This window comes from Physcomitrium patens, chromosome 19 (assembly GCF_059467195.1).
Source record: "Physcomitrium patens ecotype Gransden chromosome 19, ASM5946719v1, whole genome shotgun sequence".
NCBI classification, from domain to species: Eukaryota; Viridiplantae; Streptophyta; class Bryopsida; order Funariales; family Funariaceae; genus Physcomitrium; species Physcomitrium patens.
In genome coordinates this window covers 11,819,982-11,964,160 of record NC_143428.1, presented here as the reverse complement: position 1 = coordinate 11,964,160, position 144,179 = coordinate 11,819,982, and the positions used below count along the sequence as shown (strand labels likewise).

The 144,179-nt window shown below is 30.1% G+C and overlaps 4 protein-coding genes and 2 long non-coding RNA genes across 14 annotated transcripts; 2 read left to right on the top strand and 4 right to left on the bottom strand.

Annotated features, from left to right (window-relative positions):
- Positions 1–37,630: 37,630 nt before the first annotated feature.
- Positions 37,631–38,137, bottom strand: LOC149987398 (uncharacterized). Its single transcript, XR_016498604.1, has 2 exons — positions 38,004–38,137; positions 37,631–37,845 (listed from the first exon to the last, which is right to left on the bottom strand). It is a non-coding gene; the product is annotated as an uncharacterized LOC149987398 (long non-coding RNA).
- Positions 38,138–38,298: 161 nt separating this feature from the next.
- LOC112295740 (uncharacterized) lies at positions 38,299–42,085 on the bottom strand. 9 transcript variants are annotated; one of them, XM_024547655.3, is made up of 9 exons: positions 41,645–41,816; positions 41,415–41,478; positions 40,943–41,153; positions 40,487–40,590; positions 40,114–40,225; positions 39,701–39,790; positions 39,214–39,312; positions 38,632–38,894; positions 38,299–38,515 (listed from the first exon to the last, which is right to left on the bottom strand). In XM_024547655.3, exons 3-9 carry the CDS (start codon positions 41,112–41,114, stop codon positions 38,411–38,413), a joined length of 945 nt encoding a protein of 314 aa, XP_024403423.1. In that variant the 5' UTR covers positions 41,115–41,153; positions 41,415–41,478; positions 41,645–41,816; the 3' UTR covers positions 38,299–38,410. The 9 variants fall into 9 exon arrangements, with proteins under 9 accessions (XP_024403423.1, XP_024403421.1, XP_090100867.1 ...); XM_024547653.3 differs by having other exon boundaries at positions 41,415–41,506; positions 41,645–41,785; XM_090244741.1 differs by having other exon boundaries at positions 40,943–41,281; positions 41,429–41,506; positions 41,645–41,785.
- Positions 42,086–54,824: 12,739 nt separating this feature from the next.
- Positions 54,825–65,011, bottom strand: LOC112295974 (putative serine/threonine protein kinase IREH1). The gene is made up of 19 exons (XM_024548035.3): positions 64,184–65,011; positions 62,307–64,020; positions 61,930–61,973; positions 61,535–61,699; positions 60,135–61,158; positions 59,519–59,871; positions 59,129–59,301; positions 58,653–58,902; positions 58,255–58,347; positions 57,975–58,115; positions 57,668–57,760; positions 57,298–57,514; positions 57,011–57,096; positions 56,523–56,611; positions 56,139–56,190; positions 55,896–55,952; positions 55,530–55,703; positions 55,207–55,308; positions 54,825–55,094 (listed from the first exon to the last, which is right to left on the bottom strand). Exons 2-19 carry the CDS (start codon positions 63,214–63,216, stop codon positions 55,008–55,010), a joined length of 4,110 nt encoding a protein of 1,369 aa, XP_024403803.1. The 5' UTR covers positions 63,217–64,020; positions 64,184–65,011; the 3' UTR covers positions 54,825–55,007.
- A 51,733-nt stretch (positions 65,012–116,744) lies between these two features.
- Positions 116,745–118,327, bottom strand: LOC112295906 (uncharacterized). Its single transcript, XR_002973778.3, has 2 exons — positions 117,388–118,327; positions 116,745–117,185 (listed from the first exon to the last, which is right to left on the bottom strand). It is a non-coding gene; the product is annotated as an uncharacterized LOC112295906 (long non-coding RNA).
- Positions 118,328–121,386: 3,059 nt separating this feature from the next.
- On the top strand, positions 121,387–124,343 carry LOC112295702 (uncharacterized). The gene is made up of 5 exons (XM_024547561.3): positions 121,387–122,211; positions 122,552–122,821; positions 122,952–123,047; positions 123,238–123,308; positions 123,517–124,343. The coding sequence occupies exons 1-5, from the start codon at positions 121,816–121,818 to the stop codon at positions 123,626–123,628; spliced, it is 945 nt and encodes a 314-aa protein (XP_024403329.1). The 5' UTR covers positions 121,387–121,815; the 3' UTR covers positions 123,629–124,343.
- An 11,313-nt stretch (positions 124,344–135,656) lies between these two features.
- Positions 135,657–137,023, top strand: LOC112295841 (non-specific lipid transfer protein GPI-anchored 13). Its single transcript, XM_024547840.3, has one exon. The coding sequence runs from the start codon at positions 136,143–136,145 to the stop codon at positions 136,623–136,625; it is 483 nt and encodes a 160-aa protein (XP_024403608.1). The 5' UTR covers positions 135,657–136,142; the 3' UTR covers positions 136,626–137,023.
- The last annotated feature ends 7,156 nt before the right edge of the window (positions 137,024–144,179 follow it).

The window sequence follows — 144,179 nt, the reverse complement described above, 5'->3', positions numbered from 1 at the left end:
CAAAAAATAACAAATAAAAAATAGAAGTAACTTTGGAGTAGCTGAGATTTCTATTAATAATGAAGCTACTAGAATTTAGAAGTAACAAAGAATACAAGCAATTGAAAAAGATATCACAAGGACATTGCAAGAAATCATCAACAAATTTGGGAGATTTGAAGGATGCAACATCACTAAGTTTTTACAAGTTTATACATGTGAGATGGAGATATGCCAAATTCCTAAGGCAAAGATGATCTCAAGCTTCCATTTGGATATTGAACCTAGTTTTCAGAAAAAAGTGAAGAGATTTCTTGGAGGGGGTGTAGAAACATGATCAAAATTTTAAGAACTTTTGAAGGAAGAATTTATTGATGGAGATGAAAATAGAATTACCAAACAAAAGTTTTTGGATTGGATAGAGTTGCAACCAAGCAAGCATATAGATCTTTATGAATTCTTGGAAGAATTTGATAGGAGATTTTAACAACTCTCATCTTTAGAAAGACAATCATTGGGTGCTTTAAAGGTAGAGTTATTTTAAAATGGTCTTGATGATACCTTGGGAGATGAGCTTTACATGCTTCTTGTAGATGAGTCTACGGAGAGAGATTGTACTAATAATTGGGAGAAGTTAAAAAAAGTAGTGATTGTTTTAGCAAGGCAATAAGAAGCAGAAGCTAAAGGAGTTGCATCATGGCCTAAGAAATCTTTTGTTTTGGCTTCTATGTCACCTTTATTAATGCAAGGGACTAATCTTAAAAAAAGAGAAATGAAAGAGCAAGTAGGGGACTTTAATGGAGAAGCCAATTCTTTACAGATGAAAGAAATTGGATCTTATACCAAGGGTGGTGAAAGAGAGAACAAAGATTCTTTTCAAACTAATACTATAGAAGGCCAAGGTATCCAAAAATTTGAAGGTAATATGAAGATTAAGGATTTGGAAACTAATGACAATGTGGTTGGAAGCTATGGCTATTCTATATTGAGTAAGTTTGTACAAGTTGGTGATGGCAATTTGGATGAAAAATCTCTTGGTGATAAAAAGGCATTTTTTACATTTGAAGGAGGTGAAGATATTTTGTCCAATACTTTGGAATATATTGAAGAGTAAAGGTTGAGCCTTCAAAAGAGATGGATTATGGATCTATTCAAAGTTATGATCATAGAAGTTATATAAATTCACAACATTATTATGTACAAAGTGGTGGAATTATGCATGGAGATGATGATGAAAGTCAAATTGCATACTGCTATGAAACCACATATGGATTGGATAAAAGAAGTTATGAATTTTCACATGAACACTATAGAGAGGGTTATGAGATTGTACAAGGTTATAATACTAAATGTGGTTGTGAAACCACAAAGGATTATCATGAAAGTTATGAGACTTTTCAAAAGCATGAGATTTTGAAAGGGCATGAGATTTCTCAATATTATGAGGTTATACAATGCTTTGAAACAATAAAAGGTTATGATATTTTACAAGGATGCATTCAAGAAGATATGAAGGATGTTATACAAGATTATGTAGCAAATAAAGACTATGGAACAAAAGATAAGGATGCCAAGTCATTGACTATGATTAAGTTAATTGTGAACACTTTTCTTTTGGACAAAGGTCAAAGTTACATAGATAATGCATCTGTAATGGAAACACAATTGGATTTTGACAAAGATAAGATTCATCATCAAGTATAGAATTCAAGGGTGGAAAATCTAAAAATCTTCAAATATAAAGACATGGAAAATGGATTTAAATATTACATCGACATCTTAAATGGAACTTGGAATCAAAGAAATAAGAAAAAAGTTACAAGCAAGATGTATGTGGCTACATAGGAGAGATTTAGATTTAATCTTTTTATTTCAAATTTTGCACCTGGCCAATGGTTTGGTCATGTGCAAAGGAAGATATTTCCAAACTACTTGCATATGGAGAGTAGAAGAAAACATTGGCATTAAAAATAAATAAATAAATAAATAAATTAGAGAAATATCATTATAAAGCAAGACTATAGAGGTATAAAAATGGTGGTACTCTTATAAGATATAGGTGCCTTTGATTTAAGTTTTATTGACTTTAAAATAAAATAAAATAAAATAAAATAAAAAATTGGAGAAGTATCATTGTAAAGCAAGACCATGGAGGTATAAAAAAAGATGTACTCTCACAAGATATAGGTGCTTTTGATTCAAGTTTTATTGGCATTCAAAAAAAAAAAAAATAAAAAATAAAAAAATAAAGAGAAAGAGAGAGAAAGAATTATGTGAATTAAGAACATTAGAAGATGATGAAAGATTTTTGATATTTATCAAGAAAATGGATTGGAAGATTTTTGAAAAAATTACATATATTGGATTAAAGGACGATGACAATGGAAGCAAGTGAAGATATTCAAATAAAAGCAAACATAAATAAATATAGAAGACTTTATCGAAGACATAAATCTTTTAAGATAATAAGATGATTTTGATTTGAATAGCAAATATGAAGAAGAAGAATTGAATGAGGACATTGAAAATATTGTATGAATCAAACAAAATTGGATTATTTGGTGCATACTAGAGGATGCACAAGTTCAGAGAGAGTAGATGTCATGTTGTAACATGACCATATGATAAAAGATAATAATATGTATCTTATTATAAAAGAGCCAAGTTAAAAGATAAAGTAAAAAAATGTGGATAAAAGATAGGAAGGTAGTAAAACTTTTAGTAGTAATGCTGCCCTTTTAGAAAAAATAGCTTCTACTTACTTTGTAGGACCAAAAATAAGGCAAAATAAGATAGATTGGAAAATTAAATGATATAGACATCTTTAGGAGGAAGTTAAGAGTAAATTCTAGCAAAAATTATCTAGAAAAACTAGATACTGATACCCAAGGAGGGCCGGTTATCAACCTGGATTGAAATCAGACCCTGAGGCACAAAACCGAGCACCTATAGAAACTTGGGGGTCTTTTTATAGATCAAAGAGTGATGTTTGATAGCAAACTAGATAAGATTTATATAAACATTGGTTTTGGATGATTTGGAGTTGTTATGACTTGATAAGAGCTTTACAAAGTCAAGATTGTTTTTGGATGACTTGGATTTTGTGAAATAAAATAGGATTGACGCTTTTGGTGATTTCAAGAGTTTTGTAACAGATCTATGGATGAAATTTTGTGGATTTATGGTTATATTTGTGCTTAATATGTGTTATAAATCTTAGCTCGATCTAATGGTTGAATTGAGGATTATTGAAGTTTAAGTGGGTCAAGGTTTCAAAAAGTAGAATTTTAGGTCTAGTGAGGATTTTTAAGATTTCTTGCAATCTACTAGTTGGATTATAGTGAAATTTGTATAAAAGGATTTTAGACTTGTTTTTCTATGTGTAAAAAAATTTTAAAATCAATCGAATGGTGAAAAGGAGAGATATTAGCTTTGAGAGATTGGCATCAAGGTCAGAGAAGGAGGCCAGCCAACATCCAAGCACGTTTTTGAAGCTATCGTCTACTTGGTAATTTCGATCCTTTTCAATTTTTTTTATACTTTTTTTCAACTTAATTATTAAAAATCATTCAAATTTTGAATTAAGATCAATGGTTCATTCATTAGTAATTGAGGTTTAAATCTGTTGTAGGATTAGAGTTTGGTTAGGATTTGATTTAGGATAAGGGTTTGGTTTAGGATTTAGGATTTGGTTAGAGTTTGATTTAGGATTAGGATTTGATTAGGATTTGATTTAGGGTTTAGAGTTTGGTTAGGATTAGGATTTGGTTAGGATTTGGTTTAGGATTTAGGGTTTGGTTTAGGATTTAGTTAGGATTTGATTTAGGGTTAGAATTTGATTAGGATTTGATTTAGGATTAGGATTTGGTTTAGGATTTAGAGTTTGGTTAGGATTTAATTTAGGGTTAGAATTTGGTTAGGATTTGGTTTAGGATTTAAGATTTGATTAGAATTTATTTAGAATTAGGAATTGGTTAGGATTTGGTTTAGGATTTAGGATTTGATTAGGATTTATTTAGAATTAGGATTTGGTGAGGATTTGGTTTAGGATTTAGGATTTTGTTTAGGATTGGTTAGGATTTGATTTAGGATTTAGGGTTTTATTTGGGTTTATTTAGGATTTAAGATTTAGTTAGTTTTTGGCCTAAATTTTGAATGAAGTCCAATAAGATTTTAACTAGGATTAAATTAAGATTGAATTGAGATGTATTTGAGATATATTTGTAATCATTCTAATATTTCTTTGATATTTTTGTCAAGGGCATGAACTAAAAGATGATGCTTCTTCATAGCTTACAACAATGTTGTAGCTATTGTTTGTATAATTTTATTTTTTGCATCAATTTTTTGATGTATGGCTATCAAATATTGAGACAAGATAGCATCTATATTTGCTAGATACAAATTTGGACTTTCTTATTGTTGATTGTTTTTTTTGTAGTTTTCTTTCTTTCATTGATTGGCCTACAAACAGAGAAGAAAATGATACTAATGATTTCATGGTGCTACTCGTTCTCTTATTATTGTAGCTGATATTGTTGGTGGCTTAGGACGGTATCAAGAATTTGGAGTAACACAATTATGTTGTTGGTTCTATTTTTTTTGGCCAAAAGATCCTTCTTCCTAGGATGCTCTCTCTACGTCTCTCATTTTAGAAATAAGTTTGTAGTTGACTACAACCTTATACAACTTGCAACTACTTTTGTAAGGCAATATGTAGAAGCCATCTACAATCCTAGATGATCTAAGACAAATACAATTTAAGCTAGGAATTTAAAAAATATTGACTCATCTTCTTCTTGTATTGTAAAGTGGCAGAGTCAATCAACTTGACTTCATTAAGTAGTGATTCTAAATTGTGCGATCTTATGTGAATTATCCTCAATTCTTAATATTAAATCTTGACTTAGTGTTCACTTTATTAATCCCTTAGCTTCTTAATTATTAACAAACAATCAATAAATAATAATAATAGTTACTAAATCTTAATAGTATAAGGGTAATATTTCATTCTTTTATTATTATTATTTTAAATGATCAATAATAATATTAGTAGTTCTTGCTAGTTGGTGAACTCAATAAGGTGCTGTAATATACTAGTATTACTTGGTGCCTGCAACTAAGTGATAGAGCTTGTTCTTATTTTATAGATGCTTCTAGCTCTACATTATGTTAAAAGATGTAGTAGAAATAGATTATGCTATTCTTTGTTGTTTTTTGGCTATGGTTGTTGAAGCGTTAGGAACAAGTGCTAATCTTTTCCAAATTGAACAAGTAACTTAAAACAAGAAATATATCAATAAAACACTCAAAATTTTTTAAGGCCTATTTGTATCACAAATTCTATTATGATCACAAAGAGGTATTGAATAAAAGTTCTTGAAAAAAAAATTACATTATTAGAACTAGATATTTGAGCTAGCAATTGCTACAGTAGTCTTCATGTTACTTAAGATTAGTGATTCAATGTCATTGATGGAGATTGTTCAAGGGCAATAAATATTTTTAAGCTAGATAATTATAGAGTATAAAGGTGGTAGAAGAGGAAGACAACCATGGGGCAACGACAATCACTTTCTTCAAGAGGAAAATATGATAACCAAGCCTTAAGAGTTTAATTTAATGAAGGTAGGATGCAAGAAGAATGGAAGTCATCCTAAGTTTTTTCTCAAGTCTATTTTTTCAATCGGCCAAAATTCAAGATCAATTGTAATATTAAGAAGTGAGTAAGATTGCTAAATTAATATTATTAAGGTTTAGTGAATAAAACTATTTTGTGTGAGTTCAAATCAATAAAAATAAACTTAAGTTTTGAATGGATGAATTATCATAGATAAAAATTATCTAAAATTAGATGATTTTTTAATTATAGATGAGAATTTATTTGTGGATGAAAAATTATTCACAAATAAAAATTCAATCATGGATAGAAATTTATTTTAGGTATATTTAAAATTTTGAATGAAATTTAATACTAAAAATAAAAATAAAAATAAAAATAAAAATAAATAAAATAAGAATTATATAAACTTATATTAAATTGTATAAAAAATTATCTTCTATGTATGTATTTTATTGAATTATTTAAGTGCCTTATGTTGCTTTGTGATGTATGGAAGTAATTGAAGATGAATTTAATTAATAGAGAATTAGAAAGCTAAAACAAAATAGGAGACAACTTAATCAATTTCATTGTAGACTAATTAATATTGGTGAATTTGAATAGATTATATATTAGAAGGAATTATGTCAATCACAATTGGAATTTTTATTTAAATTTTTGGATACTTGATCAAATAATGATAGAAAATTATTAGATAATTTAGGTAATTAAAATCAAATAGAATTTTAATTAGTGTGTGATTTATTTAATCCACACAATGCAAGCAATAGCTTCATTTCACATTCTTAATTCTTAAAAAGCAACATAATACTATATTTTATTTTCATATTTTCTATTCTTATTTTAACATGGTATTAAAATAGGTTTTTAAAACTAAATAGCAAAAATCATGCTAGCATTTCTAAATGCACATAATAATAAGAAAAATACATGAATAAATAATCATGACAACCATCTGAAGTTACATTATAGCAAAGCTTTAAGCAAGCAAGGGATTGAACTTTAGAGCACTATTACAAGCTAAGAGCAAATAACTTTGTAGCAAAGTAGAGAGCTGGTCTATATTTTGAATCTCATGAGTATAAAATATACTTCATCAATGATAAAACTATAAAAGCTAGAAGGTATTAGAAATTTTTTGGTTTGAAAGGTAAAAACACATATGTAGAATAGATATTAGTTCGTTTCTGTAAGATATTGATAAAATAGATTAATAGTCTATAGAATAGTTAATTCAGGAGTATGGATGGTTGATTTAGTTATTAAAAGTGGTTATTACAAGATTACAATTAGGATCTAGAAATCAGGAGGAATTATATAGGAATTATAGAAGTTTGTCGGGGTGCCAGACTATGATAGTCATGAGTCGGAGTAAACTTGATGCTACCTCTTTGTTTCTTTGTTTTCTTTGTTGTTGAAGAATAATGAATAGTTTCTGAATATTGAGAAGTAAGTCTATGGAATAAATCAGAGATTGATTTATGAGTTATTGATTATGTAATTGGAGTTTTGAGTGATTGAATTATATGAGAAGTTATTGGAAGATTGATTATGGATAGAAGATTATGATTGTTGTTTTTTGAGAGTTGTGTGTGTGTTTCGACAGAAGAAGTCTATGATTATAGAAATTCTATGAATTCCCATTGGTTGGAGTGAAGTCTGTTATTCCTGGTGTTGGATGGAATTTATGTGTTTTGAGCAGTCTTTTAAGAGTGCAAGATTGCACACTGTTGTTATCAATTGATGAAGGAATATTTTTATTGGGAAGAAGCATTGTAGTATTTTTTGATATTTTAGTGGTTCGGAATATAGTTAATCGTGTGATCCTAACAAGTAAGCTCATACGCTTAGTCTTTCCCTGTGTTCGAATTCCCCTATACAAATTTATTCTGAAAGAAATTGTAGAATAAGTAAAACAACAATCACAACATATATTTTTTATGAAAGATAAACTTTGGTACATTATTTGTTCATAAAATACAACTATGAATTACATATCTATTACAATAGAAGTTATCGATCTTACTAATATTGTAACATTCCACCAATAAGAGTATGATAAATATAGAGCCATGACTATATGGATAATATCTATAAAAGACATCATATATCATATTACAAATTTTGATGATTCAATACAAGTATGGAAAGTACTATACAACATCTTTGATAATAAAAATATAGCATGTACCATACTATTACTTAATCAATTGTACTTAATTAGAATGGACAAAAGAAGCTTAGTAGCAAAATATTTACAAAAATTCAGCAAGCTTATAATTTAATTATAATCATCAAGTAAAAAGGTATTAGAATCAAGGCTAATATATATTTCCCTTAATGACCTATTGCATAAATATAAAAAACTTATCAAAGGCCTTTTAATCCTTGATAAACTACCTAGCTTATAAAAATTAACAAGAAACTATTTGTCAAAGAAGGATGTTGTTCTTACAAAAATGTAATATGAAGAGGCTTTATTTTTCAAAGAATAGTAATAGTATCCTATTGAAGGAGCCACAAAAATGATGAGCTAAAAAGGCCTAAAGATCAAAATATTTTACAACTTAGATTTTTTTTAATACCTAACAAAATAATATATAGATAAAATAGATATTATAATAATTACAAGAAATAGGAATAATAGAAAAGAGAGTATATATGCTCTTATTGCCTAAGAAGACCAACTTTGAATACATAAGCCAATATTGCAAAAATAAAAATAAAAATAAAAATCCAAAAATAAATGAAAAATAAAAAAAAAAGATAAACCAATTTTTTTGGCCTAGTGATACTTACTACAAACTTAGAAGAAGATAATATTTTGTAGTACTTCAACATTGGAGCTTCAATCCACTTTATAAGCAATAATATAAATTTTTGAAATATAATTCTAATTACAAATATTACCAATGTACATTATATTAATGGCCACTATTATATTATTGCATGACAAGGTTCAATTATAATAAAGTATAAAGATAAGCAATGGTCAATACAAATCATTCTATATCTATCAAGTATTAACAAAAAAAAAAAAAAACTTTTTTATATGCATGATAATAGATTAAGATTTAGTGATATTTTCTTCTAAAAGATCTTGAATAATGCATAAGAAATTACGACCAATTATTATTGCAAAAGGTATTTGGGATTCAAACTTGAGGCTATATACGCTTATAACATGACACAAGAAAGAAATTAATGTGTTCAAAACTTGCAACATATAAATCTAATACTAGAAACTTAGCTATATTAACAACAAATCTCTATATAATCTCTTGTAAAGCAACATGACAAGGAAGATATCATACATCTTGATCAAAATAAACAGATGTTATGAATGCACTTAATCAAAATCTTATAGAATACAATGATTTAAATAACGCAACATAAGAATAATACAAAAATATAAACTATTTCATTTTGACTTATGCGATCTATTTAGAAATGCATCATTTGGTAGTTCGAGGTACTTTTTATAACTCTTATTGATGATTTTAGTCAAAGAACTTAGATATTTTTTCTCAAAACCAAAGTTGAATCTTTTCAAAAGTTAAATAAATTCTATTATCAAATCAATAAAAGTAATAAAAAAAAATAAGGTTTACAAATTGATCAGAGAAGTTATTTTTATTCTTATAATTTTATTACATTTTTTAATCAAGTTGGTATCATATGCCAACTTATAGCACTACATATTCAATACCAAAATAAAGTCATAAAGCATAAAAATTATACATTCATGGATTGAATGAGAAGCATGTCAATTGACTCAAAACTATTATTATGCTATTGTCGGAGGTGATTGCAACAACGACTTATTTAACAAATATTAATTCATTGAGAGCAAATCAAAGAACCTCACTAATAGAACAATATATAGATAATCTTATCAATCTAAGTAAATTCAAAGTATTTGGTTGCATTGCTTATACTCTCATAAAAAAATAATTCAAAGATAAATTAGATGGCACCACAAAGCTTTGCATTTTTGTTGGTTATAATATCCAAATTAAGAAATTTTTTTTTTATGATCTAAAGAAATAAAAAGTGGATGTTACTATAGATGTCATATTCAACAAGAGAACAATATTAATATAGCTTATTTACCTCTATAATATCAAATTTTAAGCAGAATCAATTATATTAATAATTCTATTATAATTTTTAAATATCTATGACAAATTTGTATAATTGCATGTAATAAAGTTATATGATATTCATCTATCATTGCCAAAAGATAAAAAAATAAATAACAATAATCTTTCTCTACATGATCTAGTACTTCTATGAAATATACACATAAATAATTAATCTATATTGCTTCAAAAATACAAAGTCATTCAATCAACTTAAAAATCATTGAAATTGCAAGGAGCTTTCTACTATTCATAAGGCTACATATTTTTCTTAAAAGCTATTACAAACATCTTATAAGAAGATTTTTAAAATATTTTATTAAATTTTAGAAGATTTTTAAAGTTTTTTAAAATATTTTGATGGAAGATTTTAGAGAGATTTTAAAAATATTCTAATAAAATATTTAAAAAATAATTTTAAAGTATTTTAGAAGATTCTAAAAAGTTTTTAAAATATTTAAATAGATTCTAAAAAGTTCTAAAAAGATTAACAAAGTCATCCAAGAAACTTCTTACAATTTCTTTAAATAACATGAAAACTTCTCAAGAAGCTTCTTAAGGTTTTTTCATCTTTAAGCAATATGAAAACTTCTTGAAAAGCTTTTTAGTATTATTTTTTTTTCAAGTAACATGAAAACTTTTCAAGAATATTCTTATTATCTAATATATATTGGAATTTAAGCTAAGAAGATTTTCAATCTTCATAATATATTTCTTAAAATTCTAATTCACCTCTCTTGATATTGATCTTATACTCATCTAAATTAATTAAGTTCTTTCTAACTTTTTTATAGAAACTCTTCTATTCAACTTCTTATTTGATCTTCAATATAATATATCTATGATAGTTTGTTGAAACTATCGTCTTATCAATACTAAAGCTTAATCCTTCTTAATAGAGAGTGAATTATTCTACTTCTTGAAGCCATTTGAGTATCTTAGAGATTGCAAATTATCTTCTTTTAAATTAGTATTGTTTAGAATTTTTTTTCTTTTCTTTTAGGATGGCTAGAAGTAAAGATGTTAGTATGATTGAGTCTCTTAAATCAAAGTTAGATATTATTATAAACACGTTGAATGCTTTAACTTGTAAAACTACTGAAATAGAGAGCATTTTTGTAAGATTTCATAGTGATACAAGTCCTAAAGCAATTCAACCTATAATGCAACTACTTTCACAAGCTTCTATATCCTAGAAGCAATGACATATGTACTTTAATAAGAAATCTTATCTATTCAATAATATAAGGAGCCTTGAATTAGTCTTCTAAAAACTTTTAATAGAACATGCTATAAATTTTAAGAGTTTATTAATCAAATTCAATTAATAACTTATTTACAACTTAAGTGCTATATAATAGAGGAGTCACAAGTTGATTAAATTGAAACCTTATTCATAAGATAAGTCTTATCTTATTTTGTTCCTTTATTTGAGATCTTTTTTTAAACTTGAATAATTTTGAAGCTTTTTTAGAAGCATTTATAAAAACATTTGGTGAACATAATAAGGTCTAATGGATAATAACAAAGATTCACTTATTATGTCAAAGATTATATTTTGCATCAATTTATGTATATCATTTTAGACAATTGGATTTGATATTAATTGGAATGAATAAGCTTTTATAAGGTAATTCTATTGGAGACTAAAGAATGATATGAAAGACCTATTATTGTTATTATTCAATCTTCAAATACTCAGTAAAGCTATCAATCAAGCTATGAAATGTGATAATTAATTATTTCAATGTCATCAAGATTAGCAGTTGTAAATTTTGACAAAGCAATGTATTGGAAATTTGTACTTTACTGCTTCAAGAAATACATTACTTCCATATTCTAGAGCTAAGGATATGTAAATTAATACAACTAAATTTAAACTTCTTATAGCAAATAGGAAGATATATCAATTCGAATAAGGCCTATGCTTATGTTATGGTAAAAGAGGCTATAAATTTAAAAATTATCTAAAAAATAACATACAATAGAACTAGAAGTTCAATCAATCAAAAGAACAAAAAGACTTAGCTACAATAAAGAACATTGTCAAGAAGACAAGCCTTTTCAAGAAAATATAGAGACATTAATTGCAAGTAGATTGTAAGATGCACAATGTTGCCTAAATGAATTTAAATATAAAAAAGTGGCTCAAAAGCTGATTAAAAATTTTAGATTAATTTCTTTCTTATACCAAGATGCATCCAAGCCCTAATTATAATCTCAAATTAAAACCTCTTCTTACTAAAATACCTATAATTCACTTATTACTGATCCAATCTATATAAAGTTTAGCTCATTGAACTTAATTCAAGCTATAAACTTTAAAATTTTAAATTCAATAAATAAATTTTAAATAAAATAAAAACAAAATCATAAAAAAGTTGGCCACTTACTATAGTTGTAGCCTTCAAAACTCTTTTTTATAAATTTTCTTGATTCTCTCTTGTTATAATTCTATTTTTTTTATGTTAAGGCTTATTAAAAAGTTAAAAATAAGATTTATCTTCTTTCTAAAATTCAATAAAAAAATATAATAAAAGGCATGAAAAATTTCACATTTCTTTTGAAACTTATTGCTTAAAAATTCTAGCAATCTCCTTCCTACAAATTTTCTTAGATTTCTTTTGTCACAACTTCATTTTATATATGTTAAGGCTTGTCAAAAAGCTATTAATAAGTTCATTAATAAGATTTAACTTCTTTCAAAATTTCAAAATAAAAAGATGAAAAGATAATAGATGGCATAGTAAACTTAGAACTAGTCTTGAATCTCAATACTCAAAAATTCCAACAATTTCCCCCTCACACGTTTTTATTTAAAAAAAAAAAAAAAAAAAAAAAAAAAAAATTATTTGAATCCAAAATACCTACTTTAATCTTCTTTCAATATTTGCCTTGAACTATTATAGAATTGAGTATTTAATCTAATAAATAATATCTTCAAAGCTTAAATAATCTATTTAAGCTAACTATCTCCTATTCTAAATCTTACTAAAATTTATAAGTACATTAGCATTCTATTCCTTCTTTTTTATAAGTAAAATTAATTACTTTCTAAATAAATTTGATGTATTTAAATTAAGTGCATTACAATACTCATTTCTTTTAAATCTACATATATTCTAATATGTCTCAAAGAATTAGACCACAATACTTCCATCATCAAAATTAGAATCATTGTGAGCTATATTACTTTTGAACCATTGATCAAAATGTTGAAGCTCAGAAGCCATTAATCCTCCATATAGTTCATCCTACCTAGCTGCTTGAAGATATTAATTTTTTTTACTGCAATCTTAGTCTTCAATAATATCCCATGTAACTTTTGAAGACAATAAGTTTCATTATCATGCACTTCAACCACCACATAGGGTCCAAAATAATATCATATAAATTTACAAAGAGTAGAATATTTGTGCATCAAATTACTATCATAAATCAAAATTCAGTAATCTTCTTTAATTCATTTAGGCCTCAATTGGTGAGTTTTATCAAACCTCTCTTTATTATTCAACCTTATTGTTTTAAGCCTCTCTATAGCAATTTGATGATTATTGGGCAATCTCTCTAATTGGTGAATTTGAAGTTCAAAAAATCTCTCCTTGTTAATGCCATTATATTTGGATAGCATCTTTAGAAACTTTTTTTTTCACTTTGATCAAAAATTCATTTCTTCTAATCTTCAACTTATCCAAAGTCTCTTTAATAAACTTATGATTAATCCTTCTTAACTCTGTCAATCTCAATTCTATAATCGCTCATTTAATATATTCTTTGGTATCTTGATGTAATTGGATTGCCATAGGCTTTACTTTTTTGGCCAAGCTCTTATCTTCAATGTGTACTATAGCATCTTATAATACCACATGACTATCAATTACTCCAAGTTTCTTTAAAAACCCCAAAACCTTCTCATATAATTACTTTGAGTGAAGCTCTACAATAATATTACTTCTACTTCTATCCATATGCAAAGCCAATCTCTCTAAAATCTTTACATAATCATCTTCAAATCCTTCTTCTTCAATAACATCTAAAATGTACTTATTACTTGAAATCACATCCAATATTTTTAATTTTTTTTCATATTTTTTCATCCAATCTTATATACATGATCTAAATCTTTAATCTTTTGAAATCTCAAAACCTCTAAAGTTATTAAATCTAAAAATCTACACTCAAAATTATCTATTTTGAAAAGTGTATGGATAAAAGATTCACTTATATCCTTGTACTTCTAAGCTATACAAGTATTTTTTAGAAATCCAAAAACTCCTCATTGATCCTCAAAGAAACTTCTTTCAATTAGTTTCTATTTTATTCATGATTTGGTCTCACTATGAAGAATTATATAATTTTTTTTTTATCATAGTTTTTAATCTTTGTATAGCAAGAGCCATCATCTAAAATTTTAGTCTCCATCCTTGTAGCCATGATATAAAGTTGCTTTAAAATCACTAAAGTTTTGCACAAAGAAATGTTGCTCCACCTCTATATCTCCAATTTTTATCCTAACTCCTAAACATGCTCTATATACATCACCTTATTCATTGTTAGTGGCCTTCAATACTTATCTATGATTAACATCAATGGACTACTTGCCTATTTCATAAATCCTCCTTGTCATGATGTTGATCTTTGATCCATAATCAACAAGTGCTAAGGTGTGCTCCTTGAGATCTTTCAATTTCACTTAAGCTTCTATCTTAGCTTTAGCCCAAAAAATATGTACAAATTGAACATTCATTCTTTCATCTACAAATCTCCCATGAAAAGTAAAATTAGATAAATTTATTCCACTTATGTCTATCCCATATTCTACCTCTTTGATACTTTTTACTCCTCTTTGATCTTTGCTTCTACCATAGCCTTGAGTAGTTACCACTTTTGTCTTTTTAAGTGACATCTCGTCAAATTTAGATGTACAAAGTTAAAAGAAGACTTGCACAATCTCGTGGCCTTCTTTTGTAGTCAAATAGGAGTCTGATGCCTTCACCATAACTACCTCTACCACCATTTTTTTCTTCTTCTTGATGACAATAATAATAAACTTATAAAAAGCAAGTATATCTAAGATGCCAAAGCAAGTATATTTAAGATGCCATATGATTGATAGTAAATTTATAATTTTTATTTTTTTTTAGTAAAATTTAAGAATAAATTCTCTATTATATAGAAATTTTAAAAAAATTAGATTCTTAGATCAAAAGATATAAAATTTTAAAATTTAGAGAAAAAAAAATCTTTTATAAGAAAAAAATATTTTTCTACCATTTGAGCATTTTATTCAAAGTAAAGGGATTTTTTGAAAGCCAAGACTTTATATATTTGTTAAAGATGGAGATATAGAGTGATAATAAAATTATAATATAAAGATAAATTTTTGAAGGAGATTATAGATCTTTTTTTTAAATTATTAAAAATCTAAATTACTAATAAATGATTAATTATAATTTGGTATAGTCAAAGATGTTAGGAAATTTTTAGATACTTTGAGAAGCCTTATATACAAACCTTTTTAAATATAAAAGATTTTACTAATAGAATATCTTTTGATATCATTGTATTTATTTTTTTATATATTAAAAATAAATCACTTACTAGAGTTTGGAAAATAAATCAAAGCTAAACCTTTTACAGCTAAATATCTAGTATATTCTCAAATTATAAACTATGCCACATGACACCACATCCTCCACTCTTCTCCAATCATTAATTAAACCTTCTTTAATAGAGTTTTCAGGCAAGAGCACAAAGAACATATCTTCTAGTACTTCATCTACTACTTGCAAGAAGAATTTGATCTTCCATATATCTAATAAAAGTCTCTTTGAAGATAAAAATTAAGAAAAATAATTCTCAAATTTCCTAAATAAATCATAAGGATCTAGAGACCTTTCCAACTATTATTCAATTCACTCCAAAAATGATCTTTTGATGACTTTATTTGAATCTTCATCATAAAGTTCATCTTTCAACCTCCTTTCAAAGTCAATTTAAGCCTTTGAATCATTTCCATATAAATCCTTGACCATCTTCTTAATTTTAAGAATACATATCAATTCAAAATTAAAAATATATTAAGATTTAAGGACTTAATGTACCTCCAACTTTCTTATATATACTCAAAGAAACTTGGTGATATTCCTCTCATCAAACCTCCCATGGTTGTTGACCATGCCTTATAATGAGTTGATCACTCCCTTCTTATTTACTTATATTTTTTGTTTTTTTTCCATGAACATACTCAAAGCCAAGAGTAAATCATTGTATTTGCTTCCTCAATTCTACTTACATCAATTCTTCTAAAATCACGTGTTATCTTCAAATATCAAAAATCTCTCAATTTTTTTTTTTAACTCTTAAATTCTTCTTCATGCTTAAAACTTGTACCTTAGCTCTATAACTCCATTGAGCTCTACTTGTACTTTCAATTGCGCTAAAGGTGTTCTTAGTAGAAGTACCAAATTTTATATTAAGAAAATAATTATTTTTATAAGGATACAAGGTCTTTTATTACAAGTGGATTTTAAGAAGTAAAATCTTGCCCAAATAAATTCAAATATAAAAAAAAAGTCCAAAGGCTAAATAAAAATTTTAGATAAATTTTTTTCTTATGCCAAGATGTATCCAATTCCTAATTCTAATATCAAATTGAAACTCATTTTTTAAAATATCTATAATTTAATTATTACTAATTAAATCTAGAGAAAGTTTAGCTCATTGAAATTAACTCAAGCTATAAACTTCAAAATGTCAAAGTCAATGAATAAGTTTCAAAGAAAACGAAAACAAAACCAAGAAAAAGTTGACCACTTGCTGTAGCTATATTTCGTAAAATTCTCAATCACAAATTTATTTAGTTCTTCTTTGTCACAATTCTATTACTTATATGTTAATGATTATTAAGAAATTAACAATAAGATCTAGCTTTCTTTGAAATTTTAATATATTAGAACAAAAATACAATAAAAAACATAAAAAATATGGAACTAGATATGAAGCTTGCTGCCCAAAAATTTAAAGGATTCCTTTCTTATAAATTTGCTTGGATCTCCCTCATCATATTGTGAAGGTAAATTTTATCTTTTAATTCAAATTACAAGATGGCCTCAATTAAAAAAAATTATAATTGGTGGTATGAAGTGGAAGTAATAAGAATGAAAATAAAAGAAGGATAATACAAAACAAGTGAAACAAGTACAATCAAGCAATTGCACACTATAAAACTAGTCATAGTCTGATCAATAGATTTTTAGCTAGTAAAAAATAAAATTCAAAATTCAAAAAAATATTTTTAAATAGATAATCTTTTTATTTTTTTAATGATGTAAAATATGTAAATCCAAGTTACTATGAGTAAGTTATGATAGATTAAAGATAAATGATAAATAATAAAAAGACTATCAAAATTATCAAAAACACAATAACAATCCAAAAAACCTTATATAGCCTTCAAATCTTGCTCCATTTCTTTATAATAGCTTCTAAAGAAATAAAATTTATTTTTATCAAAATCTTAAAAATTCTTCTAAAAATTCCTAAAAAAATTCTAACTTAATGGAAATAAATTAATTGAATAATATATATATATATAGATATATATAATTTTTTCTTAAAATTTTGAAAAAATCTAGATCTTATTGTTAGCTTTTCAAAAAGTCTCCTATCCAAGAAAAAAAAAAGAAAAAAGAAAAAATCCCATTTAATGCCAAAATTCCTACCTTAATCTTCTTTTAATACATGCCTTGAACTACTATAGATTTGGATATTTATTCTAAAAGATAATACCTTCAAAGTTTGAATAATCTATTTAAGCAAATAATCTTTTATTTTAAATTCCACTCAAATCTATAAATATGTTAGCATTATCTTCCTCTTTTCTTACAAATAAAACTAATTATCTCCCAAATAACTTTGATGCACTTAAATTAAGTGCATCATAACACTAAATGTTTGGATATTCCAAAACCTCAAATTTATCAAGATTCTTCTCTTTCTATCTAACTTTCTTGTTGTTTTTTTATACCTTTATTTCTTGGCCTACAAAAACTTCGAATAAATAGCTTATTAGATTTAAGAACATCCGTTTGTTTTTTAAATGAAAAATTTACTAAATTTCATAAAAAAAAATTAATATAGAAGCCAAAAATTATACATGTAGAAGTAATAGAGGGTCGACTTTTATCTTCAAGCAATATTACTCATAAAACCATACTGCTAGAAGTATCATTTGAGGGCCATAGTAATAAAATAGTATTTAATATTATTAGAATTTTATCTAATTTATTAATTTAATTCTTTTATGGTTGAAAGATATAATTCATCATTAGATTGGAGGTTTTTTAAGGTTGAATTTCTTATAGAATTCTTTTAGGCAAAACCTATTAAGAAGTTATTAACAATAAATTTGCTAATAGCTATGTTAGAATAATATAAGAAGTTTGAAGATATTTAAAAAAAAAAAATGTTGATATATTGCCGAAGCATTGATTATATGATTATGCCATTGATCTTTAAGAAGGAACTCAATCACTATTTGGTCTAATCTATAACCTATTATAAAACAAGCTTCTGACATTGAAAGATTATATTGACAAAAATCTTACAAAGAACTTTATTTAATATTCCAAATCTCCAATAAATGCACAAATATTTTTTATAAAGAAAAAATATAGATTTTTACAAATATATATTGATTATTATAGTGTCAACAAAATAATGATGAAGAATTTTTATCTATTATCATTGATATAAAGACTTTTGGAGCAATTTGATTAAGCTAAGATCTACATCAAAATAGATCTTAATAGAGCATACAATTTGGCATAGATTAAAAAAAGAGATAAATGAAAGAAAATATTTTAGACAAAGTATAGATATTTTGAATATAATATCATGTCTTTTGGATTGGCAAATGCTCTAGCTATATTCTAGCATTTGATGAATGATATTTTTTAAGAATTCTTGAATAAGTTTGTTGTTTGTTATCTTTATGATATTTTAAACTATTCCAAGATCCTTGAAGAATATAAAAACATATGAGATTAGTCTTATAGAAGTTATAAAATGTAAGATTAATTAGAGATTGATGCTTCTAACTTTGCATTAGGAGTTGTACTATTATAGATAGAAAAGAATAAAAAGTTTCATTCAATTGATTTTTATTTTAGAAATTTTTTAGCTAGAAAAATCAATTATGAGATTCATAATCAAAAACTTCTTGCGATTGTAAATTCTTTCTAAGAATGGCGTCACTTACTAGAAGGTATTATACATCATGTAAATATATGAAAAAAGCACAAAAACTTGAATTATTTCATGTCAATTTGACTTTTGAATTATTGCTAAGCTCATTGAAATATTTTGTTATTTTAATTTGATTTTGTGATTATATATTCATTAAAAAAGTAACAAGAATTTTGAGATGTTTTATCAAGAAGATCATATGTTGCTCCAAAGGTCAAAGAAGCAATATTTGATCAGTAATATACTACTCTCTTGAAGCCAAAATAATTTTATCTATGTACTACTTCTATGGTTATACATGTTGGTTTAAGTTTTTTGAATAAATTCATTTAGCATTAGCTAAGGTCTCATTAATTTGTAATATTGAGAAGCATCTTGACAACAATAAGTTCAAAATTATAAAAGATCTTTTATATTGTGAAAATTATTTATATATTCTAAAAGGACGAACACAACTTTGTGTTCTTCAATCTCATCATGTTTTCTCAACTATAGGATATTTTAGCTTTAATAAAACATTGGACCTTATCTCTTAAGATTTTTAATGGTATAAAATGTGGATGATTGTAAAAGACATTTTTTTTTTCATGTGACATTTGTTTAAGATCTAAGAATTCTTAACATCATCTTTATGAACTTCTATAGCCATTGCCAACTTTGAAGAAACTATGGATTTCATCATTAATTTGCTACCATGAGCTATATTTGATGCTATCTACATTGTTGTGAATCTACTTACAATGATGGCGTATTTTATTCCATACAAAAAAGTAATTTTTGGAGAAGAAATGGAAAGGCTCTTTCTTGATAATATATATATATATATATATATATATATATTCAAATATTTACCTATATAATTAAGTAGAAATAGATGAAAGTAGATTTATTTCATAATATTTTCTAAAGAAGCTTTCTAAAAGCTTCATAGATGCTACTTTGACTTTATATGTACTTATAGTTGATTGGTAGGTTAAAAACTTAATTAATAAGTTAACCATGTATTGATAGCTTTCAAAACAAGCTAAGTATGAGATACACATATAAAAAACTTACCTTGTAAATTAAAATATGTAACTTATAAAGTCAACATGTTTTGGAGGTCCTATAAGACATCATTACATAGCTCTTAGTTAAGAGTATATATAGAGGCAAGAATAAAGCCTTTTTTACTCTTCATAAATGATGTCTTTTGTGAGTTTTTTAATGATTTTATTATTTTTTATTTGGACAACATTCTAATCTACTTTAAGAATATAAATGAATATAAATTTTATATTTTTCATGTGTTACAAAAACTTAGAGATGCAAGATTATATGCTAAGATTAAAAAGTGTGCATTTCACCTTACTCAAGTTCATTTTTTAAGATACATCATTTCCAACAAAAGATTAATGATGGATTTTAAGAAGGTCCAGACTATCATAAATTGGAAGGTTTCAAAAATAGTCAAAGATGTGCAATGTTTTTTTAGATTTATCAATTATTATCAAATCTTTATCACAAATTTTTTTCAAGTTGTAGCTCCTCCTATACCTCTAATATGTAAAGACAAACTTGAGTAGAGTAAAGAAATTGAAACATCTTCTGAAGCCTTGAAAAAATACTTATTTTTGTATCAATTTTATACTGTGTTGATTTTTTTAAAGTACTCTTCATAGAAACACATGCATTAGATTTTACTATGGATGTTGTTTTATCATAAATGAGAGCACATGATAAGCTTTATTTGGTAGCTTTTCATTCCAAAAAAATTTTAACAATTGAGATTAATTATAAGATTTATGACAAAGAATTGCTTACAATTGTCAATTCATTTTAAGAATGGTATCATTATCTAAAAGGTGCTTTTAGTTTAGTTACTGTATATGTAAATTATAAGAACCTCAAATATTTCATATCAACATATGTTTTGAATCATCACTAAGATTATTGAAGCATGTCTTTATAAGATTTAATTTTAAGATTGCCTATAAATTCAAAAAAATAATAAGATTTATCAAATATCTTTTTTAGACATTCTTATTTTACACCAAAAGAAAGAGCTGTGACTTTTAATTAATAAAGAATATTTTTTTTGAAGTTGAAGCATTGTCAAATTTTGGCAATAAAATCAATATTGATTGTTGATTCAATTTTTGTCAAGAAAATTCAATTAAGTATGTCTTTTGCTCTTCTTATTCATAACATTAAGAATAATTTTTTTAAATCTCATGATACTTATAAGTTTTTATTTAAAAATAATCTATTCTACTTCAAAGAATAATTATATATACCAAAAGGTGAAGCATGATTATATATTCTTTAAGCTTGTAATGACTTTTTGACAGCTAGATATTTTGGATACTATAAGACTTTAGAACTAATATCTAGAGATTTTTAGTGGCCTTAAATATGGAAGATAGACAAGCACTTTATACAATCATAAAATATTTATTCAAGTTTCAATATTCCTTTTCATTGACCTTATAGACTTCTTCAGCCATTACCTATTCTAAAATAATCATGGTTTTCTATTTCTATAGATTTTATCATAAATCTTCTAATCTCAAGTTTGAGTGATTCTATATTTGTGATAATAGATCATTTTATTAAGATGGATCATTTTGTATTATATAAAAAATTTATTTCAAGTGAAAAAATAGCTAAGTTTTTTTTTAACATTATTGCTATCATAGATTGCTCAAGCATATTATATTAAATAGGAAGACTCAATTTATATCAAGTTTTTAAAAAATATTTTTTAATATTTTAAATATAGATATAAAGCTCTCTTTAGCTTTTCATCCTTAAGTTAATAAACAAATAGAATAGGTGAATCAAGTTTTGGAGCAATATTTGAGATGTACCATTAACTATCATGAAGATGATTGAACAAATTTTTTGCCATTGACAAAGTTTACATACAATAATTCAATACATTCTTCTATTCAATAAATATCTTTTTTTTTATTAATTATGGTTATCACCTATGACTTAATACTTTTGACTTTTTTAAAGTTGATAATTTTCTAAAAGAGGATTTAGCAAATTTTTTGTTAGAGCTACATGCACCAATGAAGGTACAATTAAAGGAAGTTCAAGAATGACAAAAGATCAATACAGATGTCTATTACAAAAAACAACCACAATTCAACATGGATGATAAGATATAGTTATTCTATCACAATATTAAGACTACTCATCCTTGTGATAAGTTTGAATATTATAGGCTTGGATCTTTTCCTATTTGTGAACAAATGAATTTTTTTGTTTATTAATTATATCTAATAAAATCTATAAAAATCTATTTTATATTCTATGAATCTCTTTTTGAGCTAGATAAGATAGTAAATATTTCAAGAAGAAGATAAATGCCACCTCTTCCTGTAGAAGTAGATAATAATGAAGAATTTGAGATGAAAGAAGTCTTAAATTCAAGGCAATGCCAAAATAGGTTGAAATATCTTGTTCATTGGTGTGGTATTATGATGTATCATGACTAATAGGTGAAAAGAATGAAGAATCTATTATTTTATAGAAGATCTTACTTCAACTATTGTAGCAAATTATCTTAGAAAATAGACAATAGTCCAAAAGAAAGTAGAACTAAAGGTTTAAATGCTACCTTTTTACAAAGTAGGCTTCTATTTACTTTGTAAGGCCATAAATAAGGCAAAATAAGATAGATTAGAAAAATAAAGAATATGAGCATATCTAAGAAGAAGTTAAGAATTGACTTGAATAAAAATTAACTCAAAAGGATAAAATTTGATATCCAAAGAGGACCGGTTATCAACCTAGGTCGAAATCAGACCTTGAGGTACAAAACTAGGCACAGACGGCAATTCAAGGATTTTTTGACAAATCAAAGAGTGAGATTTCAAAACAAACTTGATAGAGTTTTTTTGAGCAAAACTTTTGATGGAATTGAATATATAATGACTTTAAAAGAGCTTTGAAAAGTCAAAATTTTTTAAGTGACTCTGGAATTTGTGAAAAAAAAAGGTATTATATTTTAGAGAATTTTACAAATTTGGTAGTAGATCTATGGTTTGAATTTTGATGAATTATAAGAATAGTTGTCAAAAATTTATGCTTTAAGTTTGAGCTTGATTGAATGGTTGAATTGAAAGCCATTGAATTTCAAGTAGGTTGAGATGTCAAAAATTAGACTTTCAAAGGCAATTAGGATTTCTAAGATCTTTAGTAATCTACTAGTTGGATTGAAATAAAATTTATGTTTAGAAGTACTAGGCTTGATTTTTTACATACATGTGAAATTTGAAAACAATTGAATGGTTCAATAAAGAGATATTGATGCTAGAAGTTCAACATTTAGATTGGAATAGGAAACTAGCTAATACCCGAGCAAATTTTAGGATTTTTCTTCTATTTGGTAAGTGCAATTATCTTCAAATTTCATATACTTATTGTGAATTCAGTTGTTAAAAATTATATAAATTTTTTATCAAGATCAATAATTCAATTGATAGATATTAAGGTTCTAAATTGTCTAGAGTTTGATTTAGGATTTGTTTGGGATTTGATTTAGGATTTTATTTGGACTATAAGATTTGATCTAGGATTTGGTTTAGGATCTAAGGTTTGATCAAAGATTTGGTTTAAAATTTAGAATTTTTTTAGGATTTGATTTAGGATTTAGGATTTGTCTAGGATTTGATTTATGGTTTGATTTAGGATTTGTCTAAGATTTGATTTATGGTTTGATTTAGGATTTAAGGTTTGTCTAGGATTTGATTGAATTCCATTAGAATTTCAACTAAGATTAAATTAAAACTTAGTGGAAATTTATTTAAGATATCTTTTTAATTTATTTAATATTTTTTAGGGCTTCTTAAGGATTCTTTTAAGATTTATTGTGGATTTTCTTTCAACTCCTTTAAGATTACTTATTATTTTTTTTTTCATTTCTTTAAGATTTATTTTAAATTTGATTAAAGCTTATTTAGAATTCCTAAGATTTAATTATAGTTTATTTAATACTCCATTAGAATTAAGATTATTTGTTACAATTTTTATTCTACTTTCTACAGCTAGGTGCTCAGTGCACTCATGAGCAAGACTTTGTGTAATATGACAGTAGATATGATATTAATGAATATATATAGGAGCTAGCAAAGAATCTTTTAAATGTAGCAAAGAGAGTTAAGACTTTTTATTGACAATATCCATCAAAACCTAGATAAAAAATTATAAGATCCATAAAAGATGATGACCACTCTTCATAGAATTTATTCCTAAAAAGAAAGATAATTTCATAGACATACATACTTATTCTAATATTTACCTATATAATTAAGTAGAAGTAGATAAAAATAAATTATTTCATAATATTTTCTAAAGAAGCTCCTTAAAAGCTTTATAGATACTTCTTTGACTTTACATGTATTTGGAATTGATTAGTAGGTTAGAAACTTGGTCAATAAATTAACCATGTGTTGATAGCTTGTAAAAAAAACTAACTATATAGCACACATGTAAAAACTTTTCTTGTAAGTTAAGATATGTGTCTTGCATAGTCAACATATTTTAGAGGTCCTATAGGACATCGATATATAGTTCCTAGTTAAGAATATATATGGAGGCAAAAATAAAGGCTTCTTCACTCTTGTCAATTCTTTTTTAGTCCTAAGTCTTATTTCAAGACTTTCTAGTCTTCTTGTCTTTAGCAATAGCCATTCTAATTTAATATTATATCATCTTTAAGTGATTTTTTAGTCTTTTTGAATGATACAAGAATGTATTGATAGTTTAGTTCTTTGAGATTCTTGATAACATCATGGCCTACCTAATGACATTATTTTTGATTAAGTATCTAAATTTATATCAAATTTTTAGAAATATCTTTCTAAAATATTGAAGATGGATATCAAACTTTCATCTCTCTTCTACCTTCAAATCAATTCTCAATGAAAATGAATTAATCAAGTTTTAGAATAGTATTTATAATGCACCATCAATTATCAATAAGATGATTGGACTTCATATTTATCTTTAGCAAAGCTTACTTATAATAATATTCTTCATGCTTTGACTGACAAAATACCATTTTATGCCAATTACAATTATCATTCAAAGCCTAATTTTTTAGATACATCAAAGGATAAAAATCCAATACTTGAAGAACTTACAAAACAATTGTCATAGCTCCAAAAAACTTTGAAGATTCATTTATAAGAAACTCAAGATTCTTATAAAGTATTTTTAAATAAATTTAAAAATTAATTCTTTGCTTTTTAAGTTAGAGATAAAGTATGACTTCTTTGATAAAATATCAAGACCAATCGACCTTACAATAAGTTAGACTACCAAAGATTAAGTCCATTTTGTATTCAAAAAAAATTAATCCAATGGCTTATCAATTAGAACTATGTACATCCATAAAGGTGCATCAAGCCTTTTATATTTTTCTCTTAGAAATATATATGGAATTAACTATTCTAAGAAAAATATAGCCATCATTGCTTTGCATTGAAATAAATAATCACGTAAAATGACGTTAAAAAGATCTTTGATTCTTAGTAGAGAAGAAATAAGTTGGAATATTTTATTCTTTGGCATAGCTATGATATCAATGATCATATTTGAGAATTAACAAAAAAAATCAAATTAATGCACCACAAAAGATACAAGAGTTTTATGAATGCTATCTTCAAAAATATAAATCTATTTTATGATGACTTCAATATTAAGCTACTAATAGAATATTGTATATAAAGAAAAGAACAAGTATTACTTACAAAAACCTCGGAATTTAGTGTATCTAGTTTATGAATTAATATGTCAAATTGAAGAGTCTTTAAAGAGTCTTTAGATCATGAATCTCAAAGTAGAACTAAAATTTGAGCTTTTCTTATGACTACTACCAGATCAATTATTTTAGCTTTTGCAACCTTTGTAAGATCATTCTCAAGATGAAGTTAGATCTTCTCCAAAGAAAAAATGTCTATGTTGTAGTCAACTCAAACAAAGAAGCCTTAAAGATGATGCTTGAACTTTGGTCATTCTATTATAGATATAAAATCAATGCTTCTTATAGAAATTAGAGTTAAAAGAGGAGGTGATGTTATAGATATTTAATGCAAAGATTTTTAAAATATTCTTAAAATATTCTATTAGATTTTAGAAGATTTTAAAATATTTTTAAAATATTTTAATAGAAGATTTTAAAATATTTTTAAAATATTTTAATAGAAGATTTTTAAAATATTTCTAAAATATTATAAAATATTCTAAAAGGCTTTCAAAATATTCTAGCAGATTCTAAAAAATTTAGAATGATTAAAAAAATTATCCAAAAAGCTTTTAAGATTACTGTATTTCCAAAAAATATAAGAATTTTTTGAGAAGATTTCTAATACTTAGTATATATTAGACCAAGGTTGAAGGAATCTTTAGTCTTGACAATACATCTCTTGAAGCTCTAGTTCATTTCTTTTGGTATTAATCTTGTATTCATCTGATAGAATTAAACTCTTAGTAGCTTTCTTATTGAAACTCTTCTATTCAACTTCTTATTTGAGCTTTTGTATAGTATATCCATGACAAAAGCCACACTCAAATCAGTGGATTTCAATAAAATATACAACAATCTATAGTAGAAGATTGCAATGCAAACCAAATATGATTCTTTCATTGCAAATAAAATATGCATCTTCATTAAACTACCTCCAAAGAAGAAATTAATAATCATTAAATAGATATTTTATAATAAGATTAGGACAAATAGATTGTTCAAACAACTTAAGGCCAAATTAATAGTACATAGATTCCAACAATAGTAGAATCATAATTTTCAAGATTTTTTTTTTTTAATTATTATCAAGTAAACCACAATCCAAATTATTGTCACCATTGCAATGTAGAAATGATGGAACATATTACATGTCAACATCAAAGTTGCATATTTGAACAATATGTTGATAGATAAAATATATTTGATCAAGTCTAAGGCTTAGAAGATAGTATGGCCTAAAGTATTTGAGCCATTGCTTCATGCCAATCAAAAAGTTGGTATAATTATATTTTAATATGAACTCAAAATCTATAGATGCCAACATGTATCAAAGTCTTATTGGAAGACTTATCTTTATCACATACATAAGAGCCAACTTATCCTATGCAATTAAAGTATTCAATAGATTCATGACTAACTTGCTTCAAATCCACACATATACCACAAAGTAAGTCTTGCAATACTTGTAAAATACAATTGATATTAGTATAATTTTTTTGCACATAAATAATATGCAACTTAATGCATTTTTAGACTCAAATTGGTTACATGACAAAAATGGAAGAAAATCTATCACATGCATTATCATCAAGTTTGGTGATATGCCAATTATATGGAAGAGCAAACTTTAGTCTTTTATAGCCACAATATTGATAAAAGTTAAATATTATTTAATTATGGAAAGAGCCAAAGAAGTTATATAAATAAAAATATTATTAAATGACCTCAATTTTGAAGCAATAAGAACAATACTTCTTTACTATGACAATCTTACTACCACAAAATTAGTCAAGAACCTAATTTTGCATGCACAAATTAACTATGTTGAAATTTAGTACCATATTATTAGAAAGAAGGCTGTATAAATAGAAATAGAAGTCATATACATCTCAAATAATGAACAACAAGTAGACATGCTTACAAAGTTGCTCAAAGAAATAATATTTTTATATATAATTAACAAAATTAGATTCTTAATCATTAAGAGCATATAACTTATATTGAATAATTTTTCTTTCAATATAGGCTCTTAAGCTATAGCATCAATTTTGCTAGAAAAACCACTAAGACCATTGATTGTATTCTTTACACTATTTATACTCTTAAATTCGAAAAATTATAAAAGATCTTCATCAAGTAGATACTAAAAAGATATCAAATTGTCATAAAAGTAGAGATGCAATGGTTTTATAATAAGCCTGTTTTTAAGCATATTCTAAACATATCCAACTTTGTCAAGCTTCAAAATTCTACTATTAACTAGTCAAGTATTAATTCAAGTTTTTGATACCATAGCTTGTTTATCTCATGAAGATTCAATAGCAAAAATAAATCTCTACCAACTCTCAACTTTGACAATATGTCATCTCTAACTAATATATCTAGCAAACCATGCAATAAATCAGCTTCTATTATTCTCACAACCTTAGTCCTTGCCTTTTTCAATAAGAAGATTCTACTTGAAAAAAGATCCAATACAGCCCTTAGAAGTCAATACAAGAGCAATCAAAATACCAATACAAAAATTTAAAGTAGTTTAGCAAAAGACAACTTATCAATATCAAAAATTAATGACATTATAAATATAAGGTATCATGAATGTACATAGTTATTTAAATAATTATTTACATGATTAAATAGAAGAATATAAAAATAAATTAATTAAATAATATATTGTGAAAAATCTTTTTAGAAGCTTCATAGATATAGCTTTGACTTTATACATATTTGTAGTTGATTAATAGGATGGAAACTTGGCCAATAAGCTAGCCATATTTTGCATGAGTTCATAGCTTATTCCACAAGCTAATTATGTAGTTTATATGTTAAAAAACTTGCCTTGTAAGTTAAAATATGTATCTTATAATTTGAATACATATTGGAGGTCTTATAGAATATTGCTATATAACTCCTAGTTAGATAATATATAATGAGTGAAGCCTTCTTCATTTTTGTCAATGACTTTCTAATCTCTATTCTTATTTCAAGACTTTCTAATATTTTTATTTCAAACAATAGCCATTCGAGTTTAATATTACACCATCTTTGAATAATTCTTCAACTTTTTTAAGTAATAAAAAAGTATATTGATTTTTTAGTTTTTTAAAATTCATATTTTTGATAGTTTGGTAAGAGTCCTAAGTCATTGTTCTTGTTTTGTTCTAGTAGTGAGTGGATTATATTACTTCTATTGTAGTATTTTTAAAGGTTGCAAACTACCTACCTTTAAATTAATTTATAATTTTTTTAAATTGATTTTTTCTTTAAAAAAAAAGATTCATATCATTGTTGAAATTTTCATTTGATATTAGAAGTTGTAGATTATTTTCTTCTAAATTTACTTATATATTTATTTTTAATTATCTATAAAAAGAAAAATTATGGATGCTACTCTCAATAAAAGTGAAAATAAATTTGTAACTATTGTAGATCTTTATGAACTTGTCAATACTTTTAAGATAGAAATTCCATGTATTTTTAATGTGAATTATGGAGATATTATTCCTATGCCTATGGAAGTAGTCAATAATGAAGTTCAAAGTCTATGCTAAAAAATTGTGCAATTAACATGTTGCTCAACATTATTCAAAGAATTGTAAAATTAACATGTTGCTCAACATTATTCAAAGAAGCAACATAATCACAAAACAAAGAGCTTGGTTGCCAAAGAAGACAATGTATTAAAAAATAAGTTTTTTTAGTTATAATAGGAATTGTGCAACTAAAATCTTGTATAATACCTAGTAAAGGTCATGTTCCGTCTTTACACTCTTTACCTTGTTTTACAATAGAAATTTGTATAAGACTCAAAAAAACACAAAATCTTAGTCTTGTTAGATTTAAGAGCCTCAGCTTGTTTTATAGATAAAGACTTTGTCAAAAAACAAGAAATATCTTTAATTAAGAAAACCAAATCTATACTTGTAGGAATAATAGATGGTCTATTGTTGTCTTTTAGAGATATTATTCATAAAATTATTTCTTTAGATATAGCAACTAGTAATCATAATAGCTTAGTAATATTTAATATGATTAAATCTCATTCTAATCCAATTATTTTAGGATTATTGGAGCAAAAAAATTATAATCATCAAATAGATTAGATTTCTTCTTACCTTGATTTTTTCTATAGTTTATACTAAGATTTTACTAATTAAGTAGAAATCTATAAATCAAATATATTCAAATCTTTATTGATAAGTGAAAGAACTTTTATGCATGCTATAAAAGAAGGGTCAACTTTTACAATATATACTACACCTATCTTTTATAGAAAAAATATTTCAAGTAGCATTCTAAGCCAATATGAAGATTATCAAGATTTTTTTGAAAAAAAGATTGCAAATATTATTTTAAGGCATATTTCTTGTGATTTTTCTATTGATCTTCAAGAAAGAATTCAATCACCATTCAAAGTAATGAATAGTATAAGTCATCAAATTAACTCAGTAGTTATTTTAGGACAAAAAGATGCATTTAGAGTACTTAAAATCACAATATATGGTGAGTATTATAGAAATCCTTGGAAAAATAGAAAATTAAAATATTAATTATATAAATAGAATCTTAGTAAGTCTTGAAGATAATTATCTTAGCTGATTTAGTATTTTTATTTATTATTGAGTATTAAAGGCTATTTATTAAGATAAATATTTATATTAGCCTTCTATCTATATATATTACCTATAAAAAATTATAAATTTTAGTCAAAATTTAGAAAAAGCATGAGAACGAACCTCAAGTCTTTTTAATTATTAATATAAAAAATAATATTTATAGTAGATTTAAATTGATTTTATTATTATAAAAAATCATCAAGTAAGGAAATTACATCTTTAAATTGATATTAATATTATAAAACCATTATAAGAATTTTTAGGATTTATTTGGAATTTATTAAGAAATTTTAGAGTAATTTTTAAGACTTTGGTAAAAATAAGTTTTACTGCTTTAGGAACTATTATCAAAAAATGGAGCAAGATTTGAAAGCCACATCAGGTTCTTAAGCTAATTTCATATTTTTTAATACCTTAGTCAAGTCAAAAATGCAATGATGTTGGATCTACTAGTAGAAAATAGGAGAACTAGCAGCTTTTATAGTCTTTATAAGAAGGGAGGTGCAAAAGTTCCATATGGGTTGTAGCTCCTTAAAAGTAGTTAGGAAGATAAGACTAAAGCCTTGTGGCCTCTTTTGAATACCTATGTACACTATATTTGAGCCTTGGTGAGGCTCAAATCCTTGATCTATGAACAAATTATCCTTGAGGTAAAATATTTTAACTTAATTTTTTATTTATTTACTTATTATTTTTAAAATTTCATAACTTATTCATAATAATTCGGATTTATATATATTTTATATTATTAGAAAGACTAAAAAATTAAATTTTAAAAAATAGATTTTATACTTTTATTTTTTACTTTTTATTAGATAAAAATTTAATAAATAGACTATGATCAAGTTTTAGATTGTATAATTGCTTGATTTCATTTATTCTAATTATTTGTACTTGTTCTTCTTTTTTCTTGCTATTTTTTATTTTATATCATTAATTATAAGTAAGTCTTAATTAAGGCCATCTTACAATTTGAATTGAAGGGTGAAATTTACCTTCACATGTAGCCTATTACAAAATAAGTTAGCTACACTCAATAGTATATTAATGAAAATTTGATAAATAACTTTATGTACCTTTTTAAATTTCTAGCAAGGACTTCCATCTTATTTTTAAAGAAAAAAGATAGATATCTATAGATGTATTGGACTATCGAGGACTCAATAAGATTATCATCAAGAATAAGTATCTACTACTTTTGATTTCATGACTTCTTGATCAATTCAATCAAATAAATATCTATACAAAAATAGATCTATAAAGAACATATAATCTAGTATTCATTAAAGAAGGAGATGAATAAAAAACCATATTTTAAATCAAGTATGGATATTTTGAATATAATGTCATATCATTTGGACTTAAAAATATACTAGCTACTTTTTCACATCTAACAAATGAAGTATTTTGTGAGTTTCTTGATAACTTTGTTTTTTTTTATTTATTCTAAAAATATTAAAGAGCATGAATTTTATATTTGTTGTATGTTACAAAAACTAAAAAATACATAATTATATGCTAAGATAGAAAAGAATATATTTTATACTATTCAAAGTGACTTCTTAGAATATATTTTATACTATTCAAAGTAACTTCTTAGAATATATCATTTCAAATGATAACCTTATGATAGATCTTAAGAAGGTCCAAACTATATTAGATTAGAAGATTTCAAAAATAAGAAAAAATATGCAGTATTTTTTGGAATTTGTCAATTATTAGAAAAAAATTATTAAGAATTTTTCTCAAGTTGTGACTCTTCTTGTAAACTTAACATATAAAGATAAACTTGAGTGAAGCAAAGAAATTAAAGCATCTTTTGAAGCCTTAAAGATAATATTTATTTCTACATCAATCTTGTATTGCATTCACTTTTATAAAGCATGCTTCATAGAAACATATGCATTAGATTTTGTTGTAAATGTTTTTTTGTCATAAACGGGAGTAGATGCCAATTCCATCCAAAAGCTTTTCATTCTAACAAGTTTTCAAGAGTCAAGATTAATTATAAGATCTAAGACAAAGATCTTCTTGTAATCATGGAATCATTTAAAGAATGGTATTATTATTTAGAAAGTACTTTTACTCTAATCATTATATATATGGATCATAAGAACCTTAAATATTTCATGTTGTCATGTATTTTCAATCGTTGTCAAGCCTGTTGGAGCATGTCATTATCAAGATTTTATTTCAAGATCACTTATCAATACAAAAAATAACAAGTTATGTCAAATATCTTTTCTAGATATTCTTATCTTATATAAAAAGAAAGAAATATAGATTTTGATCAACAAAAAATGATTCTTTTAAAGCCAAAGCATTTTTATCTTTAAGCAATAAAATCAACATTGACTATTGATTCAACATTTTTTAAGCAAATTCAATTGAATATGTCCTATGATCTTTTTATTTATCATATTAAGAATAAGTCTTTTAAGTCTTATGATATTTTTAAGTTTTAATTTTAAAATAATCTATTCTATTTTGAAAGACAATTATATATTCAAGAAAGCAAAGCAAAATTACATGCTCTTTAAGCTTATCAACTCTTTTGCCATTGGTAGAGTTTGCTTGTAATAACATGATTCATTTTTTTATTCAATAAATACTTTTTTTACTAATTATAGTTATTTTCTATAATTTATTGATTTTAAATTTTTAAAAGCTGATAATCTTACTACAAAAGATTTGGCAAATTATTTATCTAAGCTCCATACAACAATATATGTACAATTAAAAAAAACTCAAGAATGAAAAAAGACTAACATAGATGCATATCAAAAAGAGAAATCTCAATTCTACATTAATAATAAAGTATGGTTACTTTGTCAAAATATCAAAACTAGTCACCCTTATGAGAACTTAGATTATTGTAGGCTTAGACCATTTTCTATTTGTAAATAAATCAATCTTATTGCTTATTAATTACCACTACCACAATTTATAAAGATCCATATAATATTTCATATATCTCCTTTTGAACATATAAGACAATGAATATCTTAAAAAGAAGACAAATGCCACTTCTTCCTATAGAAATGGATAATAATAAAGAGTTCAAGGTGGAAGAAGTCTTAAATTGAAGGCAGTACTAAAATAGGTCAAAATATCTTATTCATTAGCATAGATATGATATTAGTGAATTCACATAGAATCTAAAAAAAAACTTATAAATATAGCAAAGAATGTTGATGCTTTTTATTGACAAAATCCATCAAAATCAAGACAAAGAATAATAAATCTTTTCTATAAAAGAAACAAGATCTAGCCTTCAAAATGACATAATCAAAATAAAGATTTTCAAAAATGGCATGTTTTTCTTCAAATAGATTGCAAGATTCATTGCATTTGGTATCACAACCTTGGAAGAGATTTTTGATATTTGGTGATTTTATTGGAAGTAGAAACAACTCATGATGGTCTTACAAATGTATTGATTGAAAGAAGCTACAAAGGCATCAATAATAATTAAATAATTGAAGGATCTTCTCATCCTAAAATGGAATATTATCAATGGCTAAGAGAATCCATCAACTACCTTCAAAAGAAATAAAGATTAAAATATGTGGCAAATATAATTTATCATATTTTTGACTTTATCAACATGTAATTACTACTTTTTATAGAACGCATGTCTAAAAAGAGAGTAAGATTTTGAACATACATATTTATTCCAATAATTATCTATATGATTAGATAGAAGTAGATAAAAATAAATTAATTAGATAATATATTATGGATAAGCTTCCTAAAAGCTTCATTGATACAATTTTTACTTTATATATGCTTATAGTTGATTGGTAGATTAGAAACTTGGTCAATAAATTAGCCACATAGTGCATGAATTGGTAGCTTATGGAACAAACTAACTATGTAGTACACATATGTATCATATGTTAAGATATGTATTTTAAAATTTAGACATGTATTGGAGGTCCTATAGAACATTGACACATTGTTGTATTACATGGATTTTGCTTCAAAATATACTAAATACTTGGTTGTAGACGAAAAAATCAAACTTACAACAAAATAACCTTTATAACTTTAATAGAATCTTAAATAAAAGTCTTAAGAACTTATAAAAAAATATTAAGAAATCATAAATTAATCTTAATAAAATATATAATAAAAAAATCTTAAAAAGATATCAAAACTAAAAATCTTAATAGAATTTTAATCAAATCCTAATGTAACTCTCAACAAACCCTAATGAAATCCTAAATCAATCTCAATCAAATCTTAATAAATGCTAAATCTTAAATAAATCCTGATCAAATATTAATTAAATATTAATCAAATCTTAATCAAATTCTAAGAAAATTCTAAATCCTAATTCTACATTAAATTCTAGTCAAATTCTAAATTCTAATTCTAAACCAAATTTCAATAAAATCCTAAATCCTAATGAAATCTTATCAAATCTTAAATAAATTATAATCAAACTTTAGAAAACTTTTAATCACATTCTAAGAAAATCTTAAATCCTAACTCTAAATTAAATCCTAATGAAATCCTAAATTCTAAAAATTCTAAAAAAATCGTGAATAAATTTCAATCAATTATTATAACTATTTGAAATCTCAATAAATATTAATTAAATCGTATATCTTGACTAAAATTTCACCAAGACTTCAATCAATAAGCAATTAATAAGCATATAAAATTTGAAAAGAATTGGACTAATCAATTGCAAAAAAAGCTCTCAAAACCTCTTAGTCATTGGTTGCCTTCCTTCTTCGACTAGAATGTTGATCTTTCAACATTAATTTTTTCTATTTGAATTATTTAATTATTCCAAAATTTGAGTTGTGTATAGTATTCAAGTCTTAATTGATTTTACTAAATTTTGTTGCAATCTAATTAGCAAATATTGCTACATCTTAGAATCACTCACTGATCCTAAATTTCAAATTTCTAGGACCATAACCAACAAAAATCTTCATTTGCTTCAATATAACTATTTAATTGACTTCATATTTTTTACTAACATTTATAACGAGTACAACAACATACTGCCAAAATTTTACTTATAAACATGCTATAAAATTCATAAAATCTTGAAATTTATAAACTTATTTTATTTCTCAAAATCTAAAATCATTGAATATATCATTAACTTTGAAAATTCCTCAAAATCTCAATATTAATTAAAATAATATAAAACAAATATTTAAAAATCTTTCTTCAAATTTTCTTTCAAATTCTACTTTTTAATTTATAATAGAATCCTAAAAATAATATAGGTGATTAGTTTTGTGCCTCAAGATCTAATTTTGACCTTAATTGGCAACTTTTCTTCTTTGCATATCAATTCTTGTTTTCTTGAAATAAATTTTATTAAAATCAACTCTTAATTTCCTCCTACATATGCCAATATAATTCATTTATCTTATTTTGTTTTATTTATGGCCATACAAAGTAAGTAGAATCCATTTTCACAAAAGATAGTTTTAATACTAAAAGATTTTACTACTTGCTTATCTTTTATCTATATTTTTCTACTACATTTTTTAATTAGGCTCTTCTATAATAATTTTTTTTTTTCTTCTTTCATTTAATGGTTGTGTTACTACACAACAATGTAGCTCCTAATTAGATAGTATATATGGATGTAAGAGTGAAGCCTTTTTCACTCTTATTAATACCTTTCTAGTCTTTAATCTTGATTCAAAACTTTTTAGTCTTCTTGTCATTAATAAAAGCCATTCTAGTTTAATAATATATATCTTTGAATGTTTCTTTAGCCTTTTTGAGTGTCACAAGACTATATTGATCTTTTAATTCTTTGAGATTTATGTCTTTGATATAGGGAGAGAAAGTTATAAATTAGAGAGATTATTGGAACACATCATATTTAATACAACAATTAAACCACTTATTCAAACATATAATTAAACATAAAAATTATCGAGGCTTCGGACCACTCACTAGTAGAACAATTACTTACCATAGAGGTATTGCATTGTTAGTAGATTAAATTAATAATCATAAATAGCAAAGAGTAAAGAAATTTGGTAATAGCAAAGAGTAAAGAAATTTGTGGTCACCAAGTGGCAGACTTATACAAATGAATGCAATCCAATCACAAAAGGCAATATAAGCAATAGCTTTATTCCGCGCTTTCAATTCACAAAATGCAACTTAATACCACATTTTGTTTTTATATTTTATATTCTTGTTTCAACACATGTATCAAGTAAAACTACAACTTTCTCATGTATTTAGATGATCAAATATTTTTTCATGTATTTACCATTTTGAATAATTATATTTCAAATACATTGTTGAACTTGAGTGCTTTCAAGAGTTGGAACTTGATCAAACAAAGGCACCTTTTCAGAGTGTGTTCCTAGGAAAAAGCATATAATAATTATGCAGTGAGCTTAAATGACAATCACCATGCATACCAAGCATATAAGGTGAGCACAAAAAGTAATGATCAATCTTGAGGTTAAGATGTTGAACTTGCTTCACTTTCAAAGTTCTCATTAAGCATGCTAGGATACAGTAGATACAGACGCACACGAGCAGGTCGTGTTGGATGAGGGAATGTGTTGCAGTAGTGGTGATTATCCCTACACACCCGTCGTCCTGGCAGCGGTGAACTTCTCTCAATATTTCGAATCAATGAGCTCTGGTTCAGAATACAGATCTTATATTAATATATAATATAATATTAATATTAATATTATAATCCTATATCATATAATACACTATAAAATATTATCACAATATTATTATGAAAATATACTATATATTATATGAATATTATGAATATACATATTATACACATTATTAACTTAATATAGTTAAATAATATAATATAATATAATATTTATTACTATTGTAATATACTATATTATATAATTACATAATATATGTATGATTTTAATAATATGTATTAATATATAATTATTATTAATTCGTAAATGCAGTAATTATTATACGTTATCATATACAGTGTTATCGTTTATGTTATATCGTCTATTTAAACATATTGTTTACATGAGAATATACCATCGTGTTCATATAGAGAGAGAGAATGTTACATATTACACATGTTGTACTCAATTTATTTGTACTATTATTTATTTAATTCAATAGACCACTATTTACTCCTTATTTACTTCAATGCGAAGGGGTCCTTTGAAGCATGTTTTACTCTTGTTAGGACAACAAATCGCACCAGCAAACGCCGCAATGAAAGGACCCACCATCATTGAGAAGAGCTACTGAAGCAGGTTCCAAGCCACAAGCTCCGGTGCCGAGACTCTCGTCACATCAAATTAGTCACAGTTGCAAATGCCAAGTAGCCTGTTGTAGTTTACAATTGTTGGATACTGCATCCTCTGTGTACAGATTGGTTACGTAAATACAGCTATGGCAGCATAAACCTGCACCTCTTCCACGCTATTGCATAGCCATTCTCACCATCCTGATGCTTGGCGTGGCGAGACCTTTGGACGCACATAACGGAACCATGAAAAACGCCTGCAGTTGTGGAAAGCCACTTCAGGACGGTGAAGGTTTGGTATGGCTACCGCACTCGTTCGGAAAGAGAGATCAACTGGAGCAGTACATGCTATTCAAGTCGCACAAGCATGAGAGTTCAAGACAAGCGGGCAAAAATTGTAACAGTGAGCCCTCACCAAATAGATTTGACACCCATTCGCTGTTCAATTGACCCTAAAAGCACTTACTTCGGATCTGAGGGCGAGCTCCCACAATTTACGCACAATGCAGGTTTAAGCTACGAGCTGGATGGTTACCATGGACAAAAATTACAAGCTAAAAGCGAAAAGATGGTTGCCTCCATGACCTCCAATATCAATACAAAATTGGGATGTAGTACCAGCCGTTGGAGATGAGACTTACAACGTTCCCAGTTCTTCACAACCTTTCTGGCAAGGCTCGAATACAAGTAAGCACTCAAACCAACTCAAATTACAGGGGTCGCCTAGTGCAAAACATGCGACCAAAATCTCTATTCTCGAAAATTTTATAACGTTTTCCCTGGTTACAGTTCAAGTTGGACCCTAAAATCAAAACACTACATCTAAATTATTCCAGAAACCCAGGGCACAATCACAGGCGCAGTGGGATGTTCTCGCCTGTATACTTCATCATAATGCCCTTTAAAGTTTAATTTCGGCTTGTCTGCCTGCATACAGAAAAGGACAACAGGAGCAGTTAGAATCATTCTAACACAAGAGATAATGACACAGGGATAGACTCAATGAACCGGTTTTCAAGAAAACGGGAAAATACATAGGTTACCTGCTTTAACCAGCACTCCTGGTGCTTGTGTTCATTAACATCAGGGGAGAAGCAGCCTCCTTCAGCTGGGCAGAAGACCCATACATTACACCTTTTTTCACCACTTTTGGCTGTCCGAGCCTGCTTCAGGCATGCTTCACAGCAATCTGCTGCACTTTCCACATGATGAGTCAGACCCCAACGCACTGCAACACCATCATAGTCCGTATGTGCCTCTGCATGGCATATCTCAGGTACAGGTCTCCCAGGAATAATTCCATCTTCTGCACCTCCAATAAACAGATAATGAGCAAACCACAACAGAAACATCACAAACATGTGAAACAATCTATGTCGCATTGAGAAAATCATATCCGACATCACAAAGAAAATTAACAACAGATATTAAACACTCTTCATCACGGGTATCATATTCTCAGGAGTTAAGGCACAACTGGGATAAGGTCATGTGGGAATTATGCAATTCCCCTTAACATCTTCTGAGAACGTGAACGCAATTATCAGAGTCTAAAAACCACGGTGATCTCAACAGTCTAGCTCAAATTCCGACACACACCAGCGTTTCATCTAAGTACTGCTTACCAATCTCCGCTCCATCCTGCACTTTCCCACTCCCTTCACTTTGGTCAAGAACGTTGACCACCTCATCGGGCATCACATCTTCCTCCACAGGTACCTTGTCTGCACACAGATCCAATACAGGATTGATAATTCTATCACGGGGACCCTAAGTCAAAAATCGCAAAGTTGCAAAATGGCTTGCAACCCTATCACTCTGTAACTAATGAAAAGTAGCTACTGAAAACACTGCAGCACAGAAGCCCACCCTCTAAAACCAAAACATACGGGCCTGCTAGTATAACAAACTACAAATTCACTCATACATAATTTCAAGCATTTCGATTCTAGGAATAGCCCCGTTACGATGAAAGCCAGTCTCAATCTGACAATGACACATGCGATACAAGGGCTGCCGAAACAATCTATATCTATTTATGCGGCATTTGATATCAGTGAACATGAATTATGATTCTAAACAGGTCACAACATGATAACTTTTCAAGGCTACCTTTTTCTTGAGAGGTCATTTCAGTCTTCAGTAGAGCTGCTTCTCGGCTCTGTGCGTGTTTAAGCTTTTCCCTCCTCCATTTGTCTAATCCTGCGCAACACATAAGCACCAACAGGTAAGTTTTACCGTCGAACATCCCAAAACCATGACTCTTCAATGGACAAACACTTAAACTCGCAAACATTCCGCCAAAACTTGACATCAGCCAGTTGTTCTCAACAGAATCGACTCTGTAATGTTCAGTGAACTTGAACTAAGACGATCCGAGTTTATCAGGAAGCCCTATTTCCTGCAGAAAGAATATCAGGTAGTCGGCTAGGAATGACAAGGAGAGGGGTTGATTCGAGGCACTCAGGCACCCCGAAGGCAACATACTCAAGACCTAGCGTAAGGAGGTTATTCACGGAGTACACCTTGAAACCTAAGTCCGGTAATGCGTTTGGAAATCTCCGTTTGTTGATTTTGTGTTGCTTTGTCACTGGCAGCAACCACCTGTAACAAAGCCTCTTGTTGTATTTCCTTCACCTAAAAAAGATTTTTTTTTAAATCATGTTAATTGATGATTACTACCACGAACACTTTCTAAGAAACTAAGAAAAGTGCTCAATATCAATCGAACTCTTGTGTAAAATTTAAACAAGACTTCGGAAATACTGCACATTCACTGATGAGCAAGCAGGGAAGATATATATCACGCAAATTAGTATGAAGTGCCCCAGGGGTTGGAATGAAAATATTCTAAAAGCACGAATAATTATTTAAAAAATGAAGGTTTTAAAGGCTTACTCTTTCGATAAGTTTAACAGGCTTAGCTGCAAGTCGTGCCTGGTTTGCATCTCGAACTATATTTAGCTGCTCCTGCGCATCCAGTTTGGTTGGAAGAAAAGTACCTGCAACCTTGAACCCTTCAAACTTCGATACTACTTGATGCATTCAACACGAGTGGACTTGCCCTAAGTATCAGTTCCCCCGTATTACGAGCAATTGATCCTCTTCAACTACCTCAAGCTTTTTCAACACAGAGTTTCCTAGTCAAGAAAACTGTCAACACTATCTCAAATCCCTTCCAACCATCTCAACTGGACAATATAGTCCAAATTGATTCTGCTTCAATGTAAACTAATGTGTGGACCGGAGCAGCAAGAATTACCACAATTACCAACAGAACTCTTATAGTGAGACCAGAAAAATGCACCAAAAAGCTGCAATTGAGTGCTGGCGCGCGAGGAGTTGAATCCGTACCATCAATTTGGCGACTGTACGAGAGAGTCAAATTCGTGGCAGGCACATAGTAGGACAAGATTAGACACTGGGAGATACACACCACCATCATCAAATTGCACGCACAAATGACCACAGTGGCCTGCTTGAACGAACATCGCACCCGATAAGCCGACTCACACGCCTTTGCCATCACACAGTACTTCTCCCCCAAATCATCGGCCCCTTTCAACTGAAATCACAACGCCCGACCCATCGCTTCAACAGTTGCACCAATTCTCATTACACCCCATACCCCATTTCCATATCTTACAAGCTGTGAATTCAACTAACTTCCCGCCAACAACAGCATCCTCCTTCCTACACACAGTACCCACCCAATTCAGCAACCTTCGAAGCCCTAATTCCCACTGTATGCAACACCCCAAAATCTACAAATTCTCCTTCCAGAAAACACGAAACAGAACGAAACAAAACAAACCGTCATCCTCACGCGTTCTAAACAACCTCCGCTCAGCGAGTCGTCGAAACTCCTCCACCCCACGTCTCAGATCTAGCTGCTCGGTTTCCCCAATCAACATCCGACTGCTCATTCAAATCAACAGAAACGAGGGATTGCAGCTGCGATTCTATATAGAAAAATAAGTAAAAATAAAAACACGCTTCAATAATTCAAAATCTCTCGCAATCAAAAACAACCACAAGCACACAGGCAGACGTTACATTTCCGTAGTAGCTGTCTGTGGGGTTGATAGCAACTTGAGGGTTCTTGATGGATGGCGGAGTGAAACATTCACTAGACTGGAGCTGTTCAGGGGAGTGCAGCCTAGATTATTGCGATTGATGAGGGTCGGGAAATGAAAGCGCGCGCCGAGAGCTGTGCAGGACAACTGTGCTTTTTTGATTCCGAGTCAGGTACAAAACGAACGTTTCTAGGTGGCTTCCCAAAAGCAGCGTCAGTCGTCGACGGAAGACTTTGCTGGAGCTGTGGTTCCTGGATTCGGGATGCCGCAATGCGGCGATTGATTTGGAGGATGGTGGGGCTTATTTGACCGATGGGTTCCAGTCAATCGCTGCAGCTAACGATACATCACGCAACGGAGGTGCTGCAACCACGCAATGCCTCCTCTGACTCCCCACCGCCGTGAACACAGACAGACAGACAGACAGACGCCTTGCCCTAACGCCCTAACTCCTTGGTTTCCACCCCAGCGCTTGTGTGAATGGGGCTCGTTTTGGATGACCAGAAAAAGGCGAGGACCTTTCATCGAACGATGGATGAAGCGTCCTAAAACTTTAGATTTGTTTTGGAACTTCACTTCGAGTATGCGGATTTTTTTTTTTTTTTTTTTTATTACATTAATTTTCTATGTTACAGAGAGTCGTGATGTTATGATTTGCCTTGCATTCAAATAAAATAAAAACCATGTTTGTTTTGCTTTTATATAATGTTTTTGTCCAATATTTGTGAATGAAATTTATTTGCTTATTTTGAATAGTAGGGTTTTGTTCTTGTCTTCTTCACACTTGTCAACTCCTTTCTTGTTTCTAGTCTAATTTCAAGAGTCTCTAGTTTTCTTATCTTTTGGCAATAGCCATTCCAGTTTCTTTTTTAATATACATACTTCTCTATTTCTATTTTGTCATATTTCTTTGAAAGAGTCTCATTTGTTTTTTTTACTTCTGTTGAGTTCTTGTTCTTGATAGATTGATAAGAGTATACTTATAATATCAAAGCTTTGTCTTTTCTTAATTAATAGTGGATTATGTCTTTATCTTAATAAGACTTAAGCATATTAGAAGTTGCATATTATCCACTTCTAAATTAATGTTATCTCTAATATTTTTTTCTTTGTTTTCAAGTCTTCTCTTCTATTTGTCTTAAGTGATTTTAGACATCTCTCCTCCTTTCAGTATTATTATAATAGAGCTTTTCAAAATCAAGAATGCAATCATATAAATGCATTAGGAATTGAGAGAATTAATGTTTACAATGCATCAACTCAATTTACTATTGTGGTTGGAACTTTGTACAACACCTAGTGAGGGTCCTATTATCTCCTCAGAATCTTCTTCTTGTTTTATAATAAATATTATTTTAAAACCTAAACATTATAAAGCCTCTACCTTGTTAGATTCAAAAACCTTAGCATATTTCTTAGATGAAGAATTTGCTAAAAAACATAGCATATCTTTAGTGAAGAAAACTAAACTTGTTTATGTAGAAATCATAGATGGTGGTCCATTATCTTCAAAAAATCTTATTCATAAAATCCTTCCTATAAAAGTAACAATTAATGGTTATAGTAGTTTTGTAATATTTAATATCATTAGATCTCCCTCTAATTCAATCATTTTAGGTTTATCATGGCTATAAAAATATAACCCAAAAATAGATTGGATTTCTTTTGGACTTGATTTTTTTGAAAGTATAATTAAGAATATAGATGATCAAATAAAAAGTCATAAGTCTAGTACAATTAAACATGTATTTGTAGATGTAAGAACTTTCTTGCATGCTATAAAAAAAAGATTACCTTGTATCATTTATGTTGTACCTATTTCTAATAATAAAAAGACTTCAAGTGGTATTCTAAGCCTATATTAAGTTTTTTAAGATATATTTGAGAAAAAGAATGAAAATACTCTATCATGACATTATCCCTATGACTACTCAATTGACCTTCAAGAAAGAGCTCAAATGCCATTTGGACCAATTTATAGTTTATCACAAAATAAATTAGCTGGATTCAAGGAGTTTAATGGAAAAAATACTTACCAAAAACTGCATATGTCATTCCAAATTTCTAACAAGAGCTCTAATTTTATTTATTAAGAAAAATGATGGTTTATTGTAGATGTGTGTCAATTATCAAAGACTCAAAAAAATCACTATCAAGAATAGATACCATATACATTTGATATCTAAACTTTTTGATTAGTTGAATTAAACTAAGATCTATACGAAAATAGATCTACAAAGAACATACAATCTGCTATAGATCAAAGAAAGAGATCAATAGAAGTCTATGTTTTGAACAAGATATGGATATTTTGAATACAATGTTGTACACTTTGGACTTATAAATATACCAGCAGCTTTCCAACATCTAATAAATGATGTTTTTTGAAATTTTTCAGATGACTTTGTTGTTTGTTACCTAGATGGCATCTTAATCTATTCTAAAAACATACAAGAACATAAATTTCATATTCATTGTGTATTACAAAAATTAAAAGATGCAAGTCTTTATGCCAAGATAGAAAAGTATGTATTCCATACTACTCAAGTTGACTTCTTAGAATATATTATTTCAAATGATGAACTTATCATAGATCATAAGAAAGTTCAAACTATTATGAATTAAAAGATCTCAAACACAGTAAGAAATATCTATTTTTTTTAAGATTTGTAAACTACTACTAGATCTTCATCAATAACTTCTCTTAAGTTGGAGCTCTACTTACACGTTTGACTTGTAAAGACAAACTTAAATGGAATCAAGAAGCAAAAGTAACATTTGAAGCTTTAAAGACAACCTTTATTTCAGCATCAATCTTATATTGCGTTAATTTTTTTAAGTTATTTTTTATGAAAACAAATGTAATGGACTTTTTTTTGGATGTTGTATTATTACAAATGAGAATAGATAATAAACTTCATCTAATAGCTTCTCATTGAAGAAAAATTTTATCAACCAAGATCAACTACAAGATTCACAACAAAGAACTTCTTACAATTGTGGATTTGTTTCAAGAATAGCGCTATAATCTAGAAGACACTTCTAATCTTATCACTATTTATGTCAACCATAAGAATCTTGAATAGTTTATGTCAACGCGTATTTTGAATCATCACTAAGCTTGTTGTCATATTGTGGTTTGGCCACCATGTGAAAATATTATATTTATATGTTTGATATATAATTTACTAAATAACATTGTAAAAGTAATGTCAGTAGATTTTAATTAGTTACAGAATGTAGTTTTATGGTTTATTTTTTTATATTAAAGCTTAAAGATAATAGTTATATTATATAAGAATTTGAAATAAATTGAATAATTGAATCAAGAGATGAATTTCTAAAATTTAGGAAGAAATCTTTTGCGGAAAAAATATGTTTTGAGAGAATTTGTTACAATTTGGATATTTTATATAAAGTGAAGAGGTTTTGAGAGCCAAGACTTTGTATAAAAGTTAAAGAGAGAATAAATCACTTATTGGAGCTTAGTCAATAAATTAAAATTAAACTCTCTATAGTTAGATATTTCATGTATTTTCAAATTATAAATCACTTTATACGACACTGTTGGAGTATGTCTTTGTCAAGATTTGATTTTAAGATCACTTATCAATCCAAAAAATAATAAGATTTGTGAGACACCTTTTTTAGATATTTTTATCTTGTACCAAAAAAAATGCATCTTTTGATCAATAAAGAATGATTCTCTTGAAGCTAGAGTATTTTGATTTTTAAGCAATATAATCAACATTTACTATTGATTCAATCCTTGTCAAACAAATTCAACCAAGTATGTTCTCTGATCCTCTTGTTCATGATATTAAGAATCTTTCTTCTAAGTCTTATAATTCTTCCAAGTTCAAGTTCAAAAAAAATCCACTCTATTTTAAAAGACACCTATACATTCTACAAGGAGAAGCATATTTATATATTCTTCAAGCATATTATGAGTTTCCAATGGCCAAATACTTTGGATACAATATGACTTTAAAACTTATATCTATAGATTTTTGATGGCTATAAATATAAAAGGTAGTAAAAGACTTTGTCCAATCATGTGACATTTATTCAAGGTCAAAAACTCCTCATCATCGTCCCTATAGACTTCTCCAACCATATCCATTCCAAGACAACCATGGTCTCTATTTCTATGGATTTTATCATAGCTCTTGTAGTCTCATGTTCTTATGTCTCTATATTTGTGATAATAGATTATTTCACCTAGATGGCATATTTTGTATTATATACAAAATCTATCACAAATAAAAAAATAACCAAGCTTTTTTTTGACAATATTTATTGCTATCATTGATTACCTTAGGATATTATATTAGATAGGAGAATTTAATTTATATCAAGACTTTGGAGAATACTTTTGAAGATTCTAAGAGTAGACATAAAACTATCTTTGGCTTTCCATCTTCAAATCGATGAAAAAATAGAGCATGTAAATCAAATTTTGAAGTAATATTTGAGGTGTACCATCAACTACCAAAAAGATGATTGAACAATTCTTTTGTAAAGTTTACTTATAATAATATGGTACATTCTTCTATACTACAAATACCTTTCTTTGCTAATTATGGTTATAATCTATAACTTGATGCTTTTAGCTTTTGAAAAATTGACAATCCTACAACAAAAGATTTGATAAATTATTTATCTGTGCTACATATAATAATGAAGGGACAACTAAAAGAGGCTTAAAATAAAATTAAAAAAAAAGAACCGTAGATGCTTATTGCAAGGAACAATATCATTCCACATTAGTGATAAGATATGATTACTTTTTTATAATATTAAAACTATTTGTCTTTGTGAAAAATTAGATTATCATATACTTGGACTATTTCTTATTTGTAAACAAGTCAATTCAGTTCATTATCAATTACATCTACTAGAGTCTATGAAAATCTATCTCATATTTCACGAGTTTTTTTTTTAGAGCCATATAAGACAATGAATATTCTGAAAAGAAGACAAATACCACCGCCTCTTATAGAAGTGGCTAATAATCAAGAATTCAAGGTTGAAGAAGTCTTAGACTCAATGTGACGCCAACATAGGTTGAAATATCTTATTCATTAGCAAAGATATGATATTAACAAATATACATGGAATCCAACAAAACATCTTACAAATTCAGCAAAGAAGGTCAAAGCTTTTCATCAATGACATCTATCAAAATCAAAATGAAAGATAGCAAATATTTGTTATAAAAGAAAAAAAAAATTAAAAAGATTACATTCTACCTTCTACTCTTGTTTGTAATTTTTGTATAATTGTGGCATTGTCATATTACGTGAAATCTTGCTTGAGAATGCGTTAGATACCTAGCTATAGAAGATAAAAGAAATTTGTGACAACAAGTCCTAACCACTCTAATAAAATCGTATATAAATTACTATAGAAGCTTAAAAATCATAATTAAGAATCAATTAAGTCCAATTATTATTTTTTATTTTTTTATTTTTTTAAAAAATAAAATTTAAAAGAAATACAAAAAAATTCTAAATAAATCATAAAGAAATCCTAAAAAAATACAAATAAAATCCTAATTCTAACCAAATTCTAATCCTAACCAAATTCTAATCAAATCCTAATTAAGTCTTAAATAAATCCTAGAAAAATCCTAAATAAGCCTTAATCAAACTATAAAAAAATCCTAAAGAAATCCTAATCAAATCCTAGATAAATCTTAAATAAGCCTTAACCAATTTATAAACAAATATTAGTCAAATCCTAATCAAATCCTAAACAAATCTAACTAAATCCTAACCTAAATCAAATCCTAATCCTAATCAAACCTTAATCAATTTTTTTAAATCTTAAACAAATTTCTAACAACCTTACAACAGATTTTGAAATTCAACAACTAATATTTGAATCATTGGTTTCAATTGAAATTTTTCACATTCTTCAATAATTAAATTAAAAATAAGCACAAAAAAATTGAAAAAAATCAAAATTACCAAATAGACGATAATTTCAAAAATATACTTGGGTGTCAGTCGGCCTCCTTCTCTGACCTTGATGTCAATCTCCTAGAGTCAATTACTCTTGATTGAACTGTTATTTTGCTTCCAAACTTTACATACTTATTAGAAATCAAGCTGACTAACTCTATAAAAAATATTTTTCTTAATCCAACTAGTAAATTAACAGATATCTAAGAAAATCTTATTAGTCTTCAAAACCCTAAATTCTAAGACCATAATCCACAAAAACCTTCATGCTTTTCAATCTAATAGTTTGACCAAATCCAAATTCAGAACACACATTAAGCATAACTACATCCATAAATTTTATCTCTAGATCTATTACCAAACTCTTGAAATTGCCCAAAACGTCTATTTTATTTCCAAAAAACCAGAGTCACTAAAAACAACATCAACTTTGCAAAGGTCTTACAAAGTCATTATCCATCCAAAAACCTCAAAATCAATGCTTTTAAAAATTCTATCAAGTCTCTTTTTAAATTCCACTCTCCAATCAACTAAAGAATCTTAGAATTATCGTCAAGACTTAGTTTTGTGCCGTGAGGTTTGATTTCGACCTTGGTTGGTAACTAGTCTTTATTGGATATTAATTTTTGTCCCATTTGAGATAAATTCTACAAAAACCAACTTTCAACTCTCTCCTACATATGCCTATATCTTTTATTTTTCTAATCTACCTTGTTTTACCTTATTTATGGCCTTATAAAGTAGATAGAAGCTACTTTTCTAAAAAGATAGTATTACTACTAAAATTATTACTACCTTCCTATCTTTTATCTATATTTTTTTACTTTATCTTTTAACTCGTCTCTTCTATAATAATATCCATATTATTATCTTTCACTATATAGTCATATTACAATATGACATCATTAAAGAGATAGAGCACAAATAACTAGTAAATTCAATTTAAGAGCCATCATTTGCTAACTTATCAAATAAGACATTGTAATTATCACAAACTTCAAGGCAAAAAAATAGAGATGAAGATCTTTAACAATGACATGTTCTTCTTCAAATAGATGGCAAGATACAATGCATTTGGTATTACCAAAGAAGAGACTCTCGATTTTTTGTGATTTTATTGGAGGTAGGAACAACTATTGATGGTGTTATAAATATTTTGTTTGAAAGAAGTTATGAAGGTTACAACAATAATCAAATAATAGGGTGAACTTTCCATCCTAAAATAAGACATTACCGATGGCTGACAAGATTTATCAACTACCTTCAAAGAAAACAAAGATCAGAGTATGTGGCAAATACAATTTGTAGTATCTTAGACTTCTTCAACATATGATCACTGCTTCTCATAAAATTCATCTCTAAAAAGGGAAGTAATGTCATCGATATATATCTATTGTAACTATTATCTAGATAATATGAATTGGTAGAAATAGATAAGAATAGATAAAAATAGATTAATTTTATAATATCTTCTAGAGAAGCTTACTAGAAGCCTTATAGACATTGTTTTCATTTTACATATATTTGTAGTTAATTGGTAGGTTAGAAACTCGATTGACAAGCTAACCACGTGCCACATATATTGGTAGCTTGCGGAACAAGCTAACTATGTGGCGCCCATATAGAAAACTTATCTTGTAAATTAAAATACATATCATGCAGAGTCATTATATTTTTGGAGGTCCTATAGAATGTCGCAACATAGATCCTAGGTAGATAATATATACAAAAGCAAGAGTGAAGCTTTTATTATTGTCAATTCTTTTCTTTTTTCTAATCTATTTTCAAGAGTCTCTAGTTTCTTTATCTTTTGGCAACAACCATTTTAGTTTCTTTTTTGATATACATATTTCTCTATTTCTATTTTTTCATATTTTTTTGAGATAATTTTACTTGTTTATTTTCTTTCATTGACTTCTTATCCTTCACAAGTATAAATCTTATAAGAAATATTTAATAGGATTGTTGGCCTCAAATTGCATGGTTTTATTTTTCATCTACTTTGTACAAAAGAACAATGTGTCACTTGTGTATATTTATACTACTTGATATTATATTCTTCTTTTCCACTACTTAATGAGTAATTTTTTTATAAGATTTGTTTTTTATTCCTATTAATATAAAAAATATTGAAATAATAAAATTTATTAGTTTATTTTATAAATTTTTTAATAATAGGTATTTATACTTTAATTAGTAATAATACAAGTTCAAAATTTTATTTATCAAAAAGTAATAAATAAAAAATATAATATTAAAATCAATCAAAAATAATTTTTAGATATCAAAAAATAAAAATTAAAAATTAAAAATCTTTAATAAATGAGGTTTATATAAAAATATGATAATTTAAAATTAAAAATCTCAAAAATTAAGAAATTTCAGTCTATTAATGCTAGAATTACAATACAATGCAATAATGTTCTACAATTAGGTGCTTAAATTTAGAATTTTTTTGTAAAAAATAATTGAATTTTATAATATTTTATAATATTTTTTAGTTGACATAGTAAAATTATTTTATCAAAATGTATAAAATATTAATAATAGAATTTTAATCTTAAGAAAACAATCAAAATTTCAAATAACTAAAGAAATAAAATTCAAATCTAAATAAATTTTTGTTTCTATAAGTAATATATTAGGCTATTAAAATAAATATTTTTAAGAAAGAATTTGTGATCTAGCATATATTTTAACAATTTAGCATAGATAAATATCTTTATAATTTATAATCATTATCATTTTTTTTAAATATCAAATAAAACCACCTTTTGTTACCAAATTATTATTTATCATTATCAATTGGCATCTTCACAATAAAATAAGTTTTAATATTTATTTAGATTACAAGCAGATTCTAAGTTATTACACACACATCACATTACTATATACATATCCAAAAAGTATAGAGACATATGATTGATTGGATATTTTCATATGGACCTTGCTACTTGACACAACTGCGAGAAGTTAAAGAAGGCAACAGCCTCCACTTTGGTAGTTCCATTGACTAATGATATGTAATAATATTGCCATTAGGTGAAAGAAGAAAAGAAATATTTTATTACATAAGAGCTTAAATAAAATTATTTTAAAAATTATCTTTAAAATATATATATATATATATATATATATAATAAAAAAAGAGGTAATAAAAATTAATAAGTGATAATATTGTATTATTTTAGAAGAGACTTGTATTTATTTTATAGGACATAAATGAGTCATATCAAAGTAAATGAGATAAATAATTATTATAAACATCTTTAAGAGGGATTTTAAAATAGTTTTTAACAAAAATTACCTCAAAACACTAAGAATTGATACTCAAGTAGGGCCAGTTGTGAACCAAGATTGAAATCAAATCTTGAGGCACAAAGTTATGCATCTATGGTAAATTTGGAATTTTTTGGTTGATTGAAGAATGAAATTTGAGAGCAAACTTATGAAAAGATTTTGAGGGTTGATTTCATGTGATTTGAAGATACATTGAGGTTTTAAGAGCTTTTCAAAGTAAGAAGTGTATTCAATGGATTTGGATTTTAAGAAATAAAAATAAAATAAAATAAAATAAAAAAATAATTAATTTAATGATTTTTTGAATGTTGTAGAATATTTATTGTTGAAAATATGTCAGTTTGTCATTCTATCTATTGTAAATGTGTATGAAAATTTTGATATCAATTGAGTAATTAGATTAAATATTGTGAGAGTTTTTGTGGATATTTCTCAAATAATTAAAATTTAGGGTCAGTGAAGGTTTTTGCAATCTTGCAACATCTGATAATTCAAATGAAGCAAAAATAGATGAGAGCAATTTAGACTAAAATACCTATATACTAGCTAATTTCTGGAACAATTGAATAATTTAGCAAGGAAAATTCTTTGTTAGAGATCAATATTCAAGTTGGAAAAGGAGAGCAATCAACATCCTAGAAATTTTGAGAGCTTTTCTTTTAATTGGTGAATTCAATTCTTTTCAAATTTTGTGTGATTCTTAATTGCTTGTGGATTAAAGTCTAGGTGAAATTATAGTTAAGATCAATAGTTTAATTAATATTTATTGATGTCTCAAAATAGCTATAATAATTAATTAAGATTATTTAAGAATTTCTTGAGATTAATATTGTATTATAATTATTTATAGTATATAAAAATTAACAAAAATATATAATATATTTATAAGTTTTGATGTGTATTAGAGTAGTTAGTAGGTTAATTTAAAGAGAGTTGATTTATAAAAAATTATTTTGAAATTTACCTATTTTTATTATAATGTTTAAATTATATAGGATTTAGATATTTAATATAAAATTTAAAGAGAAGATTGGGGCTCAAAGATAAAGATTCAAACCTCTAATAAACTCATTTGGAGGGATGAAAGCAAGGTATGGATGGATGAAGGCAAGAGGTGAAGATCTTCATTCTTATTGGTCAAAAGCCATGTCTAATAGGCTCTCAAGAGGCTATCTGTGATGATAATAAGGATTTTTGGTAACTTCAAAAAGGGCATTTGAGAATCAAAAGAAAGGGTTTTAAGGTTTAAGATTTGGAATACAAATTTTATACAAATTTTAGAAGATTTGGAATCAGGATGATGAAGTTATAGCTGTTTAAAATTAAGGTGTATTTTTAAGATATAATGTTGCTCTTTTAAAGATACAAATCTATTATAATAATAGATTTTGGAGATCGATGGATGTAATCCTAAGGGATTTCAAGACCTATGTCTTTTATAAAAGAATTTCTACATTTAGATTTTGTATGAAAGAGTTATAAAGTATTGAAGTCAGCACATATAATTCAAAGGCAATAAGTGAGTCATTTTGTTGATAGTAATGGTTGGAGCCATATCTTGAGTTTTTGAAGAATTTTTTGGCTCAAAATTTCCAAAATTGTATATTATTAGGTTAAGAAGTTATATATCATAATTTCATGGTATTTAAGTTTTTAATTCGTGACATATGAAGAAATTAGATATGTATAAGCAAGGGTTTGAAGCTACTATTAGAATTTTGGCAATATCTCAAGATTCGTAATGAATTTGTAGTTGAAATTTATTGTTGTAGTTGTTGAAAGTACATTTTTACTTCATGTAAAATTTTTGTTTTTTTGGATGGTCGAATAGTGAGATATGAGCTATTGAAGTTTGAAAAAAATTCACCTTAAAGATATATAAGGTTTTATAATATTTTTATCACATTTTGGATTATCTTTGGTACTTAGTGCTTATGTATTGATGTCCTTGCCCCTATAGAGACAATTTTATATATAAACTTGGTATCTTATTTATCTTGAGACTTTGTTGAGCAATTACTAACAGCCAAAAGTCCACCACTATCTTAAAGCAAATCCTCTTTACTTTGACATCAATCAATATGCAAGGTGAAGGAGCCTCTATGGATGCACCACTACTACAATATTTGAGGTTCTATAGCAATAAATGATCTTTGCTTGAAGACCACTAATTTCAAATAAATGGATTTCCTTCAATCCATATTTCTTAATTCAAGAGCCATGGTTCTACCAAAATAACTGTAGTAAAATAGTAAGCTATCAAGAGCATTGAAGTTAAAGAATTAAGCTCACTATTATGCTACAAACTCTTATATTTATGTTTTATTTGCATTGCCATATTTCACCTACTGGTCACTCTTATACGCTTGTGGAATTAAATTTAAAAGCTCAATACTATAAAAACCTCTTATTCATCTATTTGTAAAATTAGATCTCAATAATAATAACAAAAGATCTCTCTCATTTCTTGAATGAAATTTCATAATTCCTTTGCTGTGCAATTGCTACAAATTCTAAAATTGATGAAATTGCACCTCAAAATGAACTCCAACATTATTCAACAAACCTATCAGCAACTTTTAAAATCCTTGACTCATCTCTTCAACAAAAAAAATTGCAATTACATACCTATGCTCTTGATCCTTGCATTGAAATCTAACCATTCCTTTAATCGATGACTTGGAGGGAGAATTGTGCCATAGTAAGTTGGATTTTGCAAGAGAAATTGCAAAAAAAGAAGTAAAAAAAAAAAAAAAAAAAAAAAAAAAATCTTTGAACCGCTGCCAATACAAAGAGTGAATTTCAAATTTTCTTTTGGGGGCTTTGCTTCCAAAGATCCCTGCAAGGGGTACTATCTCTTAACCCTACTCATTGACTGGTCAATGGGACCACCAAAGGAGGGATTGCTGCAAACCCCCCCCCTCCCCAACCCCAACCCCTTGCAGATGTGCAAGTAAAAAAAGAAGAAGCAGTGCTGTACTGTAGTAAAGCAAGTGACAGATATTATTGACTTAGCTGACTTGAAATCTACAGTGATCCCAAAAAAATCAACAAAGCAAGTGAATGGTTGAAAAACCAGTGAACGAAGGTGCTGATTCAAGCAAGGTTGATATGCTTTACATCATGCCTTTGGATTGGGCCCCAATGAACCACAGAAATGAAACCTGGGACTACTTAACAATGGGCTAGACCCCAGGGAACCACAGCAGTGACTACTTAATCACAACTCTGCTTACCACAATCTTAAACTGCTCTCAACCATGCCTATGATTATTATTATTATTATGATAACAATTTTACCCTCTATGATTGTTTGCCCTCATCACAGAAAAGACAAGCATCAATGCCACCCAAAAATCACAAACCCATCATACCCTACACATGCACAGCAACTCCAATATTACCACCTATGAAAGAGATGTCAACAATCCCTTTGCTGTTTGGCACTGCTACCCATTGCCTAACCCTCAAACTCATTTATACAAGAAAATTAGCTATTCCAAATTAATAACCATAGCTTAGATGGTCCCAAATTGATTGTTTCTGACCACCTAATCAATAATGATTCCTCTTGCCTGTCCTCATGGGGCATCAGGCTTCCAAAGCATCCAATGGCCTCTCATTCAACCATACTGATTCCCAAATGCTTCTTGATCTGATCATGATCTGAGGTCATTCTCTTGATCTGCCACCCCCAATTATTCTCTTTTCACGGGATTCTGAGAACATGATGAATCCATTTTCATTCATAGTAGCTTGAAAGGAAATAAGGTGCCAGCACAAGCACCAGAGAAAGGAATAAGAGAAAAGGGAGATAAAAGAAAAGAAGAAAAGAAGAAGTAAAATTAGAGGTTCTGATTCGCTAAGAAACAAAACTGCGAGCCAGAATCAAAATACGTTGATAAGGAAGGTCTCAGTTAATTTCATACGGATATTTAGACAAGATGATACATATAGTACATGCACAGTACCAACGTCTGCAGGACCATGCGTAAACTGGATGTCACTCGTTGACTCTACATCATTGGAGGAATAATATAACAGTCAGCTACGTCTACCAAGTGAGAAGTAGTGATCTTAGTTGTGTGGACCCCTGGGCAAAGTTGCATCTTTAACAGCAGATTGCAAGAGATCGTAGTTGATAGATGCTAGTTGCGACAAATTCTGTTACATCCGCATCAGATACATCAGTAAAGAACACCCATGGACCAAGTTACTTGCAGTATAAAAAGCATGAAAAAAACTTGCAGGATTGGAGGGTCAAATTAGTGCGAACCTTAAACGAGAAGTTGCTGAATGAAAACCTCGATGAGGGCGTAGCTTCAGACAATTCACGACCTTCATCTCGTCTTAGAGGACATGGAACATCGCTGACCTCCTGTTGTCCACATCAGAGGATGGGCAAACCATTAGATTTTGTTCAGTTGATACTCAAGGATGGTTGGCTGTATCATGGGAATGATTACACACAACGTCACTGCATTTGAACATGACCCCAGCAACACTTCAACCATATATCGAACTACTCCTAGCATACTATGTTTGGGGAACCTCGTGCTCAGATTTTTCGAAGAGGTAAACTTCAAATTTATTACTTACTGAGTCTTCCGGTCTTTCGGAGGAACTGGTGCTTCCTCCACTAACACTAGTCTCGCCGTCACTACTATCATAATTATAGTCAGCGAATAAGCGTGTTTCTGCCGAATCCCAACACTGACGAGATGTGAAGTAACTCGTGTCATGAACATTGTCCACACTTGGAACGAAAGCAGCCTGTCCCACAGAACAATTAAGGTTGAATAGTTGATATTGATGGGGCATACAAATGGTAATCGAAAGGACCATCTACAAACCTCAAGGACAAAAGAATGCAAATTAGGCCATCCTTCAGGGTGTTCTAACTAGAAGATTGGTAACACAGTGCACATTTCGAACAAGAACGATGCTGAAGCAAAGGCTGCTTACCTTCTGCATTGCCAACGTATCCCAGTTCAAACCTTTGAAGAAAGGGTGAGCTTTAACCTATATATTCAATAAAAAATCAGAATTCATCCCCTCATCTCAACATCTCACCAAGAAACATCCTAAAAAACAAAGTTCGTGACATAAACAGATCACCGAATGTAATAATAGAACTCTATTATTGAGAAGGCAGCATCTTGGAATCCCTCAGAGTGAAAGAGCCTGAGCAAAACAACCATAACCTACCTCAGCAGCACCCTTAGCTCCAAGCCGATAGTCAGGATCCTCTGTCAATAGCCTGCCATAAATAGACACCACAAGAAACTGAATCAATTTGGATAGAAAATTATTACAGCCATGACTTTGATGTAAGTAATCAATTTATCATCCCAAAAGAGTATTTATCGGTAGAGTCATTAGTGGAGAACTAGACTAGAACATTCATAAATATCCAGATAGTTAGGAATTGTAAAAGAAAGAAAATGGTAAATACGTCTCAACAAAACTCCTCTTTTGAATAACTATGCACTGATTAATATGTGAAGTACTATGTGGACATGCATCTGAAAACTGTAAAGCAAATACTTGAAGACTTAGAAATGCCAGAAAGACGCCAAAACTAAAAGGTACCTATCAATAAAATCCTGAGCCTCATACGACATTTCCTCGGGAACGTAAGGCCACGGTATATTACGATTCAAGATATTGTCAAAAATGATCTGAATCAAACACGAAAAGACAAAAAAACACGGTACTGTTAGAGAATTGTTAATGGTTAAAGACTTGAGGTCAATAAAGACTTACAGAACAATGCATCATGATCAAGGATTCGTCTACAAGCAGTCGCAAACCCAACATAAGTCTCGATAGCAATCCCGTGACACCTCAAAAGAGAATGTGACAAGCATATTGCATCAAAAAGTTGGAGCGAAATGAATAAGAGGATTACAAACGAACTTCAAATACTCAAGCTCAGAACAGTCGTAACAGAAAATATGGAAAACAGCATACTTGCTGACAGTAAACTTCGGTTTTCGTTCACTTTTCATGCAATCAGATTAGATTAATAACCTAGATATGTAGGAAAACTAAAAGAATTACAAAACTGATAAAAGTACCTCTGGATGCTCCGCATTGAAGGGAGGCACTCCAGTAAGCATTTCAAACAAAATCACTCCAGTGGACCACCAATCAGCAGCAGGTCCTGCACGAATGAACAAGCTAGCATATAAGATACGTACTCTAAAATACAAAACCTTTTTTGGGAACCATGCTACAGAGAAGAACAGCAAGGTAGGTATTGTGATGCAAATGGGTCATAAAAGAGCTCATGCAAAATCATTCCACAATAACTTAACCACTACCAATTTCAAGCATCGCTTCTAAACTCATACTCATGGATTACCATGAGAGTTTCCAAGAAGAATTTCTGGAGCTAGATAGTCAGGTGTGCCAACTGCAGATCGCTGTTGACGCCTCTCCCTCTGCTGCGGCAGCTCTCCACTAGGTATTCTATGATGCTTGGTAATTTCTTCCATTAACGCGGCTCCACCTACTGCAGGACCTGAAAGGTCATCGGTACTGTTGATAAGACCAACTTTTGATAAACCAAAATCTGTAAGCTGCGAAACAGAACCTCATGTGTCAATGCTCACTTCAATTTCTTGGTTAATGCGGACACAAGGAGCATCATGAATTTATGCAAAAGACAGAAACACGAAAATCAACCATAAAAATCAAATAAATCAACGACTCATTCCCTGCACTAGAGGTACCTTAATATGCCCATCATGAGCAATGAGAAGATTATCTGGTTTTAAATCACGATGGACAATACCCAGACCATGAAGATACTCTAGCGCCAGCACCTGTTGAAACTCACACGGATGAATCTTTTTTCTCTGACAAAAATTGGCAACTTGCAGCTTCCCAGGGATTAATATTAAATATGTCGAAATCACTGAACATCTAGTAAATCCAACATGATCAACATTGACAGGTCAAACCATATTGGTCATATGAAGTCAACAGCTTATTAAATCCTCCAGCATACAAGATTGTGAAGGTTATGTGGGAATTTACGAGTTCTGCAATGTAAACACGGGACGCCTCTTCTCCTAAACAAGTCAAATTCCGCAGCAAAGAGAACAAATCTCCCCCGTTAAGATACTCCATTACCAGATACAAATTTTCAGTGCATGTGAACGAGTAAAAAAACCGCACCTGTTAAACAGATCAGAAAAACAAAAAGTACTGTGTTAAAATGACCACAAGTTAACAGCATGAAACACGAAGAGCAGGGAACAGAAAACGATCAATGTTGTGAAATGCACAAGAGATATAGAAGGAAAGTATGCTTTACCACGAACGGATTTCGCACGGAAATCAGAATATTCCGCTCTGCCTTGACACTCTCTACTGCGTTTTTTCGGATCATATCTGCTTTTCGAAGGACCTATTTATGAAGACAATCATCAGATGATACTGACCTTACGACCTACAGATGGCGAAGTAACCAAAAAAGAAAATAAAAAAAGAAGTTCAAAATGGCATAACGAGCCGAACAATGATAGACATGCTCTAGCGACCCTTTAAAATTATTTAACATCGAAACATAAAATAGAAAATAGAAAATAGAAAATAACGAAGAAGAAGCAATACACCAACGGAACATGGCACTCTTAGAGTAACCTCACTGAAAGAAACACGTCACAAAAGGGGTTAAGGGAGGCAACCACTTAATCAAAATAGACATTTCACCTTGATCGCAAAAAGATCACCCGTGATCCGTTTTCTTGCCAGAAATACTCTACCAAATGCTCCTCTACTGATAGGCTTGATGATCTCAAAGTCATGAATAGTTGTTCGATCCTTGTATGTTGGGTGCACGGGCGTATTCTTCGAGGAGTGCGAACCCTCTTCATCCAACGAAAGGCTTCCTTCTGCTGAGTTCACTAAACTTTCAGGAACATATTTCCCTGAAGCCTCTAGAATTAGCTGATATTTTTCTCTGCAAACAAATTATATACGTCGATACTTAGGATCTCTTGACTCTAGCCTACACTTACAGGAATACTTACGTTAACGTGATCTCCACAGGCCACACCAGCTAAATCGAGTCTTCATTTTGTTGGCATGGGCAGTCTTTTACATCAAATTAATCACAGATCGCTAATGATATTCATGTTATTCAAGATCCGACCTCTTGCAAGAAAATTCAATTGAATAGGGCCAACCTGCAAAGCTTGTCAATTCGTCTACCAAAAGTGTCAACAGTAAGGGCATCAACTGTATTCTGCTGCAGCACGTCCTTCAGATCCTCCATGCATAAGACGATGAATTCAGCAGCCTTAGGGTGACTCTCGTTGGTGTCAGCAATGCATAAAGCAATATCAACCAACTCGTTGATCTGCAATTCAAAGAACGTCAGTGATAACTCTGCCCATTCATTGGCTTCCACATCAGGTAGTTCTTGAGGCAATATTCTAATTACACAACCAATAAAACCACCATAAACACATCCGTAGACAAACAAATATCCAAGAATACCTCATTAGCATTCTAAAATGTATAAAAATATATCCAAAATAGCAAGCACCAGTAACCAAGGTAGAAGTGCAAGAAACCTGTTGAAGGTCTTCTAATTCTGCGAAACTATTCCTGTCAGCCAACAATGAGTCGATCTGGCTGTTCTTGGGCGTGGCGAGAGGAGATCGCGGCGTTAAGCTACCCACTGACGATGAAGGGGCAAGTTGGCTCCCCACCGAAGAAGGAAGAGCTGCAACTGTATCAACCTTGGGTCCAAACCGGGACTTACAAGCAATAGAATTAAAAATTCTGGGCTCATCTAAAATACTGGCAGTATCAATCTCATGTAGGTCCTCTAGCATGTCCTCGGATACCCTACGAAGCAATTCACCACCTCCACGTTCATGCATTCCAGGCTTTTCTGACGCAAGCTTATCTGTCGAGCAATTGTCTGCAAAGATGCCGGGAAAAGCAGTGTATATGAGCTCGTTTGTAGTTCAGAAAGAGCTTCGTGAAGAATGACATACCCATTCTGAAGCACTGAGAATTTCAACAAGGGCTCCCAAAAAGTCGTGTATCTGAATTTGTCGAAATTTTGACCAACAAAACAACTTCATTCCAGGATGTAGATATTCATCATGGGATCATCGAACCCATTAAGAACACCAACAATCAGGCCCGGAAAATAATTTTCAAAGAAAAGGATTACCATACCATTATCAACACCGTAAATTGGCGTTTTCTTTGTATCTGGGCTAACACTGGCAACCACAGCAGAGCTCGTTGGAGTGTACGATTCCACAATGCGTTCAAGGGTTCCAGCTAACCTTTTCAACCGTTCATCAATCCCCATTCCTTTATGATCACATCGATCAGCAAAAGCACACACTCGAGAATGCTCTTCCAAATGTACCGTGGGAACCTCTTCTTCACATATTCTACAAATAACAATCGGCGTATCATCTCCCCAATGGCGCTTCACTGGGGTCGGTTGCAAGGATCCAGCTGGCTGTGTCCTTTCCTTCGTCGATGGAGCAACTTGAGGTGATGGCTTTTCGGGGCTTGATTGATTTTCTGATCCAGTCTTCTCCTTCTCAAAATTCTTCCAAGATGTAGGTCTCTCAACAAAAACTGCATCCGGCTTGTCCGTGGTGTCAACCTTGACATCCGAAGATCTCAGACTTGATAACTCACCCTTCAACTCCGATTCCTTGATTGATTCAAGAGCTGGCTTAGGAGTGCTTTCATCTTGAGTCCACCTGGCCGTGGGTACGTCATTGGGTCGGAAATGATCTTGTGAAGAAGGTTTACTTTTCACTGGTTCACTTGCGGTTACTTTCTGATTGTCCACTGGGTGCCAAAATTTCTCGACCTTCTGTAATCTGAGAAGATCTAATTCTAGGAAGTTTCGTTTCTGATACTGCAATAAACGCGTGCAGCGTGTGAGAATGAAGAGCATCTTAGTATGTAGTTGCTTGAGAGTTCCCATAGAGAGTTCTTGTCTCTTTTCGTCTAAATCGTGCACGATTCCTTCGCAGTTTTTTCGGAATTCCTGGGAATCCATCATCGCACATTCTTTTGCTAATATCAGCAAATCTTCTGCTCTTTCTTTCCAGACTGAAGTAGCATCAGCATTCTTCTCAAGTGCCTCAACAACATCACCAGCAAAGACCGCAAGCTCAGCATTGACCTCCTCCTTTGCAGTGTTAAATCTTGCTTTCAACGTTCGCACAAACTCCTGTAAATGAAGCTGGTCAATGAGGAAGATACTTCATGTAATGACAGCTTCTAAATTAAAGCGACTCAGAAATCAAGTGCTCAATCATCAGCTGTGAGTCCCATCAAAACATTTGCAACAAACTTATGCTGCCTTAGAATTCAAATCAAAGTATTTATCATCTCTGTTTCATAAAAAAGCGGATACAATTGTGGGTGACTTATCTTTCACCCACTACCAGTTGGAAAAATCAGGTTTTTGTGGGGACAGGAATAGAGGAAATTTTTGGATGGGTTAATGTTAAACATTATAAAAAGCCAAGAAAATCAATTCAAAAATAACAGATACGAGCAAAACGACATGTTGTAATACAGATTGCTGCGGAAAAGGAGAGTACCTCCAAATCATTAAACCCGCCGAAATTTTGAGGCCGAAAGAATTCATGCGAGCGAAGTCCACGAGGATCTAACTCATGAGAGAAGCTTTTGATATCAGTAGGTCGCTTGCCATTGGTTTTGGTCATCCTCAAAAGTGCTTTAAATCGAGGCGATTCTGTTGGACTCTGAACAAAACACTCACCGTCATCCTTACAAGAGGTAAAATATTATCTGATCAAAAGGTGTAGAACCCAAAATAATGTCGGAATCAAAATCGCTTACGGATTTGTACCATGTTTCTTAAACAAAAAAATCATAAGCGAACTTCGAACCTTCACCTGCAAGAATACAACTGCAAACTAATAATATTTTAAGTTTTTCATAATAATAAAAAGCAATAGCAAATTGAATATACCTCAGCTTCATCATCCTCTACAGCTTGGTGGGAAACATTCTTATCTGCGGACAACCCAGAACACCAGGTTACCAAGGACGAGTTCAGGTGATTCTCAAACTATTCAGGGACTAAATTGGAGGACCGTGATTTAAATCTAGAGGATAATAATATGATTCTCAGGCTATCACACATATGTTGAGGTGATGATTAAAGGTATACTCCTTATACATTTGCTACTTTTCACTCCCTCCTGAATCAACTCCGTACACCCCAAGTGTAAATTGTAAACCTCGAAAACATGCAATTAAAAAAACAAAAACGAAAACAAATTCCTGAGTGGCTACAGTAGCTACTCCGACGCCCGTGAACAATCAGGAAAGTTCACACAGTCTTACCTTGAGGAAACGCATGTGATTCATGCAAACTGCCGGATACCCCTCCATCATATGAGCACTGACCTACCGAGGAGCTCGCCTGGCCATCACCCCAATTGCTCACAAATGGATTCGCTCTATGAGGGACACTACAATCACCACGACCTGATCCATTTATACGCCCACCAGCGTCGCAAATTCTTGAACTCCTTTGTAGTTTCTTCACATTCGAACACCCAGGACTAGCATCTGATCGAGGACTTACTTCCATCTCTGAAGCATCAGTATGCATCAAAAGTGTCCCTCTGTTGACCTTGCTGCCACCCTCGACAGTAGAGGAATCTTTGGGAGAAACCGAATCCCGTGCATGCACCTTGGAGGCTTTGCGCACTCCTGACAAAAGTCTAGTCGATGACTCTCCTTTGGACCAAATATTTACTGCTTTCTCCTGTTCCCGTCGAGCCTCATTCTCCGTATCAAAACGGCTTTGGAAGGTTCCTGCGTAAACAGGGCCAGAGCGAGTGCTGGGAGGGAAAAGAAGAGGACCTGATCGCGTCTTGATGCGTTGGAGACCTAGAAGAGACGTAGCAAGACGAAAATCCTCGTCCGGAATTGGAGCAGAAATTGTCATTTCCAATTTTTCGTCGATTTCACCCTTCCCAGAAGTTAAACCTTTCTTGCTTTTCTCCTTACTTTCTTTCACCCTGTCTTTCCATTTCTCTTTCTCCTTCGCTTCTTTGCCAGATTTTTCTTTTCCTTCTTTAGCAGGCTTTTCTTCAATGGCATCACCTTTGACCCAGCTAGGCAAACTGCTTGCATTCCGTCTTCCACCCTTAACGCTACTCCCAGCATCGTCCTCGTTCTTCTTCTTCTTATTTGCTGAATCCTTACTTGCAATGAGCCCTCCAGCTACCCTGCCAAATGGTCCCATATGGCCAGCCTGATAAACTCCTGAATGTCAACTCAAGGGCGTCTTTCAAAGTATACAGATAATTTTGATCAAAAAGTCCCGAAGTATATGTCACCTTATTCGCATTGCACATTTAATCAATCAGATTTAGGTATCTCACTGTTCTATGACTTTATCGATTTTAGACTCAAAATCCCCACTTCACGCTTCATAGTCGGAAGATACTTCAAGTTTGAATTGTCCTTCATTGTTATTATCCTTTCCGGAGCAATTTGGGAGGAATCTCCTTCTATTGATTATTGCCACGCATATAATGCATCCCCAGTGGCAGCTTCTCGCCAACGTAGCAGCTTAGCATGTGAGTTAATAGTACAGGAATCTCAATGTTTGAGTCAGTAACTCTCAGGTCGACGATTCGAGCTGCACCTAAACTCTTCGTTCCTTTCCTCGCAAAACCTCTAATACCTGCCACTAACCTTGCCTACCAGACAACTTCATAATTGCTGAAGAAACACCTTCTAGAATTCAATATTGAGGGCTTCCTGTGGCACCATGTGGGTAGGAGAAGATCACAGTGGCCAACCAATAGCTGATACTGATAATCAGCTGGTGCACACGAGTGAATCGAACTGACAGCGCCAAGTTCAAGATTACTTTCCATCCAAAGCAGTGACTTAGAACTCCCTCGAGATGAGCGATGAAAGTCAATAACCTTGCTAGCCTTGACGCATGAGTAGAATGTCCCTCCAGGCTCTAAGACAAGATCTCAGAGCGGTTCGGCGAAAACATTCCGGTGCCAACTCTAACTTTCATTTCAAAAAGGATCTGTAATAAAAGAAGCAAATCTGGTCCTTATCAGTTCCCGACTTCACTCGTTCTCAACAACCAACAGCTCAATTAAGACACACGATGTTCTGAAGCAGTTGCCTCGATGGAGCTCAGAGGTTTGATTCAAAGGGAAAACCACCAAAAGTGAACATCTTATTACCTCCACCACAATACTCCCCGCATCAAAGGCTCCCTCCCCACTCCACATTCCTGCACTGCCGCCTCACGCTGCAACTTCCTCCACTGCAACCGCACGTACACACCACCATACCGTCCCATTCACGTAGCATTGATCCCGCCCCTTTGCTCATCATCATCATCACCTTCTCATACCCTCGCCGATCTAGATCCTTCCACCATCTCTCGCTTTCTCTCTCTCTCTCTCTCGCTCGCTCTCTCTCTCTCTCTCTCTCGCTCGCTCTCTCTCTCTCTCTCTCTCTCTCTTAATCCCGCTCGTATCTCACCAGCTCCAAACGCAAGCACAAACACGCGGACGACGTAATGCTCCAACCACCGCGACTAATCAAACCCTAGCTCCAAAAACCTCCCGCTTCGAAATTGCCCGTCCTAGCTCGTCCTCCCACCTCCACCAACGCTGTAACCCGTCCTCAAAGTCCATACCCTCCCTCGGCACTCACTCCTTGTGCCAGCCAGCCAACTCCCAGCTCAGCCGCTTACCTCCACGCCCGTGTTGTTTCTACCATCAGCAGAGGATCTCGGTTGGAGCGAACAAGCCCCTGTCGCACACACAACACCACCACACACACGCCGCGACCAGCCGGATTGAGTGCGAGCCAGTGACGAAGCAAATACCACCAAATCACGGGAGCTCGACGCGATTCCGGTGTCGTCAGTCCCTTCCTCCTCCTCGCTTACTCTCTCTCTCTCTCTCTCTCTCTCTCTCTCAGTTCGTCCTACTGCGCTTTGCCATCGCCACATGAAGGGCAGCAAATTGCGCTGCGGTCATGGCCTCTTCAACTCTGACACCATCGCCCTTGCTTGCTTGCTTCGTCCCCTTCCTCGCCGAGGTCGTCACTCCAGCCAGGGGATCCGTGTCGGATGGGGGGGTGGTGGATGAATAAATGGTATCCTACATTAATGGCTGGGTGGATGTGCCCCCCCCCATGTTGGGGCCATTCAACTGTGGGGCTGGTCGCCCTAATAAAGAGCCCCCCCCCTCGTATCTAGAAAGTCAGAGCGCTCTAGGATCAATGACACACAACATCATCAGCACATCTGGTATCCGAATATATACCCCCCCCCCTTCTCTCTCATTGATTTCGCTACCTTTTTCCCCAATTCCCAACTACTTTTAGGGTTATCGTTTAATTTCTTTCTTGCTTTCTTGCTTTTCATGTCTACTTCTTTTTTTTCTTTTTCTTTTTTTTGTTTGCTTAAGTGTGTATTGGTTTGCTCCGTTACACTATCTTCGCTAGAGTTTACACTCTACCACCAACACACTAACAACAATTTTTCAATAAAAATTGAAATGGGTATAGATTTGGTTGGATGTTACATGCCTCTCAATGAATATTCTACTTACAAGCTCAAAACAACAACAACAATTTTTAAGCAATTGAATTAATATTGTTGGGAATGTGTGGACTTGATGATGTGGTTTTATAATGCTAAAAATCCACCTTTGAACAAGGAATTTTGATTCGTCCTTTTCTGAGGAAGAGGTTTTAAGTTGAAATAGTTTGAATCCGTCAATTGTAGCCATATTAGACAACAAACATATTTCATAGGCATTAGTACATTGACAGTAGTAAATTCATGATGTTTTTCATTGAAGATGTTTTCCAACAATTTCAATTGTGTTTTTTAATCTCTACCCTAATTTTAGTCTATTGTGTATATTTATTGTCTATGATATAATGAATAAGTATATATATATATATATATATATATTAGAGAGGAATATAGCATGGTGCAGCAATCCTTTTTGTTCTATATTCTTCTTTCTATTACTTCTCCTTGTTTTTATTCCTAACTTCTTATTCCATCAAAGCTATGGTATTTCTTTTAATGGTTGTAATAGTAAATGATGAATCATAATTGTGGTTAGTATATGTGGTTTGAAAGAGAGAAACGAAATAAATAAAAAAATGCATATAGTCGGTCACTTTAAAATCATTAATATCTCCACATGCTAAAATTATAATTATAGCCTTTACAAATTTCAAAATGATTTCCAGTTATATAACTTGATTTTGAAAAACCTTGACAGTTCGTTTTGAGAATTTCTTATTACAATGTTAAACCAGCTACATTCTTCATGCAGTGATCAACAGAATAGCTTAGTTGTTATTGTAAATTGTATGGAATAAAATAATCAAGTTTGATGAAATTTTTGCTTTTTACCAAAAATTCTCTTGTAAATGGTACTTTATACCCCAAATTGACTTTGAGCACAAAATTGTTCTTATAAGTTTAATTGCAAAGAAAAAGAAATCCATTATATTGCCAATTTTGTGAAAGAATAAATCAACCGAAACAATTGAGGATGTTGAAATTTCCTATCATGAAAAGAGTGGCTGATGGGAAATTTCAACATCCAAATCATGACCTTGAATTATCATATTTCTGCACAAGTTTAAAAATCCTGCAGAGAGTGCACTTTTATAGTAATGAAGGATCTATCCAAACACCGCTTAGCATGTGCCACATGATTTTTCTTTTTTTGAAGCATTCTGTACCTTTTCAGTCAAACAAGAGGGTTATAGAAAAAAATGCAGTTTATTTTACAAAAAATTAATGTTTACAGCTAGACCAACATGTGAGCTTCTTGTAAATTATACGTGTATTTCTTTAGTTTAATTATTTACTTAATTCATTCTAATTTCATGCTGATTCATCATGAATTTTTTTGCTGTTTTCCATATAAACTACAAAGATTTATTTTATCTTTGAATTTTAAACTTTATTGATTACATTCAATTCACAAAAACATTTATACAACTAATACAACCAAAGATAAATTGATTTAATTAACTAAGAGTGGAACTTTGTGGGAATGAGACTCATGTTTTACTTTAAGGATTGAAGTAAACAGTTTGTATTTATAAAAAGACTCTAAAGTAACAGAATATTCAAGACAAGTAAAATATCAATATAGAAATATATGTAACTTTTTTCAAACAGGTTTTTCCACAGTATGAAAATAATCAATATTACTGCTACATTAAAACTGGATTTGTTGAACTTTGACATTAATTTTGAAAATACTTGTGCAATTAAATGATTATGTGATTTTATAACAAAAAGGTTATCTTCATGATAGAATGTGTGGCATTCTATTAACGCATTGATTTCTATTTTTGTAAAAGTTTGGCAATATTACTTATATGGTATACTGATACTTTTGATACATTATTCATCAAAATTTTATTAATATTATTTTCTTTTTAATATGTTTTGATCATAAAATGCTTTGTTGCATAGACATTAAACTCATAAGATTATTGGTATATTTTTGCTGGGATTAAGTTCAACTACAAGTGCAACATGGTTTTTTTAGAACATTCTTTGATTTTAGAGAAGCATAGTGTAAAGAGATGCAACTAAAATAAAATCAATTATATTGTGCTTGAGCAATATTATTAGATAAATCATTTATTATCATATTAAGTATTTTTGATTATATATTTTTTAACATATTTACATCTTCAAGCATCATAAAAATAAGCCACTAATCAAAGTTATAGCTCTTACAAGAGGCATTATCTAAACTATATTTTTTTAATCATATTTCTATTAATATATGATAATTATGTTAGATTTTTTTTATTTTTATTTTTTATTTTTTTGTTTGTTTTTTTGAGGCACCAACCTTTTTTATTACATTTGTAAAATTCCTAAATGATTTTCTAGTGAATTCACTAATATTATATTTGCTCAAATGTATAAGATATTTCAACCAATGTTAGAGTTGCCTTGAGTCTAAAATCTCTTCTACTTTGAACTCTTAAATGTTATTCACTTCTATAAAAGAATGTGCCAATAATCTTCTTTTGGATATATCTATTGCCTTCTATGGCTCTAAAAGAAACATATAAAAAATAAGATAAATCTTTATAGATTTTGGTAGATGTAATTAATATAGAATTAAATTAAGTTCTTCACAAAGAAGAAATGATCACAGTGTCAATAATCCAATTTATTATAAAGAAAAATAGTTTTGATAATAAAAAAATAGTTCTTTCTTTGCAATAGACATTTGCATTGATTTTTTTTTTTTTTTTTTTTTTTTTTTTCCTAAGCTTCATTTAATTGTGTTTTAACTATTGTATGTAATTCTATTAATTAATTTGCCAAATATTTGGCCTAAGATCAATTTTTAAAAAAAATATTAAATTATAAATTATAACTATAATTAGCTTTAAAAATGATTATTGAATAGAAGAATGTATTATATAATTATAGACAAATCTTGCCAATGGCAAAATAATTGTCCAATTATCTTGATGATAGTTGATTATACATTTCAAATAGTGAGCCAATACTTAATTTACTTGCTTTGTTTGCCTATCAATTTAAAGGTAGAAGATCAAAAATAATTTTATTGATATTTTTAATAACTTAAAACAATTTTTTCAAAACCTATATATAAATAAGATCCTTCTATCTAATATAAGATCTCTTTTGGTGGTCTATGATAGCAATACATGTTGTCAAAAAAAACTTTATTTATTTATTCACATGTAATAATTTTTGTACATAGTACAAAATATGCCATTTTTATGAAGCAATCTACTATGAAAAAATATAGAATTATAAGAGCTTGAGCTTGAACTTAGAATAGAATGATGTTGTAATATATGAAGTCTTGCTTGAGAATGCTCCAAACACATGGCTAAAGAAGGTAAAATAGAAATTACAACAACAAAATCCTAACTCCAATAGAACACTAATTAAACTCTAATTAGACCATAATAATGCTAAACAAGCTTTAATCAATTCAAAAAAATCTTAAAAGAATTACAAAAAAATAATAAGAAATCTTAAAAAAAATTATTAGAATGATTACAAATATATCTCAAATATATCTCAAATATATCTCAATCCAATCTTAATTTAATCTTGGTTAAAATCCTATTGGACTTTAATCAAACTTTAGGCCAAAAACTAACTAAATCTTAAATCCTTAACAAATCCTAAACAAATCCTAATCCTTAAATCAATTCCTAACCAAATCCTAATCTTAATTCAAATCTTAACCAAATCCTAAATCCTAAACCAAACCCTAACCAAATCTTAAACCAAACTCTAACCAAATCCTAACCAAACCTAACCAATCTCAAGTAATTTCTACAATAGATTTAAACCTCAATAACTAATGAATGAGCCATTGATTTTAACTCAAAATTTACATACATCTTAACAATTAAATTGAAAAAAAGTATAAAAAAAATTGAAAAGGATTGAAATTACGAAATAGATGATAACCTCAAAAACATGCTTGGGTATTGGCCGGCCTCCTTCTCTAACCTTGATGCCAATCTTCTAGAGCCAATATCTCTCATTTTTTCCATTCGATTGATTTCAAAATTCTCATATATGTAGAAAAACATGTCTACTATCTTTATATATAAATTTCATTCTAATTCAACTAGTATATTGTAAGAAATCTTAAAAATCCTCACTAGACCTAAAATTCTACTTTCTAAGTCCTTAACCCACTTAAACCTCAATAACCCTCAATTCAACTATTAGATCAAGCTAAAATTTATAATACATATTAAGCACAACTATAACCATTAATCCAAAAAATTTCACCTCTAGATCTATTACAAAACTCTCAAAATCATCCAAAACGTCAGTCCTATATTACTTCACAAAAAACCAAGTCATCTGAAACAAATTTGACTTTGTAAAGTCCTTACAAAGTCATTACAAATCCAAATCACACAAATCTAATGCTTATAGAAACCTTATTCAATCTGCTATCAAATTCTACTCTTGGATCTGCAAAAGAACACTCGAATCATCATCAGGACTCGGTTTTGTGTATTGGGATCTGTTTTCAATCCAGGTTCATAATTGGCCCTCTTCAGGTATCAATATCTAATTTTTTTAGGTAAGTTTTGCTAAAATTTACTCTAAACTTCCTTCTAAAGATGTATATATCATTTATTTTTCCAATCTATCTTATTTTTCCTTATTTTTTGCCCTATAAAGTAAGTAGAAGTTATTTTTCTAAAATGGCAATATTACTACTAAAAGTTTTACTACCTTCCTATTTTTTTTTCTTATTTTTTTTACTTTATCTTTTAACTTGGCTCTTCTATAATAAGATCCATATTATTATCTTTTACCATATAGTCATATTACAACATGACAATGAACATGCACAATATTTATATGAAGTATTATATCAATTATAAGATAGTCGCTTCTATTACAAGCAATCAAAGTGTGAACTTTGGAAGTCAGAGGTCACCATTTTAGAGCATATTGTGTCTTCCAAAGGCATGCATATGAAAGAAAATTATACATTAGGATGCTTATTTCAAGATGATTATTTATTAATATAAATGAGTGATGTATAATATCAAGATTATTATCTTAGTGATGGCTTATTCTATTTTAAGAAGTAAATTTATGTACTTGATGATGCTATACTCGGGACACACATATTTTAAGAGGGATACAAAATTCTAATATTTTGATATTTAAGATGTGAGAAGACTTTAGAATAGATTTCAAAGATATGATTTTGGACAAGTTTGAATTATAATATTTGAGCTTTTGTGTACTTCTGCAAGTCATGCCAATATAATAAAGTATGCAATGCAATATCTTTTAAACTATTGCAGCCAATTCTACTATCCATGATACATTGAGAGCATGTAACTATAGATCTCATTACGTATTTGCTATAGACACCTTATAATCTTACTATTATTGGGCTAGAGAGAATTTGCTTTAAGAAAGTACTAGGCTTCTGGTAATAATTAATTACTCAATCAAGTCTCAAGATAGAAAAGCACCAAGTTATTTCTATAGAGATAGTTACATCAATATATAAGTTGTAAGTACCAAAAAATATCCAAAATATGATAAAAATATTCTAAATCCTTATATATCTTTAATGTGATTTTTTTCTAAATTTCAATAGATCATATTTCACTATTTAACCATCCAAACAAATTAAAAATTTATATGAAGTACTGATGTACTTTAAACAACTACTATAACAAATTTTAACCTCAAATTTGTTACAAATCTTAAGATATCGTCAAAATCCTAACAATAGCTTCAAATCCTTGCTTGCATATACATGTATGTAATTTTCTTCATATCTCACAAATTAAGTATTTAAATACCATAATTTTTTTTTATATATATAGCTTTTTAACCTAATAATATGCATATTTAAAAATTTTGAGCGAAAAATAAGTCCAAAAATTTAAGATATAATTTCAATCATTACTATCAATAAAAATATATATTTATTACCTTTGAATTATATATATATATATATATATATATATATATATATATTTATATATATTATCTTCAATGTTCTATAACTCCTTTATAAAAACTTCAAATATAACAATTCTTTTATAAAAGATGTAGATAAAAAAATTATCCTTGTAGCAACACCTTTTGATTTCCAAAAGCTATCATTCAACTCCTTGTATCTTCAAAAGAGCCATAGTATATCTTAAAAAGTTACTTTAACCTCAAATGGATATAACTTCATCATTTTAATTCCAAAACATCTAAAATTTGCACAATAATTATAGTCCAAATCCTAAACCTTATAATATTTTCTTTTAATTTTTAAAAGTTTCTTTTAAAGTCGCCAAAATCCTTATTATAGCCTTGGATAGCCTTTTGAGAGCCTATTAGGTATGATTTTTGATCAATAGGAATAAAGATCATCATCTCTTGCCTTCATTCATCCATACCTTGCTTTCATTCCTCTAAATAAGCTTTTTTAGAGGTTTAGAACTTCATCTTTGAATTCTAATCTTTTCTTTAAATTTTATATTAAATATCTAAATTTTATATCATTTAAATATTATAATTAAAATAGATAAACTTCAAAATAATTTTTTATATTAATTCTCTTTAAATTAGTATTTTAATAATTCTAATATATATTTAAATTATATAATATTTATAAATATATTATATAATTTAGTTAACTTTTATCTACTATAAATAATTATAGTACAATATTCACCCCTTCCGAATGTATACATATTCTAGTATGTGCCATGTGCTACTCCTCCTCATCATCTTGAGATTTCTTTGAATCATTCATAGGTTCTTTATTTCATATTCTTAGTCCAAATATTGAAATAAACATTCTTCAAAGTCTTCTATTTTAAATTGCCTAATCCTTCTCTTAAAAGCTTTTACTTTCTTCTCTGTTATTGGAATTCTAATGATAATTTCATCTTACTCACGTAAAACATATGTGACATTACAATGGATTTTAATTACCACATATAGTCGAAAATATTTTTTTGCTATTTTCTTTACAATATTATGCTGATGTTCAAAGCTGTTAACATAAATTAGAACCTAATATCCAATATTTATAGACTTAGGCCTCAATCTATAGGTTCTGTCAAACCTTTCTTTATTTTTCAATCTTTCTTCCTTTAATTTCTTAATTATAATTTGTACGTAACCTTTCTAATTATTAGATCTGAAGATAAAATAATATTATTTTATTAATATTATCTTTTTAAGATAGAAACATCCATATATGATATATTTCTTTTGCTAACATCATAAGTTTTTGTCCTAACATTAATTCTATAGGCACATGATCAATGACAATATTATGAGTAATCTTAACTGATCATAAAACAAATAGAAGCAGTTTAAGCTATTGAATTGGCTTATCCTTATATCCCTTAATTAATGTATAAATGATAGGAAGATGATCCCTCTCACTCTTTCCATTGGCTTCAAGATTATAAAAAATAGTCAAGTTTAATTGAATTTTATACATATTAAAAAATTCTCTTATTTCTACAACATCTAATTCTCTTTTATCAACTCTCATCTCTCCAATGCTACCATATCTATTGAAGATGTCTTATAATATAAATCTACATACTACTTCTATGGTCTTGGTTCTCAAAGCTCTTCCTTCAACATAATTTGATAGCTCTTCTCTTGCCAAAACCAAGTACTTAATATCTCAAAGTCCTAATGGCATAGCTACCAAATCAATTATCCATTCAAAATTTATGGAAGGTAGATAAGTAGAATATAATCTAACTTTATACCTAATCTTAGACTATACTTGATAATTTATGCATGAGATCATAAAATCTTCTACATCCTTGTATAAATCCTTCTACCAATATCTTTCTTTGATCTTGGTATATGAGGCTCAAATTTCCTTATGTCTTATCCAAAATACATTATGATATTCTCTTAAAACTTTAAATTCAGTTTCAAGGTCTTCTACTACTCTCAATAGGATTTTGTCACTTCTTTTTTGCATCTTTCATAGAAATCTATCTTTAAGCAAATAACCATAGAATTGATATATAATATCTTTGAAGATTTTATCCATCTATCTTTCTTGCTTTTTAATTATGCTCAAATAAAATTTAATATCTTTTAATTTGTCTTCGTATAAATTTTAATAGAAATTTTGAACCTCATCATCAAAATCGATTCCATAAGTAGCAAATGAATTTTCATAGCTCTTCTCTTCTTGATCTTTATCTCTTTTATGTACCATCATGTCCTCTTCAAAGATATATCTAGTTCTCTTTACTTATAATATATGTTAAAATAAGGTTCAATGTTTTTATGTAGGCTATCCATCTTAGTATGGCAATGTTTGGAGTAGTGTAGTTAATTATTATTTCAAATAATAGCAAAAAATCTATTTTCAAAACCATACTTATTCAAATCAAATAATTTCTCTCAACATATAGAGAAGACAGTATTCTCTAAAGCTATCTTTTAACTTGTAGATAAGTCTTTTGTCTCTTTGTATGAACCTTAGTTCTAAATCGTATAGCAAAACTTTTCACTTCCAGATCATCTTTTCTAATAGTCCATCTAATTGCTATCAGATTTATATCCAATATTATAACCACTAGTCTTTTACATTGATAATCCACTTATCTAAGTACAGATAGTGAATTCAAGATTTTTTTTAGCTTTTCCATAGCTATCTCTTATTTTACTTTTCAAAAAAATTTCTTATCCTTCCTTAATAACTTATATAGTGGCTCTGATATATGGACAAAGTGAGGCACCGAAATATCATAGAATACACATGTCCCTAAAAACTTTTTAGTTTTTAAAATACTTTTATAAGCCTTCATTTTAGATATAGCATCAACTTTATCAAGGTTTGGTTTTGTGCCATATCTACTGCATATGTATTCTACCATTAGAATCTCATCAATTTCAAAGCTTATTTTTTTTTAAAGATAATATCAAATTAATTGACTTCAATCTCTCTAATATCTTAGTTACATTTTCAATATGTCTCTTGACAAATTTTCTACAACCTTCAACTTCTATAGTTTCATCTTTATCTTTTTTTATATCTTCTTATAGATATATTATCCAAAAATGAAATGATATTTTTAAGCACAAATTTTTTCAATATTTGGTTTATAGCATTTTGTATATGAGTTATTGAGTTGGTTGTACCTAGAGATAAGATACACATTTTCATTAAATCCAAAGAAGTCTTCATAGTAGTTAAATCCCTACTCTCTTTAGCTAATTGAAATTGGTCATATCTAGAATATAAGTTTCTAGTAGAATAAATGGCATGACATGCAAATTGCTCAGCTACTTCATCTACTACATGACTTGATCCTACATTTCAAATAATCATTTTGTTTGCAAGTTGTATATCTTGAATGAACCTTAATAACCTTGATTTCTTAGGTACTATGAACTATCTATTAAAATAGGAAGTAATTGAAGGTTTGGAAAGATCTTTTTTTTATTATTTTTTATTTTTAATAATTCTATAAATTTTGGAAGCAAAGCTTTAGGCACAAGCATAAGCTTTAAATTCCATGGAATATATGGCATTATAAAGATTTCTATAGGCACTAAAATATTAAAATCCACATATTTAATCTCATTAGAAGTTAAGACAAATACCTTACTATATCCAATAAGTATTTATTGAAACATATTTTTCTCTATTGAAGTCAAAAAATCATCCCTTCCAATCTTCAACTTAGCTAATGATTCTTGAGTAAACTAATGTCTAATTTTATGCGTCTCTCTTAAACTTGGCTTCTTAATTGTATACTTGATATATTTTATAGTATCAATTAATAACTGGATAGTTATAGGTTTTATCTTTCTTACTATAATTTTATATTTAATTTAAACTCTACCCTTAAATTTTAATCCATAGCTTATAGCAAGACCACCATTTTCTACTACCTTTTTTGATTCTTCATAAGTTCCTCTTGAGTATATTTCTAGTAGAGTATCTCCATCCATACTTATAGCTAAATTTTTTTGAAATTTTTATTAAATCATCTTCTAAACTTATTATTTTAAATTTTTTTTTATATCTTCATTTTTCTTTTATTTATAGAATTTAAATCTTTAATCTTTTGAATACACACAAATCTATTATTAGTTTTATTTAAAATTCCAAAAATCATATTATATACATTAGAGTTTGTAAATGATTCATTTGCACCCATGTATTCCTATTCTATAAGGATGCTTTCTAAAAATCTACAAAGTTGTTTCTCGGCTCTAAAGGCATCTCTTTTAATTGTTTTCTATATCTTTCTTAGATAGGTTTTATAATAATAAATTGCATAGCTTTTCTTCCATCTCAACTATAAATTTTGGCATAATGTGAACCATCATCTAAAACTCTAGTGTCTATTTTAGTAGCTATAATATAGAGTTGACCAAATATTACTAGATATATAGCAAATTTTTATAAGAAGAAATTTCGCTTCACTTCTAAATCTCCAGTTCTTATCTTAAGAATTGAATAAGTTCCATATAAATCACCTTGTTCAATATTTGTAGCTCTAATTATTCAACCATGGTTAATATCAATTAGTCACTTATTCTTCTCGTACATTTACCTTGATATGATGTTGATTTCAAATCTATAATCAGTTAAGGCCAAAATTAGATCTTTAGAGTCTTTCAACTTTATATATATCTCTGTATTAACTCTAGTCTAATAAAGAACTAAATAGCTATTATTTTCTATTCTATTATTATTATATTTAGAAAAATATTTATACATGCTTCTTATGCACTATTTTTTTTTTTATTTTTTTAGATCTCATAGATGTTTATTCCATTTGATGATCTTTTTTTGCCTCAACATGTTTAAATGGAGTCTCATCCATCATACCAACCTTAAATTTAGTTTTTGGCATTGCAAATTGTGCAAATATCTATTCTATTTTTTTTTTCTTTATCTATAATTATCATTGTATTCAATGCTTGTATCATAATAGCTTTAATTTTCATCTATCTTTTTTTTTTTTTTTTTTTTTTTTCATATTGATAATCAACTCATAAAAATCCTTCTTAGCTATACCAAGAGCTTCTATTGGAATGAATTCAATTTTGGCATCTAAGATCTTTTTATCTAAAATACTTTTCATATTTTTAGATGTTTCAATGTTAGATTGAAGCTTGTAAGCAAGATTCTTACCTTTAAGTTTTCTTGTTTTAAATTTTTTCTTCTCTTTGTCCTTCTTCTACCACTCTTTTAGTAATGATTCACCACCACAATAAGTAGAAGAAGGCATCTTCTCTGATTTTTTCTCCTTAAAAGCTTCTTTGTTCCTTGGAGACTTCATCTTATTTTCAAGCTTAATAATATCCTCCTTATGAATAATTCTAATTTTTTTTCTTCAACCATAGTATCATGCAAATTATCATCATGTTTATTTTTACATAAAAATATTTTAAAGCTAATAGTATTAACTAGATCATTCCATCTAGTTATTTTCTATCTAGATAAAATGATCTAATTAATACTATTAAGTAGAGCCATAAGTCCTATTGCCTATTTCACTAGCCTCTAATTATTAATAAAACCACTCTCAAATGTCTTACATACTAGGTAAAAGAATAGCTTCTCCTCCAAGTATTCATTAGTTATTTACAAGAATAACATAGTTTTTCTTGTTTCTAAAAGCTAGCTCTCTTGTTATAGCAATTATCTAAATTTAGTCTCAAATTTGTTAATTAATTAATTTGGAGCCATTTGATTTCTTAGCCTTTACTCCATCTTCTTCAAAAAGGCTTATTTTTCCATTCTCTTTGAATCTTCTTTAAAAAATTCATCCTTTAAAAGTTCTTCAAAGTCTTAGTATACAACTCCTATATCTTTTCTTTGTTTTTGGATATCACTTCAAAATCAAAGGTGGTAATCATATTCATTTCTAAAACTTGATGCATGTCTATTTTACATGTATAAATCTTTAGAAATTTAGTAATATTCCTCCCATCAAACCTTCCAATCTTATCTACCACTATTTGTAAAGCTTTAATAGTGTTTATATTCTCTACATGTATGTCTTGCCTTTCTTCCATAAATTGAGCAAATGCCTTGAATAAATCATCGACATCTATTCTACTTGATAATGCAAATCCTAAGATTTGATCTTCTATCTTGACTTATTAAAAAATTTAGTGCCTTAAGGCTGTTTTAGTAAAAGTACCAATGTGTTAGAGTAAAGAGAATTTGCCTTAAGAAAGCATTAGGCTTCTAACTATCACTAATTGCTCAATCAAGTTTCAAAAGCACAATGTTTATATATATAAACTTGTTCCTATAGGAATAATTACATCAATATATAAGTCCTAAGTATCAAAGAACATCCAAAATGTACTAGAAATATTTTAAATCCTTATATATCCTTAAGATAAATTTTTTGCGAACTTCAAAAGATTATATCTTATGATTGGACTATCCAAAAAAGTTAAAAATTTACACAAAGTATTGATATACTTTAAAAAACTATCACAACAAATTTAAACTATAAATTTGTTACAAATCTTAAGATATTACCAAAACCCTCACTTATATATTTCAAAAGAGCCGTAGTATGTTTTAAAAAGACACCTTGACTTTAAATGGCTATAAGTTCATGATCCTAACTCCAAACTCTCTAAAATTTATATACAAATTGTAGTCTAAATTCTTCACCTTACAACTCTTGCTTTTGATTCTCAAATGCTTCTTTTGAAGTCTCCAAAACCCTTGTTATGGTTGCAAGCAATTTCTTGAGAGCCTATTGAGTATGGTTTTTGATCAATGGAGATGAAGATCTTCACCTCTTGCCTTCATCCATCTACACCTTACTTTCATCCTTCTAAATAAGCTTTTTAGAGATTTGGAACTTCATCTTTGAATTTCAATCTTTTCTTTAAATTTTATATTAAATATTTTAATCTTATATAATTTAAAAATTATAATCAAAATAGAAAAATCTCAAAATAAATTTTCTTACATCAATTCTTTTAAAATTAACCTATTAATCATTCTAATATATATCAATACTTATAAATATATTATATATTTTAGTTAATTTTTATATATAATAAACAATTATAGTATAACATCACAATTGCTATCTTTGTGGACCAACTCTTGAAGCAACTTTATTTAGCTATGGCGTCCTTTTATATGAATGGCTCAACACTTCTACGAATTTTTTTTGATATATCTTTTGTCACCATGGGTTATATGAGCTAAAATAAACCTCTACTAATAGGAAGTTTATTCTAACTCACTATAAGTGAATTAACTATATGAATTTAAAATAAAGCTATTATTTAAATTCTAATCTATTTATTACTTGTTCTTCTTAAAACACCAAGTTATTAATCAAATCCTCTAACATCAATCACATTCACAATGATAATTCACTCCTTAACTTCATGCAAAACAATTCCTTCTTCTACTTCTAATTGGATAATTTGGTTAAATTTTTTATTTAATTAATTTATTTTTATTATTTTTTTTATTTTTATTAGTTCTTATTTATTACTTTTTATTATTTTCTTCTTTTTAAAAATATATAAATTTTTACTTCTTAATTAACTAATGGTAAAAGTAATTAATTAAGTTATTATCCTTAATCCATAGTAAATATAATTTTTAAAGGTTGGATTAAAAGTTAAAAGTTAAAATTAAAATTTAAAAGTAAAGTAAAGATTAAAAGTAAAGTAAAAAATAAAAATAAAGTAAAAGTAAAAGTAAAAATAAAAATAAAAATAAAGTAAAGGTTAAAAGATAAAAATAAAAGTAAATGGAGAAGATTAAAAGTTAAAAATTAAAGCCAAAAATGAATGTAGAAGTTTAAAGTTACTGTAAAAAATAAAAATAAAAGAAAAGAAAAGAAAATATAAATAAATAAAGAGAGGTACAAGCGGAAGTACCTTGACAACGTACAAGAATTAAGGGAAGCACCCCCCCTTTACTCCAAAATTTGCCAAAAATTCAAATTAGCTTCAAATCTATTGATTTTTGTTGTGTTGGAAATTCAACTTCAAGGCACTATTTTTCTGTAATTTTCGTGGCAATCTAGTACCTAAGTTGTGAGCAATGCTTCTTCAAAGTTGGATCATTGGGCCTGCCGTTGCAGCCGACCCCCCTTCATTCAAAAATTCATTAAAAATTCAAATTTGATTCAAATTTAATGAAATTTACGCCACTGGAAGTTAAAATTGAATATTTTTGTTATTTTAAAATTTAAAAATGATCCCATTGAGTGGAACTGAAGAATGCCTTTTCAAAGTTGGGTTATTGAAACTGCCAAAGTAGCCACCCCCTGTGTACTCACAAATTCACCAAAAACTCGGTTCAACTCCAAATTGAGCAAACCTTAGCTCGTTGGAAAGCTAATAACAAGAGCTAAGTGATGAAAAACTTTCACTTAAAAATAATAAAAAAATCACAGATTAATTGAGGAAAATCCGAGGCCCCTCAAACCCTTTTGACTATGGAAATGATTAGTGACCACTAATTGCAAAGGGGCGCCTTTTAAACCACAATAAGCACCACCTATGACACAAAACCAATGCCCATATGTTCTTAAAGTTCACAATAAGATCTAAGATTAAGAAAGAAGTAAAAAAATAAGATTAGGATTAGGGTTGAGACCACATGTAGGTATGGCTTTGCCCTCATCAAAAGAAAGAAAGAGAGAGAGAGAGAGAGAGAGAGGCTTGGGAAACCAAACTACTCTTATACAATTGAGTGGTGGCTTGTGGAAGGGTGGCCACATCTCCATCCTTGATCTCTAAGATCTCTAATGTAAATCTATGGCCTTCCTTCATCCAAGAGCTAATTTCGTAACCAAGGCTAATGGCTCTTGTAAGTGGAAAAAAAAACATTTTTTGACAAATCTAGCTTAATTATTGTGTTTAAAACACCTTTTTATGCTTAGATTGACTACTCACATGCATCAAGCTATGCTCCTTTGCAACTATTATGAAGATTTTTTACTTTAAGGATTTAGGTAATATTTGTAAAATTCTTCAAAAAATGAGAATTTCATTTCTCTACTTGTACTTTGAAGGAAAGGGTGCTGATCTTGTTTTCTTTACTCCACATAGTGCATTTGATGCCTCCATTGCATGTGAAAGGCTTCCATAAATTAGAAGAATTACATTGCCACTTGGAATTTGTTGAATTTGGAAAAAATCTTCAAATCTATCATAATTAAACCTCATTAGATTTTTTTTCTTTTTTTGACACCAAGACTACTTCTTTTATAATTCCTCTACTACTAGCTAACTAAAAAAAAATAGTCTTTATAGTTTCTTCTTACTAAACTCTATCTTAGATTGTATTTTTGCTATTAGCAATTTATTTTCTATTTTTTTCTTAAATTCTAATATTAATTCATAAAATTTATATTTTAAGCACAATAAGTGTATTTTTTATATTAAATATCAAAATAAGTCAATTCAATGGCTCACAAGTTACCTTGTATTATTGTTTCAAAATTGGATGCATGCCTCACGAGAAGTTTTTGGTAAGCTTTGTTCAAGCTATTGGGTATACAACTTACCATATTCACAATCTTCTATCTTCAAATAAATGGACAAAAAAATTATCCAAGTAAGTTAATCAGATCTTGGAAGATATCTATGAGTATTTGTGATGGTTTATCATAATGACTTGGATGAATATTTGACATCATTGGAATTTGCTTATAATGATAGTATTCAAGTAAGTACCAATCATTTTTATTTTTTTAACATTGATCAATATTCAATTATATCAGCAATTTTTTGTCATTTTATTGATACCAACAATCCAATAAGAGAGGAATTTATACAACAACTTATAATGGCCTTCCAAGAAGCATGGCACCACCTTTTTATTGCACAAAATTCACAAAAGCTATAAGCGGATAACCATTGGCAACATAAGACCTTTTAAAAAGATGAGTAGGTCTTATTCTTTAATGCCAATTTTTCACTTGCTACATCAATCCAAATCCTTAAGTTGGCACTTTGAAGGCTTGGACCTTTTTGCATTTTAGTAGTGATTTTTAATATTCCATACCATCTTAAACTTCTATTATATATTTGGATCTATCCAATTTTTCATATTTTGCAATTCAAAGAGTTTCATACTAAGCCAAGGTGCTTTTTGGATTGGCATCTATTACCACCACTACCACCAATTATAATTGATGATAAATAAGAGTATGAAGTAGATAATATTTTGAAGCATTGCTATCTTTATTGTGGCAATGGAAATCTATAATTTTAGTAGAAAGTCCTTTAGAAAGGTTATCCATTCATAATGCAATGTCAAAACCTGCATAGAATCTCATCTATAGTGTCAAGGACAAAGACTCGATGAGGAAAAATATACACCAAAAGGCTATCTCGATATAATAAGTCAAAATATAAACAAGTAGGTATATTAAAAGGAAACTGGAATGGCTATTGCCACAAGACAAGAAACTAAAGACTCTTGAACCTGGACTAGAAGCAAGAAAGGAGTTGACAAGAGTGAAGAAGCCTTCACTCTTGTCTCTATATATACTATCTAACTAGGGGCCACGTGGCGATGTTCTATAAGACCTCCAATATATGTTGACTTTCTAGGCCACATGCCTTTGCTTGCAAGGCAAGTTTTCTATGGATGGACCACGTAGTTAGCTTGTTCTTTAAGCTTCCAACATGTGTGGCACATGGCTAACTTGTTGACCAAGTTTCTAACCTAAAAGTCAACTATAGACTCCTATAAAGTCAAAGCAGCGTCTATGAAGCTTCTAAGAAGCTTCTCTAGAAGATATTACACAATTAACCTACTTTTATCTACTTTTACATACTTTTATCTATTCATATAGGTAATTATATGTATGTCCGTGACATTACCTCCACTTCTAGAGACGAGTTCCACGAGGAGCGGTGATTATATATTGAGAAAATCTAATATGCGGCGCATTGTATTTGCTACATACTCTGATCTTTGTTCTCTTCGAAGATAGTTGATGGGTCCTCTTAGCCATCGATAGTGTCCCATTTCAGGGCGAGAAGACCACCCTGTTATTTGATCACTGTTGAGGCCTTCATAACTTCCTTCAAATAATACATTTGAAACACCATCAGGAGTCGTTCCTATCTCCAATAATATCACCAAACATCGAGAATCTCTTCCAAGGTCGTGATACCAAACGCGTTGTATCTCACCATCTATTCGAGGAAGAACATGTCGTTCTTGAGGGTCTTCATCTCGGTTGCGTCGTCTTGAAGGTTGTGACGATCGCAATTTCTCATCCGGTAAGTCAGCAAACGAAGGTTCTTGAGTTGAATCCGCTGGTTGTTGGCTCTCCATCTAATTAGCGTCACAAATGCAAAGAAGTTACAAACAAGGATAGGAAATTGAATGTTATCTTGCCTCAATCTTGTTTCTTTTATAAGAGAGGTTTTCATCTTGGTTTTGATGGATGTCGTTGATGAAAAACTTTGACTTTAGCGGATGCATTTGCTAGATTCCTGGATGGCTCCCATGTGCGCTCACTAATATCATATCCGCGCCAATGAACAAGATATTCCAGCTTATTTCGGCGCCGCCTTGAGTCTAATATCTCTTCCACCTCAAATTCTTCATTATTATCTACTTCTATAGGAGGCGGTGGCATTTGTCTTCTTCCTTGTATATCCACTGTCTTATATGGTTCAAGAAGAGATACGTGGAATACAGGATGGATCTTCATTGACTCTGGAAGATGTAACCGATATGCAACTGGGTTGATCTGTTCAGAAACAGAAAAGGGGCCAAACCTAGGACAGTCCAACTTGTCACAAGGTCGAGTAGTTTTGATATTGCGACGAAGTAGCCATACCTTATCACCCACGTTGATTTGTGGTTGCTCCTTACGATATAGATCTGCGTTTATCTTTTGTCGTTCTTGAGCTTCCTTCAATTGTGTCTTCATTATTGCATGTAACTCTGACAACCGATTTGCCATATCTTCTGCTGCAGGATTATCAACTTTTGAAAAATCAAAAGTATCAAGTCGTGGATGATAGCCATAATTGGCAAAGAAAGGTGTTTGTTGCGTGGAAGAATATACCGTATTATTATAAGCAAACTCTACCAATGGCAGAAGGGTTGTCCAATCATCTTGTTGGTAGTTGATAGTACACCTTAAATATTGCTCCAAGACTTGGTTTACGCGCTCTGTTTGTCCATCAGTTTGAGGATGAAAAGCCGAAGATAGTTTTATGTCCACTTTTAAAATCTTGAAAAGGGTCCTCCAAAATCTTGACACAAATTGAGTTCCCCTATCCGATATGATATCTTTAGGTAATCCATGATAGCGATAGATATTATCAATGAAAAGCTTAGCTGTTTCTTCACCTGTGATAGATTTTGTACATGGCACAAAATGTGCCATCTTGGTGAAACGATCTACTATCACAAATATAGAATCATAAGATCTTGAGCTTGGAAGATCTGTGATGAAATCCATAGAAACAGAAGACCATGGTTGTTCTGGGATAGGTAATGGCTGAAGAAGTCCGTAAGGTCGATGACGAGGAATTTTTGATCTTGAACAAATATCACATGATTGTACAAAGTCTTTGACTGACTTCCACATTTGTGGCCACCAAAAATCTCTTGATATAAGTTTCAAAGTCTTATTATATCTAAAGTGCCCTGCTGCTGGAAAGTCATGACGTGCTTGAAGAACACGTAAACGTGCTTCTCCTTCTGGAACATATAGGCGTCCTTCAAAATATAATAGATTATTCTTGAACTCAAACTTAGAAGGATCATGAGACTTGGAAGAATTATTCTCGATATCATAAACAAGAGGGTCTGAGGACATACTGGACTGGATTTGCTTGAGAAAAGTTGAATCAACCGTCAATGTTGATTTCATTGCTCGGAGATGAAATTGCTCCGGTTTCAAGAGGACCGTTCTTTGTTGCTCAAAAGCTGCATCTCCTTCTTTTGGTGCAAAATAAGAACGTCTAGATAGGGCATCGGATAAACCTTGTTGTTTTCCTGGTCGATAAGTGATAATGAACTCGAATCTTGACAAAGACATACTCCAACGAGCTTGACGACGATTCAACACGCATGCTGACATGAAATACTCGAGGTTCTTGTGATCTGTATACACAGTGACTGGACTAGAAGCGCCTTCTAGATAATGAGGCCATTCTTGAAAGGAATCCACGATCGCAAGAAGTTCTTTATCGTGGATCTCATAATTGATCTCGGCTGCTGAGAATTTTCTTGAATGAAAAGCTATCGGATGGAGTTTGTCATCTGTTCCCATTTGTGATAAAACTGCACCCAAGGCAAAATCTGATGCATCTGTTTCCATAAAAAATGTCTTGGAAAAGTCAACACAATATAAGACTGGTGCAGAGACAAACGATGTCTTCAAGGCTTCAAATGCTGCTTCCGCTTCTTGATTCCATTGAAATTTATCTTTACTAGTCAAGCGTGTAAGTGGAGCTCCAACTCGTGAGAAATCTTTGATGAAGATCCGATAGTAATTCGCAAATCCCAAGAAACATTGAACATCTCTTACTGTCCTTGGAATCTTCCAATCCACGATTGTTTGGACTTTCTTAGAATCCATCATGAGACCATCATTTGAAATGATGTATCCTAAAAAATCAACTTGAATAGTGTGAAATACACACTTTTCCATCTTGGCGTACAATCCTGCATCTCTAAGTTTTTGTAATACTTGACGAACATGTATTTCATGTTCTTCGACGTTGTTAGAATAGATCAGGATATCGTCTAGGTAGCAGACGACAAAATTGTCTAAGAAGTCACGAAATACATCATTCATGAGATGTTGAAAAGCAGCTGGTGCATTTGTGAGTCCAAAGGGCATGACATTATATTCAAAATGTCCATACCTGGTTCGAAATGCAGTCTTCCTTTCATCTCCTTCTTTGATCCGTACTAGATTATATGCTCCTCTTAGATCTATTTTTGTATAGATCTTAGCTTGATTCAACTGGTCAAGGAGTCCTGATATCAAAGGTAATGGATACCTGTTCTTGATTGTGATCTTGTTGAGTCCTCGATAATCAACACACATTCGTAAAGATCCATCTTTTTTCTTTACGAATAGAATTGGAGCTCCTGCTGGAGATTTTGAATGGCGTATGAAATTCTTCGCTAAATTCTCGTCAATATATGTCTTGAGTTCAGCCATCTCATCTTGCGATAAACTGTAAATTGGTCCAAATGGTGGCTGAGTTCCTTCCTTGAGGTCGATTGAACAATCATATGGACGATGCTCAGGAAGAATATCTGCATTCTTTTTCTCAAAAACGTCTTGATACTCCTGATATTGACTTGGAATGCCACTTGAAGTCTTTACGTTTTCAGAAATAGGTGCAGCATAAATAGCAAAAGTTGATCCTTCTTTTGCTGCGTGTATAAATGCTTTTGCACCTATCAGTACGGGTTTTACTGTACTAGACTTATAATTTTTTACTTGGTTCATAGAACTATTAATAACGCTTTTGGAAAAGTCAAGTTTACGCGAATTCCAATCTATTCGAGGGTTATATTTTTCTAGCCAGGATAAACCTAAAATAACTGGATTAGACGGGGATTTAATTATGTTAAAAGCTATGTAGCTATCATGACCGTCTATTGTTACTTTTATAGGATGAGTTTCATGAGTGACATCTCCAGAAGACAAGGGACGACCATCTATGACTTCTACATGTATTGGTTTAGGTTTGTGTACATAGGGTATTTTACGACTTTTAACAAATTGTTCATCTAAAAAACATGTTGAGGCTCTCGAATCTAATAAAGCAGAGGCTTTGTAATTCTTAGGTCCTAAATATAAGTCTATTATAAAACAAGGAGAGGGTTCTGAGGAGAGGATAGGACCTTCATTAGGAATTGTACAAGGTTCCAGCTGCAAGGTCCCTATTGTAGCTGGACGAATCCGTTTTCCGACATGTTGTCTTCTTTGACCGTCGTACCCCTCATTTTTTAGTTGCGTCATTTTTTTGGACAATGTTGAGCAGTGTACTTAGGTTCTCCGCAATATAAAGATAATCCTTCTTGACGACGATGAATCTTTTCTTGCTCAGTTAGGGGTTTAAAACGTACCGCGTCAATTTGCATGTCTTCTACTTCCGAATGTACGTTTGGCAAAGATGTTGATGTTGCCATTGAGTAATAACGTTGAGGTTCCCGTGAATGATTCTCAGATCGAAATTCAAAAAGTCGATTATCACATTTTACCGCAAAATCGATTGCTTGACTCAAAGTTTGAGGATCAGGTAAGTTGAGCATCAATTTCTTTACTTCGTATTGCAATCCATAAAGAAATTGACTGATGAGTGCAGCATCATCCCACTTGATGTCAATTACAAGTTGTCAAAATTGTGAAGCATATACTGTTACTGAGCGATTTCCTTGTTGCAGAATTCGGATCTTATTTGTTGCAACACGAGTTGCATCGTGTTCACCATACATAGATCGAAACTCCGCCAAAAAAGCTTCCAAATTGTCCAATATTGGATTTCGTTGTTCAAGAAAAGACGAAAACCACGATAATGCAGAACCAGAAAGTAGAGTGCCAATAAACCTGACTTGTGATCCTGGAGTTGGATAGCTTTGCGGTTGAAGTTCAATTACCAATTGTACTTGATTGATGAACCCTCGAAACTTTGATCTCGTACCATCAAATTTCTCGGGTAAAGCAATTCTTGGTTCTCTAGTGCTTACAGGGTGTTGTACAATTGGAGAAGGAACGTGATTTGTTGTAGATGTTGAAGCAGCTCCGATCATCTCTATATCCCCACTTTTTGCCATTCTTGTTCTTTCCTGTGTTGGTGAATTGAGTTGATGCATCGCAAGCATTAACTCCCTCATTTGCTCTTGCATTTGTGCCATTGCACTCTTCATTTCAACAAGCTCTGCCATAATGACACTAAGAAGAAAAATTTGTTTGATATTGCTCAAGACAGAAGAAAAGAAAGACTTGATAACAAAGAAGATACTAAGAACAATATCAGTTTAGAAGTGGGTAATCCGCAAACTTCTAATACGCTTATGTCTTGTCAAGAGAAAGGGGTAATCCACTCTTACTCAAGAAAAAACAAAGCTCTGATATTGTAAGTGTACTCTTGTCAATCTGTCAAGGACAAAGACTCGATGAGGAAAAATATACACCAAAAGGCTATCTCGATATTATAAGTCAAAATATAAACAAGTAGGTATATTAAAAGGAAACTGGAATGGCTATTGCCAAAAGACAAGAAACTAAAGACTCTTGAACCTGGACTAGAAGCAAGAAAGGAGTTGACAAGAGTGAAGAAGCCTTCACTCTTGTCTCTATATATACTATCTAACTAGGGGCCACGTGGCGATGTTCTATAAGACCTCCAATATATGTTGACTTTCTAGGCCACATGCCTTTGCTTGCAAGGCAAGTTTTCTATGGATGGACCACGTAGTTAGCTTGTTCTTTAAGCTTCCAACATGTGTGGCACATGGCTAACTTGTTGACCAAGTTTCTAACCTAAAAGTCAACTATAGACTCCTATAAAGTCAAAGTAGCGTCTATGAAGCTTCTAAGAAGCTTCTCTAGAAGATATTACACAATTAACCTACTTTTATCTACTTTTACATACTTTTATCTATTCATATAGGTAATTATATGTATGTCCGTGACATATAGTCAAGAAATAATTAAGAGATACTATTGGAAGCAAAATGAGGATGTATTGTATTAGTAGAGAGAGATTAAGTGTAACAAGATATAGATAAGATATTTATATTGTTAATCCATAGAGATAGGTAGTTGGAGCCAGGTTTAAAAAGTTTTTAGAAGTTTTTAACCTATCAATCAACTACAAATACATATAAAGTCAAAACCAAATCTATGAAGCCTTTAAGAAGCCTTTTTAAAAGATATTATAAAATTAATCTATGTTTATTTATTTATACTTAATTATATAGGAAATTATTGGAATAAATACTTATATTTGTGGCACAAAATTAAGATAAAAGATAAAGAGGTAGTAAATATATTTAATATAAATCTTATTTTTTATTAAAAAAATAAATTTATATATTTATATAATCATAAAAAATCAAAAAAAATAGATTAAAAAAATATATAATATATTAATTTTTAGAAAAGAATTAAAAACAGTTTGTGACAAAATTTATTATAAAAAATCAAAAATTGATACTTAAAAGAGATTTTCCATGAATTAGGATTGAAATTAGACCTTAGGGTACAAAGGTTCTTCTGCAAATCAAAAAGTGAGATTAAAAAGTAAGCTTGAAGAGATTTCCTTTAGCATTGATTTTAAGTTATTTGGATGGATATTGAATTTTAAAAAAAAATTCAAAATGAGAGTAGTTTTTACTAATTTTAATTTTTTTTTAAAAAAAGCTTTTATATTTAAAGATTTTATGGATATTATTTTAGATGTATAATTAAAATTTTGTAGATTTGTAAATATAATTATTTTAAATGGATTCATGAAAATTTATGGTCAATTAAATGGTTAAGTTGAAGGATATTAATTTTTATTAGATTAAAATCTTAGATTTTAGAATTTTAGGATCAATAGAATTTTCTATGATTTTAAGAATTCAGTTATCATATAACGTACATTTTGCTGTCACATAATTTTTGAGATATGAAGAAAATTACACATCGATATATGTAAGCAAGGATTTCAAGCTATTGTTAGAATTTTGGCAATATCTCGAGATCCATTACAAATTTTTAATTGAAATTTATTGTGGTAGTTGTTAAAAATACATTTGTACTTTAAATAAAATTTTGGTTTGTTTGGATAGTTTAAGCTTGAAATATGAACTGTTGAAATTTGGAAAAAATTCACTTTAAGGATATACAAGGTTTTATAATATTTTTATCACTTTTTTGGTAAACTTTCATATTTAGGACTTATGTATTGATATAATTGCTCTTATAGGGACAATTTTGTTTATTAACTTGGTGTTTTTTTTATCTTGAGACTTGGTTGAGCAATTAGTGACAACTAAAAGCTTGACGCTTTCTTAAGGTAAATTCTCTTTACTCTGATAACAATACATTTTAAATCCATCACAAAATAAGAAAAGACATAACAATGTCAAGAAGGATTATGCTTATATTAAAGAGAAGCTAAACATATTGCTCAATATTATCCAAAGAAACAACGCAATAACAAAATGAGAAGCATGATTACCAAAAAAGACAATCTCTAGCTACAATAGGGACCATGTAATTGGAATCTTGTGTAATTCCTAGTAAAGGTCTTATTTTCTTCTTAGACCTTTCACCTTATTTTATAATAGAAGTTTATTTAGGACTAAAAAATTACAAAGTCTTAGCTTTATTAGATTTAGAAGCTTCAACTTGTTTTATAGATGAAGATTTTGTCAAAAAACAAGAGATATTGTTAGTCAAAAAAACTAAACCTATATATGTAGAAGTCATAGATGGTTGTTTACTATCTTTTGGAAATATTATGGATGAGACTATTCCTTTAGATATAGCAATTAAAGATCATAATAGCATAGTAATATTTAATATATGTCACGGCCGTAATCATGTAAGCTAATAATTACATATAGAAATAGGTAGAAGTAAGTAAAAGTAGATAAAAGTAAGTTAATTCTATAATATTTAATATAGAAGCTTCCTAGAAACTTCCTAGACGCTGCTTTGACTTCATAGGTATCTTTAATTGACTATTTGGATTAAAAACGTGGTCAACAAGTTGGCCATGTGCCACACATGTTGTTAGCTTGAAGATCAAGCTAACTATGTGGCCCACACGAAGAAAAACTTGCCTTGTAAGTCAAGGCATTGTCAAGGACAAGAACTCGATGAAAGCTAAAGAGTAAGTGAGACTTTTCTCAAAAAGAAATAGGACAAAATAGAAATATGTATATTAAGAAAGAAACTGGAATGGCTATTGCCAAAATACAAGAAAACTAGAGACCCTTGAAACTTAGACTAGAAGCAAGAAAGGAGTTGACAAGAGTGAAGAGGGCTTCACTCTTGCCTCTATATATACTATCTAACTAGAAGCCACGTGGCGATGTTCTATAAGACCTCCAATATATGTTGACTTTCTAGGCCACATGCCTTTGCTTGCAAGGCAAGTTTTCTATGGATGGACCACGTAGTTAGCTTGTTCTTTAAGCTTCCAACATGTGTGGCACATGGCTAACTTGTTGACCAAGTTTCTAACCTAAAAGTCAACTATAGACTCCTATAAAGTCAAAGCAGCGTCTATGAAGCTTCTAAGAAGCTTCTCTAGAAGATATTACACAATTAACCTACTTTTATCTACTTTTACATACTTTTATCTATTCATATAGGTAATTATATGTATGTCCGTGACATTACCCCCCCTTCTAGGGACGAGTTCCACGAGGAGCGGTGATTATATATTGAGAAAATCTAATATGCGGCGAATTGTATTTGCTACATACTCTGATCTTTGTTCTCTTCGAAGATAGTTGATGGGTCCTCTTAGCCATCGATAGTGTCCCATTCCAGGGCGAGAAGACCACCCTGTTATTTGATCACTGTTGAGGCCTTCATAACTTCCTTCAAATAATACATTTGAAACACCATCAGGAGTCGTTTCTATCTCCAATAATATCACCAAACATCGAGAATCTCTTCCAAGGTCGTGATACCAAACGCGTTGTATCTCACCATCTATTCGAGGAAGAACATGTCGTTCTTGAGGATCTTCATCTCGGTTGCGTCGTCTTGAAGGTTGTGACAATCGTAATGTCTCATCCGGTAAGTCAACAAACGAAGGTTCTTGAGTTGAATCCGCTGGTTGTTGGCTCTCCATCTAATTAGCGTCACAAATGCAAAGAAGTTACAAACAAGGATAGGAATTTGAATGTTATCTTGCCTCAATCTTGTCTCTTTTATAAGAGAGGTTTTCATCTTGGTTTTGATGGATGTCGTTGATGAAAAACTTTGACTTTAGCTGATGCATTTGCTAGATTCCTGGATGGCTCCCATGTGCGCTCACTAATATCATATCCGCGCCAATGAACAAGATATTCTAGCTTATTTCGGCACCGCCTTGAGTCTAATATCTCTTCCACCTCAAATTCTTCATTATTATCTACTTCTATAGGAGGCGGTGGCATTTGTCTTCTTCCTTGTATATCCACTGTCTTATATGGTTCAAGAAGAGACACGTGGAATACAGGATGGATCTTCATTGACTCCGGTAGATGTAACCGATATGCAACTGGGTTGATCTGTTCAGAAACAGAAAAGGGGCCAAGCCTACGATAGTCCAATTTGTCACAAGGTCGAGTGGTCTTGATATTGCGACGAAGTAGCCATACCTTATCACCCACGTTGAGTTGTGGTTGCTCTTTACGATATACATCTTCATTTATCTTTTGTCGTTCTTGAGCTTTCTTCAACTGCGCCTTCATTATTGCATGTAACTCTGACAACCGATTTGCCATATCTTCTGCTGCAGGATTATCAACTTTTGAAAAATCAAAAGTATCAAGTCGTGGATGATAGCCATAATTGGCAAAGAAAGGTGTTTGTTGCGTGGAGGAATGTACCGTATTATTATAAGCAAACTCTGCCAATGGCAGAAGGTTTGTCCAATCATCTTGTTGGTAGTTGATGGTACACCTTAAATACTGTTCCAAGACTTGGTTTACGCGCTCTGTTTGTCCATCAGTTTGAGGATGGAAAGCTGAAGATAGCTTTATGTCCACTTTTAAAATCTTGAAAAGAGTCCTCCAGAATCTCGACACAAATTGAGTTCCCCTATCCGATATGATATCTTTAGGTAATCCATGATAGCGATAGATATTATCAATGAAAAGCTTAGCTGTTTCTTCACCTGTGATAGATTTTGTACATGGCATAAAATGTGCCATCTTGGTGAAACGATCTACTATCACAAATATAGAATCATAAGATCTTGAGTTTGGAAGATCTGTGATGAAATCCATAGAAACAGAAGACCATGGTTGTTCTGGTATAGGTAATGGCTGAAGAAGTCCGTAAGGTCGATGTCGAGGAATTTTTGATCTTGAACAAATATCACATGATTGTACAAAGTCTTTGACTGACTTCCACATTTGTGGCCACCAAAAATCTCTTGATATGAGTTCCAGAGTCTTATTATATCCAAAGTGCCCTGCTGCTGGAAAGTCATGACGTGCTTGAAGAACACGCAAACGTGCTTTTCCTTCTGGAACATATAGGCGTCCTTCAAAATATAATAGATTATTCTTGAACTCGAACTTAGAAGAATCATGAGACTTGGAAGAATTATTCTCGATATCATGAACAAGAGGGTCTGAGGACATACTGGACTGGATTTGCTTGAGAAAAGTTGAATCAACAGTCAATGTTGATTTCACTGCTCGGAGATGAAATTGCTCCGGTTTCAAGAGGACCGTTCTTTGTTGCTCAAAAGCTGCATCTCCTTCTTTTGGTGCAAAATAAGAACGTCTAGACAGGGCATCGGACAAACCTTGTTGTTTTCCTGGCCGATAAGTGATAATGAAGTCGAATCTTGACAAAGACATACTCCAACGAGCTTGACGACGATTCAACACGCGTGCTGACATGAAATACTCGAGGTTCTTGTGATCTGTATACACAGTGACTGGACTAGAAGCGCCTTCTAGATAATGACGCCATTCTTGAAAGGAATCCACGATCGCAAGAAGTTCTTTATCGTGGATCTCATAATTGATCTCGGCTGCTGAGAATTTTCTTGAATGAAAAGCTATCGGATGAAGTTTGTCATCTGTTCCCATTTGTGATAAAACTGCACCCAAGGCAAAATCCGATGCGTCTGTTTCCATAAAAAATACCTTGGAAAAGTCAACACGATATAAGACTGGTGCAGAGACAAACGATGTCTTCAAGGCTTCAAATGCTGCTTCCGCTTCTTGATTCCATTGAAATTTATCTTTACTAGTCAAGCGTGTAAGTGGAGCTGCAACTCGTGAGAAGTCTTTGATGAAGATCCGATAGTAATTGGCAAATCCCAAGAAACATTGGACATCTCTTACAGTCTTTGGAATCTTCCAATCCATGATTGTTTGGACTTTCTTAGAATCCATCATGAGACCATCATTTGAAATGATGTATCCTAAAAAGTCAACTTGAGTAGTGTGAAATACACACTTTTCCATCTTGGCGTACAATCCTGCATCTCTAAGTTTTTGTAATACTTGACGAACATGTATTTCATGTTCTTCAACGTTCTTGGAATAGATCAGGATATCGTCTAGATAGCAGACGACAAAATTGTCTAAGAATTCACGAAATACATCATTCATGAGATGTTGAAAAGCAGCTGGTGCATTCGTGAGTCCAAAAGGCATGACATTGTATTCAAAGTGTCCGTACCTGGTTCGAAACGCAGTCTTCCATTCATCTCCTTCTTTGATCCGTACTAGATTATATGCTCCTCTTAGATCTATTTTTGTATAGATCTTAGCTTGATTTAACTGGTCAAGGAGTCCTGATATCAAAGGTAATGGATACCTGTTCTTGATTGTGATCTTGTTGAGTCCTCGATAGTCAACACACATTCGTAAAGATCCATCTTTTTTCTTTACGAATAAAATTGGAGCTCCTGCTGGAGATTTTGAATGACGTATGAAATTCTTCGCTAAATTCTCGTCAATATATGTCTTGAGTTCAGCCAACTCATCTTGCGATAAACTGTAAATTGGTCCAAATGGTGGCTGAGTTCCTTCCTTGAGATCGATTGAACAATCGTATGGGCGATGCTCAGGAAGAATATCTGCATTCTTTTTCTCAAAAACGTCTTGATAATCCTGATATTGACTTGGAATGCCACTTGAAGTCTTTACGCTTTCAGAAATAGGTGCAGCATAAATAGCAAAAGTTGATCCTTCTTTTGCTGCGTGTATAAATGCTTTTGCACCTATAAGTGCGGGTTTTTCTATACTAGACTCATGGTTTTTTACTTGATTAATAGAACTGTTACTAATGCTCCGAGGAAAATCAAGTTTACGAGAAATCCAATCTATTCGAGGATTATACTTTTCTAACCATGATAAGCCTAAAATTACTGGATTAGAGGGAGATCTAATTATATTAAAAATTACGCAACTACTATGACCATTTATTACTACATCTACAGGAAGTGTTTCGTGAGTTACATCTCCAGAAGACAACGGACGACCATCTATAACTTCTACGTGTACAGGTTTAGTTTTTTGTATTAATGATATTCTATGACATCTAGCAAATTCTTCATCTAAAAAACAAGCTGAGGCTCCTGAATCTATCAAGGCAGAGGCTTTGTAATTATTAGGTCCTAAACGCACATCTATTATAAAACAAGGAGATGGTTCTGAGGAGAGGATAGGACCTTCATTAGAAGTTGTACAAGATTCCAGCCGCACGGTCCCTATTGTAGCTGGACGTACTCGTTTTCCGACATACTGTCTTCTTTCACAGTCGTACTCCTCATTTTGTAGTTACGTCGCTTCTTTGGACAATGTTGAGCAGTGTGCTTAGGTTCTCCACAATATAAGCACAATCCTCCTTGTCGACGACGAGACTTTTCTTGCTCAGTAAGAGGTTTGAAACGTACCGCATCAATTTGCATATCCTCTACTTCCGAAGGTATGTGTTGAGGAGACGTCGGTGTTGCCATTGAATTGTAGTAACGTTGAGGCCCACTTGTACGACTCTCGGATCGAAATTCAAAAAGTCGATTGTCGCACTTCACAGCAAAGTCAATTGCTTGACTCAATGTTTGAGGATCAGGTAAATTAAGCATCAATTTCTTTACCTCATATTGTAATCCGTAGAGAAATTGACTCACAAGTGCGGCATCATCCCACTTGATATCAGTTGCAAGTTGTCGAAATTGCGAAGCATATAATGTTACTGATCGATTGCCTTGTCGCAAAATACGGATCTTGTTGGTTGCAACACGAATTGCATCATGTTCTCCAAACATGGATCGAAACTCCGCCAAAAAAGCCTCCAGATTATCCAATATTGGATCTCGTCGTTCAAGAAAAGATGAAAACCATGACAATGCTGAACCTGAAAGGAGTGTACCAATGAATCTAACTTGTGACCCTGGAGTTGGATAGCTCTGGGGTTGAAGTTCAATTACTAGTTGGACCTGATTGATGAATCCTCGAAACTTGGATCTGGTACCATCAAACTTCTCGGGCAAGGCAACTCTCGGTTCTCTAACACTCGAAGGGTGTTCCATTCTGGGAGAAGGGACATGGTTTGGTGTAGATGTTGAAGCAGCCCCAATCATCTCTATATCTTCACTTCCTACCATTCTTGTTGCTCCTTGTGGTGGTAAATTGAGTTGATGCATCGCAAGCATTAACTCCCTCAATTGCTCTTGCATCTGTGCCATTGCACTCTTCATTTCAACAAGCTCTGCCATAGTAGCACTTAGAAAAGAGAAGATGTCTAATAACGCTCAAAACAAATAGAAGAGAGGAATTGATAACAAAGAAAATACTAAGAACAATATCAGTTTAAAAGAGGGTAATCCGCAACTTCTAATGCGCTTATGTCTTATCAAGAAAAAGGGGTAATCCACTCTTAATCAAGAAAAGACAAAGCTCTGATATTGTAAGTGTACTCTTGTCAATCTGTCAAGGACAAGAACTCGATGAAAGCTAAAGAGTAAGTGAGACTTTTCTCAAAAAGAAATAGGACAAAATAGAAATATGTATATTAAGAAAGAAACTGGAATGGCTATTGCCAAAATACAAGAAAACTAGAGACCCTTGAAACTTAGACTAGAAGCAAGAAAGGAGTTGACAAGAGTGAAGAGGGCTTCACTCTTGCCTCTATATATACTATCTAACTAGAAGCCACGTGGCGATGTTCTATAAGACCTCCAATATATGTTGACTTTCTAGGCCACATGCCTTTGCTTGCAAGGCAAGTTTTCTATGGATGGACCACGTAGTTAGCTTGTTCTTTAAGCTTCCAACATGTGTGGCACATGGCTAACTTGTTGACCAAGTTTCTAACCTAAAAGTCAACTATAGACTCCTATAAAGTCAAAGCAGCGTCTATGAAGCTTCTAAGAAGCTTCTCTAGAAGATATTACACAATTAACCTACTTTTATCTACTTTTACATACTTTTATCTATTCATATAGGTAATTATATGTATGTCCGTGACAGGCATGTGTCTTACAAAGTCAACACATATTGGAGGTCCTATAGAACATCGCCACGTAGCTCCTAATTAGATAGTATATATAGAGACAAGAGTGAAGGCTTCTTCACTCTTGTCAACTCCTTTCTTGCTTCTAGTCTAGTTTCAAGGGTCTCTAGTTTTCTTGTCTTTTGGCAATAGCCATTCCAGTTTCTATTTCAATATATATACTTGTTTATATATATTTTGTTACCTCTCTTTGAGTGAAGGCTCGCTTGTCTGAATTGTTTTTCATCGAGTTTTTGTCCTTGACAGATTGACAAGAGTGCATTCATAATATCAGAGCTTTGTTTTTTCTTGAGTAAGAGTGGATTACCCCTTTCTCTTGACAAGACATAAGCGTATTAGAAGTTTGCGGATTACCCACTTCTAAACTGATATTGTTCTTAGTATCTTCTTTGTTATCAAGTCTTTCTTTTCTTTTGTCTTGAGCAGTATCAAACAAATTTTTCTTCTTAGTGTCATTATGGCAGAGCTTGTTGAAATGAAGAGTGCAATGGCACAAATGCAAGAGCAAATGAGGGAGTTAATGCTTGCGATGCATCAACTCAATTCACCAACACAGGAAAGAACAAGAATGGCAAAAAGTGGGGATATAGAGATGATCGGAGCTGCTTCAACATCTACAACAAATCACGTTCCTTCTCCAATTGTACAACACCCTGTAAGCACTAGAGAACCAAGAATTGCTTTACCCGAGAAATTTGATGGTACGAGATCAAAGTTTCGAGGGTTCATCAATCAAGTACAATTGGTAATTGAACTTCAACCGCAAAGCTATCCAACTCCAGGATCACAAGTCAGGTTTATTGGCACTCTACTTTCTGGTTCTGCATTATCGTGGTTTTCGTCTTTTCTTGAACAACGAAATCCAATATTGGACAATTTGGAAGCTTTTTTGGCGGAGTTTCGATCTATGTATGGTGAACACGATGCAACTCGTGTTGCAACAAATAAGATCCGAATTCTGCAACAAGGAAATCGCTCAGTAACAGTATATGCTTCACAATTTTGACAACTTGTAATTGACATCAAGTGGGATGATGCTGCACTCATCAGTCAATTTCTTTATGGATTGCAATACGAAGTAAAGAAATTGATGCTCAACTTACCTGATCCTCAAACTTTGAGTCAAGCAATCGATTTTGCGGTAAAATGTGATAATCAACTTTTCGAATTTCGATCCGAGAATCATTCACGGGAACCTCAACGTTATTACTCAATGGCAACATCAACATCTTTGCCAAATGTACATTCGGAAGTAGAAGACATGCAAATTGACGCGGTACGTTTTAAACCCCTAACTGAGCAAGAAAAGATTCATCGTCGTCAAGAAGGATTATGTTTATATTGCGGAGAACCTAAGCACACTACTCAACATTGTCCAAAAAAATGACGCAACTAAAAAATGAGGGGTACGACGATCAAAGAAGACAACATGTCGGAAAACGGATTCGTCCAGCTACAATAGGGACCTTGCAGCTGGAACCTTGTACAATTCCTAATGAAGGTCCTATCCTCTCCTCAGAACCCTCCTTGTTTTATAATAGACTTATATTTAGGACCTAAGAATTACAAAGCCTCTGCTTTATTAGATTCGGGAGCCTCAGCATGTTTTTTAGATGAACAATTTGTTAAAAGTCGTAAAATACCCTTTGTACAAAAACCTAAACCACTACATGTAGAAGTCATAGATGGTCATCCCTTGTCTTTTGGAGATGTCACTCATGAAACTCATCCTATAAAAGTAACAATAGACGGTCATGATAGCTACATAGCTTTTAACATAATTAAATCCCCGTCTAATCTAGTTATTTTAGGTTTATCCTGGCTAGAAAAATATAACCCTCGAATAGATTGGAATTCACGTAAACTTGACTTTTTCCAAAGCGTTATTAATAGTTCTATGAACCAAGTAAAAAATTATAAGTCTAGTACAGTAAAACCCGTACTGATAGGTGCAAAAGCATTTATACACGCAGCAAAAGAAGGATCAACTTTTGCTATTTATGCTGCACCTATTTCTGAAAACGTAAAGACTTCAAGTGGCATTCCAAGTCAATATCAGGAGTATCAAGACGTTTTTGAGAAAAAGAATGCAGATATTCTTCCTGAGCATCGTCCATATGATTGTTCAATCGACCTCAAGGAAGGAACTCAGCCACCATTTGGACCAATTTACAGTTTATCGCAAGATGAGATGGCTGAACTCAAGACATATATTGACGAGAATTTAGCGAAGAATTTCATACGCCATTCAAAATCTCCAGCAGGAGCTCCAATTCTATTCGTAAAGAAAAAAGATGGATCTTTACGAATGTGTGTTGATTATCGAGGACTCAACAAGATCACAATCAAGAACAGGTATCCATTACCTTTGATATCAGGACTCCTTGACCAGTTGAATCAAGCTAAGATCTATACAAAAATAGATCTAAGAGGAGCATATAATCTAGTACGGATCAAAGAAGGAGATGAAAGGAAGACTGCGTTTCGAACCAGGTATGGACATTTTGAATATAATGTCATGCCCTTTGGACTCACAAATGCACCAGCTGCTTTTCAACATCTCATGAATGATGTATTTCGTGAATTCTTAGACAATTTTGTCGTCTGCTACCTAGACGATATCCTGATCTATTCTAACAACGTCAAAGAGCATGAAATACATGTTCGTCAAGTATTACAAAAACTTAGAGATGCAGGATTGTATGTCAAGATAGAAAAGTGTGTATTTCACACTACTCAAGTTGACTTTTTAGGATACATCATTTCAAATGGTGGTCTCATGATGGATTTTAAGAAAGTCCAAACAATCATGGATTGGAAGATTCCAAGGACAGTAAGAGATGTCCAATGTTTCTTGGGATTTGCGAATTACTATCGGATCTTCATCAAAGATTTCTCATGAGTTGCAGCTCCACTTACACGCTTGACTAGTAAAGATAAATTTCAATGGAATCAAGAAGCGGAAGCAGCATTTGAAGCCTTGAAGACATCGTTTGTCTCTGCACCAGTCTTATATTGTGTTGACTTTTCCAAGGCATTTTTTATGGAAACAGATGCATCAGATTTTGCCTTGGGTGCAGTTTTATCACAAATGGGAACAGATGACAAACTTCATCCGATAGCTTTTCATTCAAGAAAATTCTCAACAGCCGAGATCAATTATGAGATCCACGATAAAGAACTTCTTGCGATCGTGGATTCCTTTCAAGAATGGCCTCATTATCTAGAAGGCGCTTCTAGTCCAGTCACTATGTATACAGATTACAAGAACCTCGAGTATTTCATGTCAGCACGCTTGTTGAATCGGCGTCAAGCTCGTTGGAGTATGTCTTTGTCAAGATTCGAGTTCATTATCACTTATCGGCCAGGAAAACAACAAGGTTTATCCGATGCCCTATCTAGACGTTCTTATTTTGCACCAAAAGAAGGAGATGCAGCTTTTGAGCAACAAAGAACGGTCCTCTTGAAACCGGAGCAATTTCATCTCCGAGCAATGAAATCAACATTGACGGTTGATTCAACTTTTCTCAAGCAAATCCAGTCCAGTATGTCCTCAGACCCTCTTGTTTATGATATCGAGAATAATTCTTCCAAGTCTCATGATCCTTCTAAGTTTGAGTTCAAGAATAATCTATTATATTTTGAAGGACGCCTATATGTTCCAGAAGGAGAAGCACGTTTACGTGTTCTTCAAGCACGTCATGACTTTCCAGCAGCAGGGCACTTTAGATATAATAAGACTTTGAAACTTATATCAAGAGATTTTTGGTGGCCACAAATGTGGAAGTCAGTCAAAGACTTTGTACAATCATGTGATATTTGTTCAAGATCAAAAATTCCTCGTCATCGACCTTACGGACTTCTTCAGCCATTACCTATCCCAGAACAACCATGGTCTTCTGTTTCTATGGATTTCATCACAGATCTTCCAAGCTCAAGATCTTATGATTCTATATTTGTGATAGTAGATCGTTTCACCAAGATGGCACATTTTGTGCCATGTACAAAATCTATCACAGGTGAAGAAACAGCTAAGCTTTTCATTGATAATATCTATCGCTATCATGGATTACCTAAAGATATCATATCAGATAGGGGAACTCAATTTGTGTCAAGATTTTGGTGGACCCTTTTCAAGATTTTAAAAGTGGACATAAAGCTATCTTCGGCTTTCTATCCTCAAACTGATGGACAAACAGAGTGCGTAAACCAAGTCTTGGAGCAATATTTAAGGTGTACTATCAACTATCAACAAGATGATTGGACAACCTTTCTGCCATTGGCAGAGTTTGCTTATAATAATACGGTATATTCTTCCACACAACAAACACCTTTCTTTGCCAATTATGGCTATCATCCAAGACTTGATACTTTTGATTTTTCAAAAGTTGATAATCCTGCAGCAGAAGATATGGCAAATCGGTTGTCAGAGTTACATGCAATAATGAAGACTCAATTGAAGGAAGCTCAAGAACGACAAAAAATAAACGCAGATCTCTATCGTAAGGAGCAACCACAAATCAACGTGGGTGATAAGATATGGCTACTTCGTCGCAATATCAAGACTACTCGACCTTGTGACAAGTTGGACTATCGTAGGCTTGGTCCCTTTTCTGTTTCTGAACAGATCAACCCAGTTGCATATCGGTTACATCTACCGGAGTCAATGAAGATCCATCCTGTATTCCACGTGTTTCTTCTTGAACCATATAAGACAGTGGATATACAAGGAAGAAGACAAATGCCACCGCCTCCTATAGAAGTAGATAATAATGAAGAATTTGAGGTGGAAGAGACATTAGACTCAAGGCGGCGTTGAAATAAGCTGGAATATCTTATTCATTGGCGCGGATATGATATTAGTGAACGCAAATGGGAGCCATCCAAGAATCTAGCAAATGCATCAGCTAAAGTTAAAGTTTTTCATCAACGACATCCATCAAAACTAAGATGAAAATCTCTCTTATAAAAGAGACAAGATTGAGGCAAGATAACATTCAATTTTCTATCCTTGTTTGTAACTTCTTTGCATTTGTGATGCTAATTAGATGGAGAGCCAACAACCAGCGGATTCAACTCAAGAACCTTCGTTTGCTGACCTGCCGGACGAGACATTACGATTGTCACAACCTTCAAGACGACACAATTGAGATGAAGATCTTCAAGAACGACATGTTCTTCCTCGAATAGATGGTGAGATACAACGCGTTTGGTATCACGATTTGGGAAGGGACTCTCGATGTTTGGTGATTTTGTTAGATGTAGGAACAACTCCTGATGGTGTTCCGAATATTCTATTCGAAGGAAGTTACGAAGGCCTCAACAATTATCAAATAACTGGGTGGTCTTCCTGCCCTGGTATGGGACACTACCGATGGTTGAGAGGCCCTATCAATCATCTTCGAAGAGAACAGAAATCAAAGTATGTGGCGAATACAATTCGTCGCATCATAGATTTCCTCAACATATGATGACCGCTCCTCGTGGAACTCGTCTCTAGAAGGGGGGGTAATGTCATGGCCATAATCATGTAAGCTAATAATTACATATAGAAATAGGTAGAAGTAAGTAAAAGTAGATAAAAGTAAGTTAATTCTATAATATTTAATATAGAAGCTTCCTAGAAACTTCCTAGATGTTGCTTTGACTTCATAGGTGTCTTTAATTGACTTTTTGGATTAAAAATATGATCAACAAGTTGGCCATGTGCCACACATGTTGTTAGCTTGAAGATGAAGCTAACTATGTGGCCTTTATGTAGAAAAACTTGCCTTGTAAGTCAAGGCATGTGTCCTACAAAGTCAACACATATTGGAGGTCCTATAGAACGTCGCCACGTAGCTCCTAATTAGATAGTTTATATAGAGACAAGAGTGAAGGCTTCTTCACTCTTGTCAACTCCTTTCTTGCTTCTAGTCTAGTTTCAAGGGTCTCTAGTTTTCTTGTATTTTGGCAATAGCCATTCCAGTTTCTATTTCAATATATATACTTGTTTATATATATTTTGTTACCTCTCTTTGAGTGAAGGCTCGCTTGTCTGAATTGTTTTTCATCGAGTTCTTGTCCTTGACAATATAATAAGATCTCCATCCATTTTGATTATTTTAGAATTATCTTGGTTTGAAAAGTATAATCCTTAGATAGATTGGATTTCTTGTAACCTTAATTTTTTTGATAGTTTAATCCAAAATTCCATTAGTCAAATATAAATACATAAGTTTAGTACATCCAAACCTTTAATAATAGATGCAAGAGCTTTCATGCATATTGCAAAAGAAGGGTTATCTTTTGCTATATATGCCACTCTTATTTTTGATGGTGAGAAGATATCAAGTAATATTCCTAACCAATATCAAGATTTTTAGGATGTTTTTGAAAAAACAAATGCAGATATTCTTCTAGAGCATTGTCTTTATGATTATTCTATCAATCTTCACAAAAGAACTCAACCACCATTTGGACAAATCTATAGCCTATCACAAAATGAGTTGGTTACATTCAAGGAGTATATTTATGATAACTTGATTAAAAATTTTATATACCATTCTAAAACTCCAACTAAGGACTCTTATCTTATTCTTGAAAAAAAAGATGAATCTTTGCAGATGTGTATAGATTATCAAGGACTCAACAAGATTTCCATAAAAAATAGGTATCTTCTATCTTTGATTTCAAGATTTTTTGATCAACTCAATTAAATAAAGATCTATACAAAAATAAATTTAAAAGAAGCATATAATCTAGTATGCATTTAAAAAAGAAATAAATGAAAAATTATATTTTAAACTAGATATGGACATTTTGAAGATAATGTCATGAATTTTGCATTTACCAATACACCAATTATTTTTCAATATTTAATGAATGATGTCTTTTGTAAATTTCTTCATGATTTTTTCATTTGTTATTTAAATGACATCTTAATCTACTCTAAAAACATCAAAGAGTATAAAGTTCATATTCATTATGTATTATAAAAACTTAGAGATGTAAGATTATTAATTACCAAGTTAGAAAAGTGTGTATTCCACACTATTCAAGTTGACTTCCTAAGATATATTATTTCCAAGAAAGAGCTAATGATAGATCCAAAGAAGGTCCAGGCTATCATGGATTGAAAGATTTAAGAATAATAAAAGATATGCAATGCTTTTTAGACTTTGTCAATTACTATTGGATCTTTATAAAGAATTTTTTTCAAGTTGTAATTTCACTTATATGTTTGATTTGTAAAGATAAACTTGAGTGGAATAAAGAAGTTGAAGTATTGTTTGATGTTTTAAAAAAGGACTTTACTTCTACACCAATCTTATATTGTGTTGATTTTTTCAAGGTATTTTTTATGGAAATAGATGTATCAAATATTTTCTTAGCTATAATATTATTATAAATAAAAACAAATAATAAATTCCATTCAATAGCTTTTTATTTTGGAAAATTTTTAATAGCTAAGATTAATTATGAAATCTTCAACAAAGAACTCCTTAAAATTATAGATTCATTTTAAGAATGACATTATTATTTAGAAGGTGCATCAAGTCTAATCATTGTATATATAAATCACAAGAATCTTGAGTATTTCATGTTGGTATGTATTTTGAATTATCGTCAAGTTCATTAGAGTATGTCTTTATCAAAATTTGTTTTCAAGATTACTTATCAATCTGATATTGTATTGCAGTTGCTTATAGTATGTAAAAATTAATTAAAACATATATTATATTTGTAAGTCTTGATGTGGATTAGAGTGGTTAGTAAATAAATTTAAAGAAAATTTATATAGTAAAATTTATTTGGAGGTTTATCTATTTTGATTATAGTGTTTATATAATGTAAAATTTAGATATTTAATATAAAGCTTAAGAAAAGTTTAGATACTAAAGATAAAAGTGTAAGATATTAAGAGGCTTATTGGAAAGGATGAAAGCAAGGTATGGGTGGATGAAGACAAAGGGTAAAGATCTTCATCTCTATTGGTCGAATGTCATGTCCAATGGATTGCAAGGAGGCTATCCGAGGGCTTATTAGGAATTAGAGTTTTTTCTTCTAAAGTCATTTGAGCTTTGGATGCTAGAATTAGCAAATTTATATTTTTGGATATAGATTAGATACAAATTTTGTGTAATTTGGAGTTTTTATGAAGGAGTTATAAGCACTCAAAGTTAAGGTGTTAATTTTGTATCTATTATCTCTCTTTGGGGCATAACATATGCTTATAAAGATCAACAAAGGATCAACGACTAAGATTAGAGAGAAAACTTTTTTGGCTATATTTTTCATATATTATTTGATAAATTCTAAGTCTAGATGAAGGAATTATAAGGCATTGAAGATAGCACATGTAATTTAAAGACAGTAAGTAAGTCGCTTTATTGGTAGTAATGGTTGCAACCATATCTTGAGTTTTTAGACGAATTTTTAGCTCAAAATTTCAAAAAATGTGTATTATTAGGTTAAAAAGCTATAGATCAAAGTTTCATTATATTTGAATATTTAATTTGTGAGATATGAAGAAAATTACACATAGATATATGTAAGCAAGGATTTGAAGCTATTATTAGAATTTTGGTGATATCTCAAGATTTGTATGAAATTTTTAGTTAAAATTTGTTTTCGTAGTTTTTAAAAGTATATCAATACTTCTTATAAATTTTTAGTTTTTTTGGATAGTCCAATTGAGAAATATGACGTGTTGAAGTTTGAAAAAAATTTCCTATAAGGATATATAAGGTTTCAAGATACTTTATTATATATTTGGGTGTTTTTTTTGTACTTAAGCTTATGTATTGATGTAATTGTTCTAAAAGAAAAAATATTATATATATAAACTTAGAACTTCAATATCTTAAATTTGATTAAACATTTAGTAGTAGCCAAAAGTCCAATGCTTTCTTGATGCAAATTCTCTCTACTTCAATACTGATGTCATATTATAATTATTTATACAATGTAAAAATTAATTAAAATAGATAATATATTTATAAGTATTGATGTATTTTAAATTGATTAATAGATTAATTTAAAGAGAATTGATATAACAAAATTTATTTTGAGATTTATTTATATTGATTATAATATTTTAATTATATAGGATTTAGATATTTAATATAAAATTTAAGAAGAAGATTGAGGCTCTAAGATGAAGATTCAAACCTCTAGGAAACTTATTTGGAGGGATAAAAGCAAGGTTTGCATGGATAAAGACAAAAGATAAAGATCTTCATTTCTATTGGTCGAAGGCCATATCCAATAGGCATTCAATAAGCTATCTGCAATGATAATAAAGATTATGGTAACTTCAAAAGGAGAATTTGAAAATCAAAAATAAAGATTGTAAGGTTTAGGATTTGAAATACAATTTGTATGCAAATTTTAAAGAATTTGGAGTTAGGATGATGAAGTTATAGCCATTTGAAGTTAGAGTGTCTTTTTAAGATACACCATTGCTCTTTTGAAGATATGAGGAGTTTTATAATAGATTTTGGAAAAAAAGAGAGGCAGCCATAAGTGTGATTTTAAGATCTATATTTCTTATGAAAGAATTTTTGTATTTGGAATTTGTATGAAGAAGTTATAGAGCATTGAAGACAACACATGTAATTTAAAGGTACTAAGTAAGTTGTTTTTTTGATAGTAGTGGTTAGAATCATATCTTGAGTTTTTGGAAGAATTTTTGGCTCAAAAATTTCCAAAACAGTGCGTTATCAAGTTAAGAAGCTATATATCAAAATTTTATGATATTTGAATACTTAATTTGTGAGATATGAAGAAATTTTTATATAGATATATGTAAGTAAGGATTTGAAGCTATTTTTAGGATTATAGCAATATCTTAAGATCTATAATAAATTTACAATTGAAATTTGTTGTGGTAGTTTTTAAAAATATATCATTACTTTTTGTAAAATTTTAGTTTGTTTGGATAGTCTAATCGTGAGATATGAACTATTGAAATTCAAGAAGAATTCACCTTAAGAATATAGAAGGTTTTATAATATTTTTATCACATTTTTGGTGACCTTTGATACTTAGAGCTTATGTATTGATGTAATTGCCTTTATAGAGATAATTTCATATATAGACTTGGTATTTTTTTATTTATTTAGAGGCTTAGTTCAGCAATTAGTGACAATCAAAAGCCCAACACTTTCTTAAGTGAAATTTTCTCTATTATAGCATCGAAAAATAACAAGGTTTGTTGGACACTCTTTCTAAATGTTTTTATCTTACACTAAAAGAAGGAGATGCATCTTTTAATCAACAAAGAATAATTTTCTTGGCATCAAAGCATTTTCACCTTTGAACAATAAAATCAACATTGACTGTTGATTCAAATTTTGTCAAGCAAATTCAATTAAGAATGTCTTTTGATCCTCTTCTTTATGATATTAAGAATAATTCTTTTAAGTCTTATAATACTTCTGAGTTTGAGTTTAAAAATAACTTACTCTATTTTGAAGAACAATTAAACATTCCAAAAGGTAGAACACAATTACATATTCTTCAAACTCTTAGAAGTCTTAAATTCAAGGTAGTGTTGAAATAGATTAGAATATTTTGTTCATTGGTGTGGATATGATATTAGTGAATGCACATGGAAGCTAGCAAAAAATCTTGCAAATACAATAAAGAGAGTTGAGGCTTTATTTTGACAACATCCATCAAAATCAAGATAAAAAATAGCAAATCTTTGTTGAAAAATAAATAAGATTAAAAGAAGATAGCATTCTAGCTTCTATCTTTTTTTGTAGCTTCTATGTATTCGTAATGCTAAGGAGATGAAAAATAAACAATTAGTAGATTTAATTCAAGAGCTTTCATATGTTGATTTACTAGATAAGATATTGTGATTATCACAATCTTTAAGATAATGCAATCATGATGAGGATATTCAAGAATGACATATCCTTCTTCAAATAGATGGCGAGATATAATATGTTTGGTATCACAACCTTGGAAGAGACTTCCAATGTTTGGTGATTTTATTAGAGATAAGAATAATTCATAACGATGTTTTAAATATTTTATTTGAAGGAAGTTACAAAGGTCTCAACAATAATCAAATAAAAAGGTGGTCTTTTGCCTTAATATGACATACTATCAATGACTAAGAGGACTTATCAACCATCTTCAAAGAGAACAAAGATTAAAATATGTAGCAAATACAATTTGCCGCATCTTGCCTTTCATTAATATATAATGACCATTCTTTGTATAACTTGTCCCTAGAAGGAGAGATAATATCACAAATATATATATATATATATATATATACATATTCTTGTAAATACCTATATAATTAAGTAAAAGTAGGTAAAAGTATATAAAAATAGATTAATTTCATAATATCTTTTAAAAAAGCTTCTTAGAAGCTTTATATATGGTATTTTGAATATACATATATTTATAATTGATTGAGAGGTTAGAAACTTGGTAAATAAGTTAACTACATATTGATAGCTTGCAAAATAAGCTAATTCTTTAGCTCAGATATAAAAAACTTACCTTATAAGTTAAGATACGTATCTTGTAAAGTCAAAACATTTTGGAGGTCTTATAAGACATTGCTACATAGCTCCTAATTAAGAGTATATATGGAGGCAAGAATTAAACCTTCTTCTTTCTTACTAATACCTTTTTAGTCCTTGACATATATTTTGTCAAATTTATTGATGATTTCTCAAGAAAGAAAAAAGATTTTTATTTGTAAAACTAAGAGTGAATGTTCATCAAGCTTATAAAAATTTAAGGTATATATAAAAAATTAATATGATAGCAAGATCAAAGTCTTGCACATAGATAATGGAAGTGAATATTTATTAAAGTATTTTGATGAACTCTTAAAGATTTAAGGTATTGCAAGAAAAATCACTACTCTTTGCATTCCATAATAAAATAAAGTTTTTGAAAGAGAAAATTGAATCTTTGTAGAGATAATGTGAATTAAAAAATTGACTCACTGATATATTTTAGTACAAAAAATATACTTAAAGTGCTTAAAATGACTAATTTATGAAGTTTGGAGATTAATAGAAAAAAATAAGATGTCAATGCAAAAAATAATCTCTAAGAGGATTTCTAAAAAAAAGAATTTAAAATAAATAATTACTCCTTAATATGGCTAATATAGATCTATAACATTTTATAATAGAATTTTTTTATTAAAAATTAATTAGATTAATACCTAGATATAAATTGGATTTAGTAAATTTGATCTAAATAAAGATATTGATAAGATTAAAAAGAATAAAAGAAAGAATTAGAAGAAAATAGAAAAAAAAATAGAAGAAGAAAGAGAATAGTAGAAAAGAAAACAATGAAGGATAAGAAAAAAGTAAAAAGAAAGAAAAAAAGGATATTAGAGGGAAAGAGTAGGGAGATAAAAAAAATTAGAAAAAAGTAGAAAAATAAAAATTGATTTAAAAAATTAAAAAATTAAAAAAAAACTCCTATCTTTCCAATTTTTTTGGACGTAAAGGTTGATTTCAGTTTTTGGAGACTATTGAGGTCTAACAAAGTGTGCTTTAGACCTCATTTTTCTATCTTTCTTCATTTTTTTTCTTTATATATTAGGTTGGAGCTCTGAATTTAGTAGAAGCCGCATAAGGATGGTTTTTTCATTGGTTTTTGTCCATAAAATTATAGGAGTTTGAAATTGAAGTTTTTCTTTTTTTCTTTTTTTTCTTTTTTTCTTTTTTTCTTTTCTTGAGATGGATTGGTAGTTTAACGTTGGACTCATCATTTTTCTTGCATGCTTTGGTTCTCTATAATTGGAAGCAATTCTAATGAAGTATGATTATTAATGATGTTTTATATTTACAAGGAATTCAAAGTATTATTTAAGAATCAAATACATTAACATTCAACATCATTTTATTAGAGAAGAGATTAATATGCTAATGATCAACATAAAGTATTGTGTACTAAAAGACATGCTTGTTGATTTGATAATGAAGCTATTAATAAAAGATAACTACAAGAAGCAACAAGATTGGCAAGAAATAAAGATATAAAAATTATAATTTAATAGAATCTTAAATAACCTTAAGTAGATATTAATAATCATAATCAAACTTTGACCAATTTAAAATAAATTTAAAAGAATTTATAAAAGAAATACAAAGAAGTCCCAAACTATTTCTAAAAAAATAACAAGAAATTTTAAAGATATATAAAAATAAGCCTTTAAAGAAATAACAATAATCTTTAAAAATACTAGAAATAGATATCTTTAAAGAAATAATAAAGAATCTTAAAGAAATACTAAAAATAAAAATCTTAATATAATCTTAATTAAAACCTTAATATAATCTTAATTAAAACCTTAATTAAATCTTAATCAAATCTTAGATCAAATCTTAATTGAAATCTTAATTGAACTTTAACCAAATTCTAGATCAAATCTTTATTGAAACCATAATGAAACCTTAAATCCTAAATAAATTCTAGACTAATTCTAATCCAAATCCTAAGCAAATCCTACACCAAATCCATAACCAATCCTAATTAAATCTTAGATTTTAAACAAACTCTTAAAAAATTCTACAACAAATTGAACCTTAACAACTACTAATCAAATTATTGATGTCCACTTAAATTTTTCAAACTTTTTAATGTCTTTGTTAAAAATAAGCACAAAAAAATGAAATCAATTTCATTTCCCAATTGAAAGAATAACAAGATAATCCAATCAGGTGTTAGGTGGCCTCCTACTCCAATCTGAATACTAAACTTCTAGTGCTAATATCTCCTTCTTGAATTGTTGAATTGCTTCCAAATTTTACCTAAAATGTTGGAAATCAAGTCTAGTATAAATATATAAAAAATTCACTTCAATCCAATTGATAGATTACTAGAAATCTTAGAAATACTCACTGACCTTCAAACTCCAATTTCTAAGACTTCAATCCACAAAAATCTTTATACACTTTGATCTAATTGTTTGATTGATCTTAAAATTTTTATAGACATAAACAACTAAAATACCAATACATTGCTTAAAATTCATCCATACACTTATCACAAAACTCAAAGAAATCTTGAATTTATAAACATATTTTTATTTTTCAAAAATATAAATCAACTAAAAACATCACTAATTTTGAAAATCCCTCAAAAATTCAATATTGACTCAATTGATATAAAACCAATGTACAAAAATCTCTTCTTTAGTTTGCTATCAAATCTAACTCTCCAATCTACCAAAGAACCTCAAAATCATCGTAGGTTTTGTGATTTGGGATCTCATTTTGACTCAAGTTGACAACTAGTCCTCTCTGAGTATCAATTCTTGGCTTCTTGAAAGAAAATTTTCTAAAATCTATTCTTAACTCCCTTCTACATATTTCTATATCATTTTTTATCTCATTTATTTTAATTTGGCTTATTTATTCTTCTACAAAGTAAATAGAAGTCCCTTCTACAAAAAGTCAATATTAAAACTAAATCTTCTATTACATCTTTCCCCGAGGCTCTTCTATAATAACATCTATATTTTTATTTTTCAATATATAGTTGTATTACCACACAATACCATCTACTTTCTAATCTTGTTCTTTGATTTTCAAATAAATCCCTAAGTTGCTATAGGTATATGATTTTGTACCTCAAGATTTGATTTTGATCTTAGTTTACAACCAATTCTCTCCGAATATCAATTTTTGGTAATTTGAGGTTATTTTTGCTTAAAATTATTCTTAATTTTTTCTTAAAGATGTTTATATTATTTATTTATTTTATTTTTTAAAAATTTGAGGCATTTATGCTCTTTCAAAACAAATAAAATTTCTTTCTATAAAAAATAATATTAAGACTAAAATATTTACTTCCTTCTTATAATTTATCTTTTTTTTTTTACTACATCTTTCTATTAGGCTCTTTTATAATAGTATCTATATTCTTATTTTTTATCATATAGTAATGCTACCATATAACAATACTACTTATTATTTTCCAAAGAAGCAATGTAATTACAAAAGAAAGAGTATAGTTGTCAAAAATGACCATATGTCAAAAAATGAGTATGTATAGCTATAATAGAAACTATGCTATTAAATTCTGATATAACATCAAATGAAGATTCTATTTTCTCCTCAATAACTTTTTTTTGTTTTATAATTGATGTTATTTTATATTTTAAAATATATATATATATATATATATATATATATATATATTTAAAAATTATTTTAAAAAATCATTCATAATATGTTGAAAAGTAATTGGTGCATTTGTGAGTCTAAAAAGCATAATATTAAATTTTAAATGCCTTTAACTAATTCAAAATATTTTCTTTTATTCATCTCCTTCTTTAATGCATATTGAATTGTGTGCTCTCTGTAGATATTTTTTTATATATAAAACTTGACTTAATTTGATTGATGGAGAAGTTTTGATATGAAAGATAGAAAATACCTATTTTTGATGGTGATCTTATTAAGTCCTCAACAATCTATACACATCAGCAATAATCTCTCATTTTTCTTCACGAGCAAGATAAGAGCTCTTATATACAAGAATATAAAAAAATATGAACTTCATATTTATTGAATCTTAAAAAAATTTAAACATGCATAACTATATGCTAAGATAAAAATATTTGTATTTTATACCATTTAAGTTAACTTCTTAAGTTATATTATTTCAAATGATGATCTTATAATAGATTCTAAGTAAATTCAAACCATCATAAATTAGAAAAATTTAAGAATAATAAAAGATGTCCAATGTTTTTTGAAATTAGTCAATTATTATTAGATTTTATCAAGAATTTTTTTTAAGTTGCAATTCTACTTACATGTTTGATATATAAATCAAATTTGAGTAGAATAAAAAAATTAAAGCATCTTCTTAAGCTTTAAAGATAACTTTTACATCTACACCAATTTTGTATAGCTTTAATTTTTTTAAGGCATTTTTGATAGAAATAAACATATTAATTTTTATTATAAATAAATTATTATTATAAATAAAAGCAGATGACTAACTTCACATAATAGTTTTTTATTCAATTTATTTTTCAAAAACCAAGATCAACTATAAGATCCACAAAAAAAACTTCTTATAATTATAGATTCATTTGAAGAATGCTGTCATTATTTAGAAAGTACTCCTAATCCAAAGAAAATATTTATAAATCACAAAACCTTAGATATTTTATATCAATATATATTTTGAATCATTGCTAAATTTGTTATAATATGTCTTTGTCAATATTTGAATTTAAGATCATATATTGACTAAAAAACAATAAAATTTGTCAAATATCTTTTTTAGACATTCTTTTTTTGCATCAAAAATAAGAAATGTAGCTTTTATTCAACAATAAATATTTCTTCTAAAGCCAAAGAAATTTCAATTTTAAGCTTTGAATTTAATTAAGTACATCCTAAAATCTTCTTATTTATGACATTTAAAGTAATTCAATTAAATCTCATGATACTTCTAAGTTTGAATTGAAGAATTATCAATATTATTTTAAAGGATGCTTATATATTCCAAAAGATAAAGTAAAATAAAGTATTCTTTAAGCTCCTAAATGTTTTCCAATTGCTGAAAATTTTAGATCCAATAACACTTTGGGGCTAATAAATATAGATTTATAATAGCATCAAATGTGAAAAATAATTAGAAACTTTATATAATCTTATGATATTTGTTCAAGATGAAAAATTCTTTTTCATGAACTATATAAACTTCTTTTAGCTATTACCTCTATTAAAAAAATTATAGTATTTAGATTCTATAAATTTTATTACAAATCTTTTAATTTCAAGTTTTTATGACTCTATATTTATGATAGTAGATTGTTTCATTAAGTTAGCATATTTTGTACTACATACAAAACTTATCACTTATAAAGAAACAACTATTTTTTTTTATAATATTCATTGCTATTATAGATTATCAAAAGATATTTTATTGAATAGAAGAACTTAATTTATATTATGATTTTAGAGAAATATTTTTTAGATATTGTAGGTGGATATAAAACTCTATTTAACTTTCTATCATCAAATTAATGGATAAATAAAATAGGTGAATTAAGTTTTCGAGTAATATTTGAGATGTATCATCAACTACCATCAAGATGATTGAACAAGTCTTTTGTTATTGGCAAAATTATTTGTAATAGTATAAAATATTTATTTACTAAAAAAACACTTTTTTATCCTATTTATAATTATCATCTATAATTTGATACTTTTAACTCCTGAAAAGTTGATTATCTTACTAGAAAATATTTGAAAAATTATTTATTACAACTACATCTAATAATGAAGGAAAAATTGAAAGAAACTCAAAAATGACAAAAAATCAATGTAAATGCCTATTGCAAGGAACAACTTTAAGTCCACATTGGCATTAACATATGATTATTTAGTCATAGTATCAAGACTAGTTATACTCATGACAAGTTGAACTATTGCAAATATGGAGTATTTTTTATTTATGAAGAAATCAATTCATTTGCTTAACAATTTCACTTATCAAAGTCTATGAAAATTCAACATATCTTTAACATTTTTTTTTTTTTTTTTTGACCCACACAAGGTAGTAGATATATTGCAAAGTTATATTTTTAATCTTATGATTCTTGATAGGTTGAAAACTTGCTCAACAAAATAGACACATATTGGATATGTTGGTAACTTGTGGTATAAGTTGGCCATATAGCATTTATATAGGAAACTTATCTTGCAAATTAGACAAATATTTGTATAACATATTATGTTGCTTGAAAATGCACCAAGTACTTGGCAGTAGAAGTTAAATTAAAAATTATAACAACAAAGGTCTTAAAAATTCTAATGGAATATTAAATAAATTCCAATTCAACCTTAAAAATTTTAATCAAATCTTAATCAATTCTTAAGAAATCTTAAAGAAAATTGAGAAAAAAAATCATATAGAAATCATTAATTTTTTTTAAAAAAAAAAACATAAAAATATAAATAAACTTTAAATAAATATTATAAATAAATAAATATAAAATAAATTTAAATTAATAATAAAAAATTATTTTAAAAAATAAAAAAATAAATCCTAAAAAGTTACTTAATAAATCACAAATAAATACTAACCAAATTTCTATGTAGTTCTAAACAAATCATAACCAAATTCTAATAAAATCCTAAATAAATCCTATATAAATCTTAATAAAAATCTTAAATAATTTTTAAATAAGATAAAATAAATTCCTAAAAAAATATCTAAAATAATTTAAAATTAATTCTAATGAAATCTTTAAGAATCCTAACTATATTTTAAATAAATTCTAATTAAATCTCTATAGAAATTTTAAAATCTCAATAAGTATTAATTTGACAATTGGTTTTGATTAAAATATTTTTTATCTTTTAATCTTCAAGCAAAAAAATAGTCTAAAAATTTAGAATAAATTTAAAATTATTAATTAGAAAAAAGAGCTCCTAATACTCTTAAGTGTCAGTCATCAACTTTTTCTAATCTAGATGTTGTTCTTTTGGAAAAACTTCTTTCATATTAAATTATTAAATTATCTTTTGAATTAGTAAAATTATAAAAATCAAATTTTAATATGCTTTCACAAAAAATTCTTCAATAAAATCAGCCGATTTCTTAAAATCACAAAAAATCTCATTGACTCTAAAGATAAAAAGTTTAAGATTCTAATCTAGTTAAATTCTCACATCCCTCAAATTAACTATTTTATTGATTTTATATTTATAAAAAATATTTAAAATAAGTAAATTTATAAATTTAATAAATTTTATCTATGTATATATTATAATATTAAAAAATTATTCAAATGTATAAGAATCTTTTTATTTTAAAAAACTTAAAATTATTAAAAATATCTTTTATTTTAAAAGCTCTTAGAAACTCAAAATTCATCCAAATTATTTGAAGTCAATGCTTAAACAACTTTTTTAATATTTTTTATGTTTAAATAAATAAGCTAAATTTTTGCTAATTTAATCTTGAATTAGCAAAAAAACTCTCAAAATCATCATATGTACATGGTTTTATACCTTGAGATTTGATTTTGATTCTAATTTACAATCAATCCTTTTCAAGTATCTATTCTTGGTTTTTTAAGATAATTTATATCATAATATTCTCTTATATCTCTTATAAAGATGTATTTATTATTTATTTTTATAATCTACTTTATTTTGCCTTATTTATAATTGTATCAAATAAATAAAAAAAATTATAAAAAAAGTGTTAACACTAAAAGTTTTTACTATCTTTTATCTTTTATTTATATTTTTTTATTATATTTTTTTAATTAGGTTCTTTTTTTGTTGAAACTATATTTTTATCTTTCACCATATAGATTTATTACAACATGACATTGTGTCTTGCAAGTTGGACATATTTTAGTAGTCCTAAAGAGTGTCACCATGTAGTTTCTAGTTAAATAGTATATATAAAGGCAAGAATGAGGCCTTCTTTATTCTTATCAATGTCTTTCTTGTTCTTAGTCTTATTTCAAATGTATATAGTCTTCTTGCCTTTGGCAATAGCCATTCTAATCTTAATATTATATCATCTTTGAAACATTATTTATTCTATTTTTGTGACATAAGAATATATTCACTATTTGATTCATTGTGATACATATCTCCTTCATTTGATGTAGCATAAGAAGGTCTAGACAAGACATTGAACAAATCTTATTATTTACTTAGCCATTAAGAAATATTGAATATAATTCTTAATTAAAACATACTTCAACTAGCTTGACAACGATTTTAAATACGTGTTGATATAAAGAATTTGAAGTTCTTATGATCTATTTAATGAATTATTGAAATAGCACTTTTTAAATAAAAACACCATTTTGAAATCAATCTATACTTACAAAAAGTTCTTTGATATGGATCTTATAATTGAATTAAATTGCTAGAAATTTTTTTGAATAAAAAGCTATGAAATGAATTTTTTTTATTAACTCTTATGGTGATAATATTACATCTAATACAAAGTTTGATGTGTCTATCTCTATCAAAAAATGGATTAAAAAAGCCAACTTTAGTTCTATTTACTAAATCAAATTCCCAACACCAACTTGGAATCTACTTAACTCTGAGGAATACACACAACAACAAAAAGACAATCTATCAAATTATGTTATCCTTTGCACTTGCAACACGAGGTACTATCAATGTCCAAGGCACCTAGATTGTCTTCCAATTTCTAAGGGGACTGATGCATGGAGCAACTCAAATCTATTATCTAATATCAAGAAGATTCTTAATCTCTCCTTCTAAGCACTTCTTTTCTTTAGCCAATGCAATTGCATTGATATGCTACAGTTGCCTCCTCTATGCCGACCTTGGTGTTGTCAATAACGAATGAAATTAGTGCGCATTGTCGTCCTTGGATTTGCTGAGCGACTCTTCTCGTAGAACGATGGTAAGAACGATTGTTCGTTGCTCTTATGATTCTTAGCAGGTTCTGCAAAACCACCCACTTTTCTTTGACCAGCAGCACGTAGAGGGCACATGAACCACACAAAACTCCAAACCCGCCATTACAAATAAAACAGCATCCACTTATCAATGTAAGCTAATTGGAGAAACAACTGATCACAACTGAGAAGTTAACACTCAATGTTCATGAATACTGAAGCTCCGACTGATTAGATTAGTAGGTATACATTTTGCGCAACCAATTTGACGTCCTTCCAACTGTACTAGGCTAGAATCCCGCACTCGACCACGTTCGCACAAGCGCCTTGATGCCTGCTTCCCTACTGCCACCGACAGTTAATACCGCATGGCCTCAACCTAGAACCGCAACTTTCAAGAACCAGCAAAAATCAGAGAACAAGGCCAAAGCGACCTCCGCAGCTCTGCACCACCACATCCTCTGAATGTTGCTCTAGCAGCACCACTGCAAAATGCGGACTGCAAAAAGATCTGATCAAATAAAACAAAACGAGAGCTACTCTAATATGCTAACAAAGACGGGAAGAGAGAGAACCAACCGCAAACTTCTTGAACTGCCGAGCTTCAACAACAAAATGAGACACTCGCATATAAAATAAATAAATAATTAAATGCCTACTACACCCCCCCCCCCCCCCACAATGAGATCTAGTAGCCACTCCGCGCGGCTGCCAGCTTTTTACCGTAACACCCAGCCCGCAACGAAGGAAGTGCCACTGCCAACCCCCACTGCCTCCTTTCACCGAAGTAGGAAACAAAAGAAAAAAAACAAGAGAACAGGAGTACTTCTTGGTACCCAACACTGGTGCCGTATGAAGATAATAACTAGTGTCAAATTGGACCTCTGCTGCTTTGCACATCAGCAACTCTGCAACTACCATGCTAAGAGGTCGACAGTAGTACACCACCCTCCGATGCGGCTCCTTAACAAAGACACAGCTGCTGACAATTTAACACACCAAGATCAGGTATAGAACGACAACAGAACCGGAAGAAAAAAACATCAACACCCCCACGGGACGAGAGCAAATGCAGCGACACATCCTAGAAAAACACATTGGGGACACCGTAACAATCAGAGCCCGGCATAAAACACAACCGAAAAATCAAAACAAGAAGCAGAAGGGATCTGAGGCGGCTCGGATCCCAATCGACAAAGAGGCTGCCGGGATTCAAGGGCAGCCTCATGCCCCTCCCCCTCATCTTTTCTTTTCTCTTTCCCTTCTTTTTTCTTTTTCTATACAATTAGCTTCTTATCTTAATAAAGAATCCACGACAACAATAGCTACTTCCATTGGACCATCATCTAGTATTAACTAACTTAAGGAAAAACTTATTCATATTGAAGTATTAACTAACTTAAGGAAAAACCTATTCATATTGAAGATTTGTCCTAATAAATTCTATCATAGATTGCATATCAACTACTAGCAATCTATTTTTTCTATTTATGTATGAATTCTACTACTAACTCACAAATTTTGTGATTTTAAGTATAGTAAGTATATTTTTGTACAATATACATAAATAAGTCGATTTAATGATTCACAATAACAAGTAAATTCTTTCTTTGATAATGTACATATAAGCAATTATTTTTACAAATAAGGATTTGATTGTATTAGGCTTATGATTCACTTTTAGATTAATAAAGTACTTGATTATACTATGGAAAAAACAAAGATTACAAGAAATCCAATCTATTTAAGGATTATACTCTATTAGCTATAATAAATCTAAGATAATTGGATTAAAAAGAGATCTAATAATAATAAATATAACTAAATTATTATTATTATCATTTTTATTATATCTATAAGAATGGTTTCATAAATAATATCTCCAAAAGATAAATGACAACTAATGATTAGTTTTCTTTACAAAAGATGTATTATGTCTTTCAACAAAGTCTTTATGAAAAAAACAAGTTGAAACTTTTAAATTTAATAATGTAAAGGCTTTGTAATTTATGTTCTAAATACATATCTAGTGTAAAATAAGAAGAGGATTTTGGAGAGAGAATAAGATCTTTATTAGATATTACATAAGATTCCAATTGCATGGTTTCTATTATACTTAAATAAACTTATTTTCCAAAAAATTATCTTCTTTGACAATCATACTCATTATTCTATGATTATGCTTCTTTTTTAGATAATGTTAATTGGTGTGCTTAGATTTTTCATAGTATAAGTACAATTCTTCTTAAGATCATTGAATTTTTTTATATTTATAATGAGTTTAAAACATATAGCATTAATTTTCATGTCTTTTATTTTTAAATAGATATAATGAAAAGATGCTGGTATTGCCATTAAATTATAAAGATATTGAGATATACTTGTGCAGCTCTTAAATTGAATCTTAATAAATTAGTTGTCATATTTTATATATATATATATATATATATATATATAATTTTCTTAATGTTTGAAGATTAAATTAGTTTAATATTAATTTTTTTTATATTATATTATAATCCACAAAAAAATAAGTTGATAAGTATAATATTATCTCACTTGATATCAATTGCAAGTTTTCAAATTTTTAAAGCATATAATGATACAAAAGAATTATATTGATACAAAATATAAATCTTATTAGTTGAAATATAAATTGCATCATATTTTCTTTACTTACAATAAAATTTTGTAAAAATAGCATCTAAATTATTTAATGAAAGATTATTTTGTTTAAAAAAAGATGATAATCATGACAAAGTTGAATCTCTAACTCATGTTTCTATAAATATGACTTGTAATGTGAAAATTAAATAACTTTGAATTGAAGCTCAATTACTATTTGTACAAAATTGATAAATTTTCAAAACTTTTATTTTGTACCATCAAACTTCTCAAGTAAGGCAACTATTGGTTTTTTAATGCTTGTATTGGTTCTTAAATAATGTTCTTTCACAAGAGAAGTAATATGGTTTAGTACAAATGTTGATGTAGCTTTAACCGTCTACATATCTTTATTTTTAATCAATCTAGTTGCTCTTTATTGTGGTGAATTGAGTTGATGCATTACAAGCATTAATTTCCTCATTTATTCATGTATTTTTGCCATAATAACACAATAAAAAAATAAGCTTTGCCATAATAACACAATAAAATAATAAGCTTATATAATGATGTCACATTAGTTGGCTATGTTGTACACATGTTGAAAACTTGGCTTACAAATTTGATATGTGTCATGCAAATTGGATACGTATAATACAACTTATGTGACATCACTATATAATTTTTTATTAAATAGTATAAATAGATGCAAGAGAAAAGTCTTCTTTACTCTTGTCAATGCCTTTCTTGTGTTCTTCTTAATGTTATTCTTAGTGCTTTGCAAACTCTTTTTTCAAATAATTATGAAGAAAATTTTACTCAAGATTTTAGATTTAGATAAAAGTGATAACTTATAATTTTCATTCAATGTGTTATTTTTTATTTATTTAATTTTGACTAGAATTAATTTAACACCTTCTATTACAAAAAAGAAAAGAAAAATAAGGCCATGTATACATTTCAATGGTGTGGGTTCATTTTATTTTATTTTATCCATCCTGCTAATAACTTAAATCTTTAAAATAGACACAAATGTTGTCATTTTTATTATTAAATACTAACAGTTTCTTACAAAGAATATATCGAATCAAATTGTCTATACTTCCAGCACACCGATATCTTACCCACTATACTTGGTTATTGAATCCACAACCTTGAATCCACAACCTTGAATCCACAACCTTGGTTATTGAATCCACAACCTTGGCAAGTCTTAAGTTTCTTTTAAAAAAGAAAAAGAAAAAATCAAAACCAAAACATTATAGAACAGTAACCGAAGTACCTACCTCCATTTTATATGACAAAACCTGAACCCACCAGTCTTTTCTAAAGGACTGACCAGCGCCAATGCCATGAAGAAAAGAGAGATGCACAGAAAAAGAAGGATGTACAGTAAAAATGAATGAACGTCGATGAAGGATGGATGATAGAGTCGAATACGGATGATAGAAAGATGGATGAATGGTAGAAGCGACCGATGAATAAGCGGGTAGATATGTGGATGGATTATCGAATGGATGGATGAATATATGGATGGATGAGAGTCAGGAGGGGAGGTCCACCGGCCCCTTCCACCACCTGCACATCCTTCCTTCGCAGCGATGGCTTCAGAGGCGTCTTCTATTCTAATTCTCATTCTGCTTCTTCTTTGACTGGGATCGACTCATTCTGTTGCGCTTTCTTTATCGTCGCCGTCCGAATCAGTCTCGGCAAGCGTGTGCGTTGTGTTCTCATTCCTCTGCATAGTCGATATCATCGTTCAAATATCGGCGGCGAAAGCTTAAAGCCTTTTAACGCAACCAGAAAAGGTGGCGAGCTCCGCCTGCAAGTCCATTGGTGTGGCCTCCAGAGAGAAATTCGCTTTACAGATCCGTGGGAGGGCTAAGAGAATCCTAATCGTGATAGGATTTTATGAGATTTCGGTGGATGAAGGATTGTAGTTTGTTTGAGGTTGGATTCAAAGGTGGTTGTGTATTTGTTTCGGGCTTTTCGAGGCGGGAAGGACGGTGAGATTCCATGGAGAGAGGCGAAGTTGCGAAGAGTTGCTGGGTGAGGCGGTTTTAGGACTCGAGGATGGGGAGAGGATCGTGCTTCGGTTTCAGTATATTGGACTTGAAGCTGAGCCAATTGAAGCAGCGGTACAGAGCCTGCGGGCTGAAGCCTGAGGTCGTGGAATTGGACAATGGAGTCTCTGTGGTGCGGTGCCAGTTGCCGTGGGAGCAGCCCGAGAGCGGCGTGTGGTCTGCGGGCGCCTCCGAGAAGCCCGTGCTGTTGTTTCTTCATGACTTTGTGGCGGATGGAATGATTAACTGGGAGAAGCAGATCCGCGCCTTCACGAAGGGTTTCAATGTTTATGTTCCGGATTTAGTGTTTTTTGGTGGATCGTCGTCGACGAGTGCTGAGAGGTCGGAAGTGCTTCAAGCCAATTGCATGGTCAAGATGCTTCATGCCCTGGATGTTTACAATGAGGTGAGTGGCGTGTTTCTTTTTCTGCATCGCGAGTTTGGACTTGCACTTTTGGCAGTAGAGAGAGAGTCCAACTATTCTCAGTAGTTACCATGCAGAGAATTCAAGCATTTTCTTATTCTCCTTAACAATCGACGAGGTACGATTACATCAGTTGAGAGGTAGGTTCTAAGCTATTCGGGTTTGTTCTTCTGCGAGGTGGCCTTTGAAACAAGTAAAATTGATTTAGGCTCGTAAATTCCTACTATTTTAACCCGAAAGCATTAGAAAGTTATCAAATATGGAGGTCTTGCACGTCAAAAGTTTTCGGTATATTGTTTAAAATGGAGATGGCTTGTTTCAGGTGACGGTGGTTGGAGCTGGGTATGGCGGCGTGGTTGCGTTCTGGATGGCGCATCTTTTCCCAAAGCTTGTCCAGAGAGTCGTTTTTGTTGCCGCAGGGACACACATGACACCGACGTCGCAGAAATCATTGCTTGCAGAGTTTGATTATGACCACATATCTGATCTGCTGCTGCCTACGACGGTCAAGGGATTGAAGAACCTAGCATCCGTGGCCACTACCAAGCCAGTTTACAGGCTTCTGCAGCCCGTGTGGAAGGATGTGTTGAGTGTGAGTATCTCCTCAAACCTTTTGTAATCAATTTTTTCTTGTTAATTGTAACGCGGAAACAGTTGGGAATTCATCTCGTGGGGAATGACGAGACTGATGAATTCTCTAATGCACAACTTTATACATCCAGAGATTCTTCGATGAGCATCGTCACGAGAAGGTCGAATTGCTGAACAGAATGGTCTGTGGTGCACGAGGAACATCTCCACTTCCACAATTGACGCAGGTATCAAGTTCTTCTTCCCTTATTCCACTTGAGTGTCGAATTTTTTAAGAGCACCTTTTCCCTTTGATAAAAAAATTGCTGTACATTTGATTTCAAAATCAGCGAAGATTCGGATATTCTCTGATGCCTAACATCCTTACATAGTCGGTGCAGTGATGTGTCGACTCACACCCGCTTGTTGCATGTTCAGAAGAAGAGTTTGATAATTTGGGGTCAAAACGATCGAATCACAAGTCTGGAGGCGGCGCTCAAACTGAAATTGTAAGTGCCTCTCGGTGCAATGGTTCGGAGGAGTTTAAAATACGAATTTAACATGTACTTCACCATTCTGAGACACAAATCCGCCTTAGATTCTTGCGCGTAGTTTCATAGTAGATTTTTTTCGGTTCTGTTTTATTGCGATTAAGGATATTCGGGAAGACTTCAGTTTATCTAGGATAATGAGAGGCTTATTGTTGAGTGCGAACAGGCACATGGGCAATTCAACAGACCTGGTGGTGATGAACAAGTGCGGTCACTTCCCCCATGTGGAGAATCCTGATTCTTTCAATCGAATATTGAGAAACTTCCTGAACAGCTAGAATAGCTAAGCTCGTCAGAGATTGCCGAGGCGAAGGTAAACGAGACAAGCTGAATGTGCACCAATATCTACTGCGACGGGTTTGTGCCGGATGGCCACCAACACTTCCATTGGGTTACAACAACTTTGCTTTCTTATACAAATATCGACGATCGCTCTGTATCCCACAAGAACTGGGCCCGATGGAAGGCTGTTGATTCTGTATTCTAGATGAGCCTAATAGTACTGCCGAAGAAGTGTACATTGATAATCTGATCATGGATTACGAAGTCATCACCGGATGCAACAAATGCACTTAAGCATACAAGAATGTACATCATTCAGGTTCCATGCAAGAATGAATAGTGCACATTCTCAAGAACACTAGCGTCAGTGACTTAATCTGGATTGTTACCGAGTGAGATGAGACTGGCCGAGTTCTGTTTGTGAAATGTTTCCACAGACCAGAATGTTACACAGAAACTGACGAGTGCGGACACAGACAAATGCTAGAGTTTCAAGGATGTAAAAACCCAAGTCGGCAGTCTGCGAGTGAAATTACGGGAGCGAACTGAACTCAAGCTCAGGAATAGAAAATACCTACCTCATCAGCGAGATACAAGTGGAGTCTTCATCCTTTCCGGCTGTAGTACTATTTTTGTAATCGTCTCAAAATCATACATGTTTGTAAGATTGTGAAATTACTTATGGCAGTTGCATGAAGTGGCTCCACTCAACTACGTGTTTTGGATTGTTGTGAAATGTGTGCTTCAGAATCTTCACTTAGGTGGATAATACAAATCACATGTGCGCTGACAAAGCTAAAGGAGAAAATATCCAATGACATGAAGGTTAGTGACCTTTTCCCAGGATTCGAAAATAGCAACCAGCACCAGGTCAACGTCGTGAAGCAGCACAACACTGAATTGTCTCCACTAAATTGGCCTTGGCGGCTTCAAGCCACACTCGCAGTCAAGTCACTTAGAATGCCACCGACAAAATGGATGGGCACGCTTCAATTGCACAATCAGGATACTACACATGCCTTTCATTGGATTCTGTCCAGGTGTTTCGGAAGGGTTAATCCATTTGATTACACAACTCGTGGGGTAAAGATGTGTGAACATGCTAGACTTCATCAAGTTTAGTTAATTTTAAGAAATGAAACAAAAAAGCATTGTGGAGGTTAAATGAACGGAATATTGATGAGACTTACTTCGAATGTCAAAGTAGGATAGCTTCAAATTGGAAGACAAATAAGGTCCATTAGAATGATGACTCTTCAAATTTTGAATTTTTCAAAGTTTTATTTGTTTAAAGTAAAATAAGATGGTATCTATAAAAGCATAAAAAAGTAACAAATATTTGATTCAAATAATAATCTAATTTTTTTGCCTTATTAATGTAAGTAAATAAAAAAAGTGAAAGTAGAATAAGTTTTCTTATATAAGATATTATCTTAGGTAGATTGCTTATAGTCAAAGAATTGACTTTTGGTGGTTAAAAAGGACATTCTATGAATATAAGATGAAATCAAGGACCACAAATTAAAGCTAAGAAGATAAAGTATGAACTACAAAATATCCAAAGACTAGGTAAGAGTAATTAGTGTTTGGCATACAATACCCTTGTAGTTAATAAGATACTAAAAGATTCTAAAACCATAAGATACTCTTGATAGAAGTTAGATGCCAAAGAATCCTAGAACCATGTGTGTAAAAGTCAAAGAGTGGAAGTTGTCTTCTAGGACAATAACTACTACATATAAATATTGAATGGTGGAAGTGAGAGATATCTTATTCCATACTTTCATTGTATGCAACCTTATTGATGCTAAGTGTTGTGACTTCATAGTGCTTATTCTTCAATAACTCTATACTCTTTTTATATAAAACCTTGTTGATATCAAATGTTGTGACTTCATAGTGACTGTTCTTCAATAACTCCATAGTCTCTTTGTATGCAACCTTACTGATGCTAAGTATTGTAACTTCATAGTGCTTATTCTTTAATAGGTTATGAGCTCACTTATCTTTAATTGTGAGTTTTGAAGTTCTTTCAAGTCTTACTTATTGTGAAGAATAGATCTTTTTGTTGTTGTTGATGTTAGGGTTTGGTATCATGTAATTCCATTATTGCATCTAATTGTTGATGTAGTTTTGCTCTTACTTGTTATTAAGCGCATTAATAATCTTAGAGGTTGTTAGATACCTTAGAATGATATATTAGAATACTAGTATTTTGTTTTTTTTTATTTTTTATTTATATTATTTGTAATTTAACATTGTGGTTTTATGTGATAAAATTCCCTTGAGATCCTCTTATAGTAATAAGAAGTATTTTGTGAGGTTAGAAGTATTTTATGAGAAAAAAGAGATGATTGTCTAATGACAAAGTTTATAGAAGAGATTAAGATAGAGTATAAAACTTGTGAGAAGCCTTATAAGTGAAGTTGAGAGTGATTAAAGAGTGAAATTACTTATTTATTTACAAAGAGGGCATTTTGGATTTTTAAAGCAGCAATACCTTCTTGTTAACTTTTAAAGTTCTTTCTTCTCTTTTTTTGATTTTTTTTCATATACATCTTTTTTAGACATGGTTTCAAGTCAACGTGAGAATTTGAGAGTAATTTAGAAGTTTAAAGGTGACAACTTCTACCATTGGAAGAAGAAAATGGAGCTTTTATTGGCTTCATTGGACCTTTGGGACATTGGAGATGAAAGTAAAGAGCCTCCAAATGATGGTGTTGATGTCAAGGTGAAGAAAGAATATAAATGTCGTGAAAGGAAGGTTTTTGGCATGATTGCATCAAATTTAGATGATATAAATTTTTCACATGTAATTACTTATAATAGATTTATAAAAGTATAGAAGATTCTTTATAATATCTATAAGAGTAGGAACCTTGCCAACATTCAATGAATAAGGAGAAAGTTCTTAATGGTAAAGATGGAAGAAAGAAATGACTTCATGGCTCATATCAACAAAGTAAAAGCACTTGTAAAGCAACTAACAGTTCTTGACAAGTCAGTTGATGATAATGACATTGTGTTGATATTTTTCATGAGCCTTTTTAAATCCTACAACTACTTCATTGTGGCATTGGAATCTATCAACATGAAGGACCTTATCAGAAATTATGTCACATCAAGGCTTGTTCATGAAATGACTAAGAGGAAAGAAAATAAGCTTCAAAGTGATGATTTGACTCTATTTTCAAGATAAGATAAAGGTAGCTATTTTCACCAATGTGATAATTCTAAAAGCAATATAAAAAATTACTATATTTATAAAAAATCATGTCACTTTACTAGGAATTTCTACAAAGCTAAAAAAGAAAATAAGAAGAATGCAAACAATCCTTATGATAACTTTGATGGAGATGACTATGCTTTCATGGTAAGTAAAAGAGCCTCCATAGCTATTATGTCTAAGTGGATTATAGATTTGAGTGCTACTATTTATATGACACCATATAAGTGTTTCTTTGATACTTGTGAAGAAATTTCAAAAATCAAATTTTATTTGAGAGACAATGACATAGTATAAGCCATTGAAATAAGATCAATTATTGTGGAAATTATTGTAAAGGACCAAATTAAGAGAATTAAGTTGAAAGAGGTCTCTTACACATACCAAAGATAAAGAAGAACTTTGTTACAATGAACAAATTTATATCATATAGTTGTAAAGTTCAATTTGATAAGAATAGATGTTTTGTGAAGACATTGGATAGACAACATGTTGCCAAAGGCCTTAGAAATGGAAACCTCTACTTCATCAATTGTAAGAAGATGAATGAAGTAGAAGTGACAACATTTGCTAATTTTTCATAAGATCAAGATAAATTTGAAATTTGGCATCAACGACTTAGTCATTTGAATGCCAAAAGCATGAAGGAGCTCCAATCCATAGTAAGTGGCTTGGATCTTGGTCAATTCAATGACAATGCTTTGACACTTGCTTGTAAAGGATGCATGCAAGGCAAACAACAAAAGGCTTTATTTCTAAGAAGAGTTGCAACATGTACTACCAAATTGATGGAGATTGTACATTCTGAGGTTTATAGACCAATGAAGACACCATCAATTAGAGGAGTAAGATACTTTGTCATATTTATTAATGATTTTTTAAAAAAAGTATGGATTTACATCATTAAAATCAAGAATGAATGTTTTTCAAGATTTAAGGAGTTTAAGGCTCTTGTAGAAAAACAATGTGAATGCAAGCTCTAAGCGTTACACACAAATAATAGAGGTGAATACATGTCAAAATATTTTGATGAATTCTTGAAGATTCAAGGTGTTGTAAAACAATCTTCTACTCTCTATACTCCACAACAAAATGGAGTTGCTGAAAGAGTAAATCACACCATTATAGAGATAACAAAGAGTACGCTTCATATATAAATCCTTGGGCATGAATATTAGGTAGAAAAAATGGTAAATGCAATATATACAAGGAATATGTGTCTAACAAGTGCATTTATATCAGTGACTTCATAAGAAGCTTGAAATCGCAAGAAACCTTGTATTTTTGATATGAAGATTTTTGGATGCATTGCATATATAAAGTTATTACATTGTATGAGGTCTAAAATTGATACTAAAGATACAAATGTGTATTTTTTGGATATTGTGAAGGTACCAAGGCATATAGGCTAATGTGTTTAAAAACCAAGAAGATCATCAAGAATTGTGATGTAAAGTTTTTAGAGCTTAAAAATGCTTTTAAGCACTTGGAGATGTGTCCAAGTTGGGATAATACTAAGTTTATGGATACATATTCAATTTCAACAAAGTAAGAAAAAAAAGATGATGACATTGATGATGGTAGAAATTCAAATAAAGATAAAGAGCCACAGAAGGTAGGCTATAGTGTACATACTATTACTAAAATCAATAATAAAGTTAATGAGGATGTTGAAGATGATGATGATGATGAAGAGTACCAACCTTTGAATATGAAGAAACAAGTTTTAAGAGAGAAGAAGCTTATAAGAAACATTGGAGTGAAAGAAAGTGAAGCTTCATTAAGTGAAAGGAGATATCTTTTGAGAGATAGAAAACAACTTTGTACATAGTCGAAGAATCACATCTTTCTTCAAGTAAGTGAAGAATATGCCAATATTGTACTCCTTGCTAATCTATTAAGTTTATGTGATGTAATGAAGTCTACGGATACTATGAAATGAGAGAATGCCATAAAAAAAGAGTACAAATCATTCATAAACAATGAAACATGGGAATTGACTCAACTTCTATTAAATTGATCTTCAATTGGTTGTAAGTGGGTGTTTAAAACAAAAGAGATGCAATGCGTAATGTTGTAAGATATAAGTCTAGATTGATTGCCAAATACTATTTACAAGTTGTTGGTGTTGATTTCAATGAGACATTTGCTCCTATAGCCAAATTCACCACCATTAGAATCTTTGTTGCAATTGGGACAAGAATAGACTTGGAGATGCATCAAATGGATGTGAAGACAACTTTCTTAAATGTAAATCTAAAAGAAGACATCTACATAGAGCAACCTCAAGGATTTGTAGAAGAAGACAAACAACATCTTGTTTGTAAGTTGAAAAAAGCCTTGTATTGGCTCAAGCAATCTTTAAGGACATGGTACCAACACATTGATACATTCTTTGTGAATGAAGGATTTTTTAAGAATGAATCTGATCATTCTTTGTATGTGATGTAATAAAGTGAATTTATATTAATTGTCATCTTCTATGTTGATGATTTGATCATTTTAATCAATACTATAAAGATGATGAATTGATTAAAGACAAAATTAAAAAAGGAGTATGATATGAATGATTTGGAAGAGCTTTTTTATTATTTTAGAGTGGAATTTGTGAGAATTTATATCAAGAAGACTATTACAATGAGTCAAAGCAAGTATATTGAAGAAATATTGAAATGATTCAATATGAAAGAGTATAAGCCTATTTGAACACCTTTAGAGGCCAATTTGAAGTTGATGAAGTTTACGGATGAAGAATTTACTAAAATTGAAGGTTAAATGCAAAGTATTCCATATAAGGTAGCAGTGGATTTATTTGTATATGCAATGGTTGATACAAGATTGGATCTTGCATATGTGGTGAGTGTAATAAGTCAACACATATCAAAGGCTAGACCAATTTATTAGGCAACCATCAAAAGAATTATGAGGTATTTAAAAGGTACTTTGTATTTCAAATTGTGCCTTGGAAGTGATAACATTAATTTACATAATTATTGTCATGCGGATTAGACTAGAGATGAAAATGATAGAAGATGAAAAATGGAATATATATTTTTTATTGGAGTAGGAACTATTTTGTGGAATTGCAAGAGACAACTAACAATTACAAGGTCAATAATAGAAGCAGAGTACATGGTAGTAAGCGATGGTGCAATGGAGGAAATATAGCTAAAACAACTTTTGAAAGACATTGGAATATTGCAAATGAAAGCAACTCTAATAAAATGTGACAATAAAGGATGTCTTGTATTTACAAAGAATCCAAAGCATCATTCAAAGATTAAGTACATTGACATTTAACATCACTTCATTAGACAAAAGATTGAAATGAAAGTGGTTGATATAAAATATTGTGCAATAGAAGACATGCTTGCTAATTTGTTGATAAAGGCATTAGGGTTGAAAGCCTTTGATCAATAGCAAAGTGAGATTGTTAAAATAAATAAGTAAAAATAATAGTAGAATAAATTACCTTGTAAAAGATATTATCTTAAGTAAGTTATTAATAGTCAAAGAATTAACTCTTGATAGTTAAAAGGGACATTCTATGGATATAGGATGAAATTAAGGACCACGAGTCAAAGTTAAGAGGATAAAGTATGAACTAGGGAATATCCAAAGACTAGGTAAGAGTAATAAGTGTTTGGTATAGAATATCTTTGTAGTTAATAAGATAGTAAAGGATCTTAGGACCATAAGATACTCTCAAGGGAAATTAGATGCTAAAGAATCCTAGAACCATGTGTACAAAAATCAAAGAGTGGAAGTTGTCTTCTATGACAACAACCACCACCTATAAGTATTAATTGTTGGAAGTGAGAGATATCTTATTACATACTCTCTTTGTGTGCAACCTTACTGATGCTAAGTGCTATAACTTCATGGTACTTGTTCTTCAATAACTCCATATTCTCTTTGTGTGTAACCTTGCTGATGCTAAGTGTTGTGACTTCATAGTAGTTATTCTTCAATATGCCTAACACTTTATTTTTTTTATAGTAATAGGATAAAACTCGTGATTTTATTAATTATTATAAATTTATAAATTTTATTTATAAATATATATATATATATATTTATATATATATATACACATATATATGTCAAACGTAGTATAAATATAAATCTAATATATGGTACAAAAAATAGCATGAGGTATGCGTAGCTCTTTTTCATGTCTTTTATATTTTAATGTTGTATATATATATATATATATATATATATATAAACATGTATATTCAAATACATAAAAATATATAAATTTTTTATGCTTATTCAGATTTGTTTCCAATATATATTATAATATTGTATTTTTTATATATTACAATTGAGAGCCTTCTTATTATTAAAATATTTTTAGAGGTAATTTTTTAATATCTTATTTTAAATATTTTGATTTAAAATTTATTTAAATAATAGATGTGGAAGTTGAACAAAACTTCCTAAAACATATTTATAGTTTTAAAATAGTATAAATTTTATAAAATTAAAACCATTATTAATGTGGCTAATTCCACTCTCAGAACTTATCTTAAAATCTTTTGTGACTAGACATGGTTAATTTGTAATTAATTACATTGTAACATAATTTATTATTTTTTATAATTTTTTTGATCTATTTACTAAAATGATTTATTTATATTATTGTATCAGATAACTTACTCTTTGACATATATATATATATATATATATATATAAACATATTTTATATAAAAGCATCTATTTTAGACTTATGCTGATGTGTCAAGTTGCGTTTTCTATTTTTTTTTATATACAAAAGATTAAATTTATTTTAAAATGCTAACTTGATTAACATTAAATGCATCATTTTTTTTTTTTTTTTTTTTTTTGGTTTAAAAGTATTAAATACTAATTTTTGTTGTAAAAATCATAAGTAAAATGAGATAAAATTCAAAACTAGTTTATAATTTTTTAATAAATTTTATTATCTTGATTCATATAAAATCAAAGCAAATCAATTCTTTAGATATTTTAGTTTGTAGTTTTTAGTTTTGTTTTTTTTTCTTCTCTTCATGAATATACTTTTAGAAGGTCTATAAAACATGGCTAATTCAAAAACTTCACAAAGTACATCTAAAGTTCACAAATTGGTGTTTGAAATATCAATCATTTTTGTAGATATTACTTATAATCAAGATATCACTTGTAAAATAATATTATAAAAAAAATAAAATCAAGCAACTATTATCATTTCATTGATTCTTATTTTGTCAAATGCCTATATTATCTGGAAATTTAAGGTCTCTTTTGGCTTTAAAACTATATTTTTAATTCATGTTGATAAGTCTAAAACCACATATTCCTTTGAATAACATAAGCTTCTACAAAATATAAGAAATTGTTACAGCTACACCTCCATATCATCTCATGATTAGTTCCATCCATCTCTTATCTCTGACTTGCATTTCCAATCCCATGTCATTTATTTACATCCCCGTTTCATTTCTCCTATCCTTCCTTTCTACTCCCTAACTCCTCAATTCTTCTTTAAGACCTCTTTTATATAATTTGGCCAAGTCTTCTTGATGCGCTTCTAATACGTAAATGTCTCTCTATCTAACTTCTTAATCTTCTCATTGATTATATTACCATGCTTATAAATTTGCTCACTACATGCTTCTTTTTTCCTCTCTTTGCTAGCGTCTATTCTACTACCTCCATTTCAATGATTCTCACATCCATGCATAATGATTTTCTACCAATCTTTTAAAAAAAACCATCTATAAGTCTACAATCCAATTCAAATTATAAGATCTCATTTTTCAAATCAAGCAAGTGAGAGCTACTCTTACTATTTAAGTTGCCTCATCTACAATTGGCTTAGGTACCTTTTTTTTCTTCATATTAAAGATGCACTTCATTATTTTCTACTTTGATTCAAAAAATCTACCATATAATCATCCTTCTACTGCTCAATTGAGAAAGCTAGATCAAACCAATACCTGATTACAACAATGCAAGAAAAAATTCTTGCAATAGAGAAAAAAAATTATTTAGAAAAGATATAAAATGATTTGCAAGAAGTTTGCTATCACATGTTGGAGAAGATGACTTTCATTTGAATTAGTGCAAACTTGTGACCATTGATTTTACTAGAAACAAATCTATGAGAAGATATATCAAGGATATTAGAGGCTTTTTGAATGTCTTGTCTTGCCCTCTCTTAATGCGTCTTTGACTTGCTGCCAACAATACATGATGTGAATTGTGGTGACATCAATTGACAAATTGACTTGAACATGTTGATGTAGTCTAACTTTGCTATGTCCAACAAACAAAGAGAGCTATCTCATTTCTTGGTTGCCTAATAAAATATTTGTAGATAGTATAAACCTTTCTATATTATTTGCCAAAATTTGCCAAAGTTTGTCAAGGAAAATATAAACAAAATTTTAAAATCACATTTTAATGTTGCTTTCAAAGTACAATGCTTTAGAGACTCTAATATGTTATTCACAACACCATTTATTTGATGGTCAATCACTTTGATAGTTGCTGAATTATATTGGTGTGGAATTAAGTTCAATTGATTGTGAAAAATGGACATCAAGTACTCATGGCCTTATCTCCTAGAAATTTAAAGAGATGGGTGATGCAACTTCAAGAAAGAAATCAAAAAATACATTTATGAGACCATCATTGAAATTAGTTTCAAATATAGTTTTTTCAATTGTGCTACGTAATTTCTTATATAAATTGTATGAAACAAGCTTGAAAATAAAGAACAAAATGCACAATTAAATTCAAAAGAATTTGATAAATCCATTAATGGCTTGAGAAATAAGAAAATGAGGATGAAGGGTATTGAGAACAAGGAAATAGGGATGGAGGGTGCTAGGAACAAGAGACAAGGATGGAAAGGGGATTGGGAATAAGGAACATGGATGCTAGAAACAAAAAATGGATGTATTGGAAACAAGAGATGGGAGGGGGGGATAGAAACAATGGACAAGGAGTTGGAAACATAAGACATGGAATTAAAAACAAATGACAAAGTTAGAGGATGGACGAAACTAATCATAAGATGGCAAGGGATGGTGTGGCTTTATAACTCTTTATATGAATTGTATTTATTGTCAAAATTTCTCAAATATCTTAATATTAATTTTAAAAAAAATTATTTCATGAAAATAATAATAAAGATTCATATAGCATCAAATAAAAAATAATTATTTAATTATTTAATTAAAAAAATTTCTATTATAATATAATAATTTTTAATATATATTTTTAAAATGAATTACCAACATTTGTTTAAAGTTTTAATTTTAAATCGTGCAATTTGTCTTTAAAAAACTTTACAACTACTATTTTGATCCTTTTTATAGTTTATTCTAAGTTGTGCTTAAATTATTATAAAAAACTTAATATAATATTTAAAAATATTATATATATATATTTATAAAATATGCTAAGACAACGATTAGAATAGTAGTAATAAAATGATTTTACAAAAAGCTCATAAATAATATTTTTTAATTATAGATTTTATATTATAAAAATAATAATATGTGTTTTAATATAATAATATTTTATTTGAAATAATGTATGTTTTGATGTTTTTTTGTCTATTTAATATCATTTAGGTATAAATTTTATATAAAAAACTGTAAATAAAATAAGTTTTTAAATCTATTACAAGTTCCAAATTTGAAGAGTGTGCTTGAAAGAAGGCAATAGTGGTAAGATGTTTTATTCAAAAAATATTATATATATATATATATATATATATATATATATATATATATACATATTATGAACTATCTGAAAAATTCCTATAAAAATAAATATATGATAATTATAATAATAATAAAAATGAAATTTTAATTCATTTATTTAAAATTTAAATATTTTAGTTTTGATAGATCTTTTAAGCTTGTAATTATTTTTGATCTTCAAATTTATCGAAATAAGATTTATTTATCCAAATAACTACATAGTTATGTAATATCTACATTCTTACATATGTTAAAACATTTTACGACCAAATTTTTTAATTCTTTCTAAAAAACCATGTCTTTAATTACACACACAAGCATGACATTCACTTAACATCTCTTTTTTACACTATTCCAAAAATTACAAAATTCACTTAACATCTCTTTTTTACACAGATATACTACCACAAAATACTCAACAAATTTGTCATATTTTTTTGTAAATTCCTTTGCACATCTCTAAAATCAACATCATCCCTACACAAAAACTTACTTGTCTATAACTCATCGCTAGTGTCAGTATAGCCTTTATTAATTAATTATTTTTTATCTATCTCACTTATCAAACAAAGTATTATATCTTTAATAAAGGAAAAAACAAAAAAAGAATAAGAAAAGAGCCTCCACGGCGTCATTTCGTCTTGCCAAGTCCACGCGACGCAAAGGCTGACGCCAGACGAAGCAGCGTCAAGTCCCGTCACGCCGCGTCACGCCAATACGCGGCGCGGCGAGGCGCGTCAAGTCTCGTCACGAGTCTCGAGGCGGAGCAGGCGAGACTGATTTCGGATGAGAAGAATGGACATGGGAGCGGAGCGAATTGTGAAGGTGGAGCAACGATTGATCCAGCAACAGGAGTCGAAGGAGCAGTGCGAGACGCAGCGAATTCGTGACCACTACTAGTCTCCCAAATAGTAGACGCCGGAGGAGGAGGACTGGTTTGCTTGGTCGCACCCCGAGACGGAACGAAGAATTCAGGTGCGACGCCAGAGCCCAAGAGGAGGAGAGGATCGTCCCGAATGCTTAAGGGTGGGAGCGTCGCTGGTCCACTCCAGAACTTCGCCAAAGGTGTCAGGTGGTCTACCTAGAGTAGGTAAACCTTTTCCGTGGAAATTGGCCGAAGACGAGGTTATCTAACGGCATTGTTTCGAGCGAGAGGGGCAGTAGGTGAGATTCTCCAGCTAGAGGACGCCCCTGACTTGGGGTCAGTGGCAGCAGGCACCCTTGCTTTTTTTCTTTTTTTTCTTTTATTAAATTCGAGGGAAGGATTTTGCGGCTCCGCCATTTTGCTTGTACATCTGCCAGATGAAACTTTATCAGCCACATCGACCGCGGATAGATACGGCGAAACACGGCCGCATATGTGGGTTGCGGGGAAGGGGAGGGGGTGGGCTGTGGACAATGCAATCTGGGTCGCATAGGGGAGAGTTCTGAAAGCTGGTTGGCATCGATTCTAGCTGAGTTTTTTCATGCCACAGTTGAGGTTGTGGGGTCGAGCGGAGTGGGGGGTGACGAACTAGAGGTGGTCGCCGAGTACCGCCGGGCGAGATGATGGTCGCCAGGATTTGCGTCGTGGTTGTGTTGGTGCTAGGTCTAGTGGTGGCAGGAGGAAGAGGAGTTAGTGCTGTAGAAGAGGGAGAGTGTGATTCGGCGTACAACTATCTGCCTGGGTGCTTGACGTTCGTCCAAGGTCCGGACGTTGTGCCGAACGCGGTGTGTTGCGGTGGGATTGAGGAGTTGAATTCGATCAACCCCGGATGCTTGTGTACCATCATCTTAGAATTGGGAGACAATCACAATGTAAATGTCACGAAAGCTTATGCCCTACCCATCACATGCCGCGTAAACGTGGATCTCTTGAAGTGCCCTGCCCTTGTGCTGCCTCCTGGAGCCGCTTTACCCCCTTCAATACCCCCCGGATTGTATTCGCCTGTTCCGGGTGACTTAGCCGCAGCATGGCGAATTGCATCCCCCAGGATGTCGGTGATCGCCGCAGTTCTTGCAGGAGTACTCGCCGTATTAAGAATTTGAGGCGAGGCGCAGTTTTTTGGGGAATTCGCAGTGTACCGATTATGTACCTCTTACTTTTGTCTGATGTGCAGATTGTGCATCCGGCGCAGAAGCAGCAACGATCGGGAGCCAACTCAGCTGTTCATAGATATTTTATCGTAGAATAATAACCAGTTACCTCAAGGAAATCTAGTTTCTAGAGAAGCTGCCCAGGATTGTGTGAGATTCTTCTATTCTTTAGCTTCTTGGGCACCGGGATGTACCTTGGAGTGAATATTGAGGATCTGGAAAGAGGTTTTCCTGTATACTACAGAGAACATGTCGAAATCCTTGGACAGGATATGCATTTGTAAACTTTTCTTCCGGAAATGATTCTCTCGCTCCCTTCCCTTTACGGTGGAGCTAGCTGCTTCAGAAGAGATCGTTTGAAGGCCTTGCTTGTTGCACATGTCTCCCTTACCTGTCTACTCGTTGTGATTAGTGAATCTTCGTATGACCCTTCGACGATCTCTCTGAGGCACTTGATCTGGCCCATCTAGAACACTGGAGATGTGTCTTAGTCAACTGCAACATTTTCGTAGGTCTACCATCACCAGGCTCGCCACAAGGTAGGGATATTTCCATGGCGGTATGAAGCTAGTCGGCACTGACTTAGAAATTCTGTTTCTATGTGCATATAGGAACAGCTCAGCCCATCATTCTCAGTAGTACAAAACCTCAAACCTTGTAGCTATCAGTCGATTTAGTTCTTCACGGATAGGTCCGGATGCAGGGCGATTGTCATCGTAGAAACTGTACATCTCCGGCATTGTTCTAGATGAGATTTCCAATTACAGAGGAAAATCAGTGAGTTAACTTGCAGTATCCTGTGGCTTACAAACAGTTGGGTATTCCTGCAGGATGAAGTAACCGGCTGTGCTATGAGTAGAGTTGAAGGCTGCATTCGGAACTGGAGTCCCACTCCCTAGCAGGAAATGCAACCAGTCTTCATGCAACACATTCCTGAAGTGAGCACAACCCTTATTTGTTTTCCTGGTTGTGAAGAATGCTGCTGGAAAACAGAAAGCCTGTGCTGCATACGAACCGACGTTCTTTGATAAAAATTCAACTAATGGGAAATACTAAATGAATGAAAATTCATTCTATATATATATATATATATATATAAACTAAATTACATCCATTCGAAAAAAATTGGCACCCAATGCTACATCATGTGACAAAAATGTGAATATTGAGTTTGATTGTATTGCTAGGTTATAATGTATGTACTAATATAGTTTGAAAAATCAACATACAGAACTTTTAAAAATATAATAAAATAAAAATCCAAGAAAATGATTTAGGATTGGAGTAGGTTTCAGGGATGGGTTACTACGTATTGTGAGTATAGAAAGAAATAATAACAAGATATGGAGGCATATATGAAATAGTAAACAAAGGTGGCATAAGCATTTCAATTACATAGAGGAATTTATCAAAGAAATATGACATATCTTAAGTAATGGAGATCCACAATCAAATATAACAACCTTATCTTACTAAGACAATGTTAGAAGAGAATCTTTAGATAGGCTCCTTATAAAACCGTGATTTTTTTTCCTATGAGAATAGAATTTAAAAGTGTTGATGTCGACAACATGGTTGTTGCAGCTGATATGAATCTTTTAAGAACTTACAATATTATATCATTTTTTGCAAAGTGGAAGGAGGAGAAACTTCCTAAAAAGAAAATAGCTACTTAATTAGATAAATCTAAAAAACTGATAGAGAATTAGAAAAGAATATTGAAAAAGATTCAATTTTATTTAAATTTGGAACTTAAACTATACATGTGTAGGATATTATTTTGGTGTATATAACCATATAGAGAATTCATACCTTTTAATAAGATGCAAATTTTGATTTAAAAAAAATTATTTAAAAATATTGAATTTTTTTGAAAGTACAAAATTTCCTACTTCAATGGAACTAAATGGAATTTATATAAATATTATAAAATTGAACAATGGTGGCTATTTATATTACAAAGAAGTTGAAAATGGAGTAGAAAAATAATAATAAGGATTAAAAATCTTCTTAAATAATCTATTGACTTAGAGACAATTTTTTCCTTTAATAGGTTATAATAATCTTTTTCTTATTAAAATTTTTTCTTATCAATAGAATAAAACGACTAAAAAAAATTTATTATAAAAAAAAGATAATAGAAATATATAAGACTCAATTTAAAGACAAGAAAATGAATTAGATAAAACATGAGTTATTATAGATGAATATTTTTTCATATTTATAGTGAATTGTAAGAATAAGTAATTATATTGACAAATACATGATATTTTGAAAACAATAGCATGATTCACAAGCTCTAAAGCTTCTAATACATCACAAGAGATTGGAAATAAGATCATACAACCAAATTCTAAGTCTTTAACATCCTCTTAATAATATATCAATAAAAATTGGTTCTATTTAAAATTTATACATTCCAAATCAAATTACATTCTAACAACTAAAATTCTACAAAGTAGTAATATAGAGGTGAGAGAATTAACTAATAGACTAATATATGCAACCATTGGTTCAACTGTTAGATAAAGATTTTACATTGAGAATCAAATTTTAATTGGATTTGATCTATGAACAAGACATAAATGTGACACATTAAGGCAAGTGAAGTTTAGAGAAGAATCCCAACAATATATTTGAAAGGTTTTCAGATAAAAAAATTATTAAAAAGTCTTCTTTACTATTAAAGATGTGTATGGTATAAAAAAATATATTGTATTAGAAATAATAAAAAATTTATGTAAAAAAAGATACAAATGCTAAAAAAAAAGTCATGTCTAGGCCTTTTGTAAAATTAAATTAATTAAGAGCTATTTATTTGTTAGATCGCAAATAAATAACATAGTCAAATTATTCTTGTATCATTATATTTGATTAAAAATAAATGAATAACACCAATACATTGATAATCTTTGTTGGATGGAAGTAAGTATTTTAATCTTTATCAACATCTCATTTTAATGACTTAGATTATCTAGAAATTGAATCTTAACATAATCTAAAAGAAAATATATTCATGTATTATTAAAGAAGTTAGAAAGTACAAAAAGAAGAGATAGTTGTAAGATTGAAAAAAAAAACTAAAATGGCTATTGTTAAATAAAAAGATGCTAAAAAGTCTTGAATCAAGTATAGAACAAAAATAAAAAATAAAAAAATAAAAAATTATGATAAGATTAAAGATGGCGTTAATCTTGCCTCTATATATACTAGCTACAAAAAAAGTCTTATAAAAACTTTCTAAGAACCACAATGCTTGTAGCCAAACATTGAGTTAAATGTTACTTCTAACATGACTTCTTAGAAATAAGAAACTTGTAGCATAAGTTTCAATAGTCACATGGCTTATTTATAAAATCTAAATATCTAATCTTCATTTAATAAACCTCTTTGAAGCTTCTTAAGAAAGATGTTATCTTTCAAGAATGTTTTTATGTACTTCCACTTCCTTTTATTTAATTCTATTTACTTAAGTAGTTTGGGTATCTATTACATATCTAAGAATGTATACATGGTCATAATAAGTTCATTTATAATGCTTTGATTTTTAATTGATAATAGATAAAACCAATTATTTTTTAATTTAATATTTTATTATATTAATAATTATTAAATTAATTAAATGATATTTAAATATTTATTGATATTTATAATGTACAAAGTTTAATTTAGTATGCCTCAATTGAGATTAGATACTTATATATGTATTGTATTAAATTACAACTAATAATAATAAAAGTATAATTTTTGACATTGTATTATTTTTTAGACTAAAAAATTATAGATGAAAGATAATTTGGAAGAATATTTAAGAGTTTCTAATAAGTAAGGTGATAATAGAGAAAAATGTATGTCTTGGCTTGTGATTTGGTTTCTTAAGGATCTTAATAGAATTTAAATTATAATCATAATCTATAATAAAAAATGTAACCAAATACAAAAATAAAAAATAAACTTATACAAAAAGTGGTTAAAATGTGCAATAAGTATAAAACTTATATAACAAGTAGTTAACATGTACAATACATGGCTAAATTTTTTACCTAAATTTTAACTTATTAATTATCTATAAATTTTTATAAAGTCAAAATAGCATCTATAAAGCTTCTAATAGGCTTCTTCAAAAGATATTATCAAATTCATTTATTTTTATTTCTACCTTATTCTTCTTATTCTTGTAATTATTCATGCCAATATTGATGTCTGTGACAACCATAACTTTAGAGGTCATTTCATTGAGAGTCTTATATATAAAAAATGAAGAAGTTATATTATTTATCTAATGGTAGTAATATGGATAATGATTAGAAATTAAATGTTGAGATATTTTTGAAATATTCATAAAAAATATTTTAATATATTATTCTTCATGAAAATATTGACATTGTTTTTAAATACTTTAAAGAAGAGTATTATAATCAATATTATTTGAGTTATAGAAGAATTTAGAATTGATAATAGAGAAGTTATTAGTTATGGTCTGAAATGCCTTAAAAAAATATATATATTAATTCATATGTCAATATTTAAGGCAAAAAATAAAAACAATAAGATTTGAACTTTAAAATATTAAAAAAATTGGCATTAGAATTATAAAATCATATATATATATATATATATATATATTGGTTATATATAAGATACTTTAAAATTTTTAAATTTAATATTATAATTTTTTTATATTATATCTTAACTAATGATTTGTATTTAATATATTTTTATAAGGTCTTGACTGGAAATATTAAAATAAACAATTTTTTAAATTCTTAATTGCTACACTAGTTTAAATTATTATATGTAGTAGATGAATTTAGGATGTCATTAAAAGTTTATGTGCTTTGGATGCATTTTATGTATTCTTTGTAAAGAATCATAAATTATAAAGATGTAATGAAACATAGAGACAACCAATATTTTTAAGTTAAAAATTTTCATTACAATAAATTTTGTTAGTCATATAATAAAGAATAAATGAGCTATGTAAAGTTTTTGGAACTACTTAAGTATAGTAGTGCATGAAAGAATGAGATAAGAAGATATTATTTCTACTACTATATTTTAATTTATAATATTTTTTTATTTTATAATTTTATAAATTTTTAGGAATTTTTTTATTTTAAATTAAGAAAAATACTAAATTATTTTTTGATTTTGGGTGATTGAAGTTATCTAAATCAGTTTACAATATATATGCTTCTAGAAAATTTAAATTATTTAGAATCATTGTATTACTTATAATTTTTGTTCTTATAAAATTATTGTATCTATAATACATAATAAGATAGGATAAAACTATAATTGTATAAGATTATAAGTATAATCTTAGATTTCATATGTAATTTTTATAAAAGAATTAAAAAAATATTATATTTATAGTTATATATTGACTTTTGTCTAGATACTTGAATATCCACTATGTCTAATCAATTGCTTTAGAATTAAAGAAATATGATAAATTTGGACAAAAAAAGGTGAAAATATCTTTTAAAACTAGTTACTAGACATAAAAGATATTAGAAAAAAATAATGGTAAAAGAATTTTAATAAAAAATAAAGAATATAGGCTTTTAATATATATATATATATATATATATATATATATATGTGTGTCACGTACATACATAGGTATTTTAGTAAATACCTATATGATTAGGTAGGAATAGGTAAAAGTAGATAAAAGTAGGTTAATTTCATAAGATCTTTTAGAGTAGCTTCTTGGAAGCTTCATAGATGCTACTTGACTTTACATGTGTCTTTAGTTGATTGATAGGTTAGAAACTTGGTCAAAAAGTTAATCACATGTTGGTAGCTTGCAGAAAAAGCTAACAATGTGGCGCTCATATAGAAAACTTGCATTGTAGATTAAGATATGTATCTAACAAAGTAAGCACATTTTGGAGATCCTATCAGACATTACTACAAAGCTCTTAATTAAGAGTATATATAGAGGCAAAAGTGAAGCCTTCTTCATTCTTGTCAACACCTTTTAAGTCCTTAGTCGTATTTCAAGATTTTTTAGTTTTTTTGGTTTTGACAATAGCCATTCTAGTTTAATATTACATTGCTTTTTGAGTGATTTTCTAGTTTTCTTTAGTGACATAAGAGTGTATTGAGGATTTTCTTTCTTCAAGATTCATGTCCTTGATAGTTTGATAAGAATGCTAATATACTATTTTTTTTCTTGTTTAAGAAGTGAGTGGATTATTCCACTTCTATTGTTGTATTTTTGAAGGTTGTAGACTATCCACCTTTAAACAAAAAAAATTATTTTCTAAGACTAATCTTTTCCTTAAAGAAAGCGGATTATCCCTCTTTGTAAATTTTTTTATTAGAGGTTGTGGATTACCCTCTTCTAATTTAATTTTTTGAATTTTTTTGAATTATCTATGGAAGAAAAGATTATAGATATTATTCTTAGTAGAAGTAAAAATAAATTTATAATTATTACAGATCTTCATAAGCTTCTCAAAACTCTAAGAATAAAAATTTCACGTATTTTCAATGTGAATCATGGAAGTACTATACCTACACCTATGGAAGAAGTTCAAAGTCTGCGGCAAGAAGTTGTGTAGTTGAAGGAAGCAAGTAGATCGACTTCACAATCAAATCCATAGAATTTTGCTTCTACAAGTATGATGGAGATAAGGATTAGTATGCCTAAGAAGTTTGATAGAACAAGATCAAAATTTTGAGGATTTTTGCAACAAGTCAAGTTCTATCTAAGCTTGTATCTTTTCTAATATCTCTATAGATTTACTTAAGTCAGATTCATATGTGCACTTCTATCAAAAAGTGCTCTTTCTTGATTTTTACCTTTAATAGAAAAGATTTTCAACTCTTTTATGATTTGAATTGATTTCTAAAAATATTTACGGCCACATTTGAAGAAAGTAATAAAAAAAGAGTAGTAGAGACCAAATTCTTATCTTTACAGCAAAGATCACAATCAACCACCATATATGCTGTTAAATTCCAAAACTTCACTTGTGACTTGGATTGGAATGACAAAGCCCTTATCAATCAATTTTAATATGGATTGAGGGATAATATCAAATACTTATTATTTATAATACTAAAATTAGAATCTTTAGAATAATTTATTGTTCAAGCCATTACATGTAATAATTGATTATTTGAAAGATGTCAAGAACAAAGATATGACTGGAGAGGAACAAATCAAATAATGACAGAAGCTCCTAAGTTTTCAAAAACTTATTTATCAAAGCCAAAACCAATACGAGTTGATACGGTACGTTTTAAATCCTTGACAAAGGAGGAAAAGAGTCAACAATATCAAGAAGGCTTATGCTTATATTATGGAAAAGCTAAACATACTACTCAATATTATCTAAAGAAACAATCCAATTATAAAATAAGAAGCACTATTGCCAAAGAAGATAACATATTGGAAAACAAGTTGTTCTAGCTACAATAGAGACTGTGGGACTGAAATCATGTGCAACATCTAGTAAAGGTCATGTTCTCTCCTTTCATCCCTTATCTGGT

What these genes read in the sequence shown, in the direction of transcription:
- LOC112295740 (XM_024547646.3), bottom strand. An exon ending in CTGTTAAACTTATCGAAAGA is followed by an intron (nt 40,226 to 40,486) that starts GTAAGCCTTTAA and finishes AATCTTTTTTAG; the next exon opens with GTGAAGGAAATACAACAAGA. An exon ending in AGGAGTGCTGGTTAAAGCAG is followed by an intron (nt 38,516 to 38,631) that starts GTAACCTATGTA and finishes TTCTGTATGCAG; the next exon opens with GCAGACAAGCCGAAATTAAA.
- LOC112295841 (XM_024547840.3), top strand. Translation starts at nt 136,143, where the DNA reads ATGATGGTCGCCAGGATTTGCGTCGTGGTTGTGTTGGTGCTAGGTCTA.
- LOC112295702 (XM_024547561.3), top strand. Translation starts at nt 121,816, where the DNA reads ATGGGGAGAGGATCGTGCTTCGGTTTCAGTATATTGGACTTGAAGCTG. An exon ending in TGTGGAAGGATGTGTTGAGT is followed by an intron (nt 122,822 to 122,951) that starts GTGAGTATCTCC and finishes TTATACATCCAG; the next exon opens with AGATTCTTCGATGAGCATCG. An exon ending in CACTTCCACAATTGACGCAG is followed by an intron (nt 123,048 to 123,237) that starts GTATCAAGTTCT and finishes TTGCATGTTCAG; the next exon opens with AAGAAGAGTTTGATAATTTG.
- LOC112295974 (XM_024548035.3), bottom strand. Translation starts at nt 63,216, where the DNA reads ATGGGACCATTTGGCAGGGTAGCTGGAGGGCTCATTGCAAGTAAGGAT. An exon ending in ATACGTTGGCAATGCAGAAG is followed by an intron (nt 55,704 to 55,895) that starts GTAAGCAGCCTT and finishes TCTGTGGGACAG; the next exon opens with GCTGCTTTCGTTCCAAGTGT. An exon ending in TCAGCAACTTCTCGTTTAAG is followed by an intron (nt 55,095 to 55,206) that starts GTTCGCACTAAT and finishes CGGATGTAACAG; the next exon opens with AATTTGTCGCAACTAGCATC.